We start from the raw sequence: 120,000 nt of genomic DNA on the forward strand, positions 1-120,000 counted from the left end.
TCGTTGATTTTGAATAGTTTCACTTCTCAGAAGCGAGGCCACCTTCTCAAAAAAAGGCACCAACGGCATACTATCAGATATCCTTTCAAAGGCTGTAGCTTGTGAAAATTTTATAGCGATAGATAACGTGCGAAATTTATTGGCTATAGTGTTTCTGCTTAATCCGCCGTACCGCGTGAGAGATAGAGTTGTGAAGTTGGTCCACACAAATGTGCCTTGCAGCTTTAACTGATCAGCTGGGCTTCTGGACGGCCTTTGGTATTGATTCCACGCACATGCAAAGCGGATGCACTCACGCAATCTTTTATTTAATTGAGTTACTCCTCCTCCTCCTATTCTGCATCTCAATAAGCATCAGGAGAATTAAGAGCTTTAACATTACGGCTTTTAACCACAAATAGCTCAAATCGAGCAAAGTGAGGTGGTAATAATTACTTCAGTCATAGTCGTTTATGAAGAAACACCGAATACAATTCCACGCAACTATTAACAAAACTTATTTCTTTGGGTCCGCCCGGGCATCTTCACGTTTGTCCCGAGAGAAAAATATGCTTCCATGCGTAGAACATTAAATTTAAAACCCCGTGAGTAGATTTAAACTCTTGACGATACTTACCGAAAAGCACGAGCTGCTACCATGCTGGACATGCTTTTCGGTAAGTATCGTCAAGAGTTTAAATCTACTCACGGGGTTTTAAATTTAATGTTCTACGCATGGAAGCATATTTTTCTCTCGGGACAAACGTGAAGATGCCCGGGCGGACCCAAAGAAATAAGTTTTGTTAATAGTTGCGTGGAATTGTATTCGGTGTTTCTTCATAAACGACTATGACTGAAGTAATTATTACCACCTCACTTTGCTCGATTTGAGCTATTTGTGGTTAAAAGCCGTAATGTTAAAGCTCTTAATTCTCCTGATGCTTATTGAGATGCAGAATAGGAGGAGGAGGAGTAACGCATGAGCTGCTACCATGCTGGAGCCCCGCCGGGGTGGTGCAGTGGTAAGACGCCCGACTACTGTGCCGGAGTTCCCGGGTTCGAACCCGACCACGGCGGCTGCGTTTCGATGGAGGCGAAACGAAGAGGCGTCGTGTGCTGTGCGATGTCAGCGCACGGTAAAGATCCCCAGGTGGTCGAAATTACTCCGTAGCCCTCCACTACGGCTCCTCTTTCTCTCTTTCCACTTTCATTCCCACCTTCCTCCCTTCCCTTACGGCGCGGTTCGGGTGTCCACAGAGCAAGTGTGACAGTTACTGCGCCTTTCCCTTCCAGTGAACCAATTTATTTACCATGCTGGAATGAACGACGGTATAGTGTAGCCCCTGCACAACGCGTGAAAAATTAGTGTCAACTCCGAAATTTCGTTTCTTTTTTGTTTAATAATAATAATTGGTTCACGGGAAAGAAAAGGTGCAGTACCTGTTATACTTGTTCCGTGGACACCTGAAAGGGAAGGAAGTTTTTGTTTTTCTGGTTTATAACTACTCCGTTCTCATTGAGAGTCATCTCTTTCTGATTATATAAGAACGCCCTCTGGGCAGAAGGCTAACTTCAATCTCAGCTCAGTGTACCTTTAAAATGACCACGAGAGAGGCATTTATAAGGTATAAGGAATAAGGAAGTTTTTTAATATTATAGCACCTGCAATCCTCTATACTATATAGCGCTTTCGCATATTTGTACAAAGGCACACAACGGCATTGTTAAAAAAAAAAATGAAAACTTTCATGACATTAAGACAAGATTTATGGTTGAAGGAGGTGGCGTATTTGATGAAGTAAAATACGTCTTAAAAAAACCCTGTAATTCTCAAATGGCGAGAGAGTCTGTATCTGGACATTCTAGGGAGGAAAGCCGTCCACTCCGTTCGCGGAGCAGAACTCCGTCGCTCCCAGGACGGCCAGCACAGGCTGCGTGAGTCCGTTACGTCGGCTTTCCCGGCGCGCACTTCATGTGCGGCAACCCATTTCGCACCACTGCAGTGCGGAGTCACCTTCATCCTTCGCTGGTCCAGGATGACCCGACGCCGATGAGACGACGCCGAAAGTAACTCCGGGGAGCCCTTTTCGTGAGCAGGGGCACGTTCCACGGTGGAAAGAGGATCAAGTTTGTTGTTGCCTTCACCTCCCCCCCCCCCCCCCCCTTCCCCGCACCCAACTAGTAGAAGCTGTTTCCTCCTTTATCGCATTATTTATTATTCTTCGCGTGTTGCCCTCTGCTTTCTTGGCGCTGGGATCCGTGTCCGTGGTCGTCGGTCATTTGGGGTCGCGGCCAGAGGCAACCGGCCAGCGGGGAAGCGGTTGCGTGCGGTTTACGGCCGGCCGGACCGCTATACCCTCCCGGAGGTGCAATGCAGACCCATCTCGGATCCCAACTCGGTGTTCACGGCCGCGCAGGTGTGTACTGACGACACGTGCCGGACTACAGAAAATAAGAGAACAGGAAAGAAGGCTTTTGAAGGAGGAACCTGGAAGTCGATCCTCTCGTAAAGCGTAGGAGGCCGACCTGCACTTGGCAGTAGGAGAAAAACTACACGAAAGAGCTTGCTTTGTTTCTTGCGTCGGAGCCTTTTCTTTTATCTTTGTGTGGAGCGAGATCTAGAATAGTAGCTGCGAAACCCGGTGCTCGCCTAACTGCGACAAATAAAAAAATTAAGCCCCGATATATTCATGCGCATTACCTGCGTCATAGGAATTTTTTAAAGAACAGCGTTTCTTTATGTAGTCACATCGATTCAGTTAAGGTGTCTGGAGCTGGTTGAATTGCTACCATTTTAGTAGACCCGTGTCATTTCGACTTGAACAACCTCTTCTTGGCTCGGTGATTGCAGCCCGTAAGCCTTGCAGCATGAACTCGAAAGAATGCGTGTCGAGTTGGTTATAGGAAACGAAGAGCAAGTTTTTAATAGGCAACGCGCGACTGGCCTTCTACCCTCTTCATCAACGTTTTCGCCCTTTCTATTTAAAAGGAGATACGACTCGACTTTTGTCGGGGTCATGTAAACCCCCTGATAGAAACATTTAGAGTAATGCGAATAGGCTGGGCTTGGCTATTGACAAGAGTAGAGACCGCAGTATAAAGCGTAGTCAATTATTGTTTCGGGTTCTGTGCCGCATGCTTAAAGATTTTTAGTTGCGTAGCGTATTCTTGTGTTATTAATAAAGTAATTTTGATAAACTAGGGTATAAATCTCCCGGCCTATATTTCAGCAAACAAATCGAACAATTTTTCTGATTTTTTTTTCCCGTTCTGTGACACCTTCTTTAAAGAGTTTGAAATTTGCTACCTTTTTTAAAGTAGTGATAAAAGTTATCGCAATTTTTTTTTTTTCGGAATAAGTGGGCTTTTTCTGATAGTTGTCCAGCCTCTCGTGACAGATGCCTAATGCTTGTGTACAAAACATCGAACTGCGTTAAAGGATGTTCGCGTGCTTTCCGATGTAACGATAAATGATCACAATAAAAGCTCAGGTCCAGGTATAAAGTTGGAAAGTTGCAAAGAAGTTTTAGTCTACGCATTCCCTCTCCTCTAACTTTTTGTTACTACCTCTATCTACTCTGCATTCTCGTGTCTTTCCTCTTTCCATCAAACCGTAAAAATGTTCTCATGGAAAGCGGGAAAGCGGGCAAAATTCTCATAGTAAACATTTTGTTCTCCATATTTTCTAAACGGAAGCGCAATAAACAATTTGTTCTCCATATTTTCTAAACGCAAGCGCAATGCAATAACCTGTATAATGATTGATTTCCAAAAAACTAATATTAGGTAAACTGATCTGCGGCTTACTTGAAACATTCGATGACAGTTGACATTTTCTTGCCTGTTTTAATCTGTAATTTTTCCTGTCTTTCTGCCCCCTTTTTCCATATTCCTCTCTGTATTTAGGCGTGGCTTGACTTATGCGTTGGCTCCTGGCTTTGCTTCTCGCTTTGCTCTTCGCTTGGATTCTGGCTCGGCTCGTAGCTTTGGCTTTCATTGGCTCAGAGCCAATTTGCTTGGCCGCCAAGCCAAGAAAGAACAGCTTCGACACCTACATGACGACTGAACTATATATATGGTTCACGGTGGGCGACCATTAACGGTCCATGTCGCGAAACTGTGCGCGGAGATATAGTACATTTTCTCTTCTCTCCGCCGTTAACTTTCGGCTGTAAAACTTCTTCTGGTTAGAGCAGTCCATCCCAATTGCAGACACATTGAGCAGTTTTCTTTTTTTTTTTAGTCAATGTTTATTGCCTCAGGGCATCAGTAGATTATGAGATGAAGGATGAATAAATGATTAAATGAATGGAAAAAGGTTGGCTGATTTTATGAAGTCCAGAAGTTCGCAACGCCTTTCGTCTCCAATCTGTACATCACGTCCTGTGTATATACGTCGCACTATTTACGGTGCGTGGACAAAACACATATTGGTGTAACCTCTCTCTTGTCTCGAAGAGCGAGGAGATCAGCTCATATATACACATAAAAGGCTCCGAAGATGAGCCTTATATTGACGGCAACTGCAGATAGTATCAATCGAGAGGTCGATTGCTTCCGTCGCTGCTGGAGCTCATCAAGCACTGTTAGGCTTCTCTGACAGGGACTTGGTCGCCGCCGTCGCCACGCGGCAGCACAGAGACGCGCATAGTCCTGACAGAAACACAACTCGGAAACACAGAGGGTGCACGTTTCGGCCCATCAAACGGACGGCACTGCGCGGCGTCCTCTGCCTGTGGGGCGAACAACGAGCTTTTCCGGATACACGCACCGAGTCTCTGCCCTTCCGGGGAAGTCGTTCCCCCGTCTCTAGACGCGACATCTTTTCCAATCAAGTCCGGCCGGTTCATTTCCCGATTATCCCCGCCGCCGCCTTTGTTTTCGTTATCTTGAGACGAGCTCTTCGCTGCCGGCACCTTTGCCGATGGGGAGCTTAGGCCCAAGCCCGGCGGCGTCCACCCCTCTGCTTGTCACCAGCTTGTGTGTACGGTCGCGCCGAACGCGTGGAGCGGTGGTGACGCGCTCTTAACAGGCAGTGACGCTCAACAGTTTACCAAGAGCTCCTGCATTGTTAAACTCATTTCTTATTTGCTTCCTTCTCTATCTCCTCCTCCTTCACCTGCTCATCTTCTCTTGAACAATTCGATCCCTTTTTAATTTTCTTTCGTCATTTATCCTACCCGCGTTATTCACAGAATATTTGATTATTTATTTGCTTATAAAACAAGGCTGACAGAAAGCCCAAGCATGCAGGGTGGCTGTTAAAATAGTTGAAATCGTAAATGAATCAACATTTCTACGAATGACAAAACTATAGCTCTATACTCATTTGGACATCATGAGGTAATGGTTTAGTTACTTGAGTCCAATTTGTTATTGTGCGCGGAAAAGGGGAATATTTGTGCCTGTTTTGGGGGAGTATAGGGGTTAGAGAACTAGGTTGGCGTTGCCCAGCTTGTCTATAGTTGATCCAGAACAAGTTTCTTATCCAATAACAGAAATAAATAACCTTCCTTGTTCGGTGTTAAAAGGGTGCAATTCTGTCAATTTGCTTCAAAGGGAGGTTGGGGAGTCAGTCTTTGAAATTTATTAAAGATTAACCTATCAACTTTTCTCTACATTCTTTCCAGATCGTTTATGTTAGATTTAGTAACATGTTCCGCAGTAGGGATGATGTTAGAAGTTAGGTTTTACTACAGAAGAATAACAAAGCAGCTTAATGTACGAGGGGCACTTTTAAATTTATGTGGTAATCAGCGCAATTTGAGAAATGCGGAATGCAATTGGTGATCAAATGTGGATTCCAAGATAGATATACTCCTAGTTATTTGCAGTTGGATATTTGTCGAAGAGGGAATGTGGATAATTTATATGTGTAGTTATATGGCGTATGTTCTTTGGGTTGTCGGCATATACACACTTTTGTCAGCATTCTGAACCATGTTCAATAGGCCGCATGCTTTCAAAACGGTGTTTAGTGTATTTTTCATGTCACTTTTATTCTCCTTACTTGTCACTTCTGTTCTTTGTATAAAACAGAATCGTTCACATGCAAACAATTGAACTTGAGAGTACAGGTGGGCTAACAGACTGAACACTATCACTGATATACAAAAGGAAAATCAGAGGGCCCAATAAACTTTCCTGGGAAACATTGGATGTATGCCAAGGAGCCCGGACATTGTTCATCCTCTTCAACAAATTGACTGCGGTTGTTTAAGCAGGCAGTTATACACGCTACGAAAACATCAGGAATGCCAATATATTTAATGTTTAGAATTAGTTTAGTATGAACTTTGCCGGACTTGTCGCCAAAATAAAAAAAAAATGCAACAGTTTGGTCTTTGTTATATAAGCGGGGTTCAAGCGAATGTAGTACTGCAATTATAGTAGTGTTAGAGGTCGATAATCGTTCCGTGAACTCTTGCTATGATTTACTTAGCACTGATGTGGGATGGTAGCTCTGTAATCAAGAACGATCTCTTTTTTTATATATATATAAACGGGAAAAATTATCGATGTCCTTAAATCACCAGGTAATTTACCTATTAACAAAGAAGCGCAAAAAATAACACAACGAATTTAGCCACAACTTCAGCATAGCGACGCAGAAATGTATCTGGACTGTTACAGAGGGCACATGATTATTTACTTTTGAGCTTCATTGACAGAGAAACAGCACCACGGCAAGAAATGAAATCCGCTTTATGGGGACAACGCAGCTGTTCGCGGCCCATGTGCCCATGGAGCGGAAAATAAGCTTTGAAAGTAACTATTAAAATACTAAAAAAAATAGCCTTGTGGTTTATGATTGCGACATCTATCTGGCTTGACTAATAACAGGTAAATAAGGTGAACGTTTATTTCTTAATGTAGGATGCATGCCTAACTTTTGAGAAATGAAGTGATGCGTATATTTAACGCATCTAATTTTGTAGGTTATATTTATTATATCAGGTGTTCTTTTAGAGGGCCCAGAATTTCCATAAAGAGGAAACTTACCTGTTGCCTCACATTTATTTTAGCCCTGGAGCTGTATTGGGGTCTTTACGGAGAGCACCAAATAAGAGTTCGAATACTTTATTTAGTCTTCTAATTTACTAAATGCATTAGATAATTTTCTCGTTTTTGTTCTTCCAGGCACGTACTTACATAATAGGAGCCTGTCTTCCGCACAGAGGGGGATTTATGGGAGCTCCTGGAGGAGGCGATTAAGGGAGGGGGCGAAGTCCGACAAATTTTAACTATGCACTTTATTGCGATATAGCAATACCACGCCAGGTTTTGGCCCATCACGTAGTCCTGGGAAGGGTCACGTTTGACCTGAACAGCCGCGAAGAAAACTAAGACGAAGAAGACGAAAACAAAAAAGACGAAGACGAAGACGAAGACGAAGACGAAGACGAAGACGAAGACGAAGAAGACGAAAACAAAAAAGACGAAGACGAAGACGAAGACGAAGACGAAGAAGAAGAAGAAGAAGAAGAAGAAGAAGAAGAAGAAGAAGAAGAAGAAGAAGAAGAAGAAGAAGAAGAAGAAGAAGAAGAAGAAGAAGAAGAAGAAGAAGAAGAAGAACGCTCGGTCACCCGCAGCTAATGATTTCGCTCCACATTCGGTTCATCAGCATTGAACCCTCCTCATTTATATGTGGGCTGGTAGCTTACGCTCTCGCGTCATATACTCTTAAAAGATGAGCTTAAGTGTCCCCAATAATGTAACACCTTACATTGATAGGGCGAGATAGGGGAATAATGTAGCCGGCAAAAGAAGCTTCCGTCATTGCTTTCGCAATTCAATTAGGGTTAACTCGAGTTAAACCACAACTAATTTTTTTTTAAAGTTTTTTCCTTAAAAAAAAAATGATGTTCTGCGTGATTTTATTTTGCAAAAGTCCACGCTTTTGCCGCCCAGTTGCCACACTGTTGCTGCGAACAGTGCAATTAACAATGAAGTTTGCGAGAAAAAAAAAAATATGCGGAGCACGTTACGAAGCGCACAAGTGTCAAAGTGTCACTCTGTTAGGTGGATTCACACCGTAACAGAACGGCAGCGAATGCATCTGCAGGCATCACTTGAGCCTTAGAGGTGCACATGGCGGTATCGTTCTCTATTTTTCCTCGCCCCTGGCATCGCCGAAGTGAAGCCCGACTGCAAGCACAATGACTGTGCGCTTTTGCTACCTATGCGGCGGCGATCAATGAGCTAGCGACCGATTCGAAACTGACAAAGATACTGCAGTGCGCCCGGTGACGCAAAGAGCCGAGCAGAGTGATCGACGTCAGACGCTGTGGCCTCAACAGTGTAAGAAGCCGCCCATCAAGGTTATATTATTTACGCGCCTCGTAAGGCGTAGTACAATTTTTTTTACGTCTTTCGCAATATTTTAAGCACATGCTCCGATTCTGCGAGTATATCATGCCTCATAAACAACAATTAGAAAATTAATCAACTTATTTAGTTATTTAGAGGACTAATTAAAGTTGTCTGTCTTGTACATGATACCAGTCATATACGGCCCCTATTACAGCCCTGAGGCTAAAATAAACCTGAAACAGAATGCCTTTTTTTTATTTTCATTCCTCTAGAAAACCCTTTAGAGTTTCGTACATTCTACGGGCCTTGACGTGCGCGTATGGCACAGATGAAGCGTGGGACGCTGTGTATTGACGCCATGGTTATTCTAAACAACCAGTTGGCACAACCTTCGCGCTCTTCATGGACACCCTCCGACTCGTGTCCCGCGCCCTTGCCTCGCGCACTTCCGCTCCACAGGCAGACATGATACGCCAGATAAAAGCTTTAGCAGAGGGGACCTTAGCCATGCTGTCTATACAAGAAACAGACGGGTCGCGGTTGTGTCCATAACGCAGGGGTTGCGATGACTGTCCGGACATCGCGGGTCATTAAGCAAGAAATGAGAAGAGAGAAGGCAAAGATGAGAAGGTATAATGCAGTCAGCAGGAGACATATACGTGGCGTATATGCCATCTACAGAAAGGTCCGGAAGATACAATGCGACCAGCCGCCATTCTGTATAATCACTGTCTGGCCATTGCTTTAGAGACCAAAAGGGGTATTGGCGTGTTTATTTGTCACCAATGAGAGGAAGAAAAAAATGTTTTTTTTTTTTTTTAAAAGCAACCCAGTAACTCCCTCTGTTGTTGGCGGACGCCTGATACATGCACGGGGGTGGAGATTAATGATTAGCCGTAGTATAGGGCTCCAGAAGACTTCGTCCACCTAGGGGTCTTTAATGTGAGCATACCGACGTCGCACAGCACACTGGTGCTTTTTGCATTTCGCCGCCATCGAAACGTTCCCTCCACTGCCATGACTGGACATGCTGAGCTGTCCAGCGCCCTAGAACTGAGCCACTGCCAATGACAAAGCATGAAAAGGAGAGTGAGTGAGTGAGTGAGTGAGTGAGTGAGTGAGTGAGTGAGTGAGTGAGTGAGTGAGTGAGTGAGTGAGTGAGTGAGTGAGTGAGTGAGTGAGTGAGTGAGTGAGTGAGTGTTATACATGCGCTTGTACTGATTTCTCTTATCATCCGCCATCTTCGAGACGGAGAGAGAAAGATAGGAGTTGAGAAATATGTGCCGATGAAAGTTTGATCCAATCTGAGCGAGACGGTCACTTCCTGACCTTCAAAGCTGCGCAAGCGAAATTACATATCTTAGCTGGTGAAGAAGTTAAATGGAAAAAAAAATGAAAAAAAAAAGGGAGAGGGCTAGCTGTGGTTTAAATATTCTGCTACGCATTGCTTGCACTTAGCGCTTATGCTCACTATATTCTTAGGAAGACAGCAGTGCTCTTCGCATGCACAAACAAGCTCATTCATTCTGACCCACAAGCCGCCAGCACTGCGCTTTGAAGCATAGCGACGTATACGTATACAGGAGCATATATCTGCTGTTTTCAGGTGTGGCATTTGCTTCTTTGCTGATTGGACACTATGTGACCGAGCCAGGTACATACGTTTGAGCACCGAGTCCTACCAGCACCAGTCAGACATTCTGATTTCCCTGCGGCACGCCTTCGGCCGTGTGTTTTGCAGAGTTATTTGGTCTGCCCGCCATTGTGTTGCACCCCATGCGCACTACATCCAGTATTTCCAGCTCGTGTAAAACATTTCTTATGAAGTTATTGAACAGCGACGAATTACTAACGTAAAAATACAATACGTCTCAACATATATGTACTGAACCAGACTTTGGATTACCTTCCCGACGACCAAGTTCCTTTTACCATGCATGCATGTGCAAGACTGTAGATTATTGCTAAATGAAATGTTCAAGGGAACTCTCCCGTACTATACTCAAGTTAAGGTTTTGCTTGCCTTCGTCAATATCGAGGAAAAAAGCCAGCGCCTTTTAGCGTTCCCCGGCATACAAAGCGGCTAATCCACATAATTAAACGAGGCGAAATCTTAGATGTTGTGAACACAGTATAATTTTCAAAGACGATAAACAAAGCGCGCAAGGTGCACATCAAAAGCAACGAGTGATGGCACATACCATCTCCTCAATCCACGATTCTGAGATAAGTCTCTATAAATGTATACGAAGATGCTTCTACTACTGTCACAAAAGAGTCATTCCCGCCTTCCTCATGAGTTTGGTATTACCTATTGGTTTTACGTTCCTCATTTCGGATGACTTCATTCTCGCCATGCTCTGATCGAAGCGCTTTCCATTCGTATAACTCGCTGTTAACCCCTTCGGTTACGACCGCAATCACCGCCTTGATGTACATGCGCGCCGTCCACAAAGGGACCGAAACGACTGGCATCATGACCAAGACATCCCACCATGGCCGTAATTCGGAAAGGAAATCACGGGTATGCGTGCACCGCCATATTAGTGGTCGTCGTGAAACCCAGCAGTTCTGCATTACTGCTGTCCATATATAGGAAGCCACGCGGTTTCGGCTGCTGAAGGGAGTCACGAGGCGACGTGCGACACGCGAGGCATGCACAGGGCTCTTTTACAACCTCCGTCTGGGCCGGGCTAATCCGCCGACGGACGCTGCAACGCTGAATAGGCGGATGTAATACAAACACATACGCGTGCGAGCATTCGCATCGAGCGTCTCCTCACGCCTCGCAGTGGTGTTCACCTTGCCGGAAAAGACCTCACTCGCTTGTCGTTTATGATGTCTTGCCGCAACCTCGGCGTTATTGTAAGATGAGCGTGGCCTGTATGACTCTTCCATAACACGCGGAGCCGGATCGTTCCTGCCTCGTTATGTCGCTGGTAATGCCGCCTTCTGTTTTTCCTCCTTCGCATCATTGTACTGGCTCAGTTTTCGTTCCATCTTGCTGCTGTTCTCCTTGTTTACTTCGTTTTCTTTTTGGGCCCTTGCCTGATGCCTCGGCACGCGTCTTATCTCATGAAGCTGCTATATTTGACTGTGCACGGCTACCCCATGACCCACTTTCTCCGAGGCGAAGGATTGTTTTCTACTACCGATACCTAGGCGCACAGAGCCGGCAAAGAACTCACGCATGTAAACATTATGGCACATGCCAAACATACAATAAAACAAGTTCCGGTTACGAGCGATGCTGTTTATTTGGTCATGGTAAATTCATTATCACTGGCGACAGGACAGGAATAGGAGAGTTATAAAGACGGGAATAGCCAGAATATAAAAGAAAACTGAAAACACTTCGAAATCTAGGAAAGCGTAAGATTACTACTGCTAATTTTGTTGTATCGCGAGGTGCTATATAGTGCGGTCGTTGATGTTATTTAGAAAAGCAAAATAACTGACTAGTCAATTTGGTTTAGGTTTAAGGGTTTAACGTCTCAAAGTGACCCAGACTATAAGAGATGCCGCATATAACGGAGGGTTCCAGAAATTTCGACCACCTGGGGTTCTTTAACGTGCACTGACATCGCACAGCACACGGGCGCCTTGCTTTTCGCCTCCATCGAAAAGCGGCCGCCGCGGCCGGGTGAGTTGTCAATTTATATTGGGATAATTTTACAGCAACCAAAACGAAAGACATGCTGTCGGGTAGAGCTGCAACGCCACGACCTTCTCTTGACATCTGCTGCTCTATGACTGATGTATATACGAAAGTAGGAAACAACATACTTTGTACGAAGTGGCCACGAAGTCACCGTAAGGCTGTCGAATTTCGGGGTAAAAACGTAGTATTCATAGTGCGCCATCGACTACTGTTAAGCCCCAAATAGCGCATCTACCATGCACATAGCATAAGTACTGGCTCCATACAATACAACAATATTTACTATTCAACAGCGCACGCTTACAAACTCAAATTTCAGCGTGGGTGTCGAAACGGAGAGGCAAAACCTGCGTGTCGCAAACCGGCACCGCGAGTGTGATTCACCGCAGCTAACTGTGTGTATATACGGCGAGCCAGAGCGGCATACATGCACATCAGCAATGAGTGAATCTCGCCACGCTTTCAGCAGCAGCGGCGGCGGCAGCGAGGTTCGAGTATATATAAACACGTAACGTGAGACGGGACATTTGCATGCGCGTGGCTTGCAGTGAACGTGGTGCAGTCATTTATTTCGCTAATGGGAAATGCGAACCTCTGGCCTCGATTAGTCAACACCTCGAAAGCGCGAACAGGACGCCGCAAGCTGGCGCCTCGCCGAGATCCCGCAGTCTCTGCGTAATTACTCGCGAGCAGCCAGACGTCCAAGAGCAAGCGATGAACTGCCCACGCGTCGCTCTTCTTCGCCGAAGCGACACCCGAGGGATAACTGTTGCAAATGCGTCAGATGTTTATCATTTGTAACTTCTACTCAATGAATAGGGGCGTTTTTATTGTGGCTTTGGGCTTTGAAGGCAAAAAAGACGGGGTATGACAGGGAACTATCAGATAACCTGTTGCTACTAAGAGTAAACCGTTCAATTAAGGGTTAACCTGCGATCCGAAAAACTTCAATAAAGAGTTCAGTTGCAATCACAATGTATTCAGCTGATGCGACTTTAGTGCTTGCATAACCCGCTTCAAAGGTGCAGGTTAGAAAGATGATAAGCGTTTAAGAGAGTGGGAAAATCTAGAAGAATTCAGCTGCTACACGTAAGATATGAGACGCTTTGCAAGCAATATTGCTGCGATGAGCTCTCAGATGATGCGCAATTGCGATGTTCACTGCAGTGTCATTTATTTACATCAATTGCGAAGTACTTCTCCCGCCAAGGAGCACATTTTGAGGCTTAAATCTTCTATTCTTATTAGTGTAATTGTGCAACCGACCTGACTCCAGAAATGGATATAAAATCAGTGAAAATTTTTAGAGGACACTTTGGACCACTAAAGTGCGATGAGGCGAAATCCAATATAGCGCAGTGAATCGTAGCCCTCCACTACGGCAACTCTATCTCCCTCTCTTCTTTCACTCCAATCTTTCTAAAGCGCTAGACTAGGGATCCAAGGGACGGAGGTTCGATTCCCGGTGGAGACAAGGTTTATGAATTTATTTTTAACTCTCACTCTCGAAAGCGTGGCACGTCTGCTGACAACCTTCTGTCGACAACGATGAGACATTACAGGCTTTCGCCTTAAAACTCGAGAATTGCTATCCATTTCAATGAGCTCTCACGCACCTTCATTAAAGAGAACAAACAGATCCAGAGAGCACAGATACACACTGCACTGTACGTGTACAGTTTCATTTCGTCTTTTTTGAATAAATAAATCATAATAAAATTGATTTTAGAAAAATCAATTGTTTTCTAAATAAACAAATAATCCGGCTGGCTGAGGACATGGCTAATTGGTAATCACTGCATGGGAGAGCAATTTGTACTGCTCGGCGTGCAGCGTAGTAGAAGGCACAATGCAGCGCGTGGTGTGCGTATAGGGATGTCTGTCCCCGCAATTGGCGTTCGAAGCGGCGCCGCTGGAGTCGCTAAGTTCGACACAGAAAGCCAAAAAGGCACAAATATGCAGAAACAGGCCGACAGATACAGAGATACGTGCACAGGTAGACAGATACAAACAGACACATACAGATAGACATGTACACACAGACAAAGAGCAGTCGAAAAAAACTACAGATCCTGGTCAAAAATACGACAAAATATTCTGTAGTTCTGTCGTACTTTTCTGTAGCTCTGTAGTTTTTCTGTAGTATATATTTCTGTTGTCTGTAGTTCTGTACCACTTTTCTGTTGTAACTATCAAAATTTCTGATGTTACTACACAACGTTCTGTTGTCACAACAGGTTGCCTGTCAAAAGCCACACAGAAATTCTGTCGTAACAACAGAAACTTTTCTGTAGTTTTTTCCGACTGGGAAACCGTTTGGTCCAAGAATCTTTCCTCGAGCATTTCACACCAGAAAAGCCTGCTGAACGCCTGGCCGTATAGGAAAGAAAAGCGGCGGGTGCCATGCGGCAGTAGGGACCGAACTCATCACCACTGGCATGCGACTAGATTCTCAAATCCCTCCTGCTATGGTTCCTGCCAAATGAAATGCTATCCGTACAAGACTTTGATACGAAGACGAAGTGGGCGAATGATCCCTTTTAGGTGCATTAAGTAATGGATTCGCTCGCGAAATGGGTACTTTCACGCAGTGGAGGTATACTGAGGCACTGCGATCAAATATCTTTGGGTGCCTCAGTGGGCAAGCGGGGACGTTTAGGTGACATGATACTCTTTGCAGCACGCATCGACTGGCGACGCCGATGGATTCACATGAAGACCTCCACCTGCTATGGTTTTAATGTATACAATGGGCGTAATCAAGATCAAGTTCACGAATATGGCACTCCGTTAATTACGGAGAAGCGGTGGGATACTGTAAAATATTACTATGCACATGCTGACCGGAATGCTTAAGCTTCCGATGTGAAGCTGAAAATTTGCGTGTAATGATTTGTTTTCGCCGGTCGCATCGGGTATAACTAAAACTGCCATAAAAAAAGAACACTCGGATACGTTTCCGAAAATAATTATAACTCATCAGATACTCTCATCAAATATTATCAGAAACTTTTGTGGACACATTCACAGAAATGGTCTAGGGCTCCGATGAGTAGTTAAATTTTTCTTCTGAAGTTTGTACTGCTCTCATGACTAGTAATTAAACAGCCACAGAAAACCAATGCTGTACACTTCTGAAACATAATAATACAAAACTAGAAGGCTGAAGGAGAAGGATCTGATTATATTTTCATTGGTTATAGAAGTTAATATGTAAAAAACACGTTGAAGAGCTCTTTCTCAGAAAAATGCCCAAGTTATGTTGATATATACCTATATGATGGTAATATACAGCATGGTAGTGATGGTGATAACAGCGTTAAGAGATTATTTGCCTTTTTGAGATGAGTGCTGGTGGTTGGAATGACGAGAAGCTTCTGAGTTGGAACACGCTCCGCTTCGATGGTGGTTTTTTTTTCCCCTTTTTTTTTTTTCTTTTTGTCCGAGCTCGGCTAATGCACGCGCCCAACATGCTTGGTTGGGTATGTCCGTGTGAAGTATATATAGTACTTTTGCTTTCAAATTATTCGGGTTTTAACATTGTTCGGTTGATGTCTTCGGGTTATGTCTTCGCACGAAAGCTGTTTGGATTACCCGCGCCGGACATGTGCCCTATGACGTCACAATCTAGCGGGCCAGTCAGGAATTAGACGCACAAGATACAAGATCGTTGCTCTGTTCTGGCGCGCGTGTAAGAGCTTCCGTGCTCAAATATCGAAAGCTCTACACTTCAGTATCTCATCACCGAGAGGATCAAATGCGTTAACATCTTAAATATAATTCCATAATACATGACCGAGTTTGCAGGTGGCGTCAACAAACAAGGATATGTAAAGGGAGTCGGCAGACGGTAGTAATTAACGCTACCATACCCTTATAAGTGGAGATCAAGGGTCTTCTCAATTTTTAGCCTTTTTGAGCCAGTCACAGTGCGGCTAACGGTTATTGTAAAAACATTGTGTGATCTGATGCCGACAAGGAAAATGAGCACCATGATTGCAGCAGATGGACCACACGGCTGCTAACTGATGAGACATCGTTCGATTCCAGCTGCAAGACGCGCAAGAAATTAGTTCTTGTTTCAACTGTTGCTTTCTTTACATGAATGCCATGCACCTTTTACATGCGTTTATAGCATCCGACTAACAATTGCACCAAGAGGGATTATAGGTAGCAGATTAACGGTTAACCTTTTGACATTTAATCTCAAGAAAGTCGTGACTGTCACCTCAAAAGGGGGAATTTTCTTCCAAAAGGAGGTGAATTCGCTGAGTGTGTGGTGATTATGTCGCCAATGGGTTGTAAAAGATTCGCAAAATGGCTTTCCTTGATGAGATTGCTCTTCACCGCCCATTCGTTTCACGTTCGAGAACAATCACTGTAGTCCGACTTGCAGCGAGATATTAAAACAGCAACTGTCAATTTCGACCTATTCCAGCACCAAAAACGCTCTGTTTGAAGTGGTCTTGATTCGTGGAATATAGTTACAAAATTGTCTGAATAGTTATCGATCGTATAACCGAAAGACTAAAGGAGAAACCAACACTGGATGTCTGCCTATAGACGCGAACAACACATGCTTGAAATATAAATATAGGCTATGAAAAAGCAATAAACTTTACCCCAGAGAGCTGCAAACACACCTGTTAGAAGTTGTAGACCAAACGTCATTTCAAAAAAAAAAAAAAAAAAAAAAAAAGAATGAAACGCAATGTAAACACTCGATCAGCACCGTTAGGCTTGCAAAACAAAAGTGTTTAGATTGCCGCATGCATCTTCCGATGTCCCCTGCTTCAAATATATGGCTTTGAACATTTAAAATTGTGTAACATCACTATCCAAATCAAGGTGCCATCAGTGTATAGATGTCCTCAACAGCTCCCGCGCGGCATCGGCAGGAAGCACCGCTGCCTAGTGAGCTATCGCCGTTTAATAATTCTTTGCCACACAGCCGCATCTCGCGGCGTCGGCGAAACGCGTCAGCCGAGGCCCAACGCTGCGGCCCCATGGTCCATTTTCATCGAAAACTCGTTATAGCCGGCCAAAGCCAACCGACCGAACCAAAGCCACGGTGAGGGACGCAAAACGAGCGGCTCAAGCAAACTAATTAGCGCATAATTAATTGATGGGCTCCCCTACCAACCTCCCCACCTCCCTTGCCTTCGAGCTTCTATCGTCTCTGGTGATGCTTTCTGTTTTCCCCGAATCCTTTAAGTGAGCCCGCGATATTTTCGTCTTTGATTTTTCTCACGCTTCAGGAGTGGTTGCCCGGCGTGAGTGCCTAGGCATCCTTCTCGTCTCAACCGTGAGCTGAGGACGCCTCGTTAGGAAAATCCTGTCCTCGCTGTAGTGTCGAAAGGGTTGTTGCGACCGGCGGATCGCTAAACCGAGTGCCCGGAGCTGAGGTCCTCAAGTTTTTGGAGACACTGTTTCGTAAACAACCTCTCTGGGAGCACGTGCGGCAGAAAGCCTGCATAACTGTATGCTAACCTGATTTCCTCAAAGTATAAGCGCGGGGAACGAAGCATCTCCCTGTCCAGCATAGCTAGGAATTAGAGGATATAATCATTGCAGCTGACCCGTAAACAATTTTATGCACAGTGATGCCAGCACGTAAAGGGATAATCATCCGCGAAGGGGAGAAAACGTGAAACTTGCTTATGAGCATGCCGACGAGTCTATGGGGTGAAGCGAGCATGCGGGACAAGGCAATAGATGCGAGAGGCAGAAAAAAGTGGCGGACAGATGGCATGCGTTTATATTCATTGCTGGCCTTAGTATAGTCCTGCAAAAGAAGTGAAGCCAATAAAAATGTAAGAAAGTTAGGCTTAATAGATTTTGGTCCGACTTCGATAGACAAGAAACAAGAGGTATATCCCGACGGAAGACGGGAATTACCAGAAGCAGTTCAACAAACAATTTCAAGAAAGTTTATTGCCATTTTGGGTTTTCAAGTTACAACTCTCAGAAGCTGTTGGTTCAAGTGCATATGTACACATGCGGTATATGAAACGGCGAATTTATTTTGCTGTCAACAACGAAATTTTTTTCTGCTTTTGCATGGATCTCAAGAAAGCATTAGGGCTAAGAAATCTGCAAGAAGAATCGTAGAAAAAGACACGTACACACTTCATTCACGATTTTTTTAAATTCCTGAATGACGGAAAGTCGCGTGTTTCCTTTTAGAATACCGCAGGGGCTCGTACAAAAACGAGGAAATGTGCTGTTAGTGCCGATTGAGGGTCAACCTCCCGATGCCGACGACTCTCAAGTGCCCCAGTGGTCACTTCCACGTCTGTGGACTTGCACGCGTGCTGCACGCTTCTTCTCCGTGTCAAGAGTGGTCCCACTTTTCCAGTGGTTAATCGCGGACGGGTTAGAGGCCCAGCGTGAACCCGAAGACAGCAACAGCAGAAATCGCGGGGTTCCTCGCTCGATCTCGCTCACATGGGGCTGCTACCCGTAAACAAAAAGCGCAAGCGGGCGACGCCTTCGGAGCCTTTTGGTAGCGACGTCGCATCGCCGGGTTTCCATGCCAAGCACGGACGCCGGTGTGTAAGATCCGCCACGTCAGCGGCTCAGAAAAGGGAAGCGCCCAAGCGGCTCACTTCGTGCGCCATTAGCCGCGCTGCCTTTTGGCGTGCTTCCGACTCTGCATTCAGGAATCTCCGGTGGGAGATATGCGCCAGGACGTGCGTAACTTCTTCGCAAATTTCGCGACTGATATCCAAGCTTTCGCTTTAATTTTATGCTTCCTTGATTGCGGATCGCGTAGAAGAGCGTTCAGTCAGCTATACGCGCTGACGCTAGTTTCAAGATGCTGTGGTGGTGACCGTATACCGTCGTTAAATGTTGTCGCAGTGCTCTTCCTGGATATTACGCAGCGGGGTAGAAGATGCACACAATTACATGCATGCTGGAACGAGTACTACGCGTAGAAACAACGCAAACAAGAAGGAAGACTATGGTCAGGTAATTTGCAGACCAATGCAAGCTAAATGCGTGAAAGGCGTTTAACGAAAACAAAAACAAAAATTAAACGTGAAAATTCGCATAGCCTCAGAAAATTTGATACTGGGACTATAAAGCTGCAATGAAAGTATAACCGGATATGTTAATAGCTCTTCCGGTTAAAAGCTTGCCGAAAGTGTATGCGTTTCAACTGTCCGCTCAAATTCCCGTGCGCGTATATACACACATTTGAAATGAAACGAAATTTAGGCATCGAGGAGTTACGCAGACAATATTGTGCTTAAAGAAACAACTTCACCGATCACTCGAATTCGCACTAAAGCAGTGATGTCGCTGTATAGGAAACTGATAGCAGACTTCAAGAGAAAAACAAAACAAATAAAGTAAAAGGAAGTACCTGCAAGCGGATGTATATAAGCATGGTACGGACGGGCCGCGGCAATGACAGGAAACGTCCTGCCAAAAAAAAAAAAAAAAAATCGGTAAATGCAAGTAAGAGGTGGCCCAGTTCTCTGGATTGCCACGTTCTGACTGCTTATAGTGAAGCGGGGAGGTTTCTCAGATGCAAAGGAGCAGAAACTGCAGTAGAGCTGTCTTTGTAAATGAACTGCAGTCATGTGAGGGGAGATCTCTTTTCGCACAGGACAGATCTAAGGGTTATCTTGGGCAACGCTTGCTTATCGAGACCAAGGGGCCACCTATCGCGTAACGAAGGCGAAAAAAAAAATGAAACCAAGAAAAATGAAACGGAGCTAACCCACGACCTTTGACACCATCGCCAACGCCACGAAGTTGAATCAGAGGGTCGGAAAATGATATTCCAATTTTATCGCAATATTTTTCGGCTACAAACGAGCCTTTTCGCTCTGAACAAACATCAACTCAGTCACGAAGAGCCCATCCATCGAATTTTGCTCGAGAACAAAAACGTCATGGCGCTGTCTCCAGTGTCATCTGCAGTGGCGCTGGGCGTTCATCGGAAGCGGATAAATTGCAAAATGACTTCAAAGAAAACAAAGCTGCGTTGGAGACCACGTACAAATACAAAGGAAGAAGTAAGCTGCGAGACGTTCTTTTAACATTTCAGGAAAGAGAGAAGGCGGCCCCACGGGGTTTGCCGGAGGGGGCGTTGGCGTCGCGCGGGTCGGGGAAGCAGTGGATTTTCACGACGCTACGCATATAGCGCTGAGGGTTTCTAACTGGATGGGTATACACATCGGGAAAGACGGCTGTTTGCGCTCCACTCAGCGCGTGACACGCAGATATGCTTAGATGTAGAGGGCGCGCATGACGGAAGACGGGCGTGTGAATGCCTCCGAAAATGTAAACGAATGCACATATCCACATATGTGCATGCTTACAGAACTTATAGTTTCAAAAGCAGCCCCATAGATTCCGCGCTATTGGAACAATGCCGAGAGCAACGATTGGAGAGCAGCATAGCGAAGGAGGACGGAATTGTAGTGCAGTATGGGTGGGGGAGCATAATATGACGAAAGAGTATTGAACAGATATCGACATCAGCGCATATGCATAGGATGCAAGAGAACATACAACGACCAGAAAAGAGTACCGTTAATATCACAAGCGGTTTCTCCGCGCGGAAACATCGGGTAATTTCACCGATGAACTGGATGAAGTGTCGCCCGGATCTGTTTACGCTTTATAACCACTTCATTTTGCGGTTTTCACGTTCTTTTAGTGTTGTTGTTTTTTATGCGCAATGCTTGTGCAACACATGCTGACGGCGCTTTAATTTAGCGAGAGCGCCGGAGCGTGATCATCCATAAACTTTTTTTTATATGATGTTAAAAAAAATCGTCGGCTTTTCCCGATTCCTGCTGCATGGTATTATGACCAATGGTCCGCGTTTAATTGGAGTTCCCCGCAGGAACATATCGGGTAATATGTGGTCAAGGACGACTTCATTTTTTTTTCTCTTGATTTCGTTATCTTCATTTTGTACGCTTTATTTTATTGGCTTTATTTTCTTGTACCGTTCCGAACACGACGAGTGTTTTCAAAGCGTTCATATATATACCTCGAATATCCGCTCGACCACAAAAGTGCACCAGGGATCACTGAGAGCCGGTTGGCGCAATAAGAAGGCCGGGCAGCCGTACTTTCCATTACTGTCTCAACTTGGGTGAACTCAAGCCTATCCAAGCCGGCCTCTCGTGCGGGCACCGCTTCAACGACCGCCACTCGACGCGGAGTGCAATCGTAAAAGCGGGTCGCAAAAAGGTCGCTCGTTTTCGCTCTGAGCCGGACGCAGGGGCTCATTGCTTTCCCCTCCCCTACTTAGATTCCCTCCTCCAACTCCCCTCTGTTCGCCTCCACCAACTGGGCATATCCTGTCGGTTTGCACCCTCGATTACCGTCATAAAAGTCCAACGTTTCGCCTTAAAAGACGGACATGCCGGTAAAAGAAAAATGGGAGGGGCTTTTACTCATTTATTTTAACAACGCAATCTGTGCGGCGGTCATTTTATATATCCCGCGTGCTCTCCCAATGCGCTCTCTTTTTATTCCTTTCTCTTTTGAAGACGCGTCTTGAGTCCGATCTGGCTTTCCTCTTTTGGCGAGCTATGCAGGGACGTCTTGATGCGACCACCTTCTCATGTTATGGCAAGAAAAGCAAATCGCTCGCTGCGTTCGTTTTGACCTTTTGTCGCCGAGATGCGTTCCTCGGAAAGGAATGGTTATTGCGCTTGTTCCATGCCTGTTCTCTCTCTTGCTGTGTTTCGCTTTTGTTCAACGGGATTTCAGGTGTACAGGAGCCACTTGCGGTCGTAATTTCCGCACGGCTGCTTTTTCAGGAAGCGCGCATCTAAACTGTTTCCCAGTCGGACTCCGAGTTCTATACTATATACGTTCAATGATTCCATTTGAAAGCTGCTTATCGGTCCTTTTTTTTTTTGTTGTTCTAGATATTGCAAATCTCAAAATACGTGGCATTATTGAGACTTCCGTTCTTATTGTGTTTATTGTCTTTCTTTTAGTGCGTTTTTGTGATGTTTTTGCACAGCGATGAATTTCATACATCAACCTAATTTGAAAGGGGTCTACCTTATTACTAGTAGAAACATCATTTATTAACGCATCAGCTTGAGCCCAGCGCTGGCTGCCAGAGGCTTAAGAAATCCTTATTTTTCAAAACGTTAGCGTCGCGCGTAGCGCACTGCATTTGAAAAGTAGTGTGTTGGAACAAAACTTTTACGGAAGGTGAGGTCGGACGGGAACCCGGAACTCTCTGATCCTAGTCAGACAAGAGACAAGATAGAGGCCATGCAGACACTTGTATATCTGTATACCTGTATACCTGTATATCTATATACCTATATATCTGTATACATCTGTATACCTGTATATCTCGTGTGGTCTTTCACATAACGTGGTAGGAATTAAGAATGTATGGTAATTACTACTGTGTGACTTTAGAGAGACACTAGTTAAGTTAACTAATTAAACTAACTAGTTTAGTTAGTTTAGTTTAACTGTTTTTTAACCAGTTAAAGTTAATCATTAAGCTAGTGACAAAGTGCATGCCGATGGGGATGAGTGTACGCGAGTGTGGATCCGCAAAAAGAACACGCTATACCGCAAAGGCGGAGCCTAATCGCCACCGCAATCCTCTTTTCTGTTCTCTCAAAAGTTATATCTTTAAAAAAATATGGCAATGTGAGGTTCAGTGCAAACAAAACCTTGCACTTAATATAAACTCTCTTACCCACATCCATCCCTATATTGATTATAAAAGCAAGGCAATTACAATATCTAACGTGGTACCTGAAGTTTTTCAGGGTGTATACAAAAAGGGTCACGGCAGAACGACACATTTTGTCTCGACCAAATTTGATTGCGAAAGAAAGACCGCGAAAATTTAAAAAGTGCTGCAGCTGCGGCATCAGCCGGTCTGCACCGCATCCGAAAGGCAATGCTAAAACAAAACGGAAAGAGAGAACACACAAAACATTCGCTCTCATTTTCTTCCAGTCAACCAAATGGTCTCTCTATTTCAAATTACAGTGTTCCAATACGAACTGGGAGGCTCTAAATTTATGCCACCTTGGCCGTGGTGAATGCACTGACTGGATGGGTTTGTGTCACTTTTTGAAAGTGCTGTGTCCTTTCACGTGTTCCGTTCTGTGTGCCTTTCGTGCACAATGTTTATGAATTTAACCATGCAATCCAGTGCACAAGGGCTAGTCATCTTTGAAATCAAGCCTGCTCCCAACTGTCCCCCCCCCCCCCCCCCCCTCCCGATTTGATTCGAAATGTCATTTTCTTTTAGTTACAAATAAACTTGGTCCGTGTTTCGAGCCTCTTCGACAAAGTGCAGCCAACCTCCTCAGTCCCTTCCTTTCAGTTCCGGTTTGTGGACCTCGCAATTTGCCCTGGGCAGTCGCTCTTCGTGGGGTACAGGCGACCGCGCGCGTCACCCAGTCTAACAGCATCAGCGGGGAGACCGCCGAGCGGCTCAAAAACAGGGCCATCGACGGGGTCCCCCCGTCCCGCTGGACAGGCGACCGAGTTTTGAGGATTTCTCCCTTTTTCCATCTTTTTATATAGTTATCCCGCCGCTATCGACGGCTGTCAGCCCTGGGAAAGAGTGTGTCATCACGCCTGTCGCTTGTTGGCGGTTACTTCCTCCTGCATTTCGATCAATAAAAGGGGCGTCGGTCACGCCGACGCGTCGCGATTCTTTATTTTTGTCGCTTGTTATTTTGTTGTCTCTTTTAAACTGTTTCTTTAAATTTTTGTACAGGTATATTTTTCTTTTCTAGCCGGCGAAATGATAGGAGGTACAAGAAGAGGACGAGGAGCTTTAGTTGTATACAGATACAACCTAAGCAGGACTGCATGCTATGAAACGATAATATCATGATGCGACTAAACGAAGGCGGCTACAAATGTTTTCTCTTCTTTTTTTTTCTGCTAAATAATAGCACTACCTGTACAGCCGCTAGTGGTCGCACTTACTGTATTTACGTTAAAAGCTGAATAGAGCAAATCAAGCTTGAATGGTAAGGCTGCAAGTTTCATAATTTCCTTGAAGTCCCGCAGCCCATATGTAGCTACGGGCAAAAGGCTATGAACACGTGCAGACTGCATCATAGTCTTATACTAAGTGTAGTTAGAATACCAATTATAAACAAAGCAGAGATAATCTACATGACGGAAATGAAAAATAGAAAGTCTTCTCTTGACTGAGTGATTCTATCCATCCATTTTTCAGGTGTCTCACTTGCAGTGTGTACGCTCTCTTTTTGTCGCTCCGATACTGCGTCGTAGCCAGATGGAAATTAATTATTCCAGTATGTTGGCTTGCTTCGTATAAGAAACTGCCACATGTAACAAGGCGAGACATTAAACGACCATAAAAACTCATAACGATGCAATCACGGTTTCCATCAACCTGAAACAAACGTTAATGTGTTGTGGGGCAAAGTAAAGTGGCGCTCTTGTTTTCCATCACCGAAACGGTTTTGAAGGAACTGAATGAGCACCGGGAACCAACCATGCAGATATACTACCCGTGTCTGTACCCAACCTTTGACTTATCACTCTCGTAGGCTCGCGCAAGTAGTGTGTTTAGTGTCGTATAAAGGGCAGAGCATGTATTGTCCCCTACACTTGCAGTTGTATATCTTATTTCTTCTCTTGTCCACTTTTCCAGGCCGGAATAGAAATGAACGTCTGCCCATCCAAGACAAGTGAAACGAAATTTCTCCTGATAACTTAACAATATTTGCCATTCTCATTCTATACTATACGCCTTCGCTAGCGCTTCCTGTATGCGGGTATTAAACAGTCCAACCAGTCAATCCTGTGATCGCTTTCACGTAATCGCTTGTACCAAGACAGCGGTCGTCTCATGACCAGTGATGTACTTCAAGAGTTCGTTTTTGGGCCTCGGCCACAAATGGTTTCGTCATGATTTAGCTGCCGCGGCGTCTCCTCCGGACAAGGACACACCCGAACTGCGCTCCAGCCGGAGCGGGTGCACAGTCGGCGACGGCGACAGCTACCAATGACGAGAGACAGCCGTGCATCGCCGCTGCTCGCCGTCAGGAGGCGCCACTCTCCGGACTGCAGTGCACCCCCTCTTCCTCATCCGTAGAACCTATTCCTCTCCCTCTGCGTTTCGCCCTCCCCACTATCTCCACCACCGCGGGCGGCACGCCGGTGGACGCGCGCGATCACTCGCGGGCCGTTCGGCAGTTGAGTGCGGACCAGGCCGGCGCGCGCTGAGCATGGCATCGACCGATGCGGCCTCACTGCTGCCCGAGAACCTCTCGCTGGGCGGCGGCGGCGGACCTCACCCGCCTTCATCGTACCTGGGGGGCGACAGCCGTGACTCGTCACCGTGTGGGCCCGATCTGCCGCCGCCGCTGCCTCCGGCGTTCAACGCGGCCGCGCTGTGCGACCAGTTCTGCTCGGTGATCAACGGCTTCCGTGGGCTGGACCCGCTGTCCACGGCGCGACTCAAGAGCCCGTCCCGGTCGGTGGCGGCGGACGCGACCGACTGTCGCCTCATCGAGTACCGCGGAGAGAAGATAGCGGCGTTCGCGTACCGCGGCGAGTACTTGCTCTGCCTTCCGCAGGCGTTTGAGCTCTTCCTCAAGCATCTGGTCGGAGGTCTGCACACGGTGTACACCAAGCTCAAGAGGCTCGGCATCTCTCCCATCGTGTGCAACGTGGAGCAGGTGCGCGTTCTGCGCGGACTGGGCGCCATCCAGCCTGGCGTGAACCGGTGCAAGCTGCTCTCTTGCAAGGACTTCGACTCTCTCTACAAAGACTGCACCACTGCCAGGTCAGGACGCTGCATTCCCTTCGGGTCGGTGGCATCGAGACGATGATCTCTCTCGCTTCTCTCTGTCTTCCTCCTTTTTTTCCATCCCCTTATCAACCCTCCTCTCCCTGCGTCCTCCGTGGCTGTGCGTGTGAATGTGCAGTGTGTAATGTTAAATGCTTGCTTTTTATAGGGATACCAGTTAGTACAGTTGCTAAATATGTTGGGCGTCCAGTATAAGGAAATTTCTTCCAAGTCCTCAAGTTATAGCTCCAGTGCCACGCGTCTGAAAGCATTTTATGATAAATGCATATATAAGCAACAGTAAGGATGAAAAATTGTCGTCTGTTGTGTGATTTGCTACAAAGGCAAATGGAAATGTGCTTATATAGTTGCACAGTCCCGCTTTAGATACCAGAGGCTGTCACTCGCACAGCTTGCTGATGACGTCACAGATCTAAACTTCCAATTAAGATAGAAATAATATGCCTGGATAGGGATCTTTACAAAGTACCACGCGAGGTATAAAAATGTTTCTTTTAATGTGTACACCTTCCAGTCTGTTACAAAATGCTAGTCCTTGAGGACCTAGAGGCTAATCATCTGCAACGCTTTTGGGAAGATGCCAAAAACGCGCACATTCTTTTTCTTTTTTTCTTAAATTTCTTCGTGCTAATATGTTACTGATTACATACTGCCCCTCTGTTTTTCTCTTACTTTGTTGTTGTACGTTGCATAATTATTGCGAAGCGTCGCGCTCTAATTTAAACACGCGTTACGATCCTTCCGCCTTCTGAAAAAATATTTACACAACACAATGTTGTCAAAACATATCAACACATACCATGGTGCACCTGTCGTACCATTTGTTTGCAAGTTACCGAACCGATTTGCGCAGCCACACTTTAGGATAGAGAGGCCATCGAGTCTGTATAAAGCAAACCTGTAAGTCACGTCAGATTTACTGGAAGACAGCAAGAAGTCGTTGATATAGGTGGTTCCTCGCTAACATGATTAATTTTAACCGCATTTTATTTTCCGCCACATTCACTTTCGTGAATATATTTCTTGTATGGTTATAACTATCAGGTGCACGAACTATAACACAGTAGCAATTGCGCTAAGAGATTCTTACCCAATTACGCTAAGCATCTTGCAAGAGTAACTGCTTATATTGGATGGTTAATTCTGGCTTTCCTGTAATTGGGCTATATTTTGCTCAACAGTTAAACAACCCTTGCTACATTTTTTTTTTCGTAAAGTGGCGAAATTCGTTTGTAATGTTTGCAACATCTATTCAAAAGTAAAATCGCGTGTGAGGCAATGCGCAAATGTCACCTCGCCGTATAACTTCCTCTCTACTTTAAGATGTCAACAAATAAGATTGTATATAGGCATGTTTATAATTAAAATTTATCATTAATCCTTTTATTTCTTAGTATGCAACTGCATAGGGCGTCGATAGCGATATACTCATTTCTTTATTAATGTTTAGCGGTATACGCTTCACTACCGTCACAACTGTGGTTTAAGCATGCAAAACATTTCTGAGCCGTCTACTGTTTTGCTATCAGTATTTTACCGATAAATGTTGTTAGTCACCAAAATAAGGTTCAGAGGCTGCACCTTTTTATGCCCGCATAAAGTCAGCTCCATCAGGTAGAGCGACTGCTACTGCCGGATATAACAAAACTGTAGTGAAACACTTTCGAACGTTCTTTAGCATTCACCACTGCAGCACCTCGGCGGTGCATGGTGTAACGGACTTAACTCTTATGAATGGAATGCACTGGTGATAACATCTATCTTATAGTGTCCGTCCTCGTCCGCCGCTCTGAAAGGGAAAAAAAAAAAAATTATGGATGCATCATATCAGCTGTATTTGTTTGAAAAAGAAATAAGTAAAAAGTAGCTTTGGAGATTGTTTCATTTGTGAGATTGTTAGAATTGACTCGGCGTACTGAAAGGGAAAACAAAAAATTATATGGATGCATCATATCAGTTGTATCTGTTTGAAAAAGAAATAAGTAAAAAGTAGCTTTGGAGATTGTTTCATTTGTGAGATTGTTAGAATTGACTCAAAATTTGGAAATTTTCTCAGAGATATGTCCTGTGAAACAATACCTTTGGGACACTGCAGGCATCCTGATAAATATAACGGTTTGTACTACTCAGAGCACCATATATATTTCAACATAGTTCCAGTGACTTTCCCCTAAAAATACAACTGAAAACTATACTTACAATGATTTAACTTTACATGAAGACATCCCTATCGCTATTCATAACTTTATCCTTTCTCCGCCCGCTCACCTTTACATCTTGTCATCCTTTGATCTGACTGAACCGCATGTCTATAGTGCGCTTGTTGTTTGTGTCTTTACCCACTCGAATAGAAGCCGCTTTCGTGAAGCTGCGTCTTCTTGGTTTTCCTCTCTCTCTGTATTGTAATTTTGTTCAATCATAATAACATTTCCGTTTCCTATATATTTATCTACATAACATTGCTGAGCGAATATGATCGTAGAAGAGGCAAATAAAGTCCATTATGCATTTACAGTCACGTTTTAGTGACAGAAGAATAATATACAAAAAATGTTACAGTTTCTTGCGTTCTCATGTGCAAAATACAGATCTTATAGATACTTTCATATTTCCGTATATGCGATCTCTCGCAAAGCAGTGCGTATGACCTCCGAAGCCGCGACGTGTCGTTTAGAACACTTCTAGGGAATTAGTCACGAAAACTACAAGAAGAAAGCAAATATGAGAGAAAAAACAAATGAACCCCGGACGAGCTTTACCCTGCTGCACGCTTGAATGACGGGCACATTAAGAGCGTTAATGAGAAACCAGAGCAACGGAAATCAGAAATCAAATTTCTCGACCACATTAAGCTTTCACATTTGAAAAGCGTAAGGCAGTGCAGTGAGGTTGGGGCTAAAGAATTAAGAAAGGCTTGTCGAAAGTCACACGCTTTACGAGTAGTATTTTAAGAGGGTGAAAATTTATAAGTAATGTTAACCTTCTGCTTGATTAGTTAATAGTGTGACGCAAAACACCTGTCAGTAGTCACCTGACAGTTCGCATGTATACTGCTGCTCAATTTTCAATCATGTCAGGACCGAGAAATTTATATGTGCAGTAATTCGTGAATTTTTTTTTACACGATGTTTTAGAAAGGAATTCCGAAAACCGTTAGTGCCCTCTCCGCAAGTTTTATATGCAAGATGTGTGACTGAAAATAATGCATGTTGGCGCTGTTATAGCACTCACGCAAGTTCAGTGTATATTTAAGTCAGCGAACCAGAAAATTGGATTTACAGAAACTTATCTGAGTCAACGCATACTTAGCACCAGTGATCCATATTGATCGAGAAAATGGGAGCAACAAGACAAAAGAAGACGCACAGTGCAGGAAACGTCGTGCACAGGAGAAATCGATATATGTATATACAATTTCACACTGAACGGATCGATATCATCTAAAAGAAGCCATCGGCGATCAGAGAGAAATCTTTTGTGAGCACCGCTATTCTGGTATAGATAATAGTATAAATCACCCCTTAAACGTGGCTCATGATGTGATATTTGAAGATATTTATCTCTATAGTTAATTTAATATATAAGAAATTAACGGTAGCAGTTAGTTACCGCCGATGAAATGATGTGCGTGTATAGGCAACACGCATAACAGGCGTTGCTTTTATGAACAAAGCATTTTTATTTCCTTCCTAGTTATGCCGGGGACAGCTCATTATGAAACACAGCTGTGTCCTGATTTGTTGAAGCTAGCATGCTTTGTAAATTAATTTATTTCGCCGCAAGTGCACGCCATCGGTTGCTTCAATCTGTAAATGCCAAGAGTCCACAATACAAAGTTGAACTAATACTCTGTGCCCGTCGCGTTCGGACTTATACCAACTCATACTAGTTATATATAGTGTACCCATTATATAGATCCCGGACAGACTGCGTTACGTAGAACGTAGACGAACGCGCACGAGAATCGCTCGTCCTCACGGGAGCGCACGTCTCGGTGAGCTGAAACGTCAATCAGCTCAGCGCACAAACCGCCACCGTCTTTAAGGGCCTTTGACAGGTGTATACGCCGCATCCCTTCACCACGTCACTCAAGCTTCGCGCCTCCGGACTTCGTCCGTAGCCCAGATGCTCCAATTTATGGACGCCCCGTGTCTCGGGACTCGACCGAGAAGATTAGTATTCTCAAAAGGAGAATGAAGAAGCTGGGAGGGCCGCGCGTTTATTTTTCTCCTTTTTTTTAGTTCTGCGGATGGTGTAACGCGGTTCGCATTGTTCCTCTATAGCTGGCCCTACCCTGTCGCTTCCATGCCTGGTGTGGACGAAAACTGATGAATGCGATAGCTATAGCGCTGGCGGAACGCATCGAACAAAACCCAACAAGGAATCGTGCACAGTCACAATCGCACGAAACACCGCGGGTTGCGAAACATTCCTCGCGCACGTGTAGACGATGAGAAAACAATACGTTTTGTTTCTCGCTCTGGTAAGCATTGGTTTGGAAGGAACAATGATGCTTTGTTGCCTGCGACTATGTGAACGGCTGATGAGAGCTTAAAGATATAACTTGTACGCATATATACAGCCGGTTCGAGGGCACGCACGCAGCGAGGTTGTATGACCCAGTTTAATCTTGTTAGCACTGAGGTAATGAATTACCTGAAAGTGCAAGTGCTGTTGAAAAGCTGCTGCTGAGACGTCACTACGGCATTGTGCCTCTAATAGGTCAGGTGAAGGCTTGGTTAATGCTTCTAAAGATCACTTTTCCTCGTTATGTAATAAGCAAGGCACGTTTTATTTTGTTCTGTGGTGGAATTCAGCGCAATTACGCTCGCAGTTCCACTTACTAATAATATTTGCTCGCTTTCACGAACTATTCTCCTGTTCCCTCAGGAATGGAGTGCCTGTTGTCGGGCTTCAATGAAAAAAAAAGAAAAAAATGATTAGGCACAGACTGCGTCCCTCAAACGGTTTTTTGGGGGAAGTGTGCCTGTGTGAAACTCTATCATCACGTATAAGAAAAGAGAGAGAGAAGAAGAAGAAAGGAAATGTGGCCCTTTTTCTTCATGAGTGCCAGCTCCCGCGTGCATGGACTCCCACTTTTTGGTGTTCAAGGGAGCGCATTAATGTACTCAAGTTGTAGTACCTGCGTAAGACGCCAGAACATGCGTCTCAGTTCTTACTTCTTTCTTTCTTTTTTGTTACTTATATAACTCGCTCTACTTACCCCTCTTTTACAATGCGACACAGAAGAGAGAGAGAAAAAAAAAACGCGACCAAAATAAAGAAACAAGTTTGAAGATTCGGATCTGGCGGGGCCGTCTCTTATCATTACTACCTCGCACGCCTTTCATTCTCACGCGTGTTGCAGCGCGGCTTACAACACGCTGAATGAACCGACCCCGCGTCACGCATTGACGCTGTCGTCGAGTTGTCGCCGCGCGCCGAGTGGACAGACGTCCAATAAACTCCCCGTGCGCCTCGCTCCCTTTCGCAACACAGAGCTAGCGCGCAGCAGCCTGCAGCTCGTGTCCGAGCCGCTCGACCGTGCGCGCTGCCGCACACGACACCAGGCGGCACCGCTGTCGAAGAGTGCACACACAATAGTGCAGCTAGAAAGCACAGAAGAGATTCAAAGAGAAGGGAGGGTGAACGAAAAAAAGTGAGTGAGCGAAGACGCGGCGTCTTTCCGGCCGCGGTGAGAACAACAATGGGAGCGGCTTGCGCATTTCTTCGCGCCGAGTGATCGCTCCAGCGACGTCGTGCGCGGACTAGCGCACACTATCAACCGTACTCGGCACGCCTGCCTGCCGGAGTGTATAACGCACTCGCATACATACACCCCCGGCCTGACTGACACGCTCTTTTGTTTCGCCGCAATCTGGCATCTCTTCCCTCGCTCTTTTTCATCCACTCTTTTCACTCTTCGTTCTTTTAGTGTTCTTTCCTTGTCACCTTTATGGTCGCGGGCCACTCGCCTTCCGTCTTCTCCTGAAAGAAGTGCATTCTTGCTTTCACTCTGTTAAAGAATCTCGCGCGACCCACCGCGCGGCGACGTGCTGGTGATGCGCGTTAACGTGCTGTAAGAAAAGGATGCTTGCGAGCACGCTATAGCGTGGTGACACTGTCGCCACCAGTTCTGTGGAGTCCGGGCAACCGATACCACCGGCCTCGCTTTCTTCTTTATGTGGCTCGGTTAAGCGCTATGCACATTATATGCGCGTCTCGTGATGACGTCCCCACGCCATGCCACATGTGTGTAGACGGTGATGCAAGCAGCCTTGTGCCACGAAAAGCGCATTGTTGCGCCCGTATCACACGAGCGTTTCTGGACGAACCGCTGCCACTGAGATCCTCACTCAAACTCTCCCGCGCGGGGAGAGTTTGAATGTGAGAATACTTGCAAATCCTCGAACGGGACCGGCGCTGACATGTTGGTGAAGCTGCTTTTGCAAGTGAACCATGGGTGTCATTTCACACAGATGTTGAGCGCTTATACTGGGAAGAGCCAATTGTAACCTTAATTTGAAACATTAGGAACGAGTTCAGTGGTTCATATAGGGCCCCACTTCCCTCGCTCCTTTCATTTTTCCCGTTGGAGTGGAATCCAAAGGAGAAGCTGTTGACTCTTACATAACATCATGCCTTTACGGGACCACGCGAATGAATATAGAGAATAATAGTCTTTATTTTATCGCTCAAGTTCACATTTGTTGTGCCGAAACTCGTTGTATGTCTTCGTGGGTGACAGGGTGAAATGCCTCGTCTCCTATAAAGTCATTTAAGCGGCCGCAACAGCTACATATCCGTTAACTTTTCAACTCGGGTGATAACGTTAGATTAATAGTGCAGCGTCTCAATCTCAAGGAAGCATTTACCACATACTGCGGTTCCGTCGCAGCGACGTTAACAGGGCATCGACAGGCAATTTCACTTGACTTCACGAGTGTGTTTATACATACACCATCAATTCGGCTTTATACACTTGCCCTTCATCCCATATATATATATATATAACAAGCAGGTGAAGCGCTGAGGTCGACGCCGCCAAAGTCCAGCTAAATCACTTCTAATCAAGATGGCTGCATGGCTGCTTCCGTGGGGCAGCAAGCATCTGTGAGGGTAAGGTCAAATTTCGTTTTGTCCGGCGGCTCTCACCGGTACCCTCCCCCCTTTCCTCCTCTTCCATCAAGAGCGCGGCGGCGAGAGGTAGCTTTCCTCGTACACAGCAGCCGCGGCCGTATCATCCTCGAGCTTAGCCGCGTCGTTCGCCTCGAGGCGGTCACGATGTTCGAGCACGCCAGCCTTTTAGGCGCTCCGCTCCGGGTGCAGTCTCCCTTCGCACGTGCCCCATATGGCGCAACGCGAGACCACCTGAGTGCGCTGCGCTAGGCGCTGAATCACGCCGAAGCGCCGTTGCGACACAAGGGAAGAAGAATCGGTTCCTAATAAACCCACCCGGCGATATATATACCCCGACACTTTACGAAAAAACGCCACTGTGAGTGGCATTTTTGCCCCACGATAGATTTCGAGGTGACGTGGTAATTAATCGAATGAAAGGTCTGTGTTGCGGGATTTTTTTCGTATTTGTCTTGTTTTTATTATATGCGCTGAACTGATTCTGTTTAGTTTTATATATATATATATATATATATATATATATATATATATATATATATATATATAAGGACATTACAGACAATGTTTAATTATAGCATTATAAGATTCTGAGTTTTGCCAGCATCCGTTATGCGGCATCAAGCCGGCAGCGTATGCGATATCAACGTTGGGGTGTGTGCACACGCCTTGCAATATCTTAGCCTTCCACTGCAGTTCTAGTCTTACAGCCTGGTTAGTCGCCACCGTAACCATCCTGCTATTTCAGCTGCTGTTACTGATGCTGACTAGCTGTACGTGCAACACTGCTCAATCTGCACTCCGTGGAAAATGAAGCGACTGAAGTCCCCCTTGTTCGCCGCATCTTTTCCGTTATGTACGCGCAGTTTTGCAGCGTATGGGCGTATATGTTGTTCTCTTCCATCGCGTACCGCATCTTCTATTCTTTTCCTCTTGCCACTTCTTAAGTGCGCATTTGTTTCGCGCTCACATCTGTATAGGATGTCGCATTTCCAATGAGAAAGCGTGTAGCCTTTGGCCACGCGAGATAATACATCCCGCCCTGCTCGCCGAACCATTGGCCGACACTCGGCGGTAACTTACGCATGCCGCCCATACGGAGGCACGTACTACGTCGTACAACTGCACAGCGTACGTGTAACGCCCGCCAGAAGCTAAAGCATTCGCAGTCCAGTCGCCCGGGGTGTGGAACCGCCACACCCAGAAACACTCGTAAGCGGCGGCCCGGTGCAATCGAAACAGAGCCGGCCTGCAATTCTGTCTGTCTACTCCCCCCTTGCCATTTCTCTCTCTTTCCTTCCTCCGCACGCGCTCGCGCGCGCACACAGACACAACCCGTCCAGGTGAAACGACGACTGCGACTCTAGCAAATTGGTAAATTGCTCCCAGGCCGTCCAGCTGCCTTCTCTCCCCATGGCCGACAGCCTCGCCTTCCGACGGCTTTTGTTTCGTTGTTGTTTATGGGCAGGCAGTGAGTATGACTGCGGCGGGGAGAAGGGAGGCGCAGGCTGCAGCGCGCGCAGTAGCAAACAGAAATGACCCGAGAGCGCGCGGTGTGTAATTCGCGCAGGCAGTCATTACGAGGTGGCGGCCGAGTATAGCTATGTACAGAGAACGACTGCTGTTTTTGCTGCTGCTGCTGCTGCTGCTGCGCCTTTCGAAATGACCGTGTCCATATATCTGGAGAGCGAACTGCGCAGGCTAGAGACTCTGCCGCCCAGCACCAGCCGAGGAGCTACGAACGAACGAACACGACATTATACGAACGACCACGAGAGCACGAAACAAGCGTCCCGTGCATGCATCCGTGCTGCGTTCGAAATGCTGCGGGTCACGTATGCAGCGTGTTCCAGGCTGCCTGGTGTAATGCGTCGGTCGCGCAGCTACCAGCGACACGTCCAGAATTCCACTCACGGCCGCTTGTTCGAAGAGCCCTCTCCACCCCCCTCTGGTCTTTTCGAAATCCAACTAGCTTCGTTTTGCCCGTTGTGTGTGTGTGTGTGTGTTGTGACGGCGACCAATCGCTGAGTGCGGCCGGTCATTTGGGCCATGGTTCGCAAGGGAGGCCGTTGGACCAGAACAACCCGAACAGGCCTTCCGTAAGGGCAGAAGAAAAGTACGAATCCAAACATGGCGTGTCATTGGCTGCCGCTGCTACCCGAGCGGTGGATGGGAAATCTGTCATTATGCTTACCGCGCGCTATGCATGCAGTGGAGTGCATGTGGTCATTCCATAGCCTGCGGGCGTACCACTGGCTGTTTTCCATGCGTATCGTTTGGCCTGGTATAGCTCTGTCTAGCGGCTACACTCGTACGTTTGTAGATTAGATGGGTTAGTTAGTTATAGTAATATAGAAAAATACAAAAAAAAAAAAAAAAAGAACGGCGCAGTTAGTGAGCTCTTGACAATAACAGTGGTCGCGGTATAATCTGGCATCAGTCGCACTGCTCGGGTGTACGCAACAGGCAACCTAGCCCTGGGGCTCGCATGCAGTGAGTGCTTGGCAGCTGGAAATACGGGATAATTGTAGGGTTGTGATGAATGAAGACTCGCGTTGCACCGAGTCGCGTTTACCTGCGCAAACTGAGCGCTTTTAATGTTGCAATCTACTTGTCCGTCCGCAGAAGTGGCTACCGCCAAATGATACATTCACACGTGCGTTTTTCTCCTCTCCACGGCACTTATACATCTGGGATTGCAAGCTTCGGAGCGGAAAAAAAGAACACCTTTTCCACAGTCGTTGCCTGGCGTCATTGCGAGCATACAGAGAAGGGCAGCGGAGCAAGCATGGCAGGAAGGCTAGAATGGCCACGCATTACTCACCACTATAGCTGACAGTGTGTCTCTGTGTGCGGCATAATTATTATAATGCGAAACACCGCTTTCTTGCTCCAGCGGCTCGCGTGATATATAAGATACATATTCGTTGTGAAATCCGTCGCTTTGGGCGTGGGGACCTCCCCGCTGGACGATTACGAAAAACGTGGCCTTGCTCTAATTTACGAATTCATTGCGTAAACGCATCGCTTCCACGAATGTGCGATCCACGCACTGTGATCGCTTCTGCAGGGCACGATGTCGAATTGACTTCTCCGAAACTGCGCAATATGGCGGTTCTTTACAGGCAGCCTTAATGAAATACACTGGTGTATAAGCGTACACTCTTTCATCACAATGTTCTTCTTCGCGCAGGTGCTCTATAGCGTTAGAAAATATGCATATAGTTTGCGTAGCGTAAGTTCGTACGCCATAATATATGCACGCTTAAGGTCGATTTACCTGGCGAAGCCAGTATTGACTTATGTCTGTTATATATTTGGAGTTTTCACAATTTTCAATACACTACATGCAATGCAAAGTGGCTGACGGGCCACGTGCATGCCAACAACCTATCACAAAGAAAATGTCGTGGCTCTCACTGCACGTGCAGAGTGTGCTTGTTCAGGAATGCTTCAACAGTCTGCCGTTTTTCTTTTTAAGCCCCATATAGGAATTTAACAAAAAGAAATTTCTTCGCGAGTAGAGTTATAATTTTTGCTTGACTTTGTTCCGCACTTATGCCGTTAAAGAACACGTTTTTGTGAAGCAGAATGGCATCGTACATTTGTGGCCTTCCATCACTTTGTCTCTATGTGCCTCTTGCATCCGCATACATGTCCAGAGGCGAATGTTTGGAAGCCTTGGATTTCTATTTTGTTCATTTCGCGTCCTAAGCAAAATACGTTTGTGTTTTATAGTTAAGGAACTAGTACCAGGTTTCTAAACAACAGTTCTTATAGTTCAGGACCTGATGAGAGCTTTTCATGTTCCTCGAGAAGACAAATGCAGACTGCTTAAGCTGACTGAACTGTAACTGCTCGCTGTTTTTGAGGATGTATACGCAAATGCGGGCTATGAGCAGGGTGATTAACATTTCTTTCGTGAGCCTGCAGAGCAGGTGTGGGTTGTCTCGAGTCCGTGCTGTAGTGTAGACAAAAATAAACTGAGAACGATATTGTTTTCAAGCCCCATTTGCGCTTTTGTCTAAATAAAATTGGACATACGGGGTAGGTTGGGAGCGAGAAGGAGCGGTCTGGTTCTTTGCTGACAGATATTGTTTGTTTTATTAATTTCGTAATACGGCATGTTTCACGAAATCGAAGCTGCTTCTATTTACTGATGTCAGTGCCTGTTATGTCCACAATGGGATCAATAATAGTTGCGTGATTGAAATGAGCTTGCATGATTGAAGTGCCTTACGTGGACGAGTATAGTCCACAGAATCTATATGCAGGTCTGCGTTGCAGCGAAACATTCCCGCGCATCTGACGCTTAGACTTATAAGTCATCGGGCTTGTTGTTGAAAGCACTGCATGTAGATTTAAAGATAAGACACTTCATACGCGAACATGATCTAGATATGACAACACGTATACGCTACCACTGCTCTCATTCACGCCTCTGAGCGCATCGCCCTGTATCTTTTTTTTTTTATGATATATTTGTAAAGGTAACTTCTGCCATCGTAAACGGCGCAACCGTCGTTGTGGTGTGTATATTATAGTTGAAAGCTTCCGCGCACAATATATATCTGTCTGTAAGAATATTAAAGATAACTGGACAAGGGTTGAGGGAGAGCTTCAGTTCGCAAGCCGAGCCAATGTTTTGACAAAGAGACTTGTCATAGTCTGGGTTCAGACGAAGGCGAGTCCAATTGTCGAAATGTTGGCTCGGCTTGCTAACTGAGGTTCTCCCTACACCGTTGTTCAGTGCTCTATCATACTGTGTAGCCATTTTTTTTTTTCCATTTCTAACCTGCCTGTGAGAATGCAATTCCGATGAGCATCTTTATGGATTTTCTCCAGATAGCGCATATCTGGATCCCGTGAGACCCTTAAAAGGGACGCTAACGTGGAGTAACGAGGAGGTAGAGAGACAGGTAGTGCTCTGAGAATGATCGAGCTAGTTCGTAATGTCTATTTTATTTTTAAGGTGCTGCAGTTGTTGAATACCAAGCCCATCTTCACAGTAGATGGTATTCAGCTTTAGTGCGGAGCTCGTGGCATCTGTAAAGCTTTAATCTCTGAAGGGTTAGGAGAACCCTCGTGTTCACCTTTCTGACTATTTTGCCATGGGTACCGTATGGTCCTCGAAAGCTATAGCGATGTTGCTGAAATGCTTCTGGCCAAGATTGTACACCGTCCCTGGAACAAGGAAAACTCGTTTAAAGTTGTTACGGTATACCTACCCTTCAGTCACGCAAGGTATCTCTCTAAAAGTTAGGTTAATCAAATAGCCTTGCGCAAACAGAATAAAAGGAGGATTAAACGCGCGCTACATAGTGACGTACATTTTCAAAACAATTTATTGTAACCTTTCTTGCGTCTGTTGTGAGGTGGCAAGCGCCGAACCATTCCGGTTAGTTTTTTCTGGCAGTACGAATTTCTCGCACCTGGCGCGCGCGAGTTCTCCGACTGGCAGCAGTGACGCACGCAACCAGCTTCCCTGAATCGGCACCTGCTACCGACTTCAAGACTGCCCGGCGAGGGCGAACCAGGCCCAGTGAGACACGGCGCGAATCGGACACAGCGTTCACCTCCTTCCCCTCGCACAGGGGATGTGTAATCATTCCCCGCGACGGATGATAATAATCGTCGGCTTGGGGCACGCAATATTTCTGCCCAGTCTCTCCCCCCTCCCCCCACACTCCCGCTCTCTATCCTCCGAATCTGTTCCGTCGCTGCGGCGCACGTTGTTGGACATGCAACGGCGGCCAGTCCATGGCGCGGCCTTCGTAGAAGAGTAGATGGCAGCATCCTGCCGCCGTCCAAATTGTCCCGCGCCGCCCAAGCTGCTTGTTTATTGCTCCGTACGGCGCAGCAAGCGAAAAGATTGCTTCCTCCGTGGGAAATGCGCGCAATCTGGAATTGCTGAGTACCATCCAGCATGGAACTGCAGTGCTCTTGAGTGCTCGCGTCCGGAATATATAGCTATACATACGTGTCTTCGACGAAAGGATCGTTTCTTCCAGCATCCCACATTATGCCAACCATTAGGTGGTCGCGAACGAGCCTTCTCTTTAACATACCGCCGTCATGGTTTGTAAGCGGCCTAACGTTTTCCTGTATACTGTACTGGAAGGTCGCGTGTTTGGCCCACGGTGGTTTGGTCCTTATATACTTCTCCGATCATGGATGAATGCGAAATCCCAGAACGTCGGCGTACGCACGTTTGATTTTGGGTGCTCGTTAAAAAACACTACGCGTTCGAATATACAAAGCAACCCGTGAGAATGCTTGAAATGGCTATTCTATATATATGTGGGGCTCCTTCGTTGAACAATAATTACATGTACAAAATACGTCATCGTCTGTGGTCAACAAAGGGAAATCATGGTTTTTGTATTGAAAAGCATGAGTATAGGCTGCGCGCTTGAGTAGCTTACGACAGGGTTTATGTAGCTTTCTTCGATAGCATCAATTTGTTCACCGGCATTTATAGACAGCTTGTATCAAACAAGTCGTGCGACGAATTAGTGAATTAGTAGACATCAGAGTCAGCACAAGCAATAATTTATGGAAAAAGAAAACAAAACAGAAGGCGAGCAGATATATGGGGCGAACTGAGGGGAGGTGCAGAAGCTAAGTCATTAAATGACCGAGGCATCCTAAAGAAACAATAATTGCAAGAATATAGATTAGCCACTTCTTTGTCCTTTTGTAGAAGATTTATTAGTTAGAACTTACCTCGCTTCCCTTCATCTTTACCTCTTCTCCTCACTAAAGAAAAAAAAAAAAGACAGCATACAGCTATCTCATTAAATAAGTATATATTACCCCTTTTGAAATAAAACCAACTGATCTTGCCTGGATTGTCCTTCCTCTCTCTACATATGCAAACATATCTGGCTCAGTGCTAGCTCTGCTGGCAGCATATATATATATATATATATATATATATATATATATATATATATATATATATATATATATATATATATATATATATATATATATATATATATATATATATATATATATATATATATATATATATATATCAGCTTCGGCCTTTGTAACGCTGATCCACTTTTCAAATCCTTTTCGAACTCATTAAGGGGCTTTATAGGTACTCGGAAGGCGTCCATTACCTTAGCCTCACGTACTTCGCAAACTTGCTGCGATCGATGCAAAAAGGCATGCAGTCGATATTCAGGCGCTCTCCTTTTACTGCCGCCAATAACGCATTAACACGCTCAGGTCCTCGTCTGAAACCACCGGGGATTCCAAGTGCGCACAAGCAGCGCGATGGGTGCCCCGCTATATAATTATAGCTATAAGAGTATGTCGTTGCGACCGAAGGGCCTGTTTATACACAGATCACGAAGACAGCACTCGCCGAACTTCCTGCAGGTATATACATATATATACTCGACGGTCGACGGAGGAGGATGTACTGCAAGTGCGTTAACTTTTGGTGTTGTGGTTGAGGGGCTTGCGAAGAGCGCACACCGTGAGACGTATACACAAACTATCAACTTACGGCGGTGCTTTCGTCGTGTGTGTAGAGAGCGAGGAGTATCGAATCACCGCCATTGACGTACACTTGCGTGACTCACGTATGCGATCTTATACAGCCGAACGAAGCGCGGATGTGAGGCTTAGATGCCAATATTCGTGTCACGCAAAGCTCGGTCTAAAGCATGTTGCATCTGCAGTTCTTTCAACCGACTTCTATTTTGCCGTCTTCAAATAAGCTTCGTATATAGCTGTGTGCACAAACAAAGATGGAGACACCTGTATTTCAGTAGAATATCATTCAGTATACTGCTTTTGCTTCCTAATTCCAGCGATTTGAAAATACCGTTGTCTGGAAGGAATCTGTGAATTTGCAGTTCAGGTGCGGTTTTGTATCTATTGATTGCATGCACGCTGTCCGAATTAAAGCCTTGGTGAGCGTGCCACGCGTCGTATCAGGCTTTGAGGAGCGCGCACTGCGAACTATATATGCATGTCGCCCAATCGACTGTAGAATTGATTTGTTCTAACCTAAGCACGTGGTTTAGCTCGGTTAGCATGCCTGTGCATAACCCTGTGCTGTTTTTTCCACGGTGGGCTCGTTGCGCTTAAATGCCATGGCTTGCTACGAAAAAAAATAACAACATATAAACTGGTTCCACTACTTCTACTTTCTTTCCTTTTATTTTACATATAGCCGGACCCCACCGCTAACAATATTTACTAAAACCTGTGGACAGTCGCAACTTGGAAAGTTCGTCCTATTCACTTGTCCCATTTATGCTACACTTTATTCCTTCAATCCCAGCCCTTCGCTGAAGCCATTGACGTGAGGCTAAAAGTATTCACTATATTTTGTCTTTGCAGACAACAGACGGCGGAAGGACGAAGAGCATCACTGTAAGCAAACACGCTTTCCTATGCGGTCTTTCCTGTGTCCTGTAGGTGTTCTCCCTTGTTATTTTCATTCGAGTTTGTTATGTGCAGTATAGTTATTGCATTGCATGCCATACAAATGCATGGGTTTACAGCCATTCAGGCGGGGCACAAGGAATGCACCTCGCGTTTCTCTAACCTTAAACGCAGCACGTCAGTTTTTACTATTGCCTTCAGAAACAATCAAGAAATGAAATGGGGGGAAAAAAAAGTGAAATCCAAGGCTGCGACGGAGTCTGAGTAAACAAAGAAAACAGCAGGCCCTTGTTAAGCTTCCAACTATAGAGCAAGCCCTTCACGCACCGCATGCGGCCTCCTTGTATGTGAAATGGTCCCCATACGAATCCAAGACCATCCGCATCCTTTAAAGACATACGACACTACGCAGGAGTCACATGTTCATACACGCAAACGCATCCGCTTTAAAACGGAGTGCAAGTGGCACTCCTTCGCGTACTCACGTTTGAAATCTGAGTATAGTGAACCTCCATAAACGCATACTTACGCACAGGCCGTATATAACCACGGGGCGGCGCGCACACAAACGCGCATCACTTTAATACAAGAGAGGAGACGCATAGCGAAGAAAGGAAATGCACTCCGCCATCCCTCGGTTGAGAGAGCTCTTCCACTCTCCAGCGCAGGTTTCCTTTTCGGAGACCAGTGAATGGCGGGCAGCACAGACAAAGGAAGGCGAAAGGGGAAACTGGAAATGCGATCCAATTTCACGCGGGCCCACTCAATCTAGTTTCGCCGTTCCGGTGCCGACTGGGCGCTGCACGTGCGCGCACGTATTCGTGCCCCTTGCGTGCAGGTCCTCCCACCCTGCAGCCATGCCGAGTTCGCGTATATAGGACTCTAAACTCGTGGCGCAACGTGGATCACTCGGGGTGAGCATAGTATCGCTCGCGAAGTCCCTTGGTCTCGGCTTGCAGACAATGGATCGGGGCGGCGCATCACTGCTACCTCTGGCGTAGTTGGCACTGACACCGAAACAACGGGACGACGACAAATCGAATACCACGGCGGCCCTTTGGGATGAGCCTGCGCGGAAGTTAGAAGAGGAAGGGGAGAAAATGGGGGGGAAATAGAGGGGGGGGGAGGTTCTGAGTCAAGCGCTCGCGTCTCTCTACGCCACCCTCTCTCCCTCCCGGTGCGCTTCACCTTTCGAGACTCTTCTAACTGGGATCAGTGAAAATTGCGCTCTCGTCCGCCCCGAGATGGCTTTAATGGCTTTCAGCCCGGAGGGAAGGCGAAGGAAGCGCCATCTGTTGGCGGTTCAGTGTAGCATCGGCTGTAGTACCCGTGTGAGCACGGATGCCTGAGGCCAAGGGCAATGAGGAGGAAACGTGAATGTCAGTATTTGTGGTTCACGAAAAGGAAGCGTACGTGAATGGTTCTCGCTGGGTCACGTTTTCACGAAGCACGTCATGTCACGTCGCGTTGAGGCAAAATGGCACGCCAGGTCGCTTCGCCTTTACTTCATCGCCAAGTCCGCTGCAATTGTCAAACTCGCAGGGAAAACAAAGAAAAGGAAATCATTCCTTCGGGGACATATAAGATGCAAGAGAATCATGTCTTCGAGATATATAGTTTCAGAATGGGAACCGGAGAAGGCTGCGATTCGAATACTATACGGTGAGTTCAGTCTCTTGCCTCAGCATATGTAGCAGAGGGTTGTCGCACCAGGAGTTGCTGACACAGTCTTCCTACGACGCGTTGTGGTGAGGTTGACTCTTTTCTTGCCGGAAATGTACTAGCCAGTTTCAATTTACACGTTTACGGAAACACTAATTACACAGCCACCTTTGTGATGTTGCCGGAAATGTGTCAAGCGTGGCGTATTAGTTACAAAATGGCCACGGTACGATTTGCGGAATTAAATCGTATTATTTAGACACTATGAATATGCAGAAGAAAAAAAAAACAGACATGCAAACTGTTATAACATTTATTGCAAAGTCATGCCTGATGCATATACGGTTTGCACAAGTTGTGAGCCCAGAGTGCCGGAATCACATAAGGCGCAAGAACTGATTCTGATTTCAGCTTGCTCTCTTCGCAGTTGAACGACCCACCGACAAAAGGTCAGGGATGAAATAGGAGAGGCGCTGAGTCGTAGAAATCGGCGTCGGTGCATCAACCTTGCAGTTCTTTCGTTTTCTTAGTTCCTGGTGTATGGCGCTAAATTACAGATAATGTTAATAAACACTAGCAACTACTGGCCAAAAACCACAACAACAAAATGTTCCACCCATCGAGCACCACTTTACGCGGCTTTGCTCACTTATCTGTATACCTCCTGCTTTCTGCTGTTAGGCTCATTTCCTACGAGCCGTGTTTGGATGGAGGTGGCACCGAGAATTGAAACACGGACAGCAAATAGGGATAAATTTTTCTACCAAGCGCCGTTGATGGTCCGCTGGAAAGTGAAATGCCCACATTTTGTCAGATATAACGAATCCCTCCCGCTTTACTCACCAGAAATGCCCACATTTTGTCAGATATAACGAATCCCTCCCGCTTTACTCACCAGTGGAAGAAACGTTCAAGCTTTCAATCTCGCGTTTCAGTTGCCCCGTACGTTTTCGAAGGTGCTGGCGTAACACCCGAAGTACCATCGTTGAACCTCGGATGCGCTATCACTTAACCGTGAGAGCTTATGAGTGGTTTCACCTCAACCCGTTAGTAATCCCATTTCCGGGAGTCGAATCCAGAGTCCACTTTCGGTTGTCCGTCCTTTTAGCGACTGCGACGGACTTCCACTGCCATCTGGCGGCATAGTTGGTTCGTAGCGGACCCGAGCAACGGAAGATGGAAAGCGAGAAGGATGAGAAATGCGTAACTGAGGAGAGATCGGGAGAAGGGGGCAGAGAGGGGGGCGAGAGCTGCTGCATTTGCGATGACGACGACGTCTCCGTTTCCGCACCCGCTGACGGCGGCGGAGGCGGGTTCGCCGCCCAAGGAACGGACGGCTCCCCTCCGCCGCGCGGAGGCCGTCCCACTGCGGGAAGTCCGAATCGAAATGTGGCTCTGCTCACTGCGCCGGCGCCGCCGGTAGGCGTGGTGCCGCCGACCGAGAACGACAAGCGGCGCCGGTCCGCCTCCGCGGTCGACGGCACCTGCGCGAACGACGACGCAGAGACAGACGAAAGCAGCAACGCGCACATGGCGACGACTCGGCGACGACGAAGAGAGGCGTGCTTTCTTCGCGCAGGAAAAAGAAGAAACAAAAGTGAAACTCGGTTCCTCCCACGCGCTCCATCCGCGGACCTCGCGGTTCGGGCTCCGTTCCTTCTAGCTCTCTCCCCCTTCCTATCCGGACCTCCGGGACGGAAAAATGGGCCCCGGGCCCGAAGACTCGGCGCTTTTCACTATAGACCTCCTCGTCGCTCCGTCTCCTACCTCTTTCCACTTCCCCCTCAGTGCAGGCCGCACGCGCCGTCGTCTTGTAGGGGACTCTGGCCCTAACCATATCCTCCTACTTTTCCCCCTTCGTCTCCGAGCGCATCCGTGCTTTATCGAGTTCTCTCCGAGCTTCTGCCATTGCTTCTGCTGATGCTTCCTGAGAAGGGGGGGGGGGCACAGCGCATCTACCTTGCCTACGCCGTTCGCTCGCTGGTCGCGTTTCTCATGGCCTGGGGTAGGCATTCTATAGGGAGTGCCGCCTCGGGAACGGAATGGCGTGTTTCGCATGCATGCGCGCCCGAGTGAGAGCCGCTGGGGCCCCTGTGATGCATCTCGAGAGGCTCGCCCACTTTCTTCGGTGTCGCAGGCTGTGGTCCCAGATGAATGCCCGCGTTGCGTCCTTTCGTTGTCTCCTTTTCGTCTCTCTCTCTCTCGTCCGCTGATGGCCGAGAGAACACTCAGGCGCCTTCAGTTCTTGCTCTTGGGAGCACAAAGAGAATGTATTGTGAGAGATGGTGCGTTCTTTTGGGACTCAGAAACTTCATGGTATGCACGAGCCCTGGCGCAGAATTTTCGTCATGGCGTGCGTCCTTATATATATACTCGGAATTTTAGCGCTTGGAGAAGACATGTTTGAGAATAAGCTACGGTACATTCGTATACGATAGGCATGGAGTTGTGGAAGCATGTTATTTGAACGTTTGACACACAGCTGTAGACGACAAAGTGATGAGTAGGTACGCAAGCCCAGTACGGGGTTTGCACTCTATAATAGTCTACGAATCGATTAAACCGACAGCGAGGACTAACTTTTGTCGCATACTTGTGAGTGCTGTTTCGCTTTCTTCCCTACTTCGCCTGAGCATCCTTTTCCTGTTTACTGAACTGCAAACCTTGAGGAATATATCAGATATGTAACTTGCTTTGCTTCTGAACGAAGGCGTGCTAGAAAAAAAAAATGAGGGGGGGGGGGGAGGGGGGGATGAGGCTAGTGCATCAATGATGAAAAGTAATATGATAGTAACGTTCATACGCAGAAATAATCCGCGTGGTTTTAGAGTGTAACCACGAATTGAACCGAAATAAGAAACGGGACACAAGACAGTATACATAAGGTCGGAAAACACAAATAGAATGTAGACATCCCGGCCTCGGCGGCTCCGTTTCGATGGAGGCGAAACGGAGTGGCGTCCATGTGCGGTGCGATGTCAGTGCACGTTAAAGAACCCCAGGTGGTCGAAATTTCCGGAGTTCTCCACTACGGCGTCTCTCATAGCCTGAGTCGCTTTGGGACGTTAAAACCCCACAAACCAAACCAACCAACCAAATGGAATGTAGACAGGACATAGACAGGAGATAGATAAGTAAATGTATAATATATATTATGTGGAGCGCAGAAACAGGAACTCGCTGAAATACTTGTGCTGCGGTGAATTCGGTTCAGTTGATAATAGCCAGAAAGAAGTAGAGGAAAAAGAAGGTACTGTTAAGGAAGAACAACCTCTATTATACACCAAATGTTGGAATGAACTCCAATTTCCAACCGCAGCCAAATCGATAACGACACGTAGCTTTTAGTCGATCTCGGGGCTTTCAGGTATTTTGACGCGCCGAAGCGACTCAGGCTATTCATGAGGTCAACATGTAGTGGATGGCTCCGGATCAATTTCCACTCCCTGGATTTTCTAACGTGTGCTGAGCACAAGGACGCTTTTCAATTTCGCCTCCATCGAAGTGCGACCGTCACGGTCGGAACCGAATCCGTGATCCGCACTACGGACTAGCCGCCGAACGCCAAAGCCACTGAGCCACCGCGACGCTGTTTTAATGTGAAAGCATTATAACTGTCATTACGGGAAAATCTGTCCGGCGTTGATATAGTTGGCGTTCTCAACACTTGATGGAATCCGGCCGCGAAGATGACGACGCAGAATGGAGACGATTAAATAGAATCGATTGGTCGGCATTGAGGTTCGAAACCATGGCCCTCTGCGCGCCACTTGTGCACGCAACGTATATGAAAATATACAGTTGGTTCGGCGTGTTATATAGCCACATAGCGAGTGACGCGTTGTGGTGCGCATAACTTTCTGACGTGCGGTTGGAGTGCGTAATCATATTACATATCATTTATAATCGCTGAATGCAAACATAGAAAGCGAAAGTGAGACTCCGATCGGACTGCTGCTTACGTCTTATGTTTAGGCGAACCGCGATGGGCTAAAATAAACCGGTAGGCTCATCTACCCAGAGTCGACCTTCCCGTACATGCTTCTAAAAATGGAAACAGGGTAACAGTGCAAAAACAGGGCAACGCGAGGAATTAACAACAGATGCTCTGACTTGCAACTAAACTTTAATTATTTGAAAGGTGCATACACATAAAGTAGTCTCGAGGTAAGCTATATTAGCCCAGGCAACGTCCGGGGGGGTGTAAGGACGGGATAAAAGCGATAAATTCTTAAAAGCTCAAATTTTTCGACAAGGAACGATGCCTATGGAAAGAGTGACGTGAAAAAATGAGAACAAGATGCAGGTAAAAAATAGATAATGGGCATGCGCGTCAGCAGTGCATGTAGCAGCGTCAATGCTGTGACACAAATTATATACATCTGCTCAAGCGACACACCGCACAGCCGATGAGAGAGATAGAGAGAGAAAGAACAGAATTCAGGGATGGCATATCGCTCCGAACTTGAATAGGAACAGTCGCTGTTATCCGTCGCCAGACAGAACTCACTTTCTTCGACGTGGAAGCCCGAAATACGGCGATTTTTACAACAAGCGCGACCGTCGAGTTGTTGACCGCGGAGCCTGATGCGCGCGTGACGCTCTCTTTTCTTTGAGCAGCCACCATGGTGATGCATTTTCGTATACGTTCGTCTTTTCCATCGCCATCCATTAGATGGTCGCCAACTGTCCTTACATCCGGCTCTGCGCCGCGATTTATAATGGGGGCAGCGCGGCGCGCTCACGTCATGTTCGTCCCCTCCGCTATCGGAATAGAAAATGGGGAGCATGCTACCGGGCGCGGCGAAATCATATCGCGTGCGCTGTACCATAAATATACCGCCCCTAACTACAAACAAGTCCTCCTTCTCTTCTATTTTTTAATTCCTTTCCCCTCTCTCTCGCTTCCGTCACGATACCCGATCCCTCCAACCCATCGCTTGGAAAGCGAAAGCCGATCTCCCACATAACGCATAACTAGAGCGCCCGCCACCGTGCACTCCAACTATCTATCTCTTCTTTCATTCCTCCCTCTTCACAAACGGTCACTCAAACTTTTTTTTTTTTTTTTTTTTAACTATCCCGAAAAATGTATCCTCATCCGTTCCCCCAAAACAGACCTCCTGGTTCACATTGTTCACGCGTCCCTTTCGAGGGTGCTTCTTCCTTTCTCTCTTTCTTTCCAGCTTCGTATCCTCGCTCGTTTCGATGCTTTTGCTTCGAATCTTGTCGCGCGCGGTGTAAGTGTTATTTCTTCTTTCATTCGTCATATGCACTTCAGCCTTCCCGTCTCGTAGATAGAAAGAACAGCGCCATTCCTCGGTCGTGCAGGAACCGTGCCCTTGCGCGTCGGCGCTGCTCATCTTCCAGAGTGTTTGCTCGTCTCAGCGCCAGATGGCGAAACTAGGTCTCCAGGCCCTTCGTAAAGCGGCATCGATCGGAAGCGCTACTGCATCCGCGTTTACTGCCCTATAGCCTCTCTTGAGTGCCTCGAAAGTGTCAAAATGCGTGAGGAAATATTCAAGAGAGGCAAACTCGATGCTGATCTGTATAAACGAAAGATAAACTTGTGCTTTTGCACCAAACAGCCGCCGGCATATATAGGGCACATCGGACCGAACTCTTTGATGGGGCTTCCGGATTGTGTATGGAAAGGCTTCAGACACTCTCGCAGATATTCCTAAGTTCCGGCAAAATTGCGAGGTAGGAAGGAAAACAGCGCAAAAACACAACACACGAAGAAAAGAAAAACTAGACATATCTATAGGTCCCGTTTCGTCTCCCCATTCCTTCGTTCGTTGCGCACGCTTTCCAAGGACGACCAATTAGCCCGAAATGTGTTAGACCAGTAGTACAATCGAGCGGGCTAGTTGGCTAGGCGACTCCGTATATACTCTGGCGCTGCATAGTTGGTAGCGAGCGCATCATCGGTGTAACGTCTTACTTTAATCTCTTTTGTGTAGGTTGTGTTTGTGTATAACCATGCAGCGCCAGCGGTCTACGGAGTGCTATAGTCAGTTGCAGGGTGCTTGAAAGAAAATTTTCTCAGTGGGCAGTATATATAGTTAATTACTTGCTTGTTTGTAAAACAGCTTCTGAACGAGCATGTGATCCGTAATAGACCATATATGCCTGCTCCATTTGTGCAGATACTCTGCTTTCAGAGTGACGAGACACTTAGCAGTGGGCAAATAAGTGGCCACGCACGCCGCAGCCAAGGTATACATCTGTTCGTCTTATTGAAGTGACACCAGCCAGGCACGCCACAGCGGAAATGGCAGGCTGGCAATTGACTATACAGTCAGGATAAGCGCCATACATGCTTTATTCATCACCATGATCCAAAACTGTAAAAAAAAGGCGAAACGAGACAACCAATTAACACTCCGCATAAAGCGGAAAATGTATGGTCTGAAATGCGGCAAGAGACTATGTAAAACCAACTAAGTCCGGTCCATATACTGACTGTATATACACTGATCGTATAAACGGATAGTAAAATCGGCTAGGACGCAAAGAGCTTAGAGATTCGTTTTCTGCTCACAGCCTTCTCACTGAATGTATCCCACTGGGGAGTGCAAGTTGTCGAATCCATAGCGGCATTTTCCAATTTAGTGCACATAGCTTGTGGCGAATCCTTTCGGTTTATAAATTTTCCAGAGCATTCTCGGCTCTCCGGGAATATTTTAAAATTCTTTTTTACTTGCATTTGCTGTGCATTTTATACATCGTTTTCTTTATTTTATTCTCTTCACTCGTTTTTCTTTGTTTGTTTGTGGCACAAACCCGTGATAAGTGCACCTAAGCACAAATGATCTCCGGTCAAGTGCAACGGGATTAATCCCCATTTCCAGCACATCGCACATAAGCAGCTGTTGATCCGAGAGACGATCCCTGCCCGGCAAAGCATCCTGTTGCACGGGTGGTGTGGAAAGCGGTTCCGAAAAAAAAGGAGAAGTTGTCGACAAACTAACTATGGAGGCGTCGATATTATTGCTTCAAGAGACAGGGCGAAAGGAACGGGGCGATAGAGAACGACCTCCAGATGTCAATCATTTCCCGCGGGACCCTGCATGTCGCGTTCGGGGTTTCCAGGTTCGGCTGTCGAATTAGATCTGGCCAGTGACTCGGTGCGAACACGCTTTGAGCTATGCATGTATGTGTATGAAAAGAAAAAAAAAAAAAAAGGTAAACGCGAACATTCTGTACTCTCACCCGGCGTCCTATTCGCAACCTCGAACGTTTATAGGCGGGGCCCGCCCCTCAGACAGCCGTGTGTATATATATACGTATACGATCGGACAAAAAAGGCGCAGTTTGGCCGCGCAGCAAATGCCAGGGGAAATTCTTTTTGTTCTCTTATCTGAGTGTACCGCGGCGACTCGTTCTCTCCGCATATATTTGATCTCCGCTTTTGCGGGACGTGGTTCAGCGTGACGCCCGGGCGTTGAATGACGGCGTTTGAGGCCACTTTTGACGACAGCTCCGTTAACGGACAGATGGCTAGCGCGAGTGTGTTTGCCAGGGATAAACAATAAAAAAATAAAGCCAAATATAATAGCAGAAGGAGAGGACAGAGCGGGGCTCCATTCGCTTTCATATATGTATCGGCGCATGGGCTGCCGAAGCAATCAGATACGCCGCGCCGCTGCTTGGCCGGGGTGTGGACATGATGGCGTTTCTGAATATTTCCGTCTCCCTCATGTGCGTCTAATTCTTTCTCTCGTCCAATTTCGGGAGACGGCGCCGCTGGGGGGCACATTTTCCATGGCCGCGACGAGTCGTCCTCGTTCGACGCGTGTCTGTCACATAGCGTTAAACCATGGCGCTGTTGAACAACGTCGAGACTGAGCGACCTGTCAAAGCGCGTGCATGGTATAAGACTGAATGGTCACGCGCCACAAATGCACTAACGTCACGGTCGGCTCGTTTTAGGTTCGCTCTCAGTGCAACCGACGGCACAGACCAGTGGGCCCCCTCAACCACTGAGCGGTACTTGAACCGCCTTAGCGGATTCTCTATACAGTTTCCGAACCTTCTTCCTCCCATGACATGCACACCGCGGAGCCAACACAGGGGCAGAAATTACTTCAGGACCTGCGCTTACATTTCGTGGTCCTTCGCTGGGAAACGAACGCTGGAACCCGGAGTCAGCGTTCGCTGTGTCTACACTTGTCTATAGTCCTAATTTATTAACGCTCATATAGCATACATGGATGTCTGGTCCATTCAAAGCAACCAGCTATACATCCGAGGTGCATTAGCACAATGCGATGTCCGTGAGTCTCGTTTGATATATACCCTCAGTTTTGTGTGCGCCATATGTGGCATTTGTACGCATGGTGTGTTTTGCTTCAGTCAAATAGCTGCATGATATGCCGATACATATATTGTAAATACCGTCATGGATGTTTTCTTCGAGCCATCAGCTGCCTCGTTCGCATCGTTCGATTGGCACGCTGTATAATATGCGTTAGGAACTGGCGCGTTATTATTGAAGCTCCACGTGAACGAACAGTTCATGCATCCACAACGTATACAGTCTGTACGCAGGCATTAGGTGTGTCTTGCTCGCAGCATTACAAGACTTCTCCACAAATTCACTGCCCTCATCGCGACCTTAATGAAGCAAAACGGAACTGCTCATGCATCCATAAAGTATACAGCCTATGAGAACACGCTGGGCATTAGGTGCAAAAATGAGCTTTTGCACTGTTTTATTCCTGCAGCGCCATTAAACGACGCTAGACTGAGCGAATAAACGGGGTAAAAACCGTCGTCAAACTGTTCATGCTATGCAGCTTTATGTTCATCTCTATTCTGTAATGAAAGAAATGCCACGTAAAATTGTACCTAAATCGCACCTAAATGTAAACGATTGACGTTACAACGCAGCCCGTAATGAGTCTCTTTTGCGTTGAAAAAAATTTTCCAAATTGGCGGCACCAATTTGCCCCGAAGTAGTCGCACGCTCCTTTCTCTATGCACGTATACAGATCCGCGTGTCCTGGTCGCCTTCCCTCCGCGCTGAAATCCAAACTGTGTGCTTTAAATGACAGGCAGAACAGTAAGACACGGGCAGGAAGAAGCACGCCGGGCATCAGCATGCAAACGACCTCCGCCATCCCTGCCATGCCGCTCCGCACTTCGGGCTCTTTTCCCTACGAATCTTCTCGCTCGTATGTTATAAGTATACCACAGCTCCCAGAGCCCTCCGCCGAGCGCAAATCCGCGGGTGACACGAAACGGTAAAAAAAAAAAAAAAAAAAAAAAAAAAAAGTAGTAAGAGAGGGTTGAGGGGATGGGGGTAAAGTAGTCCGCGCGCCCACGCGAGCTGACGACAGCTTCGCCAACAACCCCGCGTACAGCGACGAGCAACGACAACTGGCCGACACGAGCTGATAAAATACGAGGGACTCTTTGCTCCCTCACACTTCTTTTAGGCGCTCAGTAATGTCCCGTCTTCCCTTCCCTGCTCACACGCGCCGCGATGGTGTTTCGAGCAATCGTGGGATAACGGCAGTGGCGCCCTGCGCCCCTCTGTCTGGCACGCGGGCGTCGCTGACAGAAAACGGAAATATATTCCCGCATTTCAACAGCCCGCCCTCGTTGCGCACTCCCTAAAACCTTTTGTTCTCAGCGGAGTGTTCCCCTTTTCCCCCTTTCAGCAGTCAGCTCTTACGATGGCTTGCGTATATATAACTCTGCCTGTATATATATAAACGTGACCTATACACAGTGTTCAGATCACCGAGAAGGGAACTAAACACAACCACTGCGGCGGATGGCAAACGACGCAGTGAAAGGGAGAAGTGGCGGGAATAGGGATAGGGAAAACGCGCTCGCGTCAGAAGAGGGACAAATCCCGGCGAAACAATTGCCTCAACGAGAGGGAAATCCAGCAGCGAGCGATACACACCGAAGAGCCGCTTATATTATAGGCGGTGCAGTATTTGGTCAAGGGGGCTGGGACTGCGCATGCATGCCAAGCCCGTTTGGAACGGTCAACTTTGCATGCAAAAAAGAAAAAAGGACAACCGTTGGACATTTTGTCGAGGAAGCTTGCGCAGCAGTCCAAGTTTTACGTGTGAAAATTTGGGGAAGAGTGGCATATGCGTGCACAATTAAAGCAACGAAACGCGCACGCCTTCACCGCGTGAAATGTGGGGCGCGGAAATTTATACGCGTCCCGCAGTTCGGTTCCATATACGGGAGTGGAAAGAATGCAGGCTGACCGCGCTGCTGACTTTATGCTAATCTCCGCTCCTCCATGCGGGATCCCAACGTCTATCCCAGATGGGGAAAAAAAGGGCAAACCTGTTTCGGACCGTGTCCCGCGTATAGGTCGCATATAAGTCCCCATCTAAAGGAGGGAGAACCCTGCATGCCTCTCATGAAGCTCACAATGGGAAAGTCGAGAACGCGATGACGAGTACAATGCGAAAATGTTTTGGGCTGTATATCTCCTCTATTGCGCAGGTGTCAGCGCCGTCCGGTGTGAGGCCGTATACTTTAAAATATATTGCGATTGGTCTCGTAACGCTATAAATGAGCGCTTTTCCGGTAAACGGCTCTTCGTCCAGTGAGCCGAGAAATGTGCCACCCCATGCCTTCTTGAGAAAGCGGTCTGTTAAAAACGTTTAAATGTATTCAGACGTTTTTGATCCGTATCTCTTTCAGAATATGCCAGCCCATTCTGCTGCAGATTTTGCACGTATACCTCAATCCTCTTATATTTTAGTGGTACGGGTGAGGTCTCCTTTTTCAGACCTCTAATACTCCTACATAGCTCGTGGGCGTAACGAAATCTATAGATGAGTTGTATGGACGAAAAGCACGAAGACAGAAGAACCTATTACAGTCGGTAATAGTTATCATACAATTTCAGTGGGGATGTGTGCCGAAAATTTGAATCCATGAATGCAGAGTGCTACATTCCCGCTCCTGGCATTTGCGACTGCCTTGACATAAGAAAACAAAATCAATATCAGTGGCGCTGGCTTCGCCTAATCAGCTGCGTTGTGCTGCGCCGTGCATATGTGGAAGAATACGGAATACGACGTGGCCATGGAGTACTTAGACCAGCTAGAGACACACGCGAATCCTTGTTACTGTGTGCTGTCGTGACGCTGGGGCTACGTCGACCCGGCCTTCACTTGGTAGCGTGCAGAGACTCGGGGTTGAAGAAGGACTGAATCTTCGAAGTTGGTAAAATATGTACAAGCAGGTTTACTGGCACTTTGAGAAAACGTATTTACAAGAATATTTACATGAAGAAGAAGGGTACATCAGCAAAATGACAAGCGTTAAGAGTTCATAGCGAGAAGCGACTGGATGAGCCGTTTACCCAGGGCCCAGAGCGACATTTCGTGCTCTGCAGCGTCCTTAAAAACCCCCTATGTCCAGCCCCTCTCTGAAGATGCTGACCAACCAAATCCAGGGCACGCCCCTCAGGTATCGGCATCCAATCGAACACATCACTGCACTGATGGTCTGAAGCACTGACTGGTCCGGCATTCATTCGTTGGGCGTGATCACTTGTTGGCGGGAAAAGCTTGGGAACGGCGAGGAGAGGAGGTACATTTCCATTCTTCAGCAAAGAAACCACAGGCTGGTTCTGGCAAGGGGTTTTACTTCTCAGAAACCCGAGTGCACGTGGCGCCGCATAGGGCTCCCAACATTGTCCCTTTTCGACAATTGCAAATCTTTCCTGCATTCCCGGGAAATCACTTAATGGCCGTATGAGTCATGCTCCTTTCTTGTCCTGCACGTCAGCGGACATGTCACTCTGTCGTCTCCTTTGGATAGGAGGCATTCATCACTGGAGGATAGCACTTCTCGACTGGAAGGGTGGACAAAAGAAAGAAAGCACTTCCTGCTATTTCCCGCAGGGGGACGTTTCTTTGTGTTTTTCCAGACGTTCTCTTGACAGGGTCAATTTGGCATTTGCAGGTTGTCCACAAAGCAAAACATGCTTACAAAACAGGATTCCTGGAAACAGGCTCACTTAGAGCCATTGGACCATCACCACATATTCACAAAACTTATCCATGCCCACAGGCGAACAATAGAGCGCGCAATTGCGGATGCTTGGTCGTAACAGCCTCCTCCCCCGCCAGAAGAGACTCGGAGGGCAGCAGTCCCAGCTGCTGCATGAAGAGACGACTTAATGGCCTGCACGTGAACGCTTGAAGCTCGCTGTTGCTTGTCGCGTTGTCTTGATTGTTGTAGGCCAAATTGCTCGAGCTGTCTGAAACTCAACCACATGTCGAAGCAAGCACTCGGCTCCCGTCTGAAGAGACCAGGTTAAAAGAAAACTGCCATTGTTGTTCGAGAAAAGCCCACTCTCAAGACGTTCAGGACCCACGTATTCCCAGAAAACCAAACGTGCTGCTTTACATAGTCACACATATACAAGCGCACGAAAAAAAAAAAAACCTGATTATCAATTTGGATACATGGTGAGGAACATCTCGGACCGCTTAGAAAGAGCGGCTAAGCGCGTCCGCATTCCCATTTAACTTCCCTTTTTTGTATCTTATTTCAAAATTGTACTGCTGTAAAATCAAGCTCCACCTAAGAAGGCGACTGTTCTTCGATGTCGCAGTTTGCAGCCAAGCCAGGGGACAATGGTCCGTCTCTACGGTGAATTTGGCCCCTCCAAGATAGCACTGCAATTTTTGAATGGCCCATACAATGCAAGCGCATTCTTTCTCTGACGCGCAATAAGCCCTCTCTCTAGAACTCAGTTTTCTGCTCAAGTAGAGCACGGGGTGCTCATTACCGTCGTCATCTCTCTGGCAGAGAACAGCACCTAACCCTCGATCACTGGCATCACACTGGACCGTGAATTCTCGGCCATAGTCTGGAGCTCGCAATACCGGACGGCTAATCAGCACAGCCTTCAGGTTTACGAAGGAGGCTTCCTTTTGTTCGTCCCAGACTACATTTGTCGGTTCTGTCTTGCGGAGAGCGTCGGTCAGAGGGCTAGCCAAAGATGAATAGTTAGGGATGTAGTGATTGTAGTATCCCGTCAGACCTAGGAATGCTCGAATTTCCGTCTTCGTGCTCGGCCGCGGGTAGTCTGCTACCGCAGAAATCTTAATCTCGCTGGGTTTCCTGAAACCTTGACCTACATTGTGACCCAAGTAGTCCACGGTCGCCCTTGCCAGGCAACATTTCTCGGCCTTTACGGTTAGTCCAGCTTGACGCAAAAGGCTCAGTACAGCTCTTAGATGTACCATATGGTCCGCCCATGAGTCGGAAAAAACCGCAATGTCGTCTAAATAAGGCACCGCGAATGTTTCACACCCCTTTAAAACCCTATCCATGAGTCGTGAAAAACAAAATGGAGCATTTTTGAGCCCGAAACTCATCATTGTTGGCTGGTAGCTGCCCGTCGGAGTGACGAAAGCCGCGTATCTGCTGGCGCGTTCAGTGAGCGGTACTTGCCAATATCCTCGAGTAAGGTCCAGCGTAGTCACATATGCCGCTCTACTGACCTGTTCTACTCTCTCCTCAATATTCGGAATAGGATACACTTGATCCCTGGTGAGAGAATTTAGCTTTCGGTAGTCTACCACAGGCCTAGGGTCTTTACCTGGAGCTTCTACTAAGATCATAGGCGAAGCATAATCGCTTTCCGAGGGTTTTATTACTCCCAATTCCAGCATGCGAGTTACTTCCCTATCCAGAATTTCTCTTTGCCTTGGAGAAAATCGGTAGCACCTTGATCGCACTGGCACGTCTGAAGTCAGCTCAATATCGTGCTCAGTCAAATCAGTTCTGCCTGGCCTGTCCACGAAGCAGGCCTCAAACTCTGTTATTATCTCGCCCAGATCGGACAGCTGGGATTTCTTTAGTTCTCCTCTCTGCTCCGTCTTTTTGAGAAGCTCCTGAGCGTTGCTTCCTTTTCCGCTGAGGCAAATCAAGTTGTCCCCCATCTCCTCGGGAAGGTTTAACGTTAGATTTACCACGGCTTCCCTCTGCACATAAGGCTTCATAAGATTGCAATGATAAATGCGCACTGCTTTACGCCTATCGGGGATTTTCACTGCGTAGTTAGTGTCAGAAAGCTCTGCAACGACTTTAGCAGGTCCTTCCCACTGTACTTCGAGCTTATTCTTGGGATCATTGGCTTGCTCCATAGCTAAGTCCTCTCGGGTTCCACTTAAAAGTCTCGTGAGATTACTAGACACTGGCGGCAAGAGGTTACTTTCAAGAACGTCCTCATTCCGTGTCTTATCAAGCTCACTTTCATGTTGACTTATCTGAGATGCCTCGCTCTCAAAGTTTTCTGGCCCGCTATTTTCCGCATTTACCACTGTTGTAACTGCCGTTTCCTCCGCTGTTGATTTTTCTGAAATGAGCAGTGTAGCTAGTTCTCGCGCCTTTGAACGTGTTAAGGCCTGCACATCTCTGTCTCCGAAAATCAGAAGGCAAGCTTTGACCTTCTCGTAGTTGTCCGCGTCCTCCTTGTTTAGCCGCGCGACAACCTCCGCTGCCTCGCAGGGCAGAACCGTCAATAATCTCTGAGACCACGTGTCTCGCTGGAAGGACAGTTCTTCGCAAGTTCGCTCAAAGTTACCCAGATACAGACCGATATCCCCTGATATCACATATGGCTGCATGTACTTTGACATCTTGAAATCTGCCTCCTTGTTGAGAAGAGGTACCGCTAGCTGGGGACAATTGCCCGACCTCTTGCTCAACTCTACTTCTAATTTCCGGAGCTCAATTTCTAGCTCCCGCTTTTTTGCTTCTCTCTCAAGCTTCTCACGTTCGTGCTCCCTTTCCTCTTTTTCCCTCTCAAGTTCACGCTCCCTTTCCTCTTTTTCCCTCTGACGTTCGCGCTCCCTTTCCTCTTTTTCCCTCTGACGTTCGCGCTCCCTTTCCTCTTTTTCCCGCTCTTTCTGCTGTCTGAGCTGTTCCTTTTTTTGCCCGATGAGGTTCCATGCTTCACTGAGCTCCTCATCATCGGTTCCCAGATCAGTGATTGCCTTTATAATCAAGGGTTTTCGTGCCAAACCACTTGTATCAATTCCCAATTCCTCACACAATAGCAACAGGTCCGGTTTCTGCAGCTTTTGTAGGTCCATGATCGCTCCGAGTGTCGGCTACTTCCAAAACAACTGTGCAAACTACCAAACCTAAAGGCGTTTCCACACTCTTTTTACCAGTTCTAAAATCTAACCCTGTTCTAGAACCTGGTCCACATCAGAAGAAAAGCCAAGCACTCACCCACACATGCGATCGATGTTCCGAGCTGCTCTCTTGTTGGCCGATTGTTGCGCCTGCTTGTTGCTTGAGATGCCACCTCCGATCACCAGATGTTGTGGCTTGTAGATTCTGATCCACCTCGAATCACCAGATGTTGTAGCTTGTAGATGCAGATCCCAACGCTGGTCACCAGTGTTGGGGCTTGTAGATTCAGATCCCACCGCTGATCACCAGTTGTCGTGACGCTGGGGCTACGTCGACCCGGCCTTCACTTGGTAGCGTGCAGAGACTCGGGGTTGAAGAAGGACTGAATCTTCGAAGTTGGTAAAATATGTACAAGCAGGTTTACTGGCACTTTGAGAAAACGTATTTACAAGAATATTTACATGAAGAAGAAGGGTACATCAGCAAAATGACAAGCGTTAAGAGTTCATAGCGAGAAGCGACTGGATGAGCCGTTTACCCAGGGCCCAGAGCGACATTTCGTGCTCTGCAGCGTCCTTAAAAACCCCCTATGTCCAGCCCCTCTCTGAAGATGCTGACCAACCAAATCCAGGGCACGCCCCTCAGGTATCGGCATCCAATCGAACACATCACTGCACTGATGGTCTGAAGCACTGACTGGTCCGGCATTCATTCGTTGGGCGTGATCACTTGTTGGCGGGAAAAGCTTGGGAACGGCGAGGAGAGGAGGTACATTTCCATTCTTCAGCAAAGAAACCACAGGCTGGTTCTGGCAAGGGGTTTTACTTCTCAGAAACCCGAGTGCACGTGGCGCCGCATAGGGCTCCCAACATTGTCCCTTTTCGACAATTGCAAATCTTTCCTGCATTCCCGGGAAATCACTTAATGGCCGTATGAGTCATGCTCCTTTCTTGTCCTGCACGTCAGCGGACATGTCACTCTGTCGTCTCCTTTGGATAGGAGGCATTCATCACTGGAGGATAGCACTTCTCGACTGGAAGGGTGGACAAAAGAAAGAAAGCACTTCCTGCTATTTCCCGCAGGGGGACGTTTCTTTGTGTTTTTCCAGACGTTCTCTTGACAGGGTCAATTTGGCATTTGCAGGTTGTCCACAAAGCAAAACATGCTTACAAAACAGGATTCCTGGAAACAGGCTCACTTAGAGCCATTGGACCATCACCACATATTCACAAAACTTATCCATGCCCACAGGCGAACAATAGAGCGCGCAATTGCGGATGCTTGGTCGTAACAGTGCTTAGCCCTTATTGTTGTATTGAACTATAACATGTATTTGGGAAAAATAAAAATGTTTAAGCCATAAATACATGCAGGTGTGTTATTCCGATGCTGTTCACAATGAGTGAGATGAATGCAACTTTTGTAAATTTTCTTTTTTTTTTTTTTTTTTTTTGCCCACACATCACTGCCTACTTATGAAAAGGACGCGCACGAGAATATTTGCTAAAGAAATGTCTGTGCCAGAGCCCTTCGGTACGAGATATACCCAGAAGAGGGAGTCGTGCGCTTAGGTATAGGAGTACATTAAATGCAGCTATATGGCATGTTGCTTGCAGCTATAGGCTTTTTATTGTAGCCTATAAGTATTCATTCAGCTTTTAGCTTGCTGAGGAGCCTCGCCGCGGTGGTGCAGTCGTTAGGGAGCTCGACTGCTGTGCCCAATTGGATGCGGGATCAAATCCCAGCCGCGGCGGCCGCTTTACGATGGAGGCGAAAAGCAAGGCGCCCATGCGATGTCAGTGCATGTTAAAGAACCCTAGGTAGGCAAAATCTCCGAAGCCTTTCACTACGGCGTCTCGTAGTCTGAATAGCTTTGGGACGTTAAGCCCCATAAACCAAATCAACCAACCAGCCTACTGAGGAAATTTTCGAAACGCTGGCGCAAAGATAGATTATCTTTAAAGCGAAGGCTATACACAGCTCGCTTTGTGCAGATACTGCTGGCGACGTTCGGTGTCATTGTGAACAACATGATTTCCTTAATAAACGCTGGCCATTCATGTACGCAGGCCGCTCCCTATTGCAGCCATGTGTTTTCTCACAAACTTTTTTCTGCCTGATATTCCTAACATCATTCGAGCTTTCACTTCCGGCGGGTTGGTGTGCGTGCGAGATTTCAAAATTAATGTTCTCAGTGTTTATAAAGTTGGGGTGACCACTTAGTGAAAGAAAACTCAGGAAGAAATCCCTGGAGAACGTCGGTGATCTGCGTATATACGAGAGCCACCTCCCATAAAAAAAAAAAAAGGAAAAAAATTGTTTTGAAAAACGAACAGGTTTGCTTACTTATATGGCTCCTCTTTTCTCGAAGATCGCTCGTATTCGCTTGCAATACGTACCTGGCTTCCCCTTCCATCTTCCCTTGCCATCCCGTATTCCCCTATTCCCGCGTGTGCGACCGCAGAGCACACAATGCGAGCCGCCCCGCCTTGCGCGGTTTACAAACAATGAGCGTTTAGCAAACTCCACTGGTTCCGAAAAAGGAGCATTCCTGCACGGCGAATGGTGAAACTTGTTGGTGAAAGGGGTTACCTGTTTCGCAGCAAAGCAACGGCAAATTTGCATACGTCACAATAGGGAAGCCCACGACGCCGCGCGCGCGGGTTGCTCGCTTTTCTGCTTCTTTCCACGCGGTTTCCTCTTCCCCGTTTTTCATTGAGTGCACGAGGCTTGAGTTTAGCTGGGAGTCTATACCGTTTTCCCCAAGAAGTTTTGCCCAGTACATGCTTGCAGGGGAAAAAAACAAGGGGGGGGTGGGGGGGGGGGGTAAGCCGTCGTTTACAAGCAAGCAAGTCTACTCTATAGTGGACTTCATTTTTGTGTAAAAAGGACGGAGGAGTTTCAAACTTGATTTTTATTCAGCTTAGGCAGCTCTCTGTGTGTAGAACTGCCCTGTGGGGAATCCTGTCAGCGCTGCTTGTTTCACTGCCTCATTTTTCTTTGCGATTTACATGTTTGGTCTGCTTGTATATAAAGGCAGCATTCGCTAACCGTTGTGCGAAGTCCTCTTCAGAAAAAGGCTGAAGATGATGTGAGTGATAACGAGTATATGCAAACAACGTTCTGCCTTGATTTTCCCACAGTCGACGGAAAGGACGGGTATACACGTCTTCATACATTTGGTTTGCATGGCTAGCAGCTATGAAATAAAAAAAAAAAAAGAAGAAACGCAACAACAGGGCACTTTTTGTTAGGACTGTTTACATTTTCGCCGAAAACAGACATTCTTGAGCTCGGTAGGGGTTGCAGTTCAACGGCTATATTGGCCTCCTTGTGTGTGGCTTAGTGCCAAAGAAAAAAAAAAAAAAAAGAGACAGAGAAAACGGGTGAAAAACGATGGGTCGTACCAAAGTCATCAACAATTCTCACATTTATTTTTTTTTTTCAGTAGCAGGTTGCTTAGCATTGTCACATTATAGCTAGTTGAATTCCGTTTTTAACCGTATTTTAACCGTTGATGTTTGAGAACGCGTATTTGTGTTGTGTGCGATATTCAAACGTGACGCACAACGCACTACTTTTTCGTTGTCGCTGCCTATACTGTCTTCCCGGTAACGTTAGCTTGCTCTTACTAGGTGCATACAGTCGCTTATTCAAACCTTAGTGTTTTGTCACTCCACTGCTTACATGTTTTCTCTGAAGAGATAGATAAACGTACGTACTCTCGAATCGACCCTTGCATGCAGAAGCCCTGAATTCACTTCTGACATAATGTATTACAACCAACGCCCACTTTCAGAATCTAGCCTAACCGAACTGGGCAAGCCAGCTCAGTTCGCGCATGCATTCGCCTCTCAAGAAGTGCTGAGGAAGGAGACGGCGAGGAAACAGTGTGTGTCCGCGGGACCGAAGAGAAACGGTCGCCTCCTTCAGCTCTCTTCTCGCGAGCTGTATACGAAGAAAACAAAGAAGCACCGCAAACACTCCGACGGAAGCCGTATACAAATATCACGGGTCACTCGCGAGCATATTGGCTCCGAAGCGTCTCCCAAGTTCCAACAAATGCACAGAGTCGGCTCCGAACGTGACCGCGCATCCGCTGCGCGCGTTCCGCCGGGGCCGCGTGCAGGTCAGGCAAGGGTTGATCGCGTGTCGCTCTCTGCCAAGCCTGCGCGTGGCGTAGCGTTGTTCGTGCTGTGCGAAGACGGATTCAGCGACCGTCGAAAGAATACCGTTCATTCCCGATATCGTGTATGATCACGTACATATACGGAACGGAACAGTTGTACATGCTCTCGGAGCGACAAAGCACTGTTTGTCGCCAGTTGTCGCAGCCCAGAACAAAGCGAGATGCGTACAATGTGCCCAATGTAGTGCTCACTGAAACAGGATCTGCCCGGCGAAACACGATGTGAACGAGTGACCCGGGATTGCGAGATTCTTCAGTTCGTTTGGGGCTATGAAGTAAAGCGCCTTCTTTATTTAGGTGTGGTATTCGTACTGTAGTCATGTACTGTGCAGCGTTTACGAAGCCGCAGACAACAGCGATGCAGCAGATTGGCAAAAGAATATATAAACAACCGTAAGGACAGTAAGAGCCGACCAGAAGGTCCGCTGTCGAATCGCTTGTGCCATTGACGACCTTTTCCTGATAAGAGTCTACTTTATATCATTCAGCATATAGAAGGATGAATAAGTCATGACGCTATGTTCATGATTCTCCTATTCACCGTGATCTATAACTCATTAAAAATGGCGCCTTAAAATACCACGATTAAGCCTTCGAACTGCTGCTGATGATGAAAACATTCTTTATTCAAATAAAACTTGGTCAGCCGCCCTATTCCGGAAGTGTGCAGCGTCCATTTTGCCTTTGTTTTTCTTCTATCACGAGCGTATACCTGCATGTAAATCACCATGCCTTCCTTTTTGCTCCTCCTTTCGCAGACCGGGTCGACCACCGAAGCGCGCTTCTCTCGTGGGCCTCGGCGGTCGCTCGGGATACCCTCCGCTGCTCAAGCCCGGAGCCGAGATGGACTACGACGCAGCCATCAAGTCCGGTGCGTATGCTTGTGCGAGCATTTCGAGGTCACACAGCGTTGCCTCGTACAGACACTGTCTCTTGTATGCGTTGTTCATTGAGATGAAAATTTGGCAGCTGGCCACGTTATCTATCACTTACTATACCACGTTCTTAATGATAAAATATGCTACTCTTTTCTTTTTTTTTTATAAACTGATGTGCAGGCAGTAAAGCCAAAAGAAAGAGCAAGAGGCTGTTGTGCATATTGATCAGCAGTTGCTTTCATAAGACGTAGCAGCCTTCAGACTGAAAAAAGTGCAAAGTGCCAGTGCAGGCTCAAGGTGACAACGTGCCCTATGCATAGCGAGACTTGTGTCTATAATACAAGCACGTCGTCACTAATCGTTGTTTTGCCTTGTGTAATACCTATAAGCGTCTAGGAAGCTTCCCTGTCAGGACATTCACACATCATGGCTTATTTGCGCAATTATGTATATACAACAATAGTATTTAAAAAAAAAAAAAAAAGAGGGAAAATGGGTGCATTTCGATCCACTGGTCTTCTACGACAAAACATCAACGCCCTCTGTAAACTGTATTGTAAGCTTCATTTCTTCGCTTGAGCTGTCGGAAGTTATAAAAGGCTTGTAGTTTTGCTCATCGGTGAGAGGGGGTTTGCGAAAAGCTGACGTGGATGGTTTCTTGGCATCAGCCGCAGCTATTTGGTACAAGAGGAGCCGCATGAAAATCTGCATCACTATTTAGTTTCGATTTGTTGCAACGAGACCACGCATGCAGCTTTATACAGCTCGTTTTCAGGTGATCAGTCACCTTTTATTGTCACTTGCCCTAAACCGAGAGTTCCCGGGTATTTTCGTCCGTTAACCGAGTCACCACCGATGCTTACAAAGATATTTGGGAGAAAGAAAAAAAAAAGGAATACTTAATGGGGTTCGCGCCATACGTTTTTATTCACGAATGCGAAATTGCCCCCTCTAACCGTCTCTGTCCGAATGTTGGGAGAGATAAAAAGTTGAAATGAGATTCAGCTTAACTGTCTGAATGCCACCTAGCGCATCTTTAGTACACCCGGAAGAAAAGCTCGCAGGTCCCATAAAATCTGCATCTGTACAAAGCCTCAATTCGCACACAGTTGCCGCATGCGTATGTATAATAAACGAGCCGGATCACCTCACACCGGGTCCCACCGAATGCGGCTGCGCCGCAACGCATTGTGGCCAGGATGCGCCGCTGGCGCGGGACAGTGCCCCGCCTCGGATTCAATGGGCCGAGCCGGCTTGTCAAAGGACTGCGATGACACTGGATTACATCTTGCCGACGCTGCTCCCCAGCTATGGGCTCGCCGCAAGGCGCTGCAGGGCCTGGCAGAAGGCGGTGGTATAGTTGGGTGGTCGACGGTCCCGCGCGAGAACGGCGGTTTATCCGCGGGCGACGCAGCACGCGCTTGCCGGTAGGGCGGCGCTGCAGGCGCGTGTTAGTTCGGGGACCTTCGCTTCATATTATTTTTATTCCTTTCGCTCCCTCTCGTCCTCTTTGCTTGCTTTTTCTAAACGTTGTTCTTTTCAAAGGAAAGCAGTAGGACCTTATGTGCCCTGGCTTAGGTTTTCTTTTCTTTTTTTTTTTTTTTTCTGAGTTGAAAAGCGTCCTGTGGTATTGAACTAAGATACAAGTGTAAATTGCGTGTCGATATTAGAGCTGATTCTTTTCGGGTTGGCCGCATATGAAACGCCGTGAAAGTTTTTGACGGCATTATTGCAGCTACTGCGGCGGCGTATACCGTCCAGTATTTGACCAAAGTAATCAGGAAACTGTGTTTGCTTCTCAATCGTATAGTGGAAACATTGAAGATCGAAATGTCTCGATCGCGCGATCTGATCGTCTAACACAGATTCAGAGCTTAAGTGACGCCGTGACTCACGTGTTCTACTCAAACCTCGTTGCTTGTTTGCTATTGGAAAAGAGAGCAAAACACGCCTTAATTCTGGCTCATCTTATCCATGTTGATAGCTGCTATCACAGACGGTACTGATTGCGCTTTATTTATTGTAATTTATTATACTTAATTTTTTTTGGGACGCTAGTAACTGTTAGAACGTATACAGTTCAATTCGAGGAACCATTCAAAAACAGTGTCACAGCCTGCGCCTTTCAAAATGTTCTATCATCTCTCAGCAAACGTTAAATCAAATGAAGAGATGTTTGGTGCTCCGCACTACATAGCACCTTTTCGTGTAATCTCAGTCCTCACTTTCACCGTGCCGGGATGTAATGAATTCTCAGCAATTAAAATACAGCACAAATACTTCAGATAAAAAAGAAACTTTGCCTCTTTTATTCTACGCCGAACTACCCGGAGAAATGTACGCTCTAAACTCAACCTGCTGTAAGAGGGCTACAAAAAAATAAGACATAAACAAAAGTTATACGGAGAACGAGAGAGAGAGCCTGACTCGCAAACAAGGACCAGTTTCTCTGCGGTCAGGGACGGCACGCCGACCATTAGCATATAAAGAGTCCGCTGTGCCGTTCGGATAAAGAAGGGCTGGGAAGAAATACAGGAAAGTGAGAAAGAGAGAGAGAGAGAAAAAAAAACTGAGTCCGATTTGAAAGCGCGAACGCTATATACGCCGCCTTTTCTCGGCCCCTGTCCTTCGCGCGTGATGCATGGTCCGTAGGTTATCGGAGCTACATTTTTCACGCAAACAACTGGCACCTATATATGCACGCGCGCACGAAGCGTATACTCGCGACGACCGCGCGACGTGAGATCTCACGTGCACTGAGACGGGAAAACGAGCGAGTTGTGGAAAGGGGGAAAGGATACAACCGCCGGGACGCCACGATGGGGAAAAGGGGAGGACGGGACGGGGGAATAGTAATGCCAGCAGGAAGGACCTGGACGATCACAATAGGCCGCCCCGAGTTTGGTTTTCGGTTTCGCGTATCATCCCATTCAGGCACCCCGGAGGGAACGCTGCTCTTACAGTTCATTTTTTTTTTTTCATTATTTTTCCTTATCTCATTTCTCTTGGGGCTCCCTGTGTAGAGGATTCATGCGGCACATTGTCCTCGAGAACCGACGCGTCACAATTTGCCTGACCTTGTAAGCCCGCGTCGGGTTCTTCTGTCCTGTTGAACACAGACGCTGCTGAAGCGCAGAATAGCGGGCAGTGGCATCGCGATTCATATTTATATACATTTTTTTTTCTTTTTGGCAGAGTTTATTTACGGAAAGTAAAGGTGCAGCAGCCGAAGACGTTAAATTTGTTAAAGTACGAAAAGAAACACGTTTGTGTGGGATTCTATATCGGAAGGTGGCACAGTAAAATGTCCAGGCGAAAGTCTAAGTATACATATACGCTCACAGAAAAGACGGGAAGTCTCTCGGCGGGCAAGACTCCTTAGTTTAGCGCATGAGCCCGCCAAAGCACCATGCAAGGACCCTGTAATGACGGGAAGAATTCAACGTTCGACGCCTTCTTAGCTGAAGAAATAAAGTTGACGTTCGTATAGGGTTTTCCTTGACGACTCTTTAGCGCATCTTAATGCCCCCGTCCCACTCTTACAACACTCGGGCAGCGATCGCTCATATGTAAAGTGAGCTCGATACGACTCGAGAGAGAGAGAGGGAAAAAAAAGTTTCCCGATTACTACAATGCAAATGCGTGCGAGCCTCGATCGTGTTGCTTTCGAGAGGCCCTCGAGCAGCTGACTGTAATATCCCGGAAAAGTTCGAAGCAAAGTTCCGCGCGCGCTCACCGCTCCTGTTCTGATCGGCATCGCGATGCTGGCACGGCACTGATTTTCCACTGCGGCGCAAGGAGTTTTTTTTTTTTTCCCCGAGAAGAAAGAAAACTTTAGGAACCGGTTCTCTGGTTGGAGAAGAAAAATAAGGCAAGAAAGGGGAGAAAAAAATATATATATTCGTTCGTATAGTTCCGTAAGCAGCGAACTCCCGAGGCGGTGTAGTATAGTTGTGGCTGTTCCCGCCAATCTGCAATGCAGAACGCGGCTTGGTCGGAAAAGGGAGGCTATCCGCTTGCATCTCCATAATGCCCGCAACGATATACATACGTGCCTACATTCGGAGCGGGAGAGCAGGGAGTAGGTTCTGGGCTGAAGGAGAGGAAGGAGAGAAAGGGCTGAGATTTCGCATTACTCGTTTTCACTCCCGTTTTGCGTTCTCTTCCGTGAGTAGCTTTAAATTTCCCTCGGCGCATTTCCCCTCGGGCAGCGGTACACCGCCATTTAAGATCGGGTTTTCGGAAAACTTGCCGCCGCCCCGGCTCCGCTTACCGAATCGCTCTTTCAACAGTCAGGACGCGACGCTTACTGCGCTTTGACGCGACGCTTACTGCGCTTTGACTCTTCTTTTTTCCTCATTGTTAGCGCGCCGGGCTTGAGACAGGGGCACCGTCCTCCAGAAAACCCGGCTTGATGGATAGCCTGGCGCAACTCTTTCTTCATCTTGCTCTTTTTTCCCCGCGACTTCTCCAACTTCGCACCCTTTTCCAACGAGACGCCCCCGCTGCAGGTTCGTCTCACTGAGCTGAGACCACAGTGCTTGTTTGTTTCGCTTCCGCGCTGCTTCGCGTCTTTCGAGGAAGGTTTTGTTTCCCTACATACGCGTGTGTGTCTCTCTCCATCTCTTGTGCCCGTGCCGCCCGCCCACTCCCCTAGCACCCCCACAGCTCCCCACCAACCTCTCCTCCTCACACTCTACCACCTCCTCTCCCTCTGCTTCGTCCTCAGAGAGCGTTCGCTGCGCGGAGGAAGCTGAGCTGAACATCCCGGCCGTGTTACTCAAGATGTGGAGCCAAGGTAAACCACGACGTTCACATATACTTCCGCTCTCTCTGCTTCCTCTATCCTCCTCCTCCTCCTCTCTCGCCTTCCTCGCCCCTTCATCCGCACGGTCAACACACGATGTGTGACAGCCGCTCAATAACGAGGCTTGTTCTCCGGGTGCCGAGAATAAAGCACAGGCGAGTGCCGCACATCCCAACGCGCTCGTGTGCTGACTGAGTGCGCGCGGTCGCGTCTTTGACTATGCCGCTGCCTCCGGCGCAAATTGGCAGCCGTCCACAGGCCGCGTCTAAAACGAGCCTGATGCAAGTAGATTTATTTCGTTTTCACTCAACGGCGCAGAATACAGTTCCCGTTTAGCGCGCGACATCTTGTTTTGGTCACATGGTAGGGCAGCTGTGTGCTTTTGATTAATTGTGGACGCAACATATCCTTCGACCTCTCCTGTCTTTCGGATATTTTATATTTGTAATTACTACAGTGAGTTGTTGTCGCCGAAAGCTTTTATGAACATGGCCCATGTTTGTCTGTCAGCGGCCTTCGCCTCTGTAAGGTCACAGGCTTTGCGGAGAATGAGGAAATATTTACGGGGCGCTTATTTAATTAGCATAATTCGATGACTGTGGGTTTAAATTAGATATTCTTTCCTGAATGCCTAAGCGTATGAATTATCGATAACCGATAGTCATTAGCTGATTGGCCCTCTACCTTCAAAAGCTTCCATGATAGCCACCCTCCGGGTTTTTCATATGGCAACCGACACCCTCAGGTTGCGCACTCCTCCGCCTGTGTCAAAACCTCCTCCGTTCGCGGTTCAGAGTCATGCCTCTGAACTCATTCCGTTGCAGGCCGTTTCGGCAACGCCCTCTTCTCCCCTGTGAGAGAAGAAAAGGAGATTACCCTCCCCACAATTTGCCACCTGCCAGCAGGGATTGTGTCACAACCTGACACGTGACAATGGCTTTTCTCTCCATTGGGGTTATAATGCTAACGCAGTAGAGAGTTCGTCCATGGCAAGGCGTTGTACTGCATCTTTCCCCAAAAAGCTTAATCTGTTCGTAGCAAAGGTTACCCGCGGCGCGCTTAAATTTAACTCGCCGTTATCTTTTGTTCCACCGCAGATACGTGTTTCAGAGAATCACTGGTCGAAGGCAATTTTCTCCTTTCCGCTCAGTGACCTCTGCGCCGTGCTGTGCGGTGCCCGGCCGGTGATACGACGCTGGGTTATAGACCCCTCCCCATTCTTTCCCCACCTTCGAACTTGCATCGCGTACTTCCCCGCATGCCCCGGCTTGATTAGGGCCGAAAGCGTCTTGCGAGGGCTCGTCGAGCGCGCCGGCAGCCTCGATCCGCGTGCGGTCCGTCTCGCTTTGCAACCCTCGTTAAGCGACATTAGTGGAAGAAAAATCAAACTGCCCCGGTTTCCAAGGGGCCATTATACAAACGCCGCCTCCACGCTATGGGTGTGCGAGAGAGAATTCCTTTCCGCCTTATAAAGTCGCATCATGCTCGTCGCAGTCCATTGTTCGAACGCTGAGCAGGAGTCGGGTAGAAGATAAACGCTCCGTGGGCAAAAAGAAAGAAAGGTGGCCCAGTGCGTAGGAGGGCGAGGCACATCGAGAAAGGGCATTGATTCTGAAGCGAAGAAGTAAAGGAACGAGACATGGGAGAAGAAATGAAGGGGGGCGTCTTTATCGCGGCGCTCCACCCAGCCGAGAAACGTTATTAGCGGAATTATTGGGCAGCAGCACCACCGTCGATGGCAACGGGAGAAAGCCCCGAGCCAAACGACCGGTGACGGACAGCGCGCCGCATAATAGAATTTTTATTACGGAGACGCATAAATATCCGCGCTTATCTCGCGAGCAAACCCCGAGGAGAAAACGACGGCGGAAAAGCAGTGAAGAAGCGGGGAAGGGGATGAGTCTTTGAATATCGAAGTGGGACAAGATGAATTCCGCCGCTCGCCACCGCTGGCGCTGTCTTCCGATCCGCTTCTCTTCCGTGCTCTCTCCTCGCCACCTTCGCTCCCTGTTCAAAACCGAGGCTCGCGCCTTTTCTTGAACCACGAGTAAAACCTTTCTCTGGTCGCTACGCGCAAGCTCGAACGTTATGACTTTTCGGTACTTCAATTTCCCTATGCTTCTCTTCCCTCGCTTTCCCTCCTTTTTTCTTTTCTTTTCCTTATTCCTATCTAAGTTCTTGCCAAATCGACCTTTTGATTTATGCTGCGGAGCTGCGCTTGCAGAAGCGTGCACCAGCGTTTTTTAATGCTCCCTCTCTCTCATTCCGCGAGAAGTGTAATGCGGTTTCGCCGCGGGTTCTTCGGACAGGCTAATTTGATTCACTGAACATTCGCTCTCGGCGCAGGCCGTGGTTTGGAAATTAAAATTGGCTGAAAAATGCTGAGTCGTCATCCTTTAGTTATTGGACGAGTACAGCGCTGCTTTTTTCTTCTTTTTTTTTTTAATCGTATTGTCGCTGAGCTGATTCGTGCGTATTACTCTATTTCGAGATGGTTAAAATTCATTTGACTCGATCGTTACGAGATAAAGCGTACGCATCCGCAGATCGAAACGAGGTTAATTGCCAATTGCCCCCCCCCCCCCCCTCCCCCATTCTTTATGTCGCTGGCACTATATCGATAAATATCGTATGTAGCTACGTTCACTGCGCGTTTCTCGAGGGCATCTTTCTTGAAAATGTTCTACAATAAAGGGGGGAGGAGGGTGGCTGGTCCTGGCCCTGATGGGGCTGAGATTAGTAGGTCCCCGCCGCTTTCCTTTTCTTTCTTTATACAGCCACAACAACAACAACTTCAATAAATTTAGGTGTGGCAGCTGCGTCAGTGAGCAAGTCCCTACATAAATATTAAACCAAACATTTTATTGTCACGAAAACAGCCATATAATAAATAGCAGATGGTTGCCCGACAGTACGTTATGGCGCTTATGGGCTGCGTAAAAAGGTGTAATTGTATTAGCATGGAGTTATGCTTGTCACTGGCTCGAATCCATGAATGCCATTGATATGGGGTACACATGCGTCCGTTGATTAATACGTTTCCCGAGCGGTGTTCATAACCGAGACATGTTCGCAGATGGAAGCGGAAGAAGCATAGCTAATGAAAATAAAATAAGCGACTGTTATTTCTGGATGTCGCCTGGCCTGTAATCTAGGCAGGGTACTTGAGATTAGCCCCATGGGAGCAATATCGTTCCTGCTTAAGTTGCAGTCTGTAGTAGGTAGGGAGAAGTTCAGAATGGTCCAGCAGCTGCTGCATTAATTTGTTAGGCACGCGCAGATATTCGAACCTTCGACCGATGCTCACTATCACACCAAAACAGTCTAATGCCCTATAATAAACAGTAAATGACTTATATACTTGGAACGACTGGATAGGTAAAATTTTTGTTATAATCTCGAGTGCTATTACTTTTGCAATGTGCTCAGAAATACGATGCAAGACTGGCAGCGTGTGGAAACTTATTTTCTTTTTCAGGTGGTGTACAGGATAAAATAAATTTCATTACGCATACACCAGGCATCACACAATATTATCAGCAGGCGAACAGCGTTAGGCCCGTGGACACGCGTAGAGAACCTTTTAGGGAAGGTATAGATCGCTTATAAGTACACGGCGTTTGATCGATGTCCGAGTTCACTAGTAGCTGGTCCGTTTTTTTTTTTTCTTTTTGAAAGCATATTTGACGTGTATCTATACTGAATACAACGCCGTAGCGGCTAGCAGATCTGGATCTGTGGTTACTCCGAATATCCACGGACAGTTTAAGCGCATATTAAATCCCAGGAGTGATTCTGGCAGTAAGGTGCATGATTGTATGACCGAACCAATAAATGAATACACTGCCCGTGAGCGCGGCTTCACCATTGTGTTAGCCATCCCTAGGCGTCATTGTGGCTGTCTCTGAACTAGAGTATACGGCTCTATAAGCTTCATGTCTTATGTCGCATGCTCTTTCATTGTAGCATCTTCTCGAAATATTCGTTCAGCACCTTCAAAGTAAGCGCCAACTCTTCCATTAAATGCAAAATTCTTGACTTCGAACTAAAAGGTATGATAACTGAAGAAACACAGGATTCAAGTAATCACTGGAAATTACGACCGGGCAAAATGGAAGTTACTCCACTGCTTACACTTAACGACGAACGGTTCCGCCTGGATACATGATGGTGTATGAACCATTGGTCATATGCGAGACATTTGCTGCTTAGACTAACGAAGATAGGGTTAAGGACAACACGAACAGTTAAATGCTATCTACCAATTGAAGGTTTGTTCTTGCGGTAAAGGGAAACAAGAGCACGTTGCACAAGCTTCATAACAAAAAGTAACAGAAGACAACACGGGTGTGTTCTGTGCTCACAGCAAAATAAAGAATAAAAAATGAGGAAGGTTTTAAGGTTTTATCTCTTTTTCTTTTTTACTTTTTTTTTCGTATTTCACTTTTGATTTTGGTATAAGCACGGTGCAATTCCGTGTTGTGTTCTCTTCTATTTTACTTTTTATTACGAAGCTCGGGCCACACGCTCTCGTTTCCTTTTCTCATTTGAATGGAATAAAAACATGAAAGATAGACTTCGCTTAACAATTAGTGTTGCTGCCTTGAACTCAGCCTTTGTCGATCAAAACAGCACACGTTTTGATTGCGATCATGTATTGGCTCGCCAAATCTCAAGTGTTTTTTAACGGTCGCGACTAGTTCTCGTAAAAAAAAAAAAAAAAAACGTTGTTATCATTCGAAAATAAGAAGGAGAAGCAAACACCAGAGGCACCGTTATTCCTTTTTGGCTCAGGGTGATGAAATCCACTCACACATTTCACGTAAGGCTTTCGCGGTGCGGTGCCAGTTGGTTTAAGCAATACATCCTAACGCATCATCTCTACAAGGATCGTGTTGTGTGACTGATGACTTGTCTCTGTCGCGCCTTGTGCGAACAATCCCACCTTCGCTTTCTCGTGACAGGCGCTCGTCCACCAGTGCCGTCGGACAAGATGTCGGCCGGCAGCGCGGTGTCTCCGTACCAGGCACTCGGCGTCTCTCCCCTGGAACAGCAAGCCCTGGGCCTGTTGGGCCTCAGCGCCCACGGTACTGCCCACCCATCGGCGACCGCCGCCGCCGCGGCGGCCGCCGCCTACCAGCGCCACCTATTGGCCGGAGGACTGGCTTTGCCTCTGGCCGCCGGTATGGCGCAACTGGGACGGGCCGGACACGACAAGCTCAGACAGCAGCACCAGCAGCAGCAACAACAACAGCAACAGCATCAGCAACAGCAGGCTGCCGCGCACGGACTGGACCTGTGCAGCCCCAGGTCTGTCCCGGCAATTGAACATCCGCCGTGTGTTTCAGTGGTTATAACGTTCGATTGCTGAGCCGTAGGTCGAGGCATAAAATTCGGCTGCGGATTGTTGTGCGCTGCACGATGTCAAGGCGCGCTAAAAATAAAAAAAAATATCGTCAGATGATTGCACTTAAACGGGAGACCTCCACTCCTAATCGCACACGCATGGCTTTGAGACGTTAAACACCACGCATAAACATCCCTTGGACTCGTGTATCTTGCGCCGACTTCGATGTTCTCTTCTCTAAAGGTGACAAGGTATCGGAGGGTTCTGCGTAGCGCACGGGCTAACATTTCAAAATGCTATGCACCAGTAAGATGCGTTCGTTTTTATTTCTTTAAGATGCCTAGATGCGCATGCTCTCCTCCTCTTTCACAGAAACTAAAGCTTGACGAAGTGCTTCTACGGTGTAGCTGGCACACGAGCATGCCTATGTAGAGCGCTGCAGTCTGATCATGCAAGTAAAGCAAGCCGTAAAAACAAAACCAAAATACAAATACGCCCGCGTATTACGTCTGCACTTCTCGAATGCTCTCGCTTTGCATATTGGAACACAATATACCAACCATGCTTAAAAAATGGCGAAAGGTTGATAGATGTGCACGATATGCTCAATAATTGGTGAAGCAGAGGTTTTAAGTGATTCAGGCTGCAGCTCGATGCCATCAGCGATGAACTATTGAACGGCATGATTTTGGCTATCAGTTGCCGATAGGTATAGTTTAACAATGAATATTTGTAAGTCTGGTGCTGCTATCCATAGGACAGTCGGTTTTAGAGCTGTGAAAGGGCAGGCCACGAGCAGACAACGTTCCTACGGTACGAGCACTGTCTTCTTGCTGGATCCTGGTCTTCCTTTACAGAACTACGCCAAAGCATCGCAGTATTATGAAAAAGAAAAAAATGGCGGATGCTTAACCTTACTTAAGCCTGGTTAAATGAAGAGAAATCGCCCGCCGCGGTAGCTTATTGGTTACAACAATTCGCCACTGAGCCCGAGTACCCGAGTTCGAACCGGACTATGGTAGCTTCTTTTTCTTTCTTTAGTGTGAAAGCACTACACGAGGACACGCGAACGTTGGAAGATTTTACTGTGTTTTCGTGTTAAAAAACCCATACTATACTTTCGCAGCCGATAATAGTTTTTGTTGCGAATGAAAGAAGCAGTAAAAGGAAATACATAGGCCTAAGGCACCACCATGCAGAGTTGCAAAGAATAGCAAGAAGAATGAAAGAAGAGACGCGCGTCGCAGCAGCCGTCATCTGCCATCGAGGCGGCGAGTGTAACGACGGCATCAACATCAGATACCTTTCTAAAAAGGAGCCTCTGCCGGATTACGATGGAGGCTCTTAAGGCAGCTCCGGAGGGCCAGGAGCACCCGCTCACAACCGAATTACTCCCGCAGCCGACTTGGTGGATTAATTATTTTGCGATGTCTTTTCACTTCGGCGTTCCGGTGGCTGTAGCCGTGTAACATTCGCCACCTCGCAGTTGAGCTGAGCACGACGCCGGTACAGCGCGCAGTTTGCACTTTTCGTTGCTTTATAAACGAAAGCGCTGTTGAGCACAACCTTTCTCTTCATCTATTACATGCCGTGGTACGATTTACGAGGGAATTCTCGATGCCCCAAAGCGTCAGGAATGCTGCGCTCACTATCGTCCACGCTTCTCTCAGCGCTGAATGTTCCCACTACCTTTTTTTTTTTTCTCCGCTTCTTACTCTTCCAAGTCCCCTGACGAATTTATTACCGCGAGCACTCCTTCTCTTTTCTTCACCGTTACGCTAAGATGGACGTGGCTCTCGAACTGAGACAGCAGCCCATCTGCCGCGCGTATTTTAGACCGCGAGCCATCTGGCCCCGCGCATTGAGTCCCGCTGACGAGGACGCGGCTAATGAACGCGGCCTGTTTCCCAGACCCACGGACGGACGCGCTCATTTTGAGCCGTTCGCCGAACGAAGCGCCGCCCCTTCTTTCCTTTCTTTGCTACTCCGTCATTTCCTCACGCACGCCTCGTGCGCAATCATAATTCCATCGAATCGGCGTGGGGAGCAAGAGCATATCGAAAGAGGCGAAATTCGCGTGTGATGGGAAAACACAAGTGCATTATTCGACTCATCTGTAGTTACGGACCAGCTCTTTCCTAGCGATGCTATCAGTGTAACAGGCAGTTAGACAGTACGAAACACTTTTTATCAGGGCGTGAACGATAATCACCTGGTTAAAGTCATAACCCTATTGCCCTTTTTTTTTAATTCATATCGTTTTTCAAATCTTGCTTCTTTGAATCTCTCTGGGTCTCCTCGACCAATCCTAGAGTTTCATCCACATTCTCAAAACTGATTAAGCTCGAAGTCTGCCACAGTCAAATTTTCTATATACGCACTGAATATGTTCTGTCCCTGTCTCTGCCTAGTATACATCAACAAAATAGCGTGTGTAGCGTCAAATTTTTCTGACATAATTTCTTCCTGAAACACGTGAACCCTAACCTTGAGGCTCCAAAGATATAGCGCTGCGCTTGAAATTCTCCATGAGTACACAGCACCCTCTTGTAATGAATATATAAAGCGTCCAGCACGGGAACTGGAGCGAGCGCGCAGCGGAGGTGACGTGTTCTTGCAAAATAGCGATGACCCGCGGTAGCAGTCATAAAGCGAACGGAACGAGAGTAATCAGCGCAAAAAGAAAATAAACAGAGCATGATAGAAAGTCAATAGACGATCAAACTTCCCGGAAAACGTGTCTGTCTCCATATACGACATGTGTGGAGTCACCAGCGCGGCAGTACAACGTCCGGCGCGGTGTACCCAAAGCCCGCTCCGCTGCGTACACCTTGTATACCCACCCACCCCGCCGTACACCCACGTAAACCACGTTCTTTCTGCGCCGTCGATATCACATCGGGGCAGCGCGTCACGGAAGAAACAAAAGAGTGCGCAGATTAAAGAAGCATCGACGCTCGATCAGCGCAGCAGCAGGCTGGGCTCGGCTTCTCTGCGTGAAACGGGTGACCGGGAACCTCTCGCGATTAATAAAGAAGTGCCCCGCCGGTCAATATCCGACGCTCTGGCGGGCCGACAAACCAGCCCGGCCGCACGCACGCCTGCCTGCCTGCCAGGATCATAGCGGAAAGAAAAAAAAAAAAAAAAAAACGAAAAAAAAAAGAATATGGTAACGAAGGAATATGACGCGTTCGCGTTTTTTCTCGCTGTTTGTAAGGCTGCGGCCTATTATGCGCCGCGGGGCACGAGACAGCGCCGAAGAAAGAAAAAGGAAAGAGTGCCGAAGGCTTGTATGAGACCAGACAGCAAACGCCAGCGGTTCACAACGTTCCAATCCTTATCCCCCCCCCCCCCCTTTTTTTTTTTCTTTCTTTTCCAACGCCGTTGTTTTCTCTGCGATGCTCGCAATGAGTTTCTTATATTTACGTTCTTTTATCGTTCTTAGGTTTGTCCGTTTCGCGTTAATCCAGGCCTTGGCCAGCTAACAATGTAGCCGATACATTTTATGAAGGACTTTGATTTGTTACTAAACATGCCAACCATAGTCTGTTTCTTTTATCACTTTATTTTAAAAGCTACTGACGAAACCACGTGTAATTTGTATCCGTAAGCTTATGCGTCCAAGCTCCAGTTCTTGTACCGCCAATATACAGATGCATCCAGCGGCTAAAGCGCTCCCTTTCCATTTAAACCATTTACTGATAGAAAAGCCGTCCTGGTTGAGTTTGATCCATTTACAATTCTAAAGCAAATAGCCCCAGGGAGGGTTTCGAGAAGCGAAGAAAACAAAAAAGGAAAGAAAACCTCAACAAAGCAAGGCAGGTACTAGCTATTAATCGAGGACTGTTAACGGGAACAGAAATGTTTATATGAGCAACAGATAAAAGGAGTGTCACGTGTCGAGCTGAATTCCAACCACATATAAATACCTCCAGACAGCTATATATACCGCTGCCCCAGTCGATAAATTGCAGAAGATAGCCGGCGCGTGTCTCGTCTTGCCAAGAATCCAGGGTAGAAAGAGAGAAAGACGATGGTTACACAGTATGAAAGATCTCTGGATACGGGTAGAGGGGGAGGAGGAGGACAAAACATCTTTATTTACCAAGAAAAGTCCCCATGTCGAAACGTTGGCTCGGCTTACCCCTCTACCCTTGCTCAGCCGTCTTATCGTGGTGTTCTGTGCTGTTTGCCTTCATGTAAGACCTCCAAACCAACCATCCGTCCAAAATATCCTTTTAGTGATTTCGAAACTTAGCCGCTACAAAGCACCATTAGTAATTAGCGGGTTCTTGCAAAACAAATTACTTTATTGTATTGTTACACGTAAGCAGGCCGGAGGAGGAGGACAGGCGGGTATTATTTCGTTCTTTCCTTTTTTTTTTTTTTTTTTCGTGGGGAGTGTGTTTACTGTTCGAAGAGCTGGATATTAATCGAGTTAATTGATATTGTCCCTTCCTGTTTTCCTTTTCAGAAACAGTGACGACTATGGAGAGAAAGAAAAGATGCGTGGCTCTGACCCAAACAGAAGATCTATAAGTCCCGGATGTAAGTACCGATTTTAAAACGGTATCAGATACTTCCGTAATATCGAAACGGAGATGATGATGTAATACTTCGCTCACAAATTTTGATTCTCTACTGCTTACTCTGGAATGAAATTTTGTATAGGCGACTTCTACACCACGTTTTACGCAATGAGGTGTCAGTCAGGGATGGGCAACGCACGTCTACTCCCAGGATGAAGTATTTTTTTTTCGAACATTGTTTCTAGTTTTTTTTTTATCTCTGCGTTACTCTTACTGTTAATGTGTGGATACGCCTTGATGTGATGACTCAACACTACAAGGCTCAGTAATTAAAAATATGAATTATGAACAATTTCAACGCCTACAGTCGGTAACATCTGGGGCGTGATCCGGATATCTCAGGTTCGTACGATAAAAGCGAGAACAAGACACAAAGGTATAAGAAAAACATACTTTCTCATTGCCTCCTTTCAACACAGTTTGTCCTGGGGCGCAGTACAGATGATATGTATGGCAGGCAGCCTTTATTAAAAAGCGACCGTGATAAGGTTGTGACGCTCTCGTTTGAATTTCCCTCAAAATTCAGGGCCGCCGGGCGAGCACGAAGCCGGATCTGTGCTCAACCTGTCCCAGAACGGCGCCGCCACTTCGCGCGACAGGGATTTAGACGGCCACCAGAGGACGCGAGAGGAGGACGATGGACAGATGGAGTCCGACTACGCCGATGACCGAGAACAAGGTGAACAGCCTATTCTCAGCTTAAACTGCTGATGCCGGGAGAAGCGTTCTCGGTGGTCTAAGACGACAGTGCAACCAAAGATGGAAGAACACATTCATGTAGACGAGAACGAACACAATTTGTGAGCTTATTTTACGATAGCTATACAAGAAACTTCCTGAAAATTAAACAGAGCTCACACAGGTGCTGCAGTGTCGTGACCAAAAAGCTCCCGCGTTCATCTGCTGGCTTTCGAGTGGGGGCTTTTTTGGAAGGAGCAAATAAAAAGGGCGGTTGCATTAAATTTGTACAAATTCTGAACAACGCTGGGATGTACTGGCAACAGTCATCTATTATATCTCGAAGAAATGTGCTGCTGTGCAAAAGAACCAGTTCCACTCTAAATTATTTTGAATCTCTTCACTATAAAAATCAGGGAAGGCTCTTCACAGCTTCGGTATAGATATGGTGAAAATCACTTTGAGCCACTTCCTTCGTCAGCGAATCTGGGCTTCCGACAACTCTCCTGGAAATTATGGTGCAGTGAGCACTAGAAATATCTTTTCTTAAACCAACGGGATCAACTTTTCGGTCATTTTCCGCGTGAAAAATGCTAATTTAGTACACCTGACCTGGGGAGGCTCTTAGCGCTATACTGCTGACGCATCACACGGTAGACAACGGGCATTCGCTTCGTGAGCAACGCTGGAAGTGCTGTATACGCTGTCAATAAACGTGTGACAACTGTGCATTGTGACCGGGTGGATATTACACACACTTGCAGGTCACAGCTAAAAACAAAGTTGTATGCCTCAGCGCTTATGACCGCCTGTAGATTTGAAACACAATGCATGCCCCACCAATTAGTTATGCAACGAGGCTTCACATTAGCGCTACGGCGTCGACCCAGGTAAACGATTAATTATGCCATCTAGGCTGCGGTAAACACAGAAAGGGCGGGCAGAAAGATAACCAAGTTAATGGATACAACGTATTGTTGTTCACTCGTGTAATTGTTAGCTACGACGACTCGACAACTAAAGCTAAGCGGTTTTATAAACACAGATACGATCAACGGAAAACTAACCGGTCTGATAAACGCGTGCTTATTTCTGCTGCATTTATGTTCGTATGCAGGCGACCTGAGCGGCGACGACTCGGAGGCGAGCCTGTCGAGTTCCGGTGGCGGAGGTGGCATGAAGCGCAGCTCGTCGCAAGATGGCGAGGCGCAGCTCTACATGGAGCGGGCGGGCCTGCTGGCGGCGCGTGGCATGGGCTCCGTCGAAACCCTCCTGCAGAACATTCTGGGCCTACTCAAGGTCGCTGAGGAGAACGCCAGGCAGCAGGAGCAGCAAGTTCACATGGAGAGAGGTGCGCAGCCCTTCTCTAATTCCTACAAGACGCTTGATCACTGACGTGCTGACGCCACGTGTATACAGAACCTGCAACCCGTCGGCTTTTCAGGGATAAACTCTTGAATATAATTGACGCTTGAATTGTAAAACGCGTCAGTTACAGCCTTAACATTGCGCGGAAAAATCTACTGCGGCTTCACTACTCCGATGCACTGTGTACATGGAGAAGACGTATGATATATAAACATGACTAACCTGCGCCGAGTCCGGGCTTCGAACCCGCGGTGGCGCGAGCAGATCCGCTTCGCGGGCCACTGCACGCGAGCACTGTGTCATCGCTGCAACCGATTATCTCTCGTGTTTAACTGCCACTCTTGCTGGGCATTGCATGTCGTCGCGCGCAGTGGAACCAGAGCACACCGCTGCCGCATTTCCCTCTTCAGAAGCGTTAAGCAGTATAAATATATTAAATTTTTAGTGCGTTCCCAAACAAGGCCCCCCCAATCACCGATTTCGCCGATATTTTCCTCAAGTCTGATCTCGAGACTTTAGCCTCGAATCGAAAGCGAAGTGAAACGCGGTGTTGCAACGCACATACTTCGTATTTGGCCAACCAGACTAAATAGGCTGACTTTTTATTTTATGCGCCTTGATTTTACGGTCGATGTTAGAATATATCTTTATTGATGTCTACTGATTTACATTTTAAAATCTGTGAGCGCGTCTGTGCAGGTGGCTCTTACAATAAGGGCGACGTTAGGCGCGTTAAATTATTGCAGTGAACTAATCAACGTTGTTACTTTTCATTTTAGGGATACATTTATTAAACTGCGAAATCGAAGGCTGTCAACATCAAAGGAGAATGCTTCGATATATCGAACTCCAAAAATACTCAGATGAAAGCTGGTTGAGTTGGCTTTCATGAATTGAAAATTTATTAAATGACGTCTCTGCGCGTGGTATCGTAGCCAAAAACATGTTAACTTCTTCTACATCATCAGGCATACCAACCGCGTCTGTAATTGGTGTGCAGTAAATGGAAGCGGTGTCATTAAAATGCGAGAAAGCCGACTGAGCAAGCTTTCAGAAGCAGACTGTTTATGTTTTATGATTCCGATCCATACTGTCCATTAGGAAAATTAAAAAAGAAAGAAACGCACCTTTCATTTTGATAGCTTTTAATTTCGGGGTATAATTGTGGTCCATAAAATTGATGATACAAAGTTGATTAGTTATTTTGGCCAATGAATCGTCTAATCATTACCTCCATATAGCGTACGCAACGTCTCCCTTACTGAACAATCCACCTGCACAGACCACTTGTAGTTATCAAAATACAAGCCTGTAAGTGGTAAAAAAGATGGTGAACGCTTCACAAACGCCCAAGCAAGGCTTAGAGTCCAAGGTCAAGTTAGGCCATTGCTTTTGATAGCAGGACATATGCTTCACGTTTTCGCTTGGATTTTCGAGTTATATGATAGGCAGAACAGCAATGTTTAGTCATTTGATAACTTTATATGTGCTGCGCGTATAGTGACACAGTACTTCTTGTCGGAGGATATTTAAATCACTAGTTGAGAGTGGCAATCTGTGCTAGTTGGTTCATGTGCAACAGTGGAAAAGAAAAAGCGCCACAGACGAGGTCAAAATGACTGTTCGTGTTGTCTGTTCCTTTGCTCTCCACTGTTGTGCAGTTTTTTCATTCATTTAAAGGACTTGTGGAGGGTACTAGAGGATGTTTCGAGGACATTCAAGAGGGCGCCAAATGTGCCTGGGTTGACTGCACAACTGGTATCGGGCGGTGTTTGATTTGTGGTTCAAAAAAAAAAAAACAAACAAAAAAACAAAAGGAAGAAAGGAAAAAGAACAATAATTTAAATTTAATTTATGCAACGTTTTGTTTTATCTTCCTTGCAGCGGAGCTGAAAGTGGAAATCCTTCGTGAGCGAGAGCTCAGGGAAGGCTTGGAAAAGAAACTGCAAGAAGAGCAAACTAAAAGAGGTCAGTACCAACTAGGCCTACATGGTTGAAAAAAACCCAGGAACCACGAAATTTGTGTTAGTTGATTTTACAAGGAGCTTCGAGATCATTTTTAGACTGAGAGGAGCCTGTCTAGTGGGCAAAAGGACAACTGCCCGGTTTTTAGTAAGCCAGTCATGCTTAAAAAAAGGTAGGCTTCACCTTTGAATAACCCAGTATGCAGTGAAGCCAGCTTTGCGTTTGTGTTTGGGGAAAGCATTTTTCGATTAGCGGCTGTTATATAATGAGCGCTTGGCTCTTTTCAAGAAATTATTAATCATTTGTTTGTGGTCATGTCTGATGCTGCTGGTTGATTTGCATATCTTGTGTGGCTTGTGTCTGCCGGCGATAGCTTCCAAGTAAAAAGCAGTGAAGGCAATCGGAAGAGGTAGACTAAGTCGGGAATTCACACGACACGGCGAATAAGCGTGCAGCACATCTCTGAAAACAAAATTAAAAATATTTTATGGAGCATTTTCTCACAAAAAAGCCGTTACGATGCAAGCACACGGTTAACGAAAAATATTTGCACAGATGTCAGTATTGCACTCTTTAAGCTCAGTGATACGAACGAGGATACGGTAAATGTCCTTGAATCCTCAACCCCCCCCCCCCCCCCCCCCCCCCATCTCCTTCCTAAAGAATAACAAAGAACTGAGGCACAGTGACGGATGAATGAAAAATGTCAATACGCGCAACGCAACTTGAACTCACTAAATCAAAACTTGGTATATGCAGCAGTATAGCTCATTAGTACTGAAACACTGTGACTACCCGCTCAGGGGCCTTGAAGAGCAAAGGGTAATAATAGCATGGATCACGAAGCAACTGACAATACAAGCAAAACCACCGGCACTAACAAAATCACGCTCTTTCAGTCGCTATGGGAAGACAAAAGGGATGAAAATATTGCCCTTCAATCCTTGTTATCTCTTCCAGTGTTCTACCAGAAGCGCCTGAGACGCGAGAAGCGCTGTCGGCGCCAGGTTCAGGACCAGTTGGAAGGTGAAGTCAAGAAGAGGGCCCGGTGTGAGGAGGCGCTGCGTTCCACACTCGTGGAGTCACAGCAGACGCCCAAAGGTAACAATCAATAACCATGCACATTTTCGCTTATTGATAATGTGCCGAATCAAAGCTACACGTTTTATTATTTCATTTGTGCGGTTTGAAAACACGATCAGTGGAGCTGCTGCGTTAAGGCAACTAATGCCCATGAGCCTGAACATTTGTGCACCTTCTAGTGCTCTTGTATCTCGATGTAACTATATAAATAATTTCTTTTCTAGCCTTAATTAAGGGACTGTTTCTACTTTGCTAAGGCAACTAATGCACATGTACCTGAATACGTTTGTACCTTCTAGTGCTCTGATACCTAATTGGCTTATTTCTACCGTGCTAACGTAACTAATGCACATGAACCTGAATACGTGTGCACCTCCTAGTATTCTGATACCTCACTGGCTTATTTCTACTGTGCTAAGGCAACTAATGCATATGAACCTCAATTCTCGTGCACATTCAAGTGCTCTGATACCTTATTGTAACTATCACTATTTTCTTTTCTCGAATTAATTAAGAGCCCATTTCTAGTGGAATGATGATGGTTGTTTGGTTTACACTGAACGCAAGTCATTCTTTTTTCTGCTTGCAAAGTGCTTTTAATCGCTTTTATTTCACAAACCAGAGTAACCCAGTATTTTTAACAGCTGCTACAGCAATTGAAATGTCATAAAATTAAATTTCTATCATTTATAGTAACGAGTACTGCATGTTCAGTGACGAGAGTTAGCACTTGAAGAGCAATAACATTGAATATCTGGCGGCCATGAAAAGCGGCAGTGGAAAGCAACAGTGCATGGCTGCTATCTCTCTCATTGTTACTACCTTCACGACACTTACGGCTAGTATTGTTCTTATGACTAGAAATTAACCATACGCCTTTGCTTTACATTTCAGAAACACTACAAGACGAAATTAAGAGTGAAGACACGATTGCCCTGGAGTCAGACAACAGTGTCAAAAGTGAGTATGTGACCTTTATAATCTGCTTAGTCATAATTGTTAGTCATTCAATAATGAATTAAGCACACTAATGCAAACTGATTTTCAGGGATCCATCAGTTAGCTTTCTATGCCTGCGTTCTATTTTCAGTGCTACTGAATGAAATCTCAGTGGAGACGGCATCTTTCATATATTCTACAACACTATCAAGCTGCTACACATGTCTTCATATATGTTTATTAGGACCACGAGACAAAGAAATGTGCGAAATGGGTAGCTATAGCTGCACGAAACATTACAAGTATGCAAACAGCGTATTTAATTTACGGAGCCGGTTATGTTCACTCGCCAACGACTGAAATGTGATACTATGACAGGGTGGTCTTCTACAAACACTTGAAAGAAACTTTTTCGCATGGAGAAACTTTCATGATTTGGGAAACACTCGGAAACATTCGTGTAACACACATGCTGTCACAGCTTTGACTTCGAGGCATCCTTTTGTGAAAGTCCGATAAACAGGCAAAAAATATATAAAGGCAAAATATATGCGAATCATGCACGCTTTGTGGTGCGTCGATTCGTTGACCATTCTAAGCGTAGAGCTCATGCGGGAGTAAAGCCGTTTATACCTCAGTTGAGTCGCGTGGAAGTTGTTGGGTGAAAATATTCATCTTTTCGAAAGATGACATTATTTCCCATTACCAACTGACGCTGATCTTGTCCCTAAATATTCTAAGGTTATCTTTTAAGAACCAAGTATTACAATGAACCTGTAGCCAGTTAACTTGCTTCCTTATAACACGAAGTGCTGACGTTACCAGAAAAAAAAAAACATGAAAAAGCAGTGACTGACGCGCTGGCCTGTCACACAGGCACTTTAGATCGTGGTCAGGTCGATCGAAATCGAGCTGGGTGCGGATCCGGCGTTGCTACACGACGAACTCAGTCGCGATCGACCACGTTCCTGCTCTACTGCCTCGACCGCCCCTACCGTGGTCGAGCTCTGTGGTTGCCACCCTTGTTCCCAGGCATTAATCAAATATACCAACTAAATGAGCAGGAAGGAAAGAAGCCAACAGTCGGCAAGGCCAAGGAAAGCATTGGGGATTGTACTTTATGTCTTTTTTTTAATTTTTACTTCGTGATTCACATAAATGAGTAATGTAATCCGTTTAGGGAAAAGATAATTAAACACGAAGTAGAAGGAAAAACAACGTGCCGATGGTGGGAACCGAACCCACGACCTCCGAATATCGTTTCCGGTGCTTTTCCAACTGAGCTACATCGGCCGCTGTCCCACCTGCTACTATCTTGGGTATTAATGTTGTCTGTATACGAACCTTGAGAGTGTTCACCAGCGCCACCCTCAACCATAGCGGTGGACATGGAACGTCCTGTGTTACCACCAGCGTCACCTAGAACGTGATCAAAAGCGAGGGCGAAAGCTGTGCTAGAACCCTCTTACGCCACCTATGGCATGAAGACTGCCAGAACGGAGAGCCCCGTAAGCTACGAGCAGATAAATGAAGGGGAAGTGAGGGTGCTCGTTATAATACATGAAGGAAGGTTACTCAAACGATTTATTATGAAAAACATACAATTTTACAATAATTGGGTTTGTATTTGAATTTTTTATTTGAATTCTAAGATTATGTGCATCATCTCGACACCAGATGAGGGTTTTGACAGTGGTAAACAAACGTGCGGACTCGAACAGGCTTCCCAGTTCCCACTTGTGCTAGTCGCCTGGCGTCCTGCATGCATGCAAAATGTCACTCATCCCTCTTGGCGGGATGGCACAACGATAGAAAAATGTGCACGTGTAGCGCAGACTCACAGACTTTCCCCAGCATGAGCACAGGTAGAGCACAGGAACAAAGGGAACAAACATGGGACAGAATCACCCAACCATTCACGGATTTGGCCTCAGCGGCCGGCCAACGTTTCAGCCGGCTATCACATAGCGTCAGACTATCAATAGAAAGTGCAACCAAGGCGTAATGTGCAACCAAAGTTGTTAACCTGCTTTTCTTCGAATATAATCTGAAATTTTCGGATAAGTTTCAATCGGGCTTACATTTTTATATATATTGTGAAAGAAGACCAGGTCGAGACGGCAAGGTCGTGGCGGCAAGGCAAAGGTATTCCGTGTCTAGCGTTTAATCCGATGGCGAACCCAGGCGCGTGCCGGAGCCATGGGACGATGACGATGGTTTGTACAAATGAAATAAGAAGATCATGGTATGTACAAATAAAAGTAGATCCATGGAGGGCTCACAATATTACAAACCTATTACCACGATTACTGTGCGTGTAGCGCCATCTCTTATGTAGCGGCTCTAACATGTCGATCGGAATCGAGTAGACCTTTGTAACGAGTGCTGTCTGGACGTCACCATATTGCTCGCCGGGCTGTTGTGCGTTCGTGACGTCAGCACAGTGGAAGCGGCAGCGGGATCAGTTTGCAACAACCCACAGAGGAGGCATTTCGATTTCCTCCTCGCCCGTTGCAAAGGTTTTTTTGATCGCGCTTGAAACTTCAATCTCTATCGTTGCTGATCGCGATCCGAAGTGCCTATGTGACAGCGGTATTTGTGTTACAATCTGTCTTCGTCGCTTGTTTTGTTTTCGCTCATTTGCAAGCCGACGCCTGTAACCCGTATTCCTCACCGCTTTTTCAGGCCGATAGGTCCAGCGACACAGACCTGAGCCAATGACCGCAATGACGTGACGGGAAGTGGACTTTCCGGAGACCTGGCTTATCGAGCGCGAGGAAAACGGCAGACGCATCCTCGAAGCGACGTCATGTTCTCCGGACCCGACATATCGTCTGGGGAGAAAGTGCATATCAGGACAGGTCTCTGTGGGAGAAAAGAAAAAATGGACCAGCAACCGCTCGCCTTCTGTGTGTGTGTGTGCGTGTGTATCGGTGACGGTGGTACGGACAGTGTGAGCAGTGTCTCGTATCTTGCTGCCAGTGCTGCTAACGTTCCGAGCACACGCTGTTCACTGCAAGCCTACCGGTTCACGCCGCATTACAACGAGTTTACTGGACCGAACACGCTCGTCAAGGCACGACCGACCTGCTCCTGCTCGGACTCGTGCATCGGATCAGTGGACCGTGCTTGTCGCGTCTGAATCGTTTTTTTTTTCTCCGCATGTCGGTCTGGTGCAGGCGTATATATTGGCGTCTTCGAAAGCACACGCCTAGCATGTGCGCCGCTAGCCGAGAACAACAGGCTTCATTGTTCGCACTTCTCTGCGCCCCGCACTCGTGCACTAGTGGCAGATTAGTGTTTCAAAAGCACGTGAGGAAGCTAAGAGCTACACTAGGCACAATTTAGCGTATTGCCATTGACTCGAGTATTTAACAGGGCGGGCGATCGCCTTTCAAGAGAAGCTAAGAGGACACTAAAGATACACCACCAACGTCCCTTAAGATGTTCTCCTTGGAGCAAGCTACGAAGCAAAAGCAGTACTCGACGGTCGAACCCGTCGTTACGACCACGTGTGTGTTGTAGTATCGTTTGATTATGTCTGCACAGAGTTGCTCTGGTCGTTAAATCCTTGAGAGGGCTGAAAAGAGACAAGCTAGCTTAGTTGTCATGCACATTGAATGCACGTGAATGAGATGAGGACGGTTTGCTTCCAATATTTGCCGTGAAGGCATTGATTTCTGCCGGTGACCAAGCTAGTATTCAGCTTGGAAAAAAGAAATCTGTATATTTATTCTTTATCTATTCCTCGCTGGGATACTAGCAGCGAGCACTGAGTCACGTAGAACTTCCAGACACTCAGCTCAGCGTTATGGAAACGTCATTGAAGTTTGTAGCGAGACAGCACGGTGTGTGTCGTTTCTGTTTTTTGTGCCATGTGCGATAACCAATGAGTATTTGAACGAGGAACGAGAATTGGATGTTTTGTACTAGGACTGTTGGGGCAAGTACGTTTTTTTTTTTTTTTTTCTGCAGCTTAACTACAAGTAGCAACTTCAAAGAATAGGCGAATTGTGTTAACAGTCATTGTTTTCCACCGAAATGTGTCTCAAGTTTGCAAATTTACTGAAGAAAACATCGCCCTGTTGTTTGTGTGTACCAACGTTCTAACGGGTGATGAGGGGCAGGAATGCCTGTTTTCTGGTGCCTACCAAAAAAAAAAAAAAAAAAGTGACTTTCCGGCATCGAAACTAATTAATCGAATGTAACCTATCGATTCATTCGACCGATTTAGTCCGACCAGAATAGGGTGCAGTAAAAAAGTCCCATTCGTTCACACATTTCCAACTTCGTATATTTGAATCAAATTTTTCGCTGCCTGCGAGTTCGAATTCTCGATATCTGACTCTATTTAATGTACTTAGAGATTTGTGGAGTGTTTAAGGGATCATGCACATTTAACCTGACACACGAAGGTTCACAAGTATTGCCCGAGATTATAAAGGTTGAACGTTGATATTACATCTCAAAACAACTTCGCATAACGGCATGCGACATGCACGCAGCAACCAAAATGGAGAACGAAACGTGTTCAAGCACCTTTTTTTTTCTTTGTTTTAGGTGTACACAGTGAAAACATTTTTTTTTTTTTTTTTTTTTTTTGTCGGAGTGTCTTGTGAGTGGTGTGTGTATATACGTGTGGCACATCGCCTCGGTGTAGACAGTGTGCAACGAGCTGACAGTCGAGACTTCATTCTGCCCCCTTAGTTCCTTTTCACCTTCCTGCATGCCGGACATTGCCATTCTGGAATACAGATCATTGCCATAATTTATAAGAATAACGTCGATCTCTCCACGGACCTCTCGGAGGGATGAGCGACAAACCTTAGGTGTCGATCGCTTCAGGGGTCCTACACGACGGCGCGTCTCGTGACACAGTGTCTACCACCGTTCTTTGTATCGCGTCTGCAGGTCGACGTAGCGCTGTTTTGCGCAGCGCGCACAACTTAGCGCTTTGGGAACAGGATAAATAAAGATGAAATAGACTTCAGCATCTTCGTTGTCCGTTGCCTACTTTCGCATGGGGGAGACTACGGTGCCGCATGTACTCGGGCTGGAGACATCGAGGTCGGGGATTTTAGATCTATGAAAAATAATTGCTTCTCAACGACATACAGGTAACCCGCAGTGTATATATACTTCTTTCTCCTCCATGCCTGCGACTATGGATTTTTTTTTTCTTTTTCACCTCATTTAACTGATGCATGCTTGAACATGATTGCTGTATGCTTGGATGTCATATCGTAAAGGAAGCTAGTGACTAATTATTTGCCGGCGTAGGTTTTATGCCCATTTTACTCAACACAGGGCTAAGGCGCTCATATTTTTTGCACCTCCATAGCCGTAATTAAGATACTTTTTATTTAGAGTACTTTGCTTCCTGCGGTATGTTTTAACACGTAGTCAAACATCAATGTTATGTTATAATGCGGCAACCTAGCGATGCCTGTTCGCTGTGCCCCACTGTCCCATGCCGCAGAGCCGCATCCTCTCCTTCACCCTGCATTCTATGAGGGTTATATAAGGGGGGTTTACAGGTGCAGCCCTCAGCCATCGAAACATATTCGTAGCTGGTTCGCCTCCTGCTGTGCCACGCCGGAGATGCGGATCTTCCTCCCTTTTTTTTTTTTCTTCACTAGTACAGTGACATGCTTCTTCTCGCTGCAGCGCTGCGCGCGCCCTGCTCTGTCACTGATGAATTTTCTTTCACATGCCATATCTACGCCACCCTTCTCACCGTGGTGGAGAGGGAAGGACACATAAGTCGATGTCTTCCATCTGTCTCCTGGCCGCCTGCACTGTGCACATATCTACGCACATGTCGTGCTTCTGGGGGAACGTCTTGCTTCCCCACGCAAGAGGAGAAACAAAGACTCACGGCTCACATTCATGAATGGTCAACCCTGCCTTCGCAGTTGAGCGATTGTGCTACGAAAGAGAGATTTGTTTGCTATGTCGAGAGGTGTGTGGATGGGAAGACCACTATGCGAGTTGAACTAACTGAGAGATCATTTCAAGAGGTTAACGTTTCGATATAACAAAGTGTACAATTCTAGCTCCTTTCGGTAGTATAAGAACGTGTCGATGCTTGACCGCAGTACAAACGCAGCTGCCCAAGCAGCACCTTGATTAGCAGGAAGCAAGCGTAGCGCCATAAGCGTTTGTGACTATTCGCGTCGCATAGGGTTTGCGAATGCTTTGGAGCTGAGCAGAAAAAGTTCATCTAGGTGAAAACGGCAAAGCTAAATATGTTTGACATGCCTACAGAGAGGAAATCAATTGTGCTTCCAACCAATAAGCTGTCTTCTTTGACGAAAACAAATTTAAACATGACGGCAGTGTTCCGCGCGGTAGCATAGAAACTTCACTGTGGCGAAAAGCCAGCGTGCGGCAGTATTACATACTTGCAAATAGGTGGAAAAAGCCACCTGTCATCTGCCAATGTTGGTATATGGAAGGTCCATCTGCGATGTCCTCTTCTATGGGAGAGGAGAGAGACCGGAAGGTGGGTGCCAAGTGAAGAACAGTGCCAATATATGCAGGTTGCAAAGTGGGTCGAGTAAATCCTGAGGCTAGCTGCCACAGATATATGATGCATTGTAATTAGGTTAAAATGTATATATGTTTGTTAATACAATGCATGTGGGGTAGAACGCATTGTATGCGTGGTAGCGCATGATAAGTATGGTATGTATAGTATGTTGCATCGTGCATGGAAGCTTATGACGAGATTCCTGTGCTATCACATTGTCACAGCTTTACCCTACAACTTTTCTTTTCTACTGAATAGACTTCATTCGCCAAATATGGAAAGCTACAGCGTCTTAAAAGCATGCAGCAAATATCGCCTTTGAATAGTCACTAAGACAATCAAAAGCTTCGCCTTAAATGTACGACGCGATTGCAGCCTGTGGTCCTCTATATATCTATACGGAGCTTCCGCACTGACTAATCGAGCGAAGACACGCAATTTGTACTGTGAACTAAAGAAAAATTAACCAAGAAGCGTTCACCTTGGCGCACATTCCACAGAGGGATCAAAGTTTTTCTGTAATCAAACTGATTTACTTTAAAAGCTTAAACATTTTAGACATGCGGCGACGATTAATTCGCATTACATGTCATGTCGTTAACGCTTTCAATCCACGCGCGACGAGACGGTTCACTTGAGCGTTATGAGTGTTTTAAATTCCCGCGCGAGGTCATGCGGCCGTGCTTTCATGATTGTGTTAGGGAATCAGGATTATCACGATGCGAAAACTACAACAATGATGGCAACACCCTGTTTTCTGTGGGGACCTTTATGCTGCCGTTGAAAGTTTTCTTGAAGGCGAAATCATTTCTAGGCTAATAGAACGAAATTACGTGCGCGAGGGTTTCGTGCGATATGTGCACGGGATCCGTGTGTCGGATCTGTAAGCAGATGTGTCACTTCTCAATCATTGTGATGATGCCATCACAAAAAATTAAAATCCTGTCTCCACCGGGAATCGAACATCCATTCCTCGGATCCGCTGCCGAGCGCATTAACTAACTGCACCACTACCCGGATCATGAAACGCTCATCATAATTATCCTTGTTTACCATGAGGAAGATAGCAGCGATGACAATGACACTGCAATTAGTGATAATGACTTATGACGGTAGCAATGACAATGACTGTGCATTTAGCTGATAATGATAATGAGAGCAAACGTGATGCCCTATGTGCAGCAACAGCGCTCCGGCTTTCGCATTTGTAATAAATTCCACAGTGCTCTCGGATGGCTTTTTTTCCAGAAAAACACAGATGTAACATCCGTGCTAATTTGTGGGACATATTTCGTGATGCTTGAGGCGCGGCGAGGCCCAAACACACAATTTACCATGTGTGTCTGTTTGTGTATGTGAGTGTGTGTGTGTGTGTCCCAGCGCGTGAAGTATGGTTGATGAGAAACAAAACAACTCAAGTACTGTAACCACAGATAACAAAACTTATGTGTAAAGTCATTTACAAATTAATGTAGGAAGTCATTAAAGAAAAGATCGCTTAGCATCAATCCTTTTATGACATAAGTGGAGCGTAGAATATTATCTTTACAACAGAGCTCAGGCAACATGAGGATAGTCTCTTTATATTGTGTCCTCTTGCGTGAACGTCATTTCTTACGATTTAGCTGCGCCTAAAATCCAAACAAATTCTTTCAAAAGCTCGTATTAATTAACCTCACTAACTGAACTGACATCATATATATCTTTTAAGAGACAGTTGAGGATAGTAGAAAAGGTAAGGAATGCGGCAGGAATCTTGAATTCGTGGTACAAATGGGAACACCTTGCGATGATCGGATGAGCCGCAAATGTAGTTTCGGCTGAAGAAGCCGAGTTTACATAAAATATTTTTTTTCTCCGCAGTGGTGCGCTCGGGTGGCCCTTGAACGTATCTCAGACGAGGAGAGAGTCTGAAAGTTCTGGGAGATCGCGGCAGATGGCGCCACGGCAGCATTATTTCTGCGCTGTCCAGGTAAAGCACGAGCCGCGGGTACGAACGTTTACTGAGACACCAAGAAAGAATAGGAGAGAGAACGAGAACACCAAAGAAAAATCTAATAGCATGTTGTTAAACGAAAAGGGAGAAATCAAACCAAGTGCGATGCATTTAGTGGATTGTAAAATTTTGTACAAGTTTGATTTCAAGACAATCCTTACCGTAAAAACTTTTACGCGCCTCTTTCGAACAACCCCTGAAGCAATATTTTCGGGCAGGGCTGGAGTGGTAAAAAAATAGAGATTCTTTTTTTTTTTTTTTTAGTGCGTTGAAACACAACTTCACGAAGAAAAAAGCTGCGAGGGATTTTATTTGCTGAGATGGTGATAAGGTGTTAATTCAGAATGACACGGGCGTAATTACAAAAGGCATTTAAAACATCTCATTTTAACGCCCAAAATGTTTAAAACACGCTAGTTACTACCCCCTTTTATTATAATGAGTAAATTATATAGCAATATATACCTTCCGACTTTCGAAAATAGACGAAGCGAAATGTGCGGAACCGACGGAAGCCGCATTTTATAACTTCGGATGTGCAAAGTTTGCCGCTATTGTCACATTGAAGAGAATTGCAAAGAAAAGAGTGCAAGAACTTCAATACATCGTTGACCACATTTACAAGATTCAACCTTCGTAGTGATAAAGGAACGCAGTGACATGTGATGGCGGCCACTCGAGCATCTGTGTTCAAGTACATGCGGGTGGTCGCAACATCGAGCTATGCCAAGACAAGCCAAGCCAAGCCAGGGTTGACTGGGCCCCTCAATACAGCCAGATAGTTTTGTGCGACTATATGTCAATTTTCTGATGAGCATTTTCGATCTTAAACTGTCCAAGTCACGTAGTGAAGTGGTGTTGGTAGTACGCTTCAAAGCTAAAATCACTTCTTCGTGCGCACACATGGTAGCATGAGTAGTCACATGACAACATAGGTGGACAGTACGTTGTGGTGAAAGTTTCAAACATAGGAGAGAAGAGTGGCTTCCAATATGGGTTTAAAGGCTGAATCAAATTATGACTTGACGGGTACGTGTAGAAGCTTACAGTTTTTAAACCCTGTAGTGTCGTAATTGCAAGAAAGAAAATAACTCGGTAACTAGAGATTAAGTACACATGACAAGAGGAAGAAAAAAAACAGTATGGTGGCTTCTAGAAAATGCATGCAAAAGAAACAAAACACGAGATAAACACACGTTAGAGGTCTATACAAAACGGCTAAATATAAAATGAAAACATTTTCAGAAAGACTGCTTATTTATTGTCACCACTACGTGACGTCTGGTGAAGATGCTTGGTACTGAATGTCCTAGTTGCCTTCAGATCCTGGAAACCGCCGAAGGAGCCCGCGCCGTCCGAACCGCGACCGAAAGCTAACTGCGAAGCGGCTGCAGTCTGCAGGGACTGAAAACTGAATACCGACTACTATACAGTACTACACTTGAGCAAAAAAAAAAAAAAAAAGCCCTTAGCATTTACGTCGACTATGGCTACGACATTGCAGCCTCCATCATTCCGCACCTCCGTGGCTATCTACGTCCGATAGGTCACCGGGCGAGTATACCGAAGAGTTAATGGGACAATTAGACTGTGTTGCAGCATTCCAAAACTGGTACAGGGTCATGAAAGTGCTACATGTCCCATTTGTCTTAGGCAGGTCTTCCAGTCTGGTATGAAAATCGGGAGTCGTGCCTAACTACCAGTGAGACGCTGAAGGGAGAACTACTGAATGCATTCACAAGTGTCGCACGCAGAGCTGTTGCTACACTTACACATTCAACAATGAGTCCACCATAATTTATACAGAAGAAATGAAACGCCGCTTAAGATGCGCTGTCCCTGGAATTACAGAAGATAAAAAACTGTCTGGGGGGTCTAGCTGGCTTTTGTATCAATAAATTTTGTTCATTATCATCACTAGCTGGGTACTAATAACGAATTGATATGCACTGGAATGGTTAGCCCTGATTTTGCATGGCTTATCTTCACTTTCCAAGGTCTTGCTTGATTTTAACTGAATTGGATTGGTTGGCATGTGATGTGATGTATGTCGTCCAAAGCGGCAGGAGGGACGCAAATAGAAATCCCCGCTTTATCCAAGCTGTACGAACGTGCGTGCTTAGGAGCTTAGGAGTAGCGTGCCAGACTCGCGGTTCTAAGGGTCCTCGTGGGTTCGATTTCCACCTCAAAAGAGCTGTCCAGGCTGCATCCCCTGTTGATTGGGCCAAGCCTTGCGGTCTCGTGACGACACTGAGCCCGCTGACCAATCAATGTTCAGCCATGTCACCTGCCAGAGGCATGCGTTCGTAAAGAGGACCGGACAAAGAAACGCACAGGCAATAGAGAGATTTAGCTTACCGTGATCCGCGATCCGCCACCGTGACTCTCTACCGCACGTGGATGGGGCGCTCAAGCTGATTGGTCCCGACGCGGCAGGTCTGTGTGCTGATATCCAGTATGTGGCGCCATCTACTGGCGTCAAGAGGGGTCTGGGCATGCGCAGTGGAATGCGCGGGGGCGGATCACGGTAGCGGAACACGGATCACGGTAAGCTAAAACTCTCTATTAGCTTTTCGGCGGACGGCAAGCTCTATACCGTTAAAGCACTAAAACGTACGGCTGTTGGTGAGAGGCCTCAAGGAGCAACTGTTTGCTGACCTCGTACACAACCCTTTTCAAACAGTTGACTAGCACATTCAAGAAGTCTCCCAGCCGATGTCTCTGTTATTTATCCGAATACAGCGTCTACGATCGGTGAGAATTTGCGGGATATTATTCGAAATAATTCGCGGTCGAGGCCTAATGCTGAGATGAAGCCCGTTTTGTATATTCGCTGTCAGCGTTTATTAAAAGCTGTGCATGCAACATGCTGTTTAATCCCTAGTCGCGCCAGGAAATAGAGGCTGTTAAATGACTGCTGGCTAGTCCTGGCGTTGCTGTGTTGCCTGCGAATAAGGGTAACGCCACAAGTCTGTTGGACGAGTGAAACTACCGAAATAAAGTGTTGTTCATCTTGGAAGATGCTAACACTTACAGTCGCTTCGTGCGCGATCCAACAGCAAATATTCAGAGAGCTGCAGAAGGCGCTGACTGACTATTCAGTACGGTGCCCCTGAAGCGCTAGTCGTCATTTTACCCGTTATTATGTCCCAATGGTTCAGCCACTGAGATCTATGACCGACCGAATATACACGTTTGATGCCCCGTTCCATCCTGCACTGGATTTCACGCCTTCCCCATTGAAAACGTGTCCAAATTTCTGCGCCGAGTTATCTCACCACTGTTCGGCAGGAGTCCCACGAACACACAAAACAACTACGGCTTCATCGACAACACTCGATACCTTGAAATTGATGCGGAGGAAATCCTGGTTTTGCTTGATGCGAATTCAATATTTACAACCGTGCTGATGTACCTTACCGTTAATGTCTGCACCCATCCATAACGGTTTCCAGTCGATGTGAAGGATTTGCTTCAACTTCTTGGTTTCTGCCTTTCAAAACCTTACTTCACTTTTGAGCAAGTTCCGTCCAAGCAGGTTCACGGAGCAGCAAAGGGGGCATCAATTTCTTTCACGGTGGCCAATTGGACAATTTAAGACCACAAGGCTCATGCACTTGTATAATTCACGCATGTCCCTAAAGGTTTTTGGAAATATATGCGGACGATTGCTCTTGCTTAATAAAGAAAACAAACTAAAAACACAAGCATTGGATGCCTTCATTCTACATCTTAACAATATACAACCAACGATGAAATTTATCGTTGGAGAATAGGTTGGTTGATGGAGGTAACGTACCAAAGCAACTCGGGCTATGGCAGACGCAGTAGTGGATGGCTCCAGAAATTTAGACCATCTGTGATACTTTAATTTTCTCTGACATCGCACAGGACGCGGGCGCCTTGCTTTTCGCCTCCATCGAAAAGCAGCCGCCGCGGTCGGGATTCGATCCCGCGTCGGTACAGTAGTCAAGTGCCCTAACCACTGCACCACCGTGGCGGGAATTAAAGAAGAACTCGATGGCCGCCTCCCACCCCTGAATGCCCTCTTCTCTCGATAATCACCAGGACAAACCTTCCACGACACAGCAGTAGTAGTAGGCGGTGGCTGTCTCGATGCGCAGCTAACTGCTCGCCCCCTGCTTTGCAGGTTAGTATTCTACGATTGATTTCATTGCTGCGCATTTGAAGCGCTTCATACTGCCGCTGCTGCTGGTAGTGGTGCGTCTTTTTTTGCTACTACAATGCAGCGTGATATTTGATTGGCATGCTAAGATCGCGGAGGATGCTCTTTTTATGATCTTCCAAGTGTGCGTTCTCTTACCATGCGGGAAATTGCTGGGGTGTAACAGAGGCAGCTGTAAAATCTAAACCTGATATAGATAAAACGTGGCTCTGTCCCACATGCAAGGCTTCCAAACTGAGGTGGAGTCAGGGCTCCAGGAAACTTAAAAGAAGAACAGGGTGCTCATATGGCAGTTAAGCTGAACATCAGGAACGAGAAGATTGCTTTGCTCCTCCCATTTCTTGACAAAATAGAGGACCTGCCATCAATCAAAACAACTGTGAAAAACATCGAAACAACTGTAAAGTTTTTGTCCTCGAAGTATGACACCCTACTCGCCCAGGCGACTACCGAGGGACAGAAAATCTCCGAAACGAAGGATAAAATGCAAAACGTAGAAGGGGAAGCATCAACTGAGGAAGTAAAGGAAGCTGAGAAAGGGCCTTTACGAACTTGACCACTACAGACGCCGACTAAACTTGAAGATTCACTGTATTAAGCAAAGTAAGGACGAGAACCTGCTGGAGAAACTGACTAATGTCGATGTAAGCTGAACATCCCAGAACTAATTACGAGAGATGGTGAAGGCGTACATAGCCTGCCAGCAAGAGTGGAAAACATTCCCACCATCATGATACGCTTTTCTTCGAGTGCAATTAAATAGCAGTGCCCCAAACAAAGAGTGCTTTTAAGAATGATGGTTCCCGGCGTTCGTTTCCTTGACAATCTGACTGTTCTGAAGAAGAAATTGCTGTGGTTGGCAAAACCAAGGGCACTTGAGTATTCCTGTAAAAAAATTAGCAGAATTCTTGTGCGAAAGAAAGAAGGTGACACTTCCTTCCTCATCAAGACTGAGAATCACTTAGAGAAAATTGCGTGAGTGCACCACTTGTCCAGATTCTGTTCCTTTTTTTTTCTTTTTCATGGTTGCTCAAACCCTAAACTGCGCCCTATCACTTCATAGCCCTATCATAGCCCTATCACTTTCACCAGCTTACTAGAGGAAACGTAACGACGGAATAAAGCCGTCTCGTTTCTTTGTTGTTTTTTTTCTCTTTACGCGAGAAGCTTGCGAAACAAACATCTGGATATGGTACGTATCTGGCAAAGTTGAATCACGAATTTTTCGTACTGGCATTTTCAGAAATTTGATATATAATGAACAAGGCACAGGTATGCTTGACGATTATAATTATGAATCACTGGGTCGCCGTAACCGAACAGGCAGCAGTGTAGCTCTCTACATAAACAGCATATGTGCAGTGTGATCAAAGAATGTTCTGCTATTGCGGACAACTATTACTCTCTTGCATTCAAGTGTGAAGCGTTTATACTTGCTGTTGCATACCGGCCACCTTCAAGATCCTTGTTTGCGTTTTTTTACTTTTTCGATGAGTTTTATGAAAGTTCGCTATCTCTTTGGTGTCCTATAGTCATTATGGGCGGCTTTAACACAAATCTGCTTCCCTCTGATTTGTGTCCCACAAGTTCCAGGATTTAATATACGCGGCCGGTCTAATTAATGTGAGTACCATACCCACTCGTGTAACCGTAGGTAGCCAGATTTCAATCGATTTGCGTCTGACAAGTTGCCACAATGCCACAATGCCACAATGCACTCCGGAGTTTTTGTCAACCGGAATCGGTGACCGCATACCAATACTTTGTTTCATGCCCATCGCACCTCAAAAACAGACACCCTGTAGCGAAGATCAATACAGATGGTATGGCACATTTTCGTGACTGTTTGAGTAATGCAACCTGGAAAATTGTTTTAAATGCTGATAATCCCAATCATGCATATAATTTGTTCCTAACTAGAGTCATTAAACCGTACTGTGAGAATTTCGCTTTGAAAATTGTTAGGAAATCCAGGAAAGCAAGAAAACATATATAGGATTACTCATGACTTATTACTTGGGATAAATGCCCGAAATAATTTATTTAACACGTACATTGAGACTAGAGATATTAGCAAACTTTAAGAATATGAAAAAAAAAAATCTGAGAAATAATTAAATGGTGAATAAAAGAAAGCCCGCACATCGCATTATATAAACAAGTTTACGGTAGTGTACAGTTGTCCTCAAATGAAATAGCAGCCCATCCCTCATGTAATACCCCATTCCTGGGGCATTTGAGGTATTGACAATAAATAAATAAATAAATAAATAAATAAATAAATAAATAAATAAATAAATAAATAAATAAATAAATAAATAAATAAATAAATAAATAAATAAATAAATAAATAAATAAATAAATAAATAAATAAATAAATAAATAAATAAATAAATAAAAGGCATGGGCTTTGTTCAACTCAATTCTTTGCCAGAAAAATGACATTGTACCACATGAGTTGTGGAGGGCGCATTCCACACAGAGGTATCTTTGGCGAACAAATTTAACCTTCATTTTCTTAATTGCTGCACCTTGCAATAGCTCAGCCAGCTCAGCCAGTTCATCTATACATCTAAGTACAAATGAAATGAACTATCGTTTTGTCTCCAACTATACTAGGTGAGGGCGTCCGTCTCGGCTGCGGGAGGTGGTTCGTTCGAAACCCGCCGCCGGACACCCACCGGTAAAAATGGGTACAAGCGTCCCCCGGCCTGGCGCCCGGCTCTCACAGGGGTGTGCGCTTGGAAGAGGCTCCGCAAACCCCGCTGCGCTCCTTCTGGGGCAAAATAGTTTCGAACATTCAGCCTGCAAAGGTGGTTCGAGTTACCGTGTTTCACGGGGTTCAAAACTGAAAAACGAGTCGTGTCCTGCACACGCGAAAACTCAGAAAATGCCTTGTTTCAAGTGCGAAACGCTTTAAGCCAGCGTGTCGAAAGACGTAAAGGTTCACTGTCACTGATGAAGTTCACTTCTCAGAGATCACTGCAGTCCCACGGCAAGTCCGGATTTCCGGCCTGTCTGACTTTGCGAGAAAAAAAAAAGGGCCACATAATGGGCTGTTGCCGCGCAAGGCGGACTTATTGTTGTCCGATGGCGGAACGAATCACTGCCACATCGGCGCAACTATTTGGGCCGTGACCCCTTTTCCCAAGCATTTCACCGGTGGGTGTCCGGCGGTGGGTTTCGAACTAACCACCTCCCGCAGCCGAGACGGGCGCTCTACCACAAGGCCACCGAAGCGGTGGCCTTGTGGTAGAGCATCCGCCTCGCATTCGGGAGGTACCGGGTTCGATCCCTGGTGCCGCCGGGTACCCACCGGTTATAAAATGGGTACAAGCTTTCCCCCGGCCTGGTGCTCGGCTCTTCTGGGGTGAAATGCTTGGGAAAAGGGGTCACGGCCCAAATAGTTGCGCCGATGTGGCAGTGATTCGTTCCGCCATTGGACAACAATAAGTCCGCTTTGCGCGGCAACAGCCCATTATGTGGCCCTTTTTTTTTTTCGTTTTGTTTTTTTTTTTAGGACTGCTGCAGCTGAGGCTCTAAGGGAGCACTTCAGGTGAGGGTCAAAGGAAGTACCTTTGCAAGACAAACAGAACCACCTTTGCAGGCTGCGAGGTTCGAAACTGGGTTTGGGCCCACTGCGGAGTAGGGGCGCGCAGCGGGGTTTACGGAGCTTCTCCCAAACGCACACCCCTGTAAAAGCCGAGCACCAGGCCGGGGGACGCTTGTACCCATTTTTACCGGTGGGTGTCCGGCGGTGGGTTTCGAACTGACCACCTCCCGCAGCCGAGACGGGCGCTCTAACCACTAGGCCACGGACGATTGTACCCATTATTCTGCTTGTTGCTGCGATGAAATTGCTTTCTCTTAAGTGAAAGCAGAATCTGAGATTCTTTCCGTGCCCATTTCTCATATTTGCAACAATGTAATAAGGCATGGTATCTTTCCAGACAAAATGAAAATTGTCCGTGTTTGCTTTATCATAAGGCTAGATCTGAGAATGTTCTCGCCACTAGAGACCTATCTCTGCATTACCTGCATTTGCAAAGATTCCTGAGTATGTAATAAATAACAGACTTTAGATTTTTTTTTTATCAAAGAAGGACATCATAGCAAAACAAGGATATGATTTTCAGCAAGGAAAGTCAGTTGAGTTCGCTTTGATGAATATTAAAGAAAAAATAGTAAATAATGCAGAAAATCAATTTTACAGGGTGTACACAACTTTCTTGGATTTTAGGAAAGCTTTTGATTCGATTAAACATGATATATACTGCAGTAAACTATGTAAAGCTACTTGCAAAACCGTTATCAATCTGTAAACATAAACAGCTGCACGTCAACCTTAGAGCTAATACTGTATGGCGTACCGCAGGCATCCACACTTGGTCCACTTTTATTTATTTTGTATAATAATGTCATTGTATCTATACCTTGTACACTTCGCCAACAGACATTACGAGCATATTGGTATATGCTAATACGTGGCTCGGACAACTATCTAGTTGGCTATCTCACAACTAGCTGGTTATAAACATAGATAAAACAAACTAAGTTATATTCACAGCGACAAATAAGATAGCAGACTCTAGTTTAAGGTTGGAATTTAGGGAAAAATGTTAACACGAGTGACGAAGCAAACATTCTTAGAAGTGGACACCACATATTGACAGCATTTTCACCAACATATCAAAAACTGTTGGTGTCTTAAACAAATTCAAATACATTTTACCCGTGTGGTTGAAGCGACAACTGTACAACGCAATGATTTACTCTCAGTAACCTCTTACGGAATACACTCAATGAACTGTCAGATTCCCACCCTCTTAAATTCGTGCCAGGAGTTAGTTGGAATTTTTTGTAACACTAACTCTATAAGTGGCTATAAAAGAGAAGTTAAACAATTCTTGATGAATAAGAATTGACAGCGGCTTGGCTTAGCTCAGCTATGCCAGGATATACTTAGCGAGAGGTACGTTTCCCTGTCCGAGCTTCTTGTGGTCACGTATGTTCAGCAATGCGAGTCAGGTCCTCTTCTGTTAGTTCTCGTTAACTGAATTCTTTAATGGGCCCCATCTCGGCGGCTGTGCTCCGTCTATCACGCTCGGCAGTCTGTCATCACCGTTTGGCAAGCCGTTCCTATCTCTGTTCGGGCGTCTCCGCTGCTTTCTTCGCCTTCTTATGCTCATTCTCTCTTTGCTGCTGCTATGCGGGGCTTTTTACGCTCTGTAGGCGGCTGCGTTTCGGTGGAGACGAAATGGAGACGTCCGTGTGCTGTGGCAGGCGTTGGCTGTGCGATGTCAGTGCACGTTGTTATTGTGACTGCAGGAAGAAGGAAAAGAAAATGCAAGGCCCTGTTACTGGCTTTGTAGCTGAGCCACCTCCGCTGTCTCGTGCGGACAGAAGAGAAAATAAAGAAGAAAGAAAGAAAAGAAGAGGGAGTGAAAGACGCGCGTTGCAACAGCCGTCGTCCACCACTTAAGCGGTGGCAGGTGCAATGACGGCCTACAACAGATTACACATTCCCCTTCCTTACCTCTGCTCAATAAAGTTTTTCAGTCAGTCAGTCAGATACAAATACGGTGGCAGGCTAGCACTCAACTGCTGATCCGGAGGATGCGGATTCGATCCTGGCCACGGCGGCCGCGTTTCTGTGTAGGTGAAATGACAGGCGCCATGTACTGTGTCTTGTCAGCGCAGTTTGAAGAACACCATGTGTTCAAAATTACCGGAGCCTTCTACTATAGCGTCTCTAATAGCCTGAGCCGCTTCGAGACGTCAAACCCATATATCATACTATCGGCCCCTTTTTTCTTTTTAGTAGATTCAAGAAGCGCAGCATAAGTTATCTTATAGGTCTGAGCAAGGCTGCAACTGCTTTCTGTCGGCGAACACGCGTTCTATATGCCCATTCACACTTGTGAGTCGCGAATGGCGTGTGACCATCTGTCGCATTCGACCAGGACGCCGTTCAGCTTAGCCGATGTTCACATTTGCAAAGGCGATCCGCGGGTCAATTTCTCGAAATGATCTCGTTCGCAACTAGACTTGTCGATCTTGGCGGTTCACCATCAACGAGAAGCCTTATGTAAAACTAAATTTTGTTCCTTTCAGCTACGCCGCTAATTGGTTCCCCGTTTGCGACGAGCAGTCGCAAGGCTGGAAAATTGAGCAATGCTCGAATGGATTGCGACTGTCGCTTTTCGGTAAACGCGACAATTTGTGGCAGTCGCGTTTCAACCAAAACGGCCGCAAAACCTCGGCGAGTCGCAAGTGTGAACGGGCTTTAACTGATCCGTTTTCGTACCCTCTCCCCCGTAGTTTATTTCGAGAGGAAGAGATATTCGTGCGCCGGATTCGGGCAGGAGCGGCTTTGATCGACCTTCTGGAACCCCTTCTCGTCTAGAGGGGACTGACACGTGTCGACTGTCCCAGCGATGTTCCAGGCAGTGCTGCCCTCCTGGCACGACCGCACGACAATCGCCATTCTAGGATTGTAAATTTGTCGGCCGTGTTGTCTGAAATCGTCGGACCAGACCAGGTTTTCTCGGCCTTGCGTCCACTGGCTAACCATCCTCCTTTGCACATCTCTGGGCCTTGAAGTCATATCTAAGCGCCACATTCCCGCTGCCGCCTTCCAACAGTCTACCACAGTCTTCCCGGAAGAGTGCAGTGGTACCACCCTCTTCTTTACGGATGGTTGTGTCCTGCCATCAACTAGGCCAGCAGCAGCGGCCTTGGCAGTGCCTCAGCTGAATCAGTCCAGATCCTGCCATCTGTCATTTCCTGCTCGCTCAACTGCTGCAAAGCTGGCTGGCCTCCACCTCACTGCGCAATTCATCGGGTATAATTTTCTACCTGGATCTCCGACTGTGCTGGGCGACTCCAGACCTGCGCTGCAGCTCTTGACCAACCACCGCATCACCAACCTCTCGGTGGCTCTTCTTCGAGCTTGTCTCTTCGCCCTTGAGGATTCCGGATATCAACTGTCTTTTAAATTAGTTCCAGGACATACCGAGATCCAGGGCAATTAGGAAGCAGATTCTAAGCCAAAGCCGCACATAAAAATGGGGTCCCGGTCACTACGGACACCACGCCACACAACTTCTCAACTCTTGAGGAAGGCAGTGAGGCCCCTCCATCCTGACCACTGCATCGCTGCTAAAGAATGTCTCCAGCAGCTATCGGACAAACTTCCCCTTAGGGATTCGTCCCGCGGCGCCTCCGCATAGATTGTACATGGACACCATCTCGCGTGGACGCCTGCGGCCGAGCGCCCTCTCTAGCCTGCCCCTGGTGCGGAGACATTGGCGTGCGGGGGCCTCACCTTCTTGCATGCCCAGACTATGCCCTCACCAACTTTTACTCTAGACTGGCTATCGATATCTTGGTCTCCCATTCGATACTGAAGCGCACCTGCTCTTCCCGCCTCGCAACCAGCTTTCCGCCCACCGGCTCTTCTTGAACTTTCTGGAAGAGTTCGGCCAGAGCTCTGCTCTTTAGGCCTGCACAGGCCGAGTGGGTCGTCATGAGCTCTCAGACGGCGGGGGCTGCAAGCCATTAACATCACGCCGCCCCTCCTTCCCACTGCAACCACATCCCCATTCCCCTGGTCGCCAAGAGTGGTCGCGACTTGTGTTAGCCACCATAGTGGCTAACACAAGTCGCGACCACTATTCCCTCTCTAAAATATATCATAGTAACCGACACCATCCTTCTGTGCAGCATAGGTGGCGTGATAAACGGTTGCAAGTGATTAACAAATGTCCCGATTGTGGTGGTTCACCGGAACTGCGTGATGTGAAATACTTTTTGCGAAATTGCCTAGCTACAGCTTCTGTGAGACAATGCTTCTTAAGGAAGGTAGGCATACGGTGCGACCTTGAATACGACTATCACAAGTGGACAATGCGGTTTATCGAAAAATTTGGCAAGTTTTTAAGATAGTCGAGTCTATACTTCTTCGACCATGCATCCCACAGTCCCCTTCTCACCATGCGTAATGGTAAGCATCTCGAACAAAAAAAAAAGTATTGACGCGGCTGCGATAAACGGAGCACTTGGTATTAAGGTCGGAATACGTTTGACATCTACTTTTTACACTTATTTTTGTCGGTACGTCCTTGAAACTCTCCACACCACTAGAAAATGACCATCCCCAAATGGACTACCGTTGCTGACACATGCAGACTGAAGCAGGTTAAAAGAAAAGATCGAATAGGCGCGTTGATGCAAGCACCTCCACCCAAGTGACTACTGCAACAACAGATAAATCCCCCCCCCCCTCCCCACCCACCTTTTTAATTTAGCCGATAGTGCGATAGTAACGAAATTAGTGCGATAGTAGCGAAAAGATCGTTGCTAAAATTATGATCTAATTTCGCACGCAGAGAAGCACATGATGGAAAGCAAGATTTATATAAACGGCACCATTCGAGAGACAAATATTTGGAAACGAGGGGCTCGTTATAACAGATATAAGAAAAGAGCCAGCAACTACAGATATCAACAAGGTAAACATAGGGAAATGCTTTTTTTTCTGGCAGTGTTGATCGTTGTGAAATAATAACACAATTATTTTATGACTAAAAGATAACAACCACATGCCTCCAGAGGGATGAACCCACGATCTCGAAATTTAGTGTACAGGGTTCTAATAAGTAAGCAACAGCGACGGCGGTTCTAATGCTTCTTTCGTTGATATTTATGTTCCCTGTAACCTATCCTCGAGAGTTCTCACCAGCACCGCCCTTATACAGAGCGGTGGTCGTAGTATACGCCTAGTATTACCGCGGGTGTTACAGGGAGTATTACAGGGAGTATTACAGGGAGGTGGGGAAATGGGAAATAACCATCCCGGACTGTCTATTGCATCGATGTTGTCACATCGAGGCCTTCATTAGGTTATTCAGTCTACAAATAATTGGGGAATGAGAATCTCATTACGAGCTAAATATGAAGGGAGCCAGCAGCCATGCACACCATAACGGAATGACAGAACGACGTTCTCTTTTTTTGATCAATATGATATAATCGTGCAATTATTTTATTTGTGAAAGATAATTCATCGCGTGGTAGAAGGAAAGACACACATTCTACCTGTTGAATTCCAAACCTACGACGTACGAATTTCGTGTCCAATGTTGTACCATTGTACAACGTTGTACCGCGGGATCTTGACAGAACGCTAACATTATCTTAACTGATAAGAAAAGAAAACAGACTTGAAAAATTACGGATCCAGCAGCTTGCGATTCATTACCTACAATCTATTTACTAAGGGTAACCATATACTTCATTCAGGCTGATGATTTGGCAGAATTTAGTGCAGAAGAAGAAAAAAGAAAGAGTTTATTTTTCTTCACGAACATAACAGTACTCAACAACAGATCATACCCATACTATCTACCAACTGAGAGAAAGATGCTCGAAATATAGCCAACCTCATACATAGCAGTCATTGATTAGTTGAAGTAAGTGGTTATTTAGTAAATAAATGTAAAAAAAAACACAAGGGAAAGATCTTTGCTTGCCCTCATCTAATACCTGAAGCATCTGAACTGGGGCTGCGGAAATAAAGGTATAGGGAGGAAACGGCGGGAGAAATCGAAGAAGTGATTGATTACCAGAATTAATTTTACTGAATAAAACCTCAGCAGTCGCGTAGGCTTTGCGAAATCAGGGTGTAATGAGCCATAAGTGAATGTGCACGAAGATATCTATAGTAGCTACACAGAAACCACAGTCGTCCATAAAGAATAATAAAGTTTCAGCAAAGAAGATTGCTAGGATAGTAGATTACTATATCAGTACTATTCACCACTGTCTTAGAGGAGGTATTCAGAGACCTGAGATGGGAAGAGTTGGGGATAAGGCTTGTTGCAAATACCTGAAAAATCTGTGATTCGCTGGTGGCATTGATCTTGCGGAGAACTTCAGTCACGAATGTCAAAGAATTACAGATGACCTAAACAGGTGAAGCCATATGACAGGCCTAAAAATTAATCTGCAGAAGACTAAAGTAATATTCAGCAGTGTCAGAAAGGAACTGCAGTTTACGATAGGTAGAAAGGCGCAGGAAATAGTAAGGGAATGAGTATAGTTAGGACAGGTAGTAAACGCATATACGGATCATGAGAGGTAAAATAACTAGAGGAATAATGTGGGGATGGAGCGCATTCGGAAAGCACTATCAGATCATGAATGACAGCCTACCGGTTCTCTTAAAGAGGAAAGTATATAACAGGTGTATGGTACTGGCACTCACATATGGAGCAGAAACGTGGATATTAACGAGAAGGGCTCCGCGCAAATTGAGGACAACGCAGACATGGATAAAAAAATTATCGGTGTTAAGAGAGATGAAGCATGTCGAATGGGTCAAGGAACAAGCGCGAATTAATGACATTTTCGTCAAACTGAAGAAGAAATGGGCATGGGCAGGCCATGTAATGCGAAGGCAACACCACCGATGGTCCACAAGAGTGACAGAGTGGATTCCAGGCGAATGCAAGCGTACCAGGGGCCGCAATATATTTAAGTATGCAGTTGAGATAAAGAAGTTTGCTGTAATCAGATGAATACAGCTAGCACAGGATCGGGTTAATTGGAGAGATATTGGAGAGACCTTAACTCGCAGTGGTTGTAGTCTTGCTGATGATGCTCTATCAACTGAGCCACGGAGAGAGAAAAATTTTAGGCGCTTATAAATGCACAGTATCTTCAAGAGAATGTCGAACAGAGACTCTTTGCCAACGATGCACCTCTTAATGCTTTCGGGGCGCGCCTGTCTTTACCCTGCTGCTTTTGAGCATGCGTTCGTAGCCTACCTCACAAGTTTTCCTGCACGTGCTCGTACGTGCATTTCTCTCTTCGAGTGTTCCGAGTATTATAGCTTGTGTGCGGTTGGGTGGCTCACTACGTGAAAAAAAAAAAAAAAAAAAAAAAAAAAGAATTCATTTGACTGTGCAAACGCTATCGTTCTCTTTCTTTACACCCGCTGGACCGACATCACATGAAACGTGTGACGCACATGGAAGGTAAATAAAACAAATTATGGGCGACACATAAGCTCTGCCTTTAAGGGCATGATAAGATGACTATACCCGTTTGCGGCTCGCTTTGCGGTTTCTTGTTCATGTACATGTATCCTCGGCTTTCTTAATCCCCAGTCCCTCAATTTGTGGCTATTTTATTTCACACATTTCTATTAGCATACCTTCCTATCTACCACGTTATCAAGCTACCTGAGAAATCGTAAGCGACTACCTCGCATAGATATTAAGCCCCGCTTTTACCGAGCGTACGAACGTGCCTGCGTAGCTGACTCGGCATCTTAGAAGAGACCTGTAAGGTTCATTCCTATTCCACAGTCCCGCCTCAAATGAGCAAACAGAGTTGGCAGCTCATCTCAGCTTTGTGATATCACGTGTTCTAGTTATATCACAAAAACTCGTCAAAGAATCAGTGCATGAACATGCCAGCTGCCAGTACCACATGCCAGCTGCCAGTACCACATGCAGCGCCATCGATGCCTGTGATTTTTCACTTACAACGCTGACGCCAACTCCGTGTTTCCTGTACAACACGGACTTGAACGCTATCGCTTAATAAAAACAAAGTATGCTAGCTCCTAGATGCAGATAACATGCGATGATTCCAGACAGCCTTTTCGTACACGCTACGTAATCGATGGATGCTCACAAATGACGTAGCAAGTATAAGCGCATAAAGATTTATTTGCCGGAAACTCTTCCACTGTTCTCTGGCATACGTGGTATCGAAATATTAAGCAGCATGCGTGTATTCTTTCAGCAGGGTAATCCTAGGAGTAGCTAAGATTAGACCATTACTTTGTTTAAGTCCGATAACTTGTAAAGTTTAGACAGAATAAAGAAAACGATGAGCTAATCTTCGAATTCATTGCAGCCACTGACACAGCCACGCATGAATTAATATATAGGCTATGGCTTTCGAAGACGGCATGATTGAGGTCGGCCACGAGAGTTGTAAATAAACGCAGTGCGATGGCATGCTAAACTTAGTTGAGAAGTTAAGTAGCGAAGTTCTTCGCAGAAGACGCAGCATATAAGAATAGTGATTACTAATCCATCACTCACTTTGACCACGCTGCAGTGACCGCTGCGTTGGGTTGAAATCAGCACTACCGATTCTCTGGGGCCACACCTTTGTGCGCACCGACACTCGCTTTGTGGACGAAATCAAGTTGGTGATTTTCACTGATGGTGCCGGGACAGGTCTTGCTGTGCGATGACGAGTTCGAATTCCACTGGCCGACCAAGGCAGGTTGTGGGCGTTCCGTTGGTCGTTTGTAGGAACTCTGAGCGTTTCAGCCCGATCTGAGGGCCAGAGTCGGATATCACCGGAAGTTTTAGTTTGCGATGTCGCCACGTCGAATGGTTGCGGATTTTTTTTACTTTTTTAGTGTTTTCAGATTTATAGGCTGAGGACACTGGGCATCATTGACTTCTTTTCTCTCTCTCTCTCTCTCTCTCTCTCTCTCTCTCTCTCTCTCATTTTTTTTTTTTTTTTTTGCAGGCGTATGTCGAAAAAATTTACAAGGGTTCAATGCTGCTGAACCAAATATTGAGCGAAAGCACTAGCTGCGGGTGACCGAGCGTTCTTTTTCTTCTCTTTTTCTTCTCCCTCAACCCACATATAAAGACCCGCTTTAACCAACCCCTATGAACGTGCCTTAGTGGCCTATAGAGGTAACGTGAATGTCAGTGTCCTAGCAGGCTGATTCTGACATAACCGTCCCATGTGAAACGAGAGACCCAAGTTGGCAGCTGCTGCTAGCCCGTGTGTCACGTGGGGTGTGACATCACAGCATCACGCGGGTAAGACGTAACTGCAGCCGGGTCACGCGACGACTTGAAAGTGCGAGTAGTATTGCTTTCGCAATAAAACCATCTACAGCGTTGAAAGCGTGCCAAACCAAGAGTGCCGCATTCCCGCTTATTTATCAATCGCAGTGCATTTTGACGCTAGGATGCAACTTAACTTCGGGAACCGATCGACCGCTGGTCGAACAAGGCCGATTCACCCTGTAAGGGCTTAGGTGGCTCAGGTGCGAGTTGGGCGCCTAGCTCTAATCGACCAGTGAAAATCGCCAATAAAGAATAACGTTTGCCGGCTGTTTCACGTTTGTTACACGCGAAAGCGCAGCAACAAGGCATAACAAGCACAGGGCTATGAAGAAGCACAAAAGAGCCGCGCACAGTGCGCTCGTAGGCGTCATTCGCCCTGTATGATACCGGCGGGGGAAGCGGGAGCAACAAAACAAGCAATTAAAAAGTGCGAGAAAACATGATAGCGTTCGGGAAATAGGGCCGTCGAAAGTCGTGGGGAATACGCAAAGAGCGTGGGTTCCTTAAAAACATTGCGTTACATATAGTTCCTTTTTTAGCTGCATTACGGTTATACTTAGTATTTTTTCTGCTCACCCCTATTTTCTGCTTTCTCTTGCCTTGGCTTGGCTTAACCCCACCTTGGGTTTCCTTGGCCTACCTGCCCTGTACCTTGCCATATTCTGCACTCCTAAGTCTTGCCTTAGTTGTTTTGCCGTCTAGGGCATGGTCTACAACCTAGCTGCCTGTCTGCCTTTTTGCAGTGAAGGTATTAGCAGATAACTTGTAGCGCGTGCAGCGTCCTTGGCGCATGAAGATCCATGAGCCGGGGCTGTTACGTCATCGGCAGGGAGAAGCCGTTCTAGCGTGCTCTGCACAGGTATTGGAGGATTATACACTGCACTGCAAACAGTTAAAGCACAAACAACTGCGCTGTTCGGACGCATCCGTCTGAAAGCACACTAATAATATATGATGTTCCGACATATAAGTCAGAAAACGCAGTAATAATAAATGCACCTTTTCTTTTCTTTTCTGTCACGGATTGTAAGAGCACGTCAAACTGTCGTATTTCTTGTACCTCCACGGTCAGGAAAATACCAAGTTTCAACTCCACACGAAGCACAAATTGGTCTCTCTAAAGCGCGTAAGTGTAATAAATTAATTATCCTGAACCTTGCGCTGAAATTAAGTTATTATCGTCCTCATTTATCATTCAATTCCTTTATATCCCCATTTTAATATATTTTCTCTTTTATGTTCGGACAATCCTCATTTTGCTGTTCATTCTTCTTAGAAAACTAGTATCTGCATTCAGTGACATAATTGGCACACACGGTGTGCCAATCGCACGCCGTTACTGAACACTGCTGTGTTCATCGGCCGCCTGAGGATTGCCCAAGCTTATCCTCAACTGTAATGAACACGTGCACCGTGGAGTAGGTGCCCTCGAGAGCGCGCCATCTGTGTCCAAGCAATGCGGACTAAGTGATCCTTGGAGCATCGTAGCCAAAGTTGATTTTGCACCATAAAACCCCTAATAACTAAGTAAACCTGTGAGTCTACGGCGAAGGGAAGGAGAGATTATACGGCGGCGATGCAAACCTCGGGGGGACTTCTCCCCGATCAAGGGCGTAAAATCTACACATTTTCCCTGCGCATCTTCCTCCTTCCTTTATGAATACCTGCTCAATTGCAATTATGGTTTTCGACGTGCCCGCTGCAGCATAAGCAAAATCGACGAGCTGTGGTGCTTCATGGCGAAGAAGCTATGCCCAGCGGGCGCAAAATCAGCCAGACATGGCTCGACAGCCGCTGATGGAGGAGGAGAGAGAGGGAGTAACGCTAGCGGCGTCACTGCGCTGTCGGTCGGGCGTAACGCCGGCAGTCTCCGGAAGAGCGGAGGCGCGCAGTGCGGCGCGAGAGCTTCAGCGCGCCCGCTCGAGTCGTCAGTGCTCTGCCGCGCGATGCTCGCAACGCTCGCTGGCTCGCGTGCGTGCATGTGACTGACCGGCTGCTCTCTCGCGTCATGCGTCCCGTACGACGTCGCCGTGCAAGCATTCCTTCGCCATGGTCCTGTTGCACTCCTGCTGCTGGCTTCCGCTTCGAAAGGGAAGCTTCGCTTGTGGAATCTACACGCTCGTGAGTTAATTAGCTTAAACTTGGTTGCACATCTATTTGCCCTCCTAAACCTCAATCCTGTCCCTCCCCACTGGCCGGGGTTTATGCGGCAAGCATGGTTGAGAAGGTTTTGGTGCAGCTGCTGTTTTTCCCGTTACTATTACCTCAAGTTTCTTGATGCTACACCTAAAAAGATGAAATCAAGGAAGGGAATCTTTTGTGTCACCGACAGCCTCCGGTCTGTTCTTCCTGAAATCCCTTGACAAGTTTAAAATTTCTTCAAAGGGAGGCCACCGCTAGCAATGAAGAGTTTCGAAACTGTTAATTTGCATGTGTTTTGCGAGAAAAGCAAAACTGATGAGGCATAGAGTGCCTAGTCACCGAAGTTATTGAGCTGCTATAAATATGGCCCTCCCCCATAGAAAGTTAGTCTAGGCCAAGCCCACCTCAAGACTTTATGCTTGCCTACATCGTGAGTGGCCGCTCGCTCGATCGGGCATGCAAGTGCATGATACTTGTGTTCGCAGCGTCCTTGATGCCCTTTTGTCGGTGCTGTTGTTATCTTCATCATTTCTGTCGCCACTGTCGCTGTTGTCGTTTTTCTCACTCCTGTTGTCCTAGTGACAACTGTTGCCGTGCGAATCGACAACCGTAAAAAGAACTGGCGGCGAGTTTGCGATTTTTCTCATAGAACGTGCACAACACAGCGAGTAGGAGCACACACACAAATGAGCACTAATGTTTTGTATAATGTGCCCTTTCACCAAACGCTGCTGAGTAATTGATGTTGTTGGAGTGCCCTCTTATTGATTTATTCTTCATACTACGAAGCTTCATCTATCGTTGGCTTGAAACTATTACGTTCCAAATATTTTAATTTCTTGTGTTCGTCTAACAAGTGCGTCGTTTCTCAAGCATCGAATCTAAGTATTATGACAGAATTTTCATTCTCATGTCATGATACTGTCTTCTCGATGGGCGCATTAGCTGCGCGTATTCGCGATGAAAAAAAAAACCGCTCTGCAGTTGTTATAGGATTGTTTGCGGCTGTACGGAATTGTTCAAGCCCTGAAAGCATTCTCCTCTGTAAAGGTATCACAGGCCTACTGTAGTAGTAAGCATTGTGGTTTTTAATGCTTCATGTTCAACGTTACCGCATGCCTTTAGAAATAAACTACGTAACAAGTCCAGTATAAAGAAGTCCTCTGACTGTAGCTCAGAAGCAATGTAGGCGAATGCACGCACGCTTTATGGGCTGAGTTATATGCAAATAACGATGCGTGAAATTCCGACTGCCTCCGGGTTACCGTTAGGCGCCAACTGTTGCTAAGCGCGACTGACTTCGCTTGACTTCTTTGACGCTTCACCTCACCTCTATCGTCACGCTTGGAGGCAGCTCCGTCTCGAATATAATAGTTGGTTACGCTGAAAGGCAAGCGCATCATACTGCTGCGACTAAGCTTGCTACGCATGAAAACGTTTAACACGCCATCTGGCCACACTGTTGAGAGGAAGATAAAAACAAACGGTCAAAACTTGATTGCGCAGAGAAGGGTTTATTTCATGTGTGTTACTTATTTGGTAGGTTATTTAAAAAAATAACATCCCAAATCAACTCAGGTTGTGAGGGACACATTAGTGGAGGGCGGCGGAAATTTCCACCATGCACCTGGGTTTTTTTAACGTGCACTGACGTCGCACAGCACACGAAGGACTTTGAGTTTCTCCTCCATTGAAGAGCGGCCACCAGCGCTAGTATTAGATCCCGCATACTTGGGTTCATCAATCGAGTGCTCTAACCGCTGAGCCACTGCGGCGATGCGAGGCTTATTGATTTGCTTGTTTAATTCTTGCGAATGCGTGATGCTAGCTAGGAGTCGTAACAGAGTGCGAATTCAATACATACAAAATCAGAACTGACGAAAAGAAAATGGAAACAAGAAATGCACAAACAAAATAAAATTAGTGTCGTGCAGAACGACGACAAGAGATGACAGTATACATTCGAAATATAGAACAAAAATAACTGCGATTAACAAACTAGAATGGAGAACAGAGAATTCAACAAAATACTACATGTGCGAATTTGGGCGGCGGTTGTAATTATACTAGCAGGCAATTTTCTGTATAGGTGTCGTACGAACTAGGTGAGCGAAAGCAGTCAAGCTCACGGGCATGGATCGCGAGAACTCACTAAGTTTAATTTTCCGTAGCACTGAGGTGATCGATTAGATTTTAGAACATTTACACTCGAAAGATGCACTTGCAGTAGCCTGAATGTTAACTGAAGTTTGTTGTAAATATGCATTGAAAGTGTATATTTACTGACAGGCGTTTCTTCGATGTTGGGCGTGCATGTTCGAAGAAACGTTATTCCGCACCGTACGCGCTACTGCGCAGCGATATGGGATCCGAAAAACTGAATCCGTGTTCTTGCTCACATTTCGCGAGAAAAAGATTAAAACGGATTTCGGGACAGACGATATAATAAACGCCGAGGTTCTTAATTTCTGCCGACGGTTGAATCCGCGCGGATTAGCGTCAATCCTGGAGGAAGACATCGAGTGCGGAGCCAACGCTTGACTGTGCCGTCGCCGTCTTAACGAGCTCCCGGAAGTAGAACACGACATACTTCTCGCAAATGAATTTCGCCTGCCCACGATGAGCCTCTGTACAATCGCCAAGTTCACTGTTAACGCTCGAACGCCTGTTTTTCGCTGATCTTTTTTGCAGCGCCCTGATGTTAGGGTAGATGATAATTGGGTTATTTCGAGAAGCGATTCGAATATCTCCACATTTGATTATTTGAACGAATGAAAAAGTGCATGCTCAAAATTATTCTAAACGAACTGAACATGTTTTCAGCTTTTCGAAAAGTATTAGAATAATTGGCACTAGGTCCGTATAAGGCCTGCCTGTCTTTTTTTTTTTTTTTTTTCGTAGACTGTTCAATAAAGAGGGCTCACACCAACGCTTTGTGTTGTACTGCGACGATCAATAAGCGCTGCAGTGTGGCGGCGGTCATAATGCTAAGGCACGGCTTGTAAGGCTGGACGAAGCAACAGGGCTCAGACATCTTCTTTCGTCATCTACCGAAAAAGGTAACATTTCTTTATGTTTAACTTGAAGATCACAGACTTAATACAGTCGTGCCTAGTTAACATGACCACTTTAGATACCAAGCATGACCGTCTACAAAGAGCGCGAGTCATCCGAATCGTAGAAAAAAAAAAGAAAAAAAAAAATACCCTTGACTACATGCATAGCGGTCGACAGTGAAGCAGGAATTAGATACAATATTGGGAGCACCAAGTCTGTTACAGTAGGAGAGGTTGTCTTTTAAATAATGTGATGTATTGTGAAGCCGCTAGTGCTCCGTCAGATGTATGTTTGCTTCTCGCGATGTAATGCTTTATCTCCCACTGAGACTGTTCAGATCCCATGAACCGCTGGCACATGTCTATTCTCACTCGACTGACAGTGTTTTAATGCCGCTTGCAACACGACATGAGCTGCAGGGAAACTCTCATTCGCACGAGTCCGAGCAATACAGCAAAAGGCAAGGCACGCTGACTGGGAACGTTAAAAGCACGAAGGATAAAAGCATAATAGCACAAAGAAAAAGTAATCGCTTAGGCACCTGCACTTTCGCAATGCCCTCGCTGGTGTCCTGCGTTCAAAATACCGGAAAGGTAACCTAGCGGGGAGGTATATAGTCAAGATAATGTCCTCAGCCCTGGGCATTCACACGCAACTAAAATGTATTGGTCTCAAAGGATTGTGTGTATTTCTCCCTCAAATAGTCGGGAAACGCAAATACGTTAAAGAGGTTTGGCCTCCAGAAAGACTGGCACATTTCGAGTCGTCCATATCAATGGGGGTCGGGATATAGCTATGTTTACTGCTGTTGCGACCCCTTGGCAGAGAATAGCGTTTTTGTTTTTTAAACTAAGTTTAGGTTTAAGAGCATAAGTCATAGCTCCACTAGTTTCATTGCGTCGGTGCTATAACTTATGCCAAAAATCTGTAACTCTTAAAAAAAAACGCAATGGTCATTATCGATTCGCAGGCAACATGCCAAGCATGCGCATCGGGCATCCAATCCACATAGACAAGACACGTTATACAGAACTGCCATGTCAGTACCCTCTTTTTTATTCGCATTGTTAGGACCCCCTCTATCCCTGGCAATCAGCGTGCACACGCACTCGCCCCAGATCTTACCCGCCGGGTACTAGCGGAAAAAGAGGCTAGAACACCAGGCTTAGCTCAGAATTAAGACAAAGAAATCAATGAGGAAGTGAAATACTCCCCTGCGGGGCATCCGAGCTCAGAATCACTTAGTTACATGAACAAAACAGAGCATTAAATAACACTACGAAGAGCAATTTCACGAGCCCACAAAACTCTAATAGGGCTGACGCCTTCACTTGGTGCCAACTCTGTACTCTCACGTATCCTAACATTTTGCGCAACCACTTTTTCGCGCAATACCCCAAATACTGCCCGCAGAGCAGAAATGCAAATCCACACTCTAGCACTTTATATTAGAGTACCACTTCCCCATTACTATCCCAATTTTTCTTTGTAAAGTTTCACCCTATCTCGTCATTAGGAAACCAAACACCCTCTCACATTCTTCATTATCCTCCTGGGAGGCTTCCCTGTCCGACTCAAACCCGAGCGACCAGCTATCGCTGATCAAGCAGACGCGCCGATCGTGTCGGCTGTCAGGGCCCTGGACTGAAGATTCCGCCCGACGGCTGCAACGAAAGTAAATAAATCTATTTACTGCCACCAACGCCTGTAGCACTATATCGCAGCGCCGACGCTAGGAGCTGAATGTATCACAGGACTGCTCTATTTGAACGAACATTCGCACAATAGTGAATAACAGTACAAGTATTCGATTCATATACAATTTAGCTCTGAGCTATTTTATTCGTATTTAATTAAGTATTAAAAAAGAACTATTCACACACCCTCACCTAACAGCAGCCGGAACAGATATGTAATTTCGTAACTTTAGCCATGTCCCTTCGTTCTGGCTAAGAACCCACCTACGAATTGACTGTTACCACGTTTTCCCTTTTCCTACTTAATATAGCCTGGCTGCAGTTCAAGTGGTTGGCAGTGGCTTACTAAACATAAATAAAGGAAGAAATGAAAATAAACTAGGAGCTTTCAAAACGTGAAAGCTGTCACAATTCCTCAAAAAAAAAAATAAAAAAAAAATAAAAGGATACTAGAGGTGATGGTGAGCCTTCAAGTGAGCTAGAACTGCAGCGTGTTGTTCTTGCGAATTAAACAGATAACAAGCTGAACGGAGCGCACTATGCATGAAATTCCCGTTCTTATACATTTATACGATTGTATACTGAGGCATGCGTAAACCTTTCTCTGAGCTTAGATGAACGTCTATATTAGCACAGGCAATCGTAATTCGCATCGCATTGCATTTATTTTATTAATTTCCGATCCAACGTCTTCACAGAAGCTTCCGATTATCTGGCCATCATGGCTGTATTTAGACGTGTAGACCTGTATCACCTTAATTTTGTACCTTTTATTAAGCTTCAGAGCGATACTTGCCACACTTTTATCGGTGATATAGAATTGCCTAAGATGCCAGCTATATCCTCATTGACCAATAATCTTGCACCTAGTTCTTGTCTGTCAGCTAACCCACGATATCATTGCACGCACCCGTCCTTTAGCACTGTATATGCTTGATTTAACTTTACTAAGAACTATTAATCACGATTTAATGGCCACTGGTTTCTCGATCAGCAATGTAGCAATGCTGGAATAGCCTCACTGAATAAAAGGGCACGCACAGGAAACGAACTTTCAACTTCGAACTTGATGCGAGGCGCAACGCCGACGCACCATCGCCGTGTCGTATACCATGCAGCGAAAAACTGGCGTCTGGCGCCAGGCGCGTCGACGCCCGAGTGAGACAAACACCTGAGGTGGTCCGCTTCAGCAATGCACTTTTCACACTATATCACATTTTAGGCGCAGCACATAAAATAGGCAGTGCATAAAGTGGTGCCCTATAGCGTTTGCATACAGCCTTCGAGTACGTCCGACGCCGCAGCAACAGCGTACTGCAGGCGCGCCTCCTCTTTGCAGCAAGGTTTGAGCGAGTGTTGTTGAGCGGAACGTCGAAAGCAGTCCCGCCTCTGTTGCATCATCAAAGTAGGCAAAATCGCAATGCTTACAGCCCCTTTTATGACGCGACTTTACCAAAGCGGCGCCACCCGTTAACGTGGCAGACAGCGCTCTAGACGTGCGCTGCTCGAGCTGTCGCTAAACCTATTTATTTCGCATCGATGGCACATAAAACGGCGCTAAAAAATTTCTCAGTACTATAGTAAATGGTCTACGCATAAAACTGCCTAAATCTCAATCTCAATCTCTCATATTAAAAACAAAATATGATTAATTTCGGCTGCACTATTTAGCGGAGGTGGCATGCAAGCGGACCGGAGCAGCAGGGCCGCAATGGCGTCAGCTGGCTGTGAACAAAAATTTGCTTGAATCGCAGCTGTCGATTCTATACCAGCCACCCGGTACGGCTCAGCGATCCTCAAGAAGGATTAAATTTTGACATTCGGTTTATTATTTAGGAGAAAAACAAAATTTAGCACACTTTTTTGACGTTTTTCGCATTGTCGGCGCGCACGACTTGGGAGATGCAGCTGGCGCGAAGCGGCGGTGGTGCAGTAAGTGCTGCCATCGGACGGGGGTCGCGCCCTGATTGGTCTTCGCTGACTCCTTGTATTTCATTTATTAGTATTCTCAAGGCCACTGGCATTACAGAGGGGAGTGAGTAAATACAATGCAAAATAGAAAACAAAACGCAGCAAATGAATAAAATATAAAATGTTAGGCTCAAATTATATACAATATACCTAAGGCGTTTTTAAAGCGTTGGTGATCTTCAATGGCAGCTACCAGTCCGGGAATGCGGTTCCAATCCTGAGGTGGGCGTGGAATAAAACTTTTCGAAAAGGTATCGGTAAGACAAGAAATAATTTCAACTTTGTGAATGCGATTGATGCGTGCTGAATGATAAGACGGATTAAAGATTAGTTCCCTAAGCAGGTGGGTGTACGAAAGTATAATTTGTGAAATAGGCAGATACGATACAAACCTAGCGAGAAGCATGTGATGGTAGATTTACGGTTTGTTTCATGATGGAAATGCTGGAAGTCCTATTGTAGTCGTGCAAAATGAATCGAGTTGAATTATTTTGTACAAGTTCGAGTGAGTTTGTTAACTTGGCAGTGCTCGGGTCCCAAATAGAGGAAGCGTATTCGAGTTTAGTGCAGGCTAACGTTTTGTAAAGAAGCATTTTGAATGACTTGGAGGCACAAGCAAAATTACGTCTCAAGTATCCGAGCATTCGGTTAGCGTTGTTAATTTAGTGGTTAATACGAAGGGAACAAGTGAGATTTGACGCTATATGTACTCCTAGGTAACGGTAGGATGTTACTGACTCAAGCGTAATATTATCAAGTACGCGATACACGTAAGACTTTGCATTTATTGCTGTTAGGCGTCATAAACCAGTGGTTGCACAAATCAATGATAGCGTTAAGATCTGTCTGTAATGTGTTAACATCCTGGTCATTACTTATTTCTCGAAGCACTACACAGTCATCAGCGAACGAGTAATTGTTAGAGGTGACATGCTCGGTATAGGTCATTAATGTAGGTTAGGAAAAGGAGAGGACCCAAGACAGATCATTTTGGCACTGCAGAGTGTATTGAACAACTTGATGAAGTATGATTGTTACAAGTCACAAACTGAGAATGGTGACAAAGGAAGTGTTAAATTAAGCCACGTTAGGATTTTGGTATCAAGGTTAAGTTGCTCTAAATTTGAAAGTAGAAGCTTCCGATAAACTTTGTCGAACGCCTTGGAAAAGTCCAAGAAAATGTAATCGGCGAGCGGACGGCAGTCAATGATTAAATTGAGCTTATGTGTAAATGTAATTAGCTGTGTTTCACAGGAGAGTGTTTTTCGGAAGCCGTGCTGTACGTGCGAGAAAAATAAATTTGTTTCAAAAAAAGATTGAAGAGTTCAGAGTATAGAATGTGCTCTAAGATTTTACATGGAATGCTCGCTAGCCATATTGGGCGGTAGTTCTATGAGGAAGCAGTTCTACCTGATTTATGAAGTGGAACCGCCTTCCCAACTTTCTAGTCACCAGGAATTTCACATGTGTCAATAGATTGTTGGAAAACTAATCTCAAAAACAGCGAAGAATGGGAGTTTGTGCCCTTAAGAAACTCAGAGCTAATACACCTGGATTTACAGATACCT

At 46.3% G+C, this 120,000-nt stretch overlaps 2 protein-coding genes across 2 annotated transcripts in view; both read left to right on the plus strand.

Annotated features, from left to right (window-relative positions):
* The first annotated feature begins 25,158 nt into the window (after positions 1 to 25,158).
* On the plus strand, positions 25,159 to 87,898 carry LOC146191472 (dachshund homolog 1-like). Its single transcript, XM_084602001.1, has 12 exons — positions 25,159 to 25,766; positions 41,268 to 41,300; positions 63,066 to 63,178; positions 67,915 to 67,983; positions 72,957 to 73,302; positions 77,814 to 77,887; positions 78,455 to 78,607; positions 79,724 to 79,957; positions 81,859 to 81,942; positions 82,900 to 83,040; positions 83,917 to 83,982; positions 86,647 to 87,898. The coding sequence occupies exons 1-12, from the start codon at positions 25,183 to 25,185 to the stop codon at positions 86,652 to 86,654; spliced, it is 1,905 nt and encodes a 634-aa protein (XP_084458127.1). The 5' UTR covers positions 25,159 to 25,182; the 3' UTR covers positions 86,655 to 87,898.
* A 23,614-nt stretch (positions 87,899 to 111,512) lies between these two features.
* Positions 111,513 to 120,000, plus strand: part of LOC146191473 (uncharacterized) — a 26,186-nt gene continuing 17,698 nt past the window's right edge. The window contains exon 1 of the mRNA XM_084600334.1: positions 111,513 to 111,686. Within this exon, the coding sequence (XP_084456460.1) occupies positions 111,615 to 111,686 (72 nt within the window). The 5' untranslated portion in view covers positions 111,513 to 111,614. The remainder of the gene's footprint in view (positions 111,687 to 120,000) is intronic.

Source organism: Amblyomma maculatum, chromosome 4 (assembly GCF_055883805.1).
Source record: "Amblyomma maculatum isolate TAMU_Amacu chromosome 4, ASM5588380v1, whole genome shotgun sequence".
Lineage (NCBI taxonomy): Eukaryota > Metazoa > Arthropoda > Arachnida > Ixodida > Ixodidae > Amblyomma > Amblyomma maculatum.

Excerpts from the sequence above, each read along its gene's own strand:
- LOC146191472 (XM_084602001.1), top strand. The coding sequence starts at position 25,183 with ATGGCATCGACCGATGCGGCCTCACTGCTGCCCGAGAACCTCTCGCTG. Across the intron at positions 63,179-67,914 it reads CGACGCAGCCATCAAGTCCG|AGAGCGTTCGCTGCGCGGAG; the intron begins GTGCGTATGCTT and ends CTTCGTCCTCAG. Across the intron at positions 83,041-83,916 it reads GTCACAGCAGACGCCCAAAG|AAACACTACAAGACGAAATT; the intron begins GTAACAATCAAT and ends TTTACATTTCAG.